The 143,198-nt window shown below is 42.7% G+C and overlaps 4 protein-coding genes, 1 long non-coding RNA gene and 9 other non-coding genes across 14 annotated transcripts in view; 9 read left to right on the top strand and 5 right to left on the bottom strand.

Moving 5' to 3' along the window:
* Positions 1–244, top strand: part of LOC132429954 (olfactory receptor 10V1) — a 701-nt gene extending 457 nt beyond the window's left edge. Inside the window, 2 exon segments of the mRNA XM_060018965.1 lie at positions 1–99; positions 102–244. The exon segment at positions 1–99 is cut by the window's left edge and continues 457 nt beyond it. Of these exon segments, the coding sequence (XP_059874948.1) occupies positions 1–99; positions 102–244 (242 nt within the window).
* The window catches only part of LOC132429955 (uncharacterized), a 24,828-nt gene extending 23,930 nt beyond the window's left edge, over positions 1–898 (bottom strand). Inside the window, exon 1 of the long non-coding RNA XR_009520412.1 lies at positions 827–898. This is a non-coding gene — a long non-coding RNA (uncharacterized lncRNA). The remainder of the gene's footprint in view (positions 1–826) is intronic.
* Positions 899–3,287: 2,389 nt separating this feature from the next.
* Positions 3,288–3,393, top strand: LOC132430421 (U6 spliceosomal RNA). Its single transcript, XR_009520512.1, has one exon. It is a non-coding gene; the product is annotated as a U6 spliceosomal RNA (small nuclear RNA).
* A 27,664-nt stretch (positions 3,394–31,057) lies between these two features.
* Positions 31,058–68,229, top strand: PATL1 (PAT1 homolog 1, processing body mRNA decay factor). Its single transcript, XM_060018964.1, has 19 exons — positions 31,058–31,387; positions 33,351–33,462; positions 41,621–41,838; positions 42,142–42,222; positions 42,819–43,013; positions 43,950–44,051; positions 44,480–44,569; positions 44,791–45,011; positions 46,395–46,484; positions 54,999–55,179; positions 55,689–55,812; positions 56,283–56,380; positions 56,823–56,882; positions 57,921–58,069; positions 59,724–59,883; positions 63,750–63,905; positions 65,897–65,988; positions 66,084–66,233; positions 66,551–68,229. Exons 1-19 carry the CDS (start codon positions 31,373–31,375, stop codon positions 66,570–66,572), a joined length of 2,316 nt encoding a protein of 771 aa, XP_059874947.1. The 5' UTR covers positions 31,058–31,372; the 3' UTR covers positions 66,573–68,229.
* Positions 68,230–84,366: 16,137 nt separating this feature from the next.
* Positions 84,367–118,144, top strand: OSBP (oxysterol binding protein). Its single transcript, XM_060018962.2, has 14 exons — positions 84,367–84,848; positions 91,109–91,317; positions 93,892–94,142; positions 98,586–98,784; positions 99,039–99,141; positions 99,466–99,520; positions 99,714–99,845; positions 104,471–104,716; positions 104,997–105,117; positions 112,179–112,282; positions 113,661–113,756; positions 114,505–114,686; positions 115,471–115,691; positions 115,794–118,144. The coding sequence occupies exons 1-14, from the start codon at positions 84,484–84,486 to the stop codon at positions 115,934–115,936; spliced, it is 2,427 nt and encodes an 808-aa protein (XP_059874945.1). The 5' UTR covers positions 84,367–84,483; the 3' UTR covers positions 115,937–118,144.
* Positions 91,881–92,022, top strand: LOC132430385 (small nucleolar RNA SNORA48). The gene has a single exon (XR_009520479.1). It is a non-coding gene; the product is annotated as a small nucleolar RNA SNORA48 (small nucleolar RNA).
* Positions 118,145–122,387: 4,243 nt separating the features above from the next.
* TRNAF-GAA (transfer RNA phenylalanine (anticodon GAA)) lies at positions 122,388–122,460 on the top strand. The gene has a single exon. It is a non-coding gene; the product is annotated as a tRNA-Phe (tRNA).
* A 3,323-nt stretch (positions 122,461–125,783) lies between these two features.
* On the top strand, positions 125,784–125,856 carry TRNAK-UUU (transfer RNA lysine (anticodon UUU)). The gene has a single exon. It is a non-coding gene; the product is annotated as a tRNA-Lys (tRNA).
* Positions 125,857–128,128: 2,272 nt separating this feature from the next.
* Positions 128,129–128,201, top strand: TRNAF-GAA (transfer RNA phenylalanine (anticodon GAA)). The gene has a single exon. It is a non-coding gene; the product is annotated as a tRNA-Phe (tRNA).
* An 832-nt stretch (positions 128,202–129,033) lies between these two features.
* Positions 129,034–129,106, bottom strand: TRNAK-UUU (transfer RNA lysine (anticodon UUU)). Its single transcript has one exon. It is a non-coding gene; the product is annotated as a tRNA-Lys (tRNA).
* A 4,711-nt stretch (positions 129,107–133,817) lies between these two features.
* On the bottom strand, positions 133,818–133,900 carry TRNAL-UAA (transfer RNA leucine (anticodon UAA)). Its single transcript has one exon. It is a non-coding gene; the product is annotated as a tRNA-Leu (tRNA).
* Positions 133,901–134,245: 345 nt separating this feature from the next.
* On the bottom strand, positions 134,246–134,332 carry TRNAR-UCU (transfer RNA arginine (anticodon UCU)). The gene is given in 2 exon segments: positions 134,246–134,281; positions 134,296–134,332. It is a non-coding gene; the product is annotated as a tRNA-Arg (tRNA).
* A 292-nt stretch (positions 134,333–134,624) lies between these two features.
* TRNAV-UAC (transfer RNA valine (anticodon UAC)) lies at positions 134,625–134,697 on the top strand. The gene has a single exon. It is a non-coding gene; the product is annotated as a tRNA-Val (tRNA).
* A 5,193-nt stretch (positions 134,698–139,890) lies between these two features.
* Positions 139,891–140,823, bottom strand: LOC132429221 (olfactory receptor 4D11). The gene is given in 1 exon segment (XM_060017434.1): positions 139,891–140,823. A coding segment is annotated over 1 exon segment (933 nt).
* Between the last annotated feature and the right edge of the window lie 2,375 nt (positions 140,824–143,198).

Genomic DNA, 143,198 nt, shown 5'->3' with positions numbered 1-143,198 from the left:
TGCGCCTGGCTTGTGCAGACACGCACGTTCACCAAACTATCGTCAGCTTCATCGTCCTAAGCATCCCCCTCTCAGTAACCTCCATCTCCTACGTCTTCATCGTGAAGCTATTTTACAGATCCAGTCAGCAGAAGGGCACCACCGAGCCTTCCCCAACCTGCTCTTCTCACATCTTAGTGGTCCTCCTGCAGTATGGCTGCACCAGCTTTACATACTTGTCCCCCAGTTCCAGCTACTCTCCTGAGATGGACCCGGTGGTGTCTGTGGTCTACACTTCTCTCACTCCCATTTTAAACCCCTTGATCTATAGTATGAGGAACAAGGAATTGAAAGATGCCTAAGGAGGGCACTAAGCGCGTTTTAGGTAGGATGGTTCTACGACTTATTTAAATCAGGACACTTCTGAGAATGAAATGGGATGCAGTTAATAATTATGCTGGGATGATATACATGAGCCAGGACTGTCCTCAACAAACTGAGACATAGTATTCTAGAAGAATAATGAATGCACCGGAGGAAATGAATACTACTAACTGAAATAAAGCTTTATCGCACAGGGTAACATGATGTCCTGGGCATGGATGCAGGAGCTTCAGCATTTATTTATTGGACCTCTACTGCGTCCTAGGTACTTTATGTGGGTTATCTCACTCAGCCTATAATAAGTATAATTGTCTTCATTTTTAGAAAAGAAAACTAAAGTAGCTAACAAAAGACATACCCAGGATGAGAACACGAGTATTCGGAAATCTAAACACTACGCTGTCTTCACACAATGACACTCCCCTTGTTCTAAGCTCGCTCTGCCAGTAAGAATATACGTTACCTCGTGCACGTTTCTCCATCTCTCTAGGCTTCAGTTTCCTTATTTCTGAAGTGGCAGAGATGTGTTCCTTCCAAGGTCATAACATTATGTTCTAAATATTGGCCCAGCAGACCCTGAATGGGAAAAAAAAAAAAAAAAGAGGCTTTGCCGTTAGCCAAAGGAAGGAGGAATTTTTTTTACATTTCCTGTTTTGTTAACCAAAATGAAAACTCATGATTCTGTTCATAACGTTTAAAGAGCACCCCAGTAATAAAAAGCATAGTAATAATGGAGGAAATGTTCTTTAATTTAATAAGTGAAAATATAGGAGAGGAAGAAAGTGGGCATCATTGAATTGGATTCCTTGAGGATCTCTTCTATCTCAGAGAGTGTTCCAGACTCTGCTTGAGCGTCCAAGGAGAGAGATCATTAACTTGTAAGACACTCCATTCCTCGCTGGACAACTCCAGTTATTAAAGTACTGTACCTTACCTTGAGCTAAAGTCTATCTACAAACAACTTCCTCCCACTGATCCTGCTTTTTCTCCCTAAGAGCTCTCTTCTACATGACAGCTCTTCACATGTGTTAGGATCGATTGTGCATCTTCTATAAGTCTTCAGTCCTCTTTTCTCTAGAGCAAGTACTACATCAACTTTTCCTCCAGGATATTACATTTTTTTTAATTTTTGAATTTTATTTTATTTATTTTTTTATACAGCAGTTTCTTATTAGTTATCTATTTTATACATATTAGTGTATACATGTCAGTCCCAATCTCCCAATTCATCCCACCACCATCCCCCTTGGTGTCCATACGTTTGTTCTCTGCATCTGTGTCTCTATTTCTGCCCTGCAAACCGGTTCATTTGTACCATTTTCCAGGAGATTATATTTGAACCCTCTCATCATACAAGTCACCTTCTAGATTTTCCCTAGCTCCATATTCTTCTACGAATTTTCAGAAATAAACAAAATACACTGGGAATATTTTGTTCTGGGGAACTGCTACTTTTACCTGTGAACTATGTTTCTATTAATTCATCTTGATCCTTTTAGTCTCATAAATATGGTATCAAATATAGTTTTCATATGTCTTTCAATGCTGCCTTCTCATAATTTACTTTACTAACATACATGGAGGACTTTTCATTTAACACTGATATATTGTGTTTTTATTAGTTTTGGCCAAGTGACTAAACTGACAAGTCATCTTCAGGATTTATTTTATTCTTCATAATCTTGTGTCATGGTCAAAACTGCATTCATTTCCTTTGTCTAAGTCATTAACAAATATCTAAAATAGGACAGGATGAATGCAGCATCTATGGTAGTCCTCCTCTGTGACAACTGTTGTCCAACTAGATAGAAACCTGCTCAGTTAACACCATCTGTGGTACACTGTCACCATTCTGATCCCCACCCCCTGTTGACCCCATCATCCTGTATCCATGTTTTTAGGTGACCCCTGTCACCCATGGATATGTGACTTGCTTTGTTGCAGGCAGAGGTTTTACCCTTACCCTTTGGTGCCTGTCCTCTCTTGCTGCCCTGAGACTGACATGTGAAGAAACCAGGCCTAGAATGACACCTTGTAGAACACAAATTGGATGTCAAGTTGAGGCTCCCTAGACCAATTCCAGTCAATCCACCAGATGACTGCAGCCACATTAGTGACCCGAGTAAGACCAGCAGAAGAACTGCCCAGTTGAGCTAGGCCAAAATGCCGACCCACAGAAACCTGGGCAAATAAAATCATTGCTATTTTAAGCCCTTAAGTTTGGAGTGGTTTCTTTTGCAGCAAAAAAATAACCAATTCGCCATCCAATCTATAATAAACCATCTCTCCAAGAAGGATATCATAGGAAGCGTATCAAATCCTTCCATACAATCAAAATACACTGTAGCACTTATATAAACTGAAGCATTTAGAAGCCTTATTTTTAAAGTGAGGTGCATTTGTCTTCAGTAACTTCCTATGGGCTCTTAGTCATCACCAGGTTTTTCAAACGCTTACAAGTTATCTGCCCAATCATGCACTTCCAGAATTTTACTAGAGATTGGCATTGAGATAGCTATTTTATCGTTTGGAAACCCACTAGTAAAATAAGTCAGAAAGAGAAAGACAAATATTATATGTTATCACTTACACATGGAATATAAAAAATAAAACAAACTAGTGAATATATCAAAAAAGAAACAGACTCACAGATATAGAGCACAAACTAGTGGTTACCAGTGGGGGGAGGGAAGAAGCAGGGGCAAGATAGGAGTAGGGGATTAGGAGGTACAGACTACTATGTATAAATTAAATAAGCTACAAGGATATATTGTACAGCACAGGGAATATAGCCAATATCTTATAATAACTAGAGTATAATCTATAAAAATTGTGACTCACAATGTTGTACACCTGAAACTTAAATAATATTGTAAATCAACTATATCTCAATTTTTTTTAACTAAAGGAAAAAAGAGAAATGAGCGCTCCTTTTGCAGCACATATACTAACATTGGAATGATACTGAAAAGGTTAGCATGGTCCTTGTGCAAGGATCCCACGCAAATTTGTGAAGTGTTCTATATTTTTAAAAACAAAAAAGCAAACTCATAGGTACAGAGAACACATGGGTGGTTGTCAGAGGTGGGTGGGGCGGGGAGAGAGGAGGCAAAATGGGTGAAGGGAGGGGTCAAAAGCTACAAAATTCCAGTTCCAAAAATAAATAAGTCCTAGGGATGTAATGTACAGCATGGTGAGTATAGTTAATAATACTGAATTGTACATTTACAAGTTACTAAGAGAGTAGAACTTAAAAGTTCTCATCATGAGAAAAAGAAATTTGTAACTATGTGTGGTGACATATTAACTAGACTTGTTGTGATGATCATTTTACAATATATACAAATATTGAATCATTATGTCTTATACCTGAAACTAATATAATATGTCGATTATATCTCTATAATAAATAAAGAAAATTAAAAACAAAAGAAATGTGCATGAGAGCAATGTGGACAGCAGATAACCAGCTAGGCTGTGTGTAGGCATGTGCGTGTGTGTTAATTATAAATTACAAACTTGAATATCCTCCATGTGTTTGACTTGTACAGGACAATCTTCTGATCTGTATTTTGCCAGTCCAATTAGACAGCCCACCTACCCAGGGGTATGGTACTAGATGGTCTTTGACTTTTGCAGTCGATGTACAACTTGTGGAGGCAACTTGGCCTGTACATAATCTGTTCCAACCATCTGGTGAGTGTTCACAAACTTCAGAACCTAAAAGGATTTAGACTTCCTAACAACTTAGGATGTTATTTAATTTCCACCACTCAGATGCAATCCCTCAAGACATGAATTAAAACTGAGTAACCTGGAGGAAGAAGCGCCCTGAGCATGAGGCTTCCACTTTTGCTGCTGGGAGTCTAGCAGATGAGATGTGGTTCTGGAGCCAAAAATTCCATCAATGGGGACTCCTTGATTACCCAGACTCTTTCAGATAAATGTCATGTTTCCTCTGGGTGTCCAGTTCTGTGCTATAAAGTCTTTCCTAGAGTCCCAGCCTAGAGCCACCTTCTCCATCTCTTTCAATGATTTGGTAAGCACACATCTCACTACATCCAATCTCTTCTGTTTAAAATACAGAGGATTGTTAAAACCTAAACAATATACCTCCACGCTTTCTTATTAGATATCTTGTAAAGATATGTATTTTTTATTGAGCTATTTAGCCCAGCAACATGTCATCTAAAAAGGCTTTCCTGACCACGCTTCCCATGCCAGAACAAGTGACAACACTCTCCCCCATGCTCCCTCTGTACCTTGAGTATAACTCCATCACAGCATCTGTAACATTGTAGTGCTCATGTACACTCTGACCTCTTTGGAGAACGTAACTATTTCTGTTAGCCTGGTGTCTAGAGATTTCAAAAACACCAAATTAAGCCATTAATCGTTAATTCACAGTCATTCTTTCAGGGCAAGCTCACCTCCACCATAAAGCCTTACCTGACTCTTATTATCCCTCTGTTCTCAACTATGATAACATCACTTTCAAGGGACAGTCTCACATTGGACTTCATTATTAGGGAAACATTCCTGGCCTGTGTGTTTTATCTCCCAAATCAGATGCTGACCTCATTGATTCCAGAGACCCTGCCTAATATATCTTCAAATATCTCATAAATTTGCCACAATGAATGGGTGACACTCAAAAAAAAATCATCTGGAGAAGTACAGGTTAAATAACCTAACGGAAGAAACTGAACACACCAATCAAAGCACAGAAATACTCCAAAGACTAACACAGACTATATAAAATACTGTCTTTCTTAGTTATCCACCACTACTCTTTATTAAACATGTAGGAAGATGCACTATGATCAGGGTCTAACATCCAACTCTTCTTTTGTGTCTGTTTTTCAAGATTCCCAGCCTTTTTGTCATCCTTGCTTTCAGTGATCCCAGGATGGGGAAAGCCCCCAGCTGTGCACAGAAAGAGACTTTCTTTATCCTTAGTAGCTAGGTGCTTGTGGTTCAGTGACAACCTTTCGATAGAGAAAGGCTGAGTCTCCTAGAAGTAACTTCCTAGCAATGTACCTTACCAACCTATTTACACATCTTCCAAGATGAAACTCCAGGCAATATCATGTTATTCACACTTCACGGGATGCTTGGGGATATTATTGTTTTTATTATTGAAAGAATGGAACTAGGGAAGGAAGGAAGGAAGTAATGAAGGAAGGGGGGGAGGGAAGAAGAAAAGAAAGAGAGAAAGAAAGGTGGGAGAGAGGGAGGGAGGGAAGATGAAATAGAGCCCAGGTCAAAGGCACTTTCTCTACTACCTCTCTTTAGAGAAAGCATAAAGTATATTCTATTTATAATGTAATGTAATGAGTTAGTTCTGCTCCAGTTGCAATGATCCTCTGAGTCTTGGTTACAACAATCAATAATTCCTTCCTTCATTCATTCAGTGGGTATTTACTGAGTATCTACTATGTGTGGCAACCTGGAACATACTGGGAATGCAGCAGTGAATGAACAGAGAAGATCTTTGCTCTATTGAGTTTACAGACTAACGGGAGAGACATAGAGTAAACAAAGTAAATAATTACATTTCAAGATGGAATCTCTGTAAAGGGTTGCTCAGTTGAATTAAGGTGAAGGATTGCATAAGATGCTATTAAAAGGAGTTGGGTTTTTGAGCACAAGCCACCTGTTCTCCTTGCTTGGCCCTGCAATAAACCTGTCTCTGCTCAAAAAAACAAAGAAAAAGAAAAGATGCTATTAAGAAACAGGCCTGGGCTTCCCTGGTGGCGCAGTGGTTGAGAGTCCACCTGCCGATGCAGGGGACATGGGTTCGCGCCCCGGTCCAGGAAGATCCCACATGCCGCGGAGTGGCTGGGCCCGAGAGCCATGGCTGCTGAGCCTGCGCGACCGGAGCCTGTGCTCCGCAACGGGCGAGACCACAACAGTGAGAGGCCCACGTACTTCAAAAAAAAAAAAAAAGAAAGAAACAGGCCTATATGTGATGCTTCATTGTGAGTTCTGGGAGGAAGCAGTGGCTCTAAATTTTAACCAGGATCCCCTGGTATATAGAGAAGTAAGGAAACGAAAGATGCAATGACAACAGTCTTTGCCTACTGTACATTTTTGTGTCAATTTGCTAATAAATTAAATGCTGGTGTTAAAACAACAGAAAAGATAATTATAGACTGTGATAATTGCCATAAAGGCAATCAACATGGTAACACAATAGGAAATAAATGACTGAGGAATATCTATTTTAGATAAGAATGAGTATGTACACACTGTACTCAGTTTCCCCTATTGGTAACATGACTAAAGTACATTTGTCATAACTAATTAACCAATATTGACACATTCGTATGAATTAAAGTTCTTGTTTTATTCAGATTACTTTATTTTTAACATAATATCCTTTTTCCATTCAAGGATCCCATCCAGGATACCACATAGAATTCAGCTGTCATGTCTCTTTAGGTTCTTGGCTGTGAGTTTCTTGGACTTTCCTTGTTTTTAATAACCTTGACAGTTTTGAGAAGTTCTGGTCAGGTATTTTGTAGAGTGTCCTTCAAATTGAATTTGTCTGACAGTTAGACAAGGGGTTATGAGTTTGGGGTAGAAAGACACGGAGGTAAAGCATCATTCTCATCACATCATGTCAAGGGTACATACTGAAAACATGACTTCACTATTGACGTTGACTTTGATCACCTGACAGAGGTAGTGTTTTTCAGGTTCTCTAGTGTAAACTTACCCTTTTTTCTCCCTTTCCAAATTGTATTTTTTGGAAGGAAGTCGCCACTTAAGTTCACACTTAAGGAATAGGGAGTTATTCTCCCCCAAATTGAGAGGGAAGTATCTACTACTTGGAATTCTACTGTATGGGAGATTTGTCTATTCTCCCCCTTTAATTTTATTCAATTATGTATTTGTATCAGCAACTAATTATGAATATTTATTTTGTCCTTTAGGTCATAATCCATGTACTGCTTTATATTTTTACACTGTGAATATTTTTATTTATTACAGGTAAGAATAGGGGGAAGATAAAAGAAAGGAAGGAATGGAGAAATGGGGAATGGTAGGAAGCAAGAAAAGAGATGAATAATAATGAAGAGACTTCTTGGCTCTGTCTTTTGAGCATACATCCATTTCAGAGAAGAGATGCAGGTCAAAAATTAGACGAAGTGTTCAGGCACTGAGTTCCTCCCCCTCTCTTCTGATCTCATCCCATATCCAACATCAGATATAGTATGAGATCTTGAGACCTAACTGTGGGAAAAGGCATGCTCCTCTCTTTAAGGATCTTATAGTCCAGAGTGGGTAACAAACATGATAACAAACGACCATGATTTGATGCAACAAAGGCTAGAATGAAACATGCATGAAGTACTGTGAGAGGCATGGTGGGGAGTGAATTACAGTCTGGGGTAACCAAGCAAGCCTTCACAGAAGATGTGGCATTGGAGCAGCTGAGGAAGGATGAGCTGGAGTTTTCTAGGAAAATAATTGGAGAAGCACACTCCAGAGAGAGAGATTGACATTTGGACTGCCGTGAGGAACTAACAGAATTGCTTATTTTACCATTAGGGGAAAAAGTATATTTATTTTCCCAAGGCCTCAAGATTACAAGGAATGAAATAATCAGGATGCTAGGGCTTTGTAAGACATGAGAAAGAGGGAAAAGAATATAAACTGTACAGTCTTATAAATGAGTTGTGTCAGTGCATGAAACAAGAAAATATCTCTGAACTATTGGCCCCAATATTTGAGAACTGGCATACTTTATTTAGATGTGTGCTAAATCTTTGTTTCCAGTTGTTATCAGAGTTCTCTTTGTTAGAGTTAATTTAATACAAATTCAACTTTATTCCTGAGTCGGATAATTATGCCTTACGGTGACACAGTGCCATCAGAGAATTATTATAACATGCCCACATATATATCCCTAAAGGTTCTAACTCCATTTAATAAGCCTCAGGGTAATGAATCCAGGGAGTGGATAATCACTGAACTGAAGCCCTGGTCTCCTGACAAATCTCTTGCTCCAATGTCAACCTTCAAAACTCCAGCTTCCATTTCTGGTTCTTGTCCAGGTTTTGAAACTAATTATTTCTTTTATTTACTGTTTTTTTTTTAACACCCATGGCCTTTGGTTATTCCCTTTACCAGCTTCATTCATTAAAATGAGTGAAAACAGGCAATGCTATACTTTCAGATGACTCACCCCTGATCATCAAAGTAGAGACTTTGCATGTGTACAGTACTTTTCCATAAGCAAGGTTCTTCCAAGAATATTATCATTTTTATCCTCTTAACAGAATCCCTATGAAACGGACATTATAATACACATTTGTCAAATTGAGAAATGGAGCATCAAGACACTTAAGGGATTAGTCCAAGGTCACCCAGCTAGTAAGAGACAGGAGTAGAATACCAACTTAAATGTTCTGATTAAGTCCAGCTCACAATGAAGGCAGCATACAAGTTCCCAAAATGATGTTTCAGTATATTGTGTGGTTCTAAATATGAAACTCGATGATCTACTCAGTCATCTACATTATGAAAACTTGGATTCCACATTTTAATTCGTCCATTTCCTCTCAACAGAATTGCACAGATTTGCATGAATATCAACCCAGCAGACAGTAAAAAGATCAACCTAATTACTGTAAGCAAATGCTGACATTTTGCCATCAGTTGTCTGTCATGGATAGAGGACCCTTTAAGATCATCTAACCCAACCTCCTAATTTTTACAAAAAAAAAAAACGTGGAAAGGACTCTCAGAATGTTACAAGACTAGTTAATGACAACACCAGACCTAGAACCCAAGCCAACCCGGTCATCAGCCCAGTACTCTTTCCAACTGATCACATGAAACAAAAGAACAAGACAATTTCCCACAGCCTGCTGTCTAAAACATGCTATCATGGTTATCAACCTTCAGATTCTAGCTCAGAAATTGGTCTCAGAAATAATAATAATAACTTACAATTGTATGGCAAGTTTCCATTTACAAAATGTTTTCACGTGCACTTGATCCTCAAGACCAAAATGTTCCTCGTTTGCTATTATATTATCCTCATTTGGCAAATGGGGAGTACACCTAGGTTCTGTGAGTCTGAGTGATTTGCCCAAGGTCTTCTGATGGCAAGTATATGCTCTTTCTAGTTTTTTATGCTTTCTTTTCAGTAAACTAGTAATAGGAATATTAGGGAAGATTGCATATCCAAATAGGTAAGTTGCCTTGCCCAGGAATTTAAGTTTATGTCTAAATTTGAATTTGGCATCATTATTTTCATTATAAATATAATCCATAATTATTAAAGAAAGTGTTTAAGGGGATAAAAATTAAAAGTTCTTAAAAATCCTATTTATTCCCACTACTAAAGAAAAACTGTTATTAACATTTTGTTAAATTTCCATTTGATCTCTTGTTTAGCATGTTTTTAATGTACCTGTAGTCATACATTATCCTCTTTCACTCAAAGCTATATTCATTTCCTATGTCATTACAGACCTATTGTAGACATAGTTTTTGATAACTAAGATTCTATCATGTTCTTAAGAAATTATTTGTTCAAGGGATTATGGCTAATGCTTTTTTAAAAAAAAATTACCTCTTAGAGATAGATCCTAAAGTATGTGGTACCTAGGAGTTAAAATAGCCCAACTAGGGGAGTGAATGGAAATATAGATGAAAGAAGGGAAGCCAGGAGTTGATGACTGCTGAAGCTGAGTGATGGGCACCCAGGGATTCATTGAACTCTTCTTGCCACTTGGGTATTTTGACATTACCCACAATAAAAAGGTTTTTTTTAAAGAAAACATCTTACCATGTTGCAGGGAAAAGTGGGGGCATCAGAGGATGGTAATGTCCCGGGTCTCAGGCGAGTCCTGGGACGGCCACCAGGTGTGGATTCTTGGCTTTGCACAGGAAAGAATTCAAGAGTGAGCCATAGTAAAGTGAAAGCAGGTTTATTTAGAGAGCTGTAGATTCCACAGAATGTGGTCCATCTCAGAATGTGAGAGCGGCCCTGGAAGAAACACACTCCCCATACAGGGTGTGGGCCATTTCAGAAGGCGAGAGGCCCCGAAATATGGTGTAGTTAGTTTTTATGGGCTAAGTAAGTTTGTAGGCTAATGAGTAGAAGGAGATTATTCCAACTATTTGGGGGAAGGGGTGGAGATTTCCAGGAACTGAGTCACCACCTACTTTTTGGCCTTTTATGGTCGGCCTCGGAACTGTCACGACGCCTGTGGGTGTGTCATTTAGCATATGCTGATGTATTACAATGAGCGTATAATGAGGCTCAAGGTCTAGTGGAAGTCGACTTGTCTGCCATCTTGGACCTAGTTGGTTCTAACCAGTTTAAGTTTTGTCCTCAATGGCCATGTCATCCTTTTAAGGATGGTGCCCTGCCCCCTTTCTGTCTCAAGCATGTGATTGTAAAAGTGTGTTGTAGATTTAGACTGTCATTCTCAATTCATCACTCTCTCCCTCTGCCACATGGCCTGGCTGTACCCTAGAGGAGGCAAAGTAAATTGGCGGGCTCCATCGACGTCGGTCTTGGTCACGTGACTCTCTCTGACCAATGGAATGTTAGCATACATGATGGAGCACAGATTTCAGACATGCTTGCTTGACTTGACTAACCCCTTACCTTCCTGTATCACAATGAGGAAACCATGCCCCAGGAAGCATGACCCTTCAGTTTGGTCCCAAAACAAGACATGTGCAGAAGACCTAAACACAATCTGAAGCCTGAAGCCAAGTCTATCCAACCTTCACCCTGAAGCAGAGCTGCCCAAGCTGGCACACAATCACCTGCACAATTTTTTTAAGTAGATAAATAAATTCATGCTTATAAGTCACTAGGTTTGGGATTGGTTTGCTATACAACATCTTTGCAGCAATCGCTGATTAACACAGAGTCAAACCATTCTCCCCAAACTAAACATTTTAGGTATTTCCAGTTTTTTAATAATACAAATAGTGTACATGTTTTCGTACATAAAATTACTCCACTTTTTCTGATCATTAAGTTCAGATATGCTGTTATGATGCTGTTTATGTGGGTAGGTTGAGAAAGTTTTATTTGTGAATATTCTTCTAAAAAGGAAAAATATGAAAAGAATTAGAACAAACTCATGCTTTGTTTCTTAATGTCAGAAAGATTGTAAATATAATTTTGTTTTCTTTCTTGACATTCAAAAAGATTCTTTCCTCTTTCTCATGGAACTTGATAAAACTAGCTCATCTGTAATGTTTCTCAAGTTCTGTCTCTTTCTTCCCACATTCCAAGAACAAAAAAAGTACAGAGGCCTGATTGTGTAGCAGTAGCATCCCATGTTGATGTGGGTGGGCTTCCCTGCAAATAAAAGGGCCCTTTTGTTTGATTTTCTAGAGACTGATCGATCTTAATGGATATATGTCATATGTTCCGTTTACAAACACTGGAACTGAATCAGTGAATCCCACCTAGATCCATTTTCCACCTGGAAAATTCAGGAATACGTGGCTAACTGCTAAATGGGCCAAAAGGTATTATAGTATCTATGGGCAACGGGACCCAGTGTCCAGTGTTGCAACAACTTGTGAATAATTCTTTGGAGAGAAACTCTGTGACCTCCTCTGAGTCATCACTCTGCTGAGAACTCTAATTGTTCTCATGAAAATTCCAACTATGTTTTGTTACTGTATCTAAAATAAGGAGGGAGTAGAGTAGGGAGAGGGGAAGGAGAAGAGAGAAGGGAAAGAGGAAGAGGAAGGGGAAGGAGATAAGGAGGAGTTGTTCCTGGAGGTCAGGGAAATTATATATATTCTTTCAATACTTAATGCAATAGTTGCTAGAGAAGAAGGAGAAGGAAGAAAATGAGGAGTGAAGACGGGGGGGGAGGGGGAGGAGATGAAGGAAAAAAAGGCAAAGTTGAAGAAGGAGCTGTTCCTGGACGTTAGAGTTAGGGTTAGGGACCAAACTGTGCGTGTGCGTGTGCATAATATCGAACACATAATTGCTAGACAAAAATGTTAAATCACAGAGGAGTCTGTCTGGCTTCTCACTCTTCCAATTAATAATATGCACCTGGAACCAAGTTGGTTCCTCTGCAATGCTACTTTACAAGGGCAATGCTCAAAGCGCAGTTCCCAAGGCCAGGAGCGTCCACATCACCTGGAAACCTGTTACAAAGGCAAATTCTCAGGCCCTACCTCAGACCTACTTAATCAGAAACTGGAGAAGGTGCGGTCCAGCAACCTGAGTTTTAACAAGCCTTCCATGTGATTCTGATACCTAATAAAGTTTAAGATCCACTGCTCTAGAAAGTAGCCCAGCTGGGACGTGATCAACATTCACAGCTATCCCCCAATTTTTACCATCCATTCTCCGTCCTCATTCTCTTCCGGGAGACTAGGGTTGGCATGGTTACTATCACCACAAGCGTCAGTAATTTCTCTGGTTATTAGAGTCAAAGTGTGGGAAATTCTCTTACCACCACTACCCCTTTACATTGTGGTTTCAATGTCAGTTCCATTTTCAACAATAAGTGATATTTCAAAACAAAAATGCGATATTCAGATACGCTCCACATGTGTTCCACACAGTGGCCAATCTGGCACCTGAAAAGCGATTTATCTGTTAGTTCAGTTCTCAAAGTCTTTAGTATGCTGTTTGGAATCATTTCCACTAGTATGTGGCTCAGGGGTGAGCCCAGGAGTTCATAAACAACCTTATCAGGTCATTTTCCTAAGTTCCTCCCTCTCCAAAATCTCCTTGGTATTTTCCAGTTCCCGAAGGTTCTCCTATTTGGGTCAGAAAGCTGAGGCTTTATTTACCCTACGCTGAAGGGAGTTTCCCTCGACAGCACCCAAGTCTGAGTCCAAGCAGCAGGAAGACGGGAGAGAAGAAATCGACAGGGGTTCACCTACCTTCTAGGACAACAGGTCCTTTGATTGGAGAAGAAAGTACCCTCCCTCGGAGTTCTAGGCGCCTTTGGTTCCCGCTGCTGCCATTGTCACCACCAGCAGGTCCCTTCTCACTCTTCAAGTCTGCACCAGATGGTTTCTCTTGGAGCCCTGTCTATCCTTGTCAAAACCCACTTCTGGGTTTCAGGCTGCCTTGAGTCCAGGCCAAGGAATACCGGAGAGGGAACAAAATGCGATAAACCAGCCACCAGTTGAGTAGTACTTTTTTTTTTTTTTTTTTGCGGTACGTGGGCCTCTCACAGTTGTGGCCTCTCCCGTTGCGGAGCACAGGCTCCGGACGCGCAAGCTCAGCGGCTATGGCTCACGGGCCTAGCCGCATCCCGGCCCGGGGCACGAACACGCGTCCCCTGCAGCGGCAGGTGGACTCTCAACCACTGCGCCACCAGGGAAGCCCAAGTTAGGTAGTACTTAATTCTGGTCTTCTTCCCCAAACTGTCTGCGACTGTTTGCTTTTCAGAGTCCCCAAATGGCTGCTCCTTGCATTTTGTCCAAGTTTTATATCCACATTCGGTGGGAGGGATGGGGTAGATGATGCTTACTTTATTTTGCCCAGAACCAGAACCAATCTAGATATTCCTTTTTTATTGAACTAAAAGCTATCTCTCCATAATTTCTTATTTTTAGTTTTTGTTTTACATCCTGGCGTCTCACAAAATAAAGCTTACTTTCCCCCCGCTCAAATCCCTATATCTTCAAGTTTCCTCTTCTCAAAGCTAAAATTAAAAGTGTAATGGTTTTATAAAACTTAGATTTCTTATTTTAGGGTAAATAAAGTCGAACCACAGATGGACTTGGTAGGTACAACTTGTGGGGTATCCAACTTCATTTGCTTTTTTGATCTCCATTTGAAATTGAAAAGTAGACATTGCACAAAGTTTCTTTTCTATCATAAGATATATCAGGATTGGCAGAACTCCTGCATCTGGAGATAACCTTTGTCCCCCACGACCCGGCCACTGCAAATCTGCTCCTTATCTTGGTTTCAAGATGAACCCCAAGACCATCCACTGTGGTCTCAGTCTTACTCCACATAAGTTCTGCAGCAGCTCTGGCCTCTGGTTCCTGGTCTTCTGGAGAAAAAGATAGTTTGCATTCTTTACGGATTTTGGCAACTCTCTATTGACCTTATATTGACTTTTCTCTCTATTGAAAGCTTCAGTGGCTCTGAGCTCGAGAAAATCCAGTTCAGAACCCTGACTTGTTCAATTTGCCTGAAACATATGTACTAACCGGTTTCTTTTTTTTAAGTTGTTCTGATTTTTACAGTAATTTGACATGTTCATCTTTGGCTCTTCTGCAGCATCTACACCTAACCTGCCTAGGTTTTCTCTTGTTTATTATGCTCTCATTAAGTGATGCCATTTTCCCATGAAGTTTACTTCTGTTAAAATCTCTCCTCTCACTAAGAGCAGTCCCCAATTTTTTCTGTTTCAAAGTTCTGCTCCCTTGGGGGACAGTTCCTCTAGGTTCCTGTTTATTATCTCCACTTCTCAGGTCAGTTGCCTGCTTGAATGCTCATATATCATCTAGCACAAAGAAGAGACTCAAAAATATTTGTTGAACAAAAACCTACTGTGAGTCTCAAGAATGATCAAGGCTTTCCAGTCTAAAGTAGTTCTTCCCATATCATTAGACCTTCTTTGATGTCTCATTATTTATATGCCCATGAAGATTGATTTAAATTAAGTCAACAAATATCCATTAACTACATGTGTAGAATTTTTTTAAAAAGCTCACCATTGTGTTTGATTTTAGTCAGACATGTAGTCTAACAATTTTTAAGTACATAATATTATCTATAATATGAGACAGAATGCCATAAGGAAGGTTTATATAAGTTTAAAGAAAAGCCTGTTCCTGATTATGCTATTAGGAAAGACTTTATGGAGAAAATGGAACAGGATAGAAAGCCCAGAGATAAACCCACACACACAGGGTCACCTTATCTTTGATAAAGGAGGCAGGAATGTACAGTGGAGAAAGGACAGCCTCTTCAATAAGTGGTGCTGGGAAAACTGGACAGCTACATGTAAAAGTATGGGATTAGAACACTCCCTAACACCATACACAAAAATAAGCTCAAAATGCGGCTTCCCTGGTGGCGCAGTGGTTGAGAGTCCGCCTGCCGATGCAGGGGACACGGGTTCGTGCCCTGGTCCGGGAGGATCCCACATGCCGCGGAGCGGCTGGGCCCGTGAGCCATGGCCGCTGAGCCTGTGCGTCTGGAGCCTGTGCTCCCCAATGGGAGAGGCCACAAGAGTGAGAGGCCCGCGTACCACAAAAAAAAAATAATAATAATAATAAGCTCAAAATGGATTAAAGACCTAAATGTGAGACCAGACAGTATAAAACTCCTAGAGGAAAACATAGGGAGAACTCTCTCTGACATAAATCGCAGTAATATCTTTTCTGATCCATCTCTCAGAATAATGGAAATAAAAACAAAAATGAATAAACGGGACCTAATTAAACTCAAAAGCTTTTGCACAGCAAAGCAAAGCATAAAAAACAAAACGAAAAGACAGCTCACAGATTGGGAGAAAATATTTGCAAATGATGTGACTGACAAGGGATTAGTCTCCAAAATTTACAAACAGCTCATGAGGCTTAATATCATCAAAACAAACAACCGAATCAAAAAATGGGCAGAAGACCTAAACAGACATTTAACCAAAGAAGACATGCAGATGGACAAGAGGTACATGAAAAGATGTTCAACATCGCTAATTATTAGAGAAATGCAAATCAAAACTATAATGAGATATCACCTCACACCAGTCAAAATGGCTATCATCAAAAAATCCACAAACAATAAATGCTGGAGAGGGTGTGGAGAGAAGGGAACCCTCCTACATTGTTGGTGGGAATGTAAACTGGTACAGCCACTATGGAGAACAGTCTGGAGGTTCCTTAAAAAACTAAAAATAGAGCTACCCTCTGACCCTGCAATCCCACTTCTGAGCATATATCTGGAGAAAAACATGGTCTGAAAGGATACATGCAAACCAATGTTCATTGCAGCACTGTTTACAATGGCCAAAACGTGGAAGCAACCTTAATGTCCATCAGTAGAGGAACGGATAAAGAAGATGTGGTATATATGTACAATTGACTATTACTCAGCCATTAAAAGGAATGAAATAATGTCATTTGCAGCAACATGGATGGACCTAGAGATTGTCATACTGTGGAAAGTAAGTCAGACAGAGAAAGAGAAATATTGTATGATATCCCTTATATGCAGAAGCTAAAAAGAAATGATACAAATGAACTTATTTACAAAACAGAAACAGGCTCACAGACTTAGAGAATGAACTTACGGTTACCAGGGGGTAAGGGTGGGGGGAAGGGATAGTTAGGGAGTTTAGGATTGACATGTACACACTGCTGTATTTAAAATGGATAACCAACAAGGACCTACTCTATAGCACAAGGAACTCTGCTCAATGTTATGTGGCAGCCTGGATGGGAGTGGAGTTTGGGGGAGAATGGTTACATGTATATGTATGGCTGAGTTGCTTTGCTGTGCACCTGAAACTTTCACAACATTGTTAATTGGCTATATTCCAATATAAAATAAAAAGTTAAAAAAAAAATAAAGTTCCCCAAATGAGTTCATTGTGTGGCAAAAAAAAAAAAAAAAAAAAGAAAGAAAGAAATAGCTTCTGGGGAAGAAGAACTACAATCCTGCAGCCTGTGGAACAAAAACCAAATTCACAGAAAGATACACAAGATGAAAAGGCAGACAGCTATGTACCAGATGAAGGAACAAGATAAAACCCCAGAAAAACAACTAAATGAAGTGGAGATAGGCAACCTTCCAGAAACAGAATTCAGAATACTGATAGTGAAGATGATCCAGGACCTCAGAAAAAGAATGGAGGCAAAGATCGAGACGATGCAAGAAATGTTGAACAAAGACCTAGAAGAATTAAAGAACAAACAGAGATGAACAATACAATAACTGAAATGAAAACTACACTAGAAGGAATCAATAGCAGAATAACTGACACAGAAGAATGGATAAGTGACCTGGAAGACAGAATGGTGGAATTCACTGCTGTGGAACAGAATAAAGAAAAAAGAATGAAAAGAAATGAAGACAGCCTAAGAGACCTCTGGGACAACATTAAATGCAACAACATTCGCATTATAGGGGTCCCAGAAGAAGAAGAGAGAGAGAAAGGACCAGAGAAAATATTTGAAGAGATTATAGCCGGAAACTTCCCTAACATGGGAAAGGAAATAGCCACCCAAGTCCAGGAAGTGCAGTGAGTCCCATACAGGTTAAACCCAAGGAGTAACATGCTGAGACACATAGTAATCAAATTGACAAAAATTAAAGACAAAGAAAAATTATTGAAAGCAGCAAGGGAAAAATGACAAATAACATACAAGGGAACTCCCATAAGGTTAACAGCTGACTTCTCAGCAGAAACTCAACAAGTCAGAAGGGTGTGGCATGATATACTTAAAGTGATGAAAGGGAAGAGCCTACAACCAAGACTACTCTACTTGGCAAGGATCTCATTCAGATACGAAGGAGAAATCAAAAGCTTTACAGACAAGCAAAAGCTAAGAGAATTCAGCACCACCAAACCAGCTCTACAACAAATGCTAAAGGAACTTCTCTAAGTGGGAAAAACAAGAGAAGGAAAGGACCTACAAAAACAAACCCAAAACAATTAGGAAAATGGTCATAGGAACACACATATCGATAATTACCTTAAACGTGAATGGATTAAGTGCTCCAACCAAGAGACACAGGCTCGCTGAATGGATACCAAAAAAAAAGACCCATATATATGCTGTCTACAGGAGACCCACTTCAGACCTAGGGACACATACAGACTGAAAGTGCGGGGATGGAAAAAGATATTCCATGCAAAGGGAAATCAAAACAAAGCTGGAGTAGCAAAACTCATATCAGATAAAATAGACTTTAAAATAAAGAATGTTACAAGAGGGAGCTTCCCTGGTGGCGCAGTGGTTGAGAGTCTGCCTGCCGATGCAGGGGACATGGGTTCGTGCCCCGGTCCGGGAAGATCCCACATGCTGTGGAGCGGCTGGGCCCGTGAGCTATGGCCGCTGAGCCTGTGTGTTCGGAGCCTGTGCTCCACAATGGGAGAGGCCGCAACAGTGAGAGGCCCACATACCTCACAAAAAAAAAAAAAAAAAAAAAAAGTATGTTACAAGAGACAAGGAATGACACTACATAATGATCAAGGGATCAATCAAAGAAGAAGATATAACAATTATAAATATATATGCCCCCAACATAGGAGTACCTCAATACATAAGGCAACTGCTAACAGCTATAAAAGAGGAAATCGACAGTAACACAATAATAGTGGGGGACTTTAACACCTCAATTACACCAATGGACAGATCATCCAAAATGAAAATAAATAGGGAAACACAAGCTTTAAATGACACAATAGACCAGATAGATTTCATTGACATTTATAGGACATTCCATCCAAAAATAGCAGATTACACTTTCTTCTCAAGTGCGCACGTAACATTCTCCAGGATAGATCACATCTTGGGTCACAAATCAAGCCTCAGTAAATTTAAGAAAATTGAAATCATATAAAAAATATTTTCTGACCACAGCGCTATGAGATTAGAAATGAATTACAGGGAAAAAAACGTAAAAAACACAAACACATGGAGGCTAAACAATACGTTACTAAATAACTAAGAGATCACTGAAGAAATCAAAGCGGAAATCAAAAAATACCTAGAGACAAATGACAATGAAAACATGATGATCCAAAACCTATGGGATGCAGCAAAAGCAGTTCTAAGAGGGAAGCTTATAGCTATACAAGCCTACTTCAAGAAACAAGGAAAATCTCAAATAAACAATGTAACCTTACGCCTGAAGGAACTAGAGAAAGAAGAACAAACGAAACCCAAAGTTAGCAGAAGGAAAGAAATCATAAAGATCAGAGCAGAAATAAATGAAATAGAAACAAAGAAAACAATAGCAAAGATCAATAAAACCAAAAGCTGGTTCTTTGAGAAGATAACCAAAATTGATAAACCATTAGCCAGACTCATCAAGCAAAAGAGGGAGAGGACTCAAATCAATAAAATTACAAATGAAAAAGGAGACGTTACAACAGACACCACAGACATACAAAGCATCCTAAGAGACTACTACAAGCAACACTATGCCAATAAAATGGACAACCTGGAAGAAATGGACAAATTCTTAGAAAGGTATAACCTACCAAGACTGAACCAAGAAGAAATAGAAAATATGAACAGACCAATCACAAGTACTGAAATTGAAACTGTGACTTAAAATATTCCAACAAACAAACGTCCAGGACCAGATGGCTTCACAGGTGAATTCTATCAAACATTTAGAGAAGAGCTAGCACCCATCCTTCTCAAACTCTTACAAAAAATTGCAGAAACTCTTATAAAAACTCTTACAAAAAATTGCAAACTCATTCTATGAGGTCACCATCACCCTGATACCAAAACCAGACAAAGATACTACAAAAAAAGAAAATTACAGACCAATATCACTCATGAATATAGACGCAAAAATCCTCAACAAAATACTAGCAAGCAGAATCCAACAACACATTAAAAGGACCATACACCATGATCAAGTGGGATTTATCCCAGGGATACAAGGATTCTTCAATATACACAAATCAATCATTGTGACACACCATATTAACAAATTGAAGAAGAAAAACCATATGATCATCTCAATAGATGCAGAAAAAGCTTTTGACAAAATTCAACACCCATTTATGATAAAAACTCTCCAGAAAGTGGGCATAGAGGGAACCTACCCCAACAAAATAAAGGCCATATACAACAGACTCACAGCAAACATCATCCTCAATGGTGAGAAACTGAAACCATTTCCTCTAAGATCAGGAACAAGACAAGGATGTCCACTCTCACCGCTATTATTCAACATAGTTTTGGAACTCCTAGCCACGACAATCAGAGAAGAAAAAGAAATAAAAGGAATACAAATTAGAAAAGAAGTAATAAAACTGTCACTGCTTAGAGATGACATGATACTATACATAGAGAATCCTAAAAATGCCACCAGAAAACTACTAGAGCTAATCAGTGAATTTGGTAAATTTGCAGGATACAAAATTAATGCACAGAAATCTCTTGCATTCCTATACACTAATGATGAAAATTCTGAAAGAGAAATTAAGGAAACACTCCCATTTACCATTGCAACACAAAGAATAAAATATCGAGGAATAAACCTACCTAGGGAGACAAAAGACCTGTATGCAGAAAACGATAAGACACTGATGAAAGAAATTAAAGATGATACCAACAGATGGAGAGATATACCATATCCTTGGATTGGAAGAATCAATATTGTGAAAATGACTATACTACCCAAAGCAATATACAGATTCAATGCAATCCCTATCAAATTACCAATGGCATTTTTTATGGAACTAGAACAAAAAAATCTTAAAATTTGTATGGAGACACAAAAGACCCCGAATAGCCAAAGCAGTCTTGAGGGGAAAAAAAAGGAGCTGGAGGAATCAGATTCCCTGACTTCAGACTATACTACAGAGCTACAGTAATCAAGACAATATGGTACTGGCACAAAAACAGAAACATAGATCAATGGAAAAAGATAGAAAGCCCAGAGATAAACCCATGCACCTATGGTCAACTAATCTATGACAAAGGAGGCAAGGATATACAATGGAGAAAAGACAGTCTCTTCAATAAGTGGTGCTGGGAAAACTGGACAGCTACATGTAAAAGAATGAAATTAGAACACTCCCTAACACCATACACAAAAATTAACTCAAAATGGATTAGACACCTAAATGTAAGACCAGACACTATAAAACTCTTAGAGAAAAACATAGGCAGAAAACTCTTTGACATAAATCACACCAACATCTTTATTGATCCACCTCTTAGAGTAATGGAAATAAAAACAAAAGTAAACAAATGGGACCTAATGAAACTTACTTTTGCACAGCAAAGGAAACCATAAACAAGACCAAAAGACAACCCTCAGAATGGGAGAAAATATTTGCAAACGAATCAATGGACAAAGGATTAATCTCCAAAATATATAAACAGCTCATGCAGCTCAATATTAAAGAAACAAACAACGCAATCCAAAAATGGGCAGAAGACCTAAATAGACATTTCTCCAAAGAAGAAATACAGATGGCCAAGAAGCACATGAAAAGTTGCTCAACATCACTAATCATTAGAGAAATACAAATCAAAACTACAATGAGGTACCACCTCACACCAGTTAGAATGGGCATCATCAGAAAATCTACAAACAACAAATGCTGGAGAGGGTGTGGAGAAAAGGGAACCCTCTTGCACCGTTGGTGGGAATGTAAATTGATACAGCCACTGTGGAGAACAGTATGGAGGTTCCCTAAAAAACTAAAAATAGAATTACCATATGATCCAGCAATCCCACTCCTGGGCATATACCCAGAGAAAACCATAATTCAAAAAGACACATGCACCCCAATGTTCATTGCAGCACTATTTACAATAGTCAGGTCATGGAAGCAACTTAAATGCCCATCGACAGACGAATGGATAAAGAAGATGTGGTACATATATACAATGGAATATTACTCAGACATAAAGAGGAACGAAACTGGCTCATTTGTAGACATGTGGATGGATCTAGAGACTGTCATACCGAGTGAAGTAAGTCAGAAAGAGAAAAACAAATATCGTATATTAACGCATATATGTGGAACCTAGAAAAATGTTACAGATGAACCAGTTTGCAAGGCAGAAGTTGAGACAGAGATGTAGAGAACAAATGTATGGTCACGAAGGGGGGAAAGCCGCGGTGGGGTAGGGATGGTGGTGTGATGAATTGGGAGATTGGGATTGACATGTATACACTGATGTGTATAAAATTGATGACTAATAAGAAATGTATAAAAAAGTAAATAAAATAAAAATTAAAAAAAAAAGTGTGGGACACATAGCCAGGGCTCAGATACACGTGCTGGTGTAGAGTCAGATGATTCCAGGGAGAAGTAACATGGGTACTGGGGTTTGTAGGCACAAGCAGAACCTGAAATAAGTTTAGAAGGGAATATTCAAGGTTTTTTACATCTTGCTTTTAAAAATATATTCATTTCTTGAGAAATTGAAGAAGTTTTCCTGTCTTTTTCCATTAATAATCAAAATAAGATTATATTTATATATATTTTTATATATAGGCCATGAATTTAAACTGCAGTGAGTTAGCTGTCTTTTTTGATAAACTGAATAATCTGTTGTAACTTGTCTGGTGTTCTGTTAATTTGGTGTGAAGACAGTCTTCTGTTCTTTCGTTTACAGGGTCCCTTTAATTTTGTGGCTTCCCTGGAAGTAATTCTTTTTTTTTTGCTAAAAGGTAACAGAATTACAAGTGCAAAACATTTATTTAATTTGTTTAGATTTATTAAACCATGCCCATTCTCTAGGCCTTTGGGGGCATGATCTCGATAAGGACATATGGCATAATTTATTATTTTCTCAACTCTAGTTATGTGGTAAAGCATTGTTTAACTGTCAATGAGAAAATCTCATATTGCTCTCCTTGGAAAAGTGATATTTTGGATAATGTTCAATTAAATTTAATAAAGGAACATTTTATTTTCTTTAAAAAAAAATCTAGAAACAATAAATGCTAGAAAGGGTGTGGTGAAAAGCAAACCCTCCTGCACTGTTGGTGGGAATGTAAATTGATAGAACCACTATGGAGAACAGTATGGAGGTTCCTTAAAAAACTAAAAATAGAACTACCATACGACCCAGCAATCCCACTACTGGGCATATACCCTGAGAAAACCATAATTCAAGAAGATATATGTAAAACAATGTTCATTGCAGCACTATTTACAATAGTCAGGACATGGAAGCAACCTAAATGTCCATCAACAGATGGCACATATATACAATGGAATATTACTCAGCCATAAAAAGAAACAAAACTTAGTTATTTGTAGTGAGGTGGATGGTCCGTCATACAGAGTGAAGTAAGTCAGAATGAGAAAAACAAATACTGTATGCTAACACATATATATGGAATCTAAAAAAAAAAAAAAAGGTACTGATAAACCTAGTGGCAGCGCAGGAATAAAGACAAAGACATAGAGAATGGACTTGAGGACACGAGGTGGTGGGGCAGGGGGAAGGTGGGGGGAAGTGAGAGTAGCATCAACACATATACACTACTGAATGTAAAATAGATAGCGAGTGGGAAGCAGCTGCATAGCACAGGGAGATCAGCTCGGTGCTCTGGGATGACCTGGAGGGGTGGGATAGGGAGGGTGGGAGGGAGGCTCAAGAGGGAGGGGATATGGGGACATACGTACGCATATGACTGATTCACTTTGTTGTACAACAGAAACTAACACAGTATTGTGAAGCAATTATACTCCAATAAAGATCTAAAAAAAAAAAAAAAAGTAAACCCAAAAAAGAAAAGGAAAGTAGTATTTGGAGAATTAATGGAAAGAAACAAAGTATCACTGGTTCAAAACATTTTCATTGATATCCTATCTTCCTTGATGCCACCATTAAATTTTTATTTGTAATTAAAAATAGCAATTTTTAATTACTTAATATTTATTCCTAGTTTTTTTCCATCTCCATGTGAATAAAAGTATTCCATATTACGTGCAAAAAAAAAAAAAAAAGGAAATATTTCTGGGAATTCCCTGGCAGTCCAGTGGTTAGGACCTGGTGCTTTCACTGCTGAGGACCTGGGTTCAATCCCTGGTCAGGGAACTAAGATACCACAAGCTGCACGGCCAAAAATAATCACTATCATCATCATCATCATCCCTTTCCCGGATTGTGTAAATGATGAGGGGAATAGTTCCCAATGCCCCAACCCTCGCTCTGCAATGCTCAGAGAGTCAAAAAGAAATAAGGGGAGCAATGACACTGTCAGCTCCCCCTTCTCTTACCAGTTCAGTAATAGACAAATGTGCAACAAAACTGGCTTTCTGCTTTTATCTTCCAATGCCATGATCTACCCCAACAAACCATCATATTTCCTCACCTCTAACTGACAGCCAAACACATACTCATACAGGAGAGATGTCCCTGCAACCTGTTCTTACTGTCAAGGCCTGGTCAGCACAGAGCTGCCCCTTCTGGGATCCATGGCAGGAGTGGGGGGCCTGCATGTTCTCTTACTCATTCTTTTTTTTTTTAATTTCATTAATAGCTTTTTAATATGATTTATTTATTTATTTATTTATTTTATTTATTTATTTTTGGCTGTGTTGGGTCTCTGTTGCTGCGCGGACTTCTTCTAGTTGAGGCAAGAGGGGTCTACTCTTCGTTGCAGTGCGCGGGCTTCCCATTGCGGTGGCTTTTCTTGTTGCAGAGCATGGGCTCTAGGGTGCGCAGGCTTTAGTAGTTGTGGCATGCGGGCTCCGTAGTTGTGGCTCACGGGCTCTAGAGTGCAGGCTCAGTAGCTGTGGCGCACGGGCTTAGTTGCTCCATGGCATGTGGGATCTTCCCAGACCAGGACTCAAACCCGTGTCCCCTGCATTGGCAGGCGGATTCTTAACCACTGCACCACCAGGGAAGCCCTCTTACTCCTTCTTGATTCTCCTTTTAATAGCCCTTCATAGTTTCACCTAGTAAATCTTTTTTCACCTTTAAATAAATAGTATAGGGATGTCCCTGGCAGTCCAATGGTTAAGACTCCGCACTTCCACTGTAGGGGCATGGGTTCCCTCCCTGGTTTGGGAACTAAGATCCCACATGCCCCACAGTGCAGCCAAAAAAAAAAAAGTATGCAAAACAAACACTTAAACTTTAAAATGTTTTCTCATTATACTATCAAAAATCATTTTGGACACCCCCAGTGGTTACCACATACCACATGTGGTAGGCTGAAAAATGGTCCCCCAAGTCCTAATCCCCAGAAACTGTATGTTACTTTATACGGTAAAAGGGACTTTGCAGATGAGATTAAGGGTCCTGAGATGAGGAGATTATCCTGGATTATGCAGTTGCCCCCACTGTTATCACAGATTATTTATAAGAAGGAGGGTGGGAAAGAAAAATGTGACAACAGAAGGAGGGTAAGAGAGGGAGAGTTTGGGAGATGCTATGCCGCTGGCTTTGAAGATGGAGGATGAGGCCATAAGCCAAGGAATGCAAGCAACCTCTAGAAACTAAAAAAAGGAAGAAAACAGATTCTCGCCTAGTGCTTCCAGAAGGAACACAGTACTACAACCCATTTTATTTATTTATTTATTTTTATTTTTTATTTTTTATTTTTTTTTGCGGTACGCGGGCCTCTCCCGTTGCGGAGCACAGGCTCCGGACGCACAGGCTCAGCAGCCATGGCTCATGGGCCCAGCCACTCCACGGCATGTGGGATCTTCCCGGACCGAGGCACGAACCCGTGTCCCCTGCATCGGCAGGCGGACTCTCAACCACTGCGCCACCAGGGAAGCCCTACAACCCATTTTAGACTCTGACCTCCACAACTATAAGAGAATAAATTTGTGTTGTTTTAACCCACTAAGTTTGTGGTAATTTGTTACAGTAGCAATAGTAAACTAATATACTACGATTCAGCACTTAACTCATACCTAATAAACTACCCCCGTCCTGCTCAAGACACTTTACATAACAGATTCTTAACTTTTTACATAATAGACTCTAAAATATATTATTAGCTGTTGGAGGCTGTCATTGAAAGGACATGATCAGGACTTCCCTGGTGGTCCAGTGGTAAAGAATCCACCTTCCAATGCAGGGGATGAGGGTTCAATCCCTGGTCGGGGAACTAAGATCCCACATGCCGAGGGGAAACTAACTCCATATGCTACAACTACTGAGCTCGCGCACCTCAACAAGAGAGCCCGCCGCAAACTACAAAGCCCATGTGCCCTGGAGCCCACACCATAACTAGAGAGAGAAAACCCACACGCCACAATGAAAGATCCCGCATGCCTCAGTGAAGATCCCAAGGGCCACAACTAAGACCCGAGACAGTCAAAAGAAAAAAAAAGAAAGAAAAGATAAATAAATAAATAATTTAAAAAGACATGATCACCCATGGAGCCATGAGCTGGACCCTGGCAATTGGATACTACACACCCCCTCCTCTGTCCTTGTAATGTACACTTTGCCCACCATTCCCACAGTGGGAGCTATTTTCAAGGACAAGAGAGTAGGATGTTGTTGAGACCACCTAGACAGTATACCTGACTGGCCCTGTTCTGGGCTCCATATAAACTTTTACGATTCTGGCAGGCGGGTAAGGAGATCTACTTGCTTGCGGCTGCCCAAGACAAGCCCGTATGTAAGTTCTCTTGCTCTGTAGGTACTTCCTACCACTACCAATCTGGAGTGGCTGCCTCTTTCTTCAGGCTCTCCTTGCCCTCTATGTATGGGGGGCCAGTGTGTGAACCAGCATGAGCACGGGCCATTTATTTATCTTGTTAATGAGAGAACCGGCAGGATGTTAAGGCTGGTTCAAAAGAGATATAAGAAACTATGAACTATAACTAGTGTGGAAGAGAATGCTGGAGGGGGCTTCCCTGGTGGTGCAGTGGTTAAGAATCCGCCTGCCAATGCAGTGGACACAGGTTCGAGCCCTGGTCCGGGAAGATCCCCCATGCCGCGGAGCAATGAACCACAACTACTGAGCCCGCGAGCCACAACTACTGAAGCCCACACGCCTAGAGCCCATGCTCCGCATTGAGAAGCCACCACAATGAGCAGACTGAGCACCACAACAAAGAGTACCCCCCGCTCACCGCAACTAGAGAAAACCCTCGTGCAGCAACAAAGACCCAACTCAGCCAAAAATAAATAAATAAATAAATTTATTTTTAAAAAAAAGAATGCTGGAGTAAGACTCAAATGTTAAATATCATACCAGTTAATATCCGGCAAGGCAATAAAACTGTCCCCTTTGGGATTATCTTTTCTATCAAAATGAAATCATCGGGCTTCCCTGGTGGCGCAGTGGTTGAGAGTCTGCCTGCTAATGCAGGGGACAGACGTTCGAGCCCTGGTCTGGGAAGATCCCACATGCCACGGAGCGGCTGGGCCCGTGAGCCACAATTACTGAGCCTGCGCGTCTGGAGCCTGTGCTCCACAACAAGAGAGGCCGCGATAGTGAGAGGCCTGCACACCGCGGTGAAGAGTGGCCCCCGCTTGCCGTACCTGGAGAAAGCCCTCGCAGAGAAACGAAGACCCAACACAGGCAAAAATAAATAAATTAATTAATTAATTAATTAAAAAGCCAAGCATTAAAAAAAAAAAATGAAATCATCTCAACTGGACAAAATTAATTTGCAATTTAGCAATCTTCTACAAATTAACATCTAACTTTACTGAGTCTGGTACCTCACTAATAGTAAATACTAAGTCAAATAAAGTTGCCTCCCCTAGAACTTCAAATTATCCTGAATCAGGCTCGTTAGACAATGTTCTTGTTATAACACAGAAGGGGCGCACAATAACCTTTTTTCCTTATTTCCCAGTTTTGTACAATTTTTCTAAACACACTTGTCCCAGTTACCTATTAGTGAGTAATAAACTACTCCAAAATTTTGTGGTTTAAAACCACAACCATTTGATTATAATACCACAATTTTATGGGTCAGGTATCTGGGAAAGGCTCAGCTGAGTGATTCTTCTGCTTCACATCGTGTTGAGTGGGGTCACTCGATGACATTCAGTTGCTAGCTGAGCTGGTCTGGACAGCTTCATTCACATGTCTGGTGTGGCTGGTAAGCTGGGTATAGCTGGACCCCTCTTCCTCTTCACGTAGTCTCAGGGTCTTTCCACATGACCTCTTCAGCAAGGTAACTGGACATCTTACATGGACTTACACTGTCAATCTTCTTAAAGACTAGACACAGAACTGGCATAGCATCACCACCCCCCGCCCCCTGCTCCATTGGTCAAAGCCATCATAATCCAGTCCAGATTCAAGGAATAATGGAAGTAGAACCCACCTCTTGAAGAGAGAACAAAGAATTTGTAGCCTTGTTTAATCTACCACAAGTTTCATCTTATACATTTTTATTTTCATTATATTGCTAACCCTTTTGTCTAAAGTCTGCTGCACCAAGAGTTCCCATAGCTTTCTGGGATGTCCGTCACAACTTTGTTGGCTACATGAGAAATGACCCTCTGCGCAGCCCACCACTCTTTTTCTCCCTCTCTATAACCCTTTGCAAGCACTCATGGACAATATCTTAAAGCTGCGGTATGCAAAGTGTAGTCCTAGAACCAATAGCATCAGCATCACCTGGGAACTTGGCATAAATGCAATTCTTAGGTCCCACTTCAGACCTACTGAACCAGAAACACCAGGGATGGGGCCCAGCAGTCTGTCGGAACAAGCCCTCTTGGCGAGGCTGGGAACCACTGTTGTAGAGCTGTACGTTACTTAATGAAAATTAATACAACATCTGAAACTAGTCTCACAAGAAAGTACATTTTATGTTCTTTTACCATGATCTAAAAAAAGAGAAGCATGTAGAGAATCTGTAAATACCACAGTGGACTATTTACAGCCTCTGGAGAAAGGACAGACAATACCAAAGCACGGTGGCTTTCACTAACTGATGTTCTCTCTCAGCTGTGAAAAGCCTTTTCCATATACCCAGGCTCGTAGGAAAGACTTTTCTTCCACTCACTCAAGGGACACTCTCCAGGGGCCTCATATCTTATTTCTACAGAATTACTTGTGAAAAGAATTTGTATCCTCTCCATCTTAATAAGGGGCCTATTACACAGCTCAAAAAAATACATTATTCACCTAAAGGGACTCTCATTAATCTCCCTCAAAGACAGTTGGTGCATGGGAAAAACAGGTAATTTTATTGATTGTCTATATGACACCTTGTTTTCTGTTTCCTTCTCTGCTCTGTATTATTTCTTTCCTTATCTTTTCTTTAAAATTATCCTATAGTGCATTTATATTCAAGCTTTCCTATTTTCTTATATAAACTGCTTTAGCTGTATCCTAAAAGTCTTTATATGTTAATAAGTTTATCATTGAGTTCTAAATATTTTCTGCTTCCCATTATGTTTTCTCAAGTAGTCCATTAATTAGAGGCACGGAGGTTTTTTTGTTTTGTTTTGTTTTAATTTCTGATCTCTAACATAATGATCAGAAAACAGGATCTGCAACATCAGGAATCAGCAAACTCTTTGTGTAAAGGGCCAGACAGTAAATATTTCAGGCTTCGCTAGCCAAATGGCCTCCATTGTAAGTATACAACTCTGCCTTGGTTGCCCTAAAGCAACCAAAGACAATACGCAAAAAAATGAGGGTGGTTGTATTCCAACAAAACTTTACTTACAAAAACAGGCAGCTGGCCAGATTCGGCTGTGGGTCACAACTTGCCAACCCTTGGCCTACGTGGCACCAGTTCTTTGGTCATTGTGCTGTTACCCGTACTATGTGAGGTTTTGTAATGTTCCATGCATGCTTGAAAGCTAATTATCATCTTATCCTTGGCCTGTTCCACTTTAAGCTTTAGGCCTGGCCGATGCAAACATTTGCTTTTGTAAAACCGTCACAGTGATTAAGAGATTGGATTTTTGGAATCAGAGAGAACTGGTTGCCACTTTCCACTGGGTGGTTTAGGATAGATGAATTAACATCTCTAATCCTCAGGTTCCACATCTATAGGGAAAGTAACAGTACCTACCTCACAGGGTTGGCATAAGGCAGACTTCAGTCATTAGTAGAAGTAGTATTAGAATCATCACTGAACCACTACTCTGTGAGGCAGTTTTCATTAAACCCATTTTACAAAGAAATTAAGCCTCAGACGTGTTTAGATAACCTGCTCCACATCTGACAGCCAGCGACAAAGTACTGATTCCCACCCATAACTTCTAGTTCCAAATCCAAAGTTTCCACTACTCAGACTCTGATTAATCAATCTGGTCATACTAACATGTAAGGAATTTATGCCACTCCTAGGCGAGCCTGCATTTTAAGACACCGCGAGAAAGGAGTTGCGAAATCCACTCCTCAATTCTTCGAATTAATTCTTTGTGGTCCAAGTTTAGTCCTTATGGGGAAAGAAAGAGTTCTCCAGGGCCGAAAGGGCATGCAAGGTGCTAGCGGAGGTAAACCCCCCAAACCGACTTCTGGAGGCAGGCTGCCGAGGCTTACACCCAGGACAAACGTTTTTCTGGGCTTGATCCTCTAAGCAGGTGGTGTCACCCAGCGGCGCACTCAGCCTCGATGACCTTGCTGCCCACGGCTGTGCTGCCCTTCTTGGCTCTCCCACTTCACCTGCCTGGAGCGCCTGGGACCTAAAAATACCTCCCTTGTGGAACCTCCCGGAACATGCATTCGGCTTTTTTTTTTTTAATCGCCCTCATCACTTTGAGACACACAAATCACAGCCCTGACCCGCTGTCGACTCAGCGGGTGACGTGCCGCTGAAAGTGGCGACGAATTCTGCCCATTTCAATGACCTGAACTTTTATTTTTTCCCCTCCACTCGGCGCATTATCGTATGTCGTGAGGAGTGCCAAGCAAACCCCGCGAAGACCGTGTTGGACGCTGGCAAAACAGTCTAGGAATCTCCATTTCTCCCAGTCCAGGCTAATCCTGGGACTCTTCAAAGCCTTACCCTGTGACAATCACAAGGCTTTTCTCCGCCCCGTCGGTGACGGAAAACTCGTGACTCGAAACTGAGCGCCGGGCGGGCACACAGAAGCCAGAGGCGGAGCTACAAGTCCAGATCGCGAGGAAGCCCCCGACGGGCGGCGCGTGCGCTGTGTCTCGCCATGGGACCTCCTTCCCGCCGCTGAAACTAGGAAGCGGGACGCCAAATCTGTCCCCGCGCAGCCGCCGCCGCCGGGCGCCGAACGGGGCGGCCGCCCTCCCCGAGGCGCGCCTGCGCACGTTCCCACGCACGCTCCGGCGTACGGCGGCGGCCAGGGGTCGCGAGCCGGTGGAGGACCCGCGCGCGGAGGAGCCCGCAGAGTCAGCGCTTCTTCCCTCCCTCCCCTATTCCCCTCCCCGCTCCCTCCCCCCCCAAGAATGTTCCGCTACGAGGTGAGTTGTTTCGACCGGAAGTGACCCCTCCCTCCCTCCCTCCCGCACGCGCCCCTCTTTCTCCGTCACCCTCCGCGCGTCTGTCCAGCGCTCCTGGGGGGAGGGGGGGGCGGCGGGACCCGCGGGACCGAACGGAGTGCGTTGGGTCTGGGGTCGCGGGTTTAATCCGAGGGCTGTGAGCTGGCTTCGGGGGGCGGGACTGTCCTATCAGTTGCCACTGAGGAGAGCTGACCTATGTTTTGGGGTGGGGAGGGCCCCTTACGTGCCTTAACCAGACCACCCCCCACCCCCGGAGGAGTGAGGAGTAGAGAGCGTTGCACCCACCCTCAGTGGCTCTTGAGGAAGCTTCACCCGAGAAAGCCCAGAGACGCGTTTCCCGCCCTGGACCCGGAACCATCTCCCCTCCAATTACTTATACACACCCCCTTACAAACCGGCGACCGTCAGGTCCCGGGGGCCTGGACTCGCCCTTTGACTAGGGCCAAAGACCGTTTACTAAAGAGGACTCCGAGTTGGGAAGGGGCGTGTCCAGCAGAAGTTCCTTCTGGGCGAGTGGAGGGGGACGTGGGTTTGGTGACGGTCCGGGTATGTAGCAACAGTCGAGAGTCCTGACAGTGTCACTGGTTCGCTGTATGACCTTTAGCGACTCTTAATCATTGGACAGGGTTTCTGGATTTGTAGAACCAAAGGGTTGGTTTAGATGACCCCTAAGAGTCTTTCCAGTGTAAAAAGCAGTGATTTGGTTAAGTAGATCTTTGTGATTTGGGAGTGCTTCTGGAAGTTGCCTGTGATGGGGAGGCAGTTGCATGCTTGCTTTGTGTAAGTTTGGGAGACTTAAGATGGGTAGGATGGCCGTTTGACCTAACCTTTCATTTGGGAACATCCTGGCTAAGAGGTAGCCAGTCAGGGTGTATCCGAAATGTGACTGCAGAGAGCGTGTGGAATTCCGATCCTGAGTCTTTGAAAACTGGGGACACATATACTTGGTATTTGATAGGAATGGTTCAAGATCAAACTGCCTTTATGTAAACATGGAGAGAGATGATGAGATGCAGTAGGCAAAGTTCCCAAAAGAAAAGAAAACTTGGAAAATAAATCAGTTGAAAACTGAAATGGGGGTGGGAGGGTACGTTTAAGATAGAACACACCTAAGTGGTTAAACTGGTGATATCTAGCGTTGTTTAACAATACCCAATGTTTGCCTAAATCTTTGCCTCATTTGATCCTCACAACAACTTTCTGAGGTAGGTGGTATTGTCCCTGCATTACCACTTAAGAGATTGTGGCTTAGAGGCTAAGACAGCCTGAGACAAAATAGATGCTCAGGGGGTATTGAATGAATTTATCAGAAAGGATGTGACTTGCCCAAGTTGGTATCACTTGTAAGAGTAGAGACACAACTTAAACCTGTCGCATCACAGCTTTTCAAGAGTTCACTTAATTGTGATTGAACACTTAGCTTTCTCCTTTATCACCAGAGTTTGGATCTGTAGGAAAACAGAAGGGGAAAAGGAAAATGAAGAGAAAGCTTTAAAAGGGAATAATAAAATAGTTGAAAAGGTGACATGAATATGGGGAAGATGAGAATTTCGTTGAAAAATATAGGTAGAACTCGAGCAAAATAATAAAGTGTTCATTTTCACTTGTCATTATTGTAACCAGTGATGGAAAGGAAGTTGGCAGGCCTCATTTCTTGGTTGCATGAGGAAATGCTGTTGTTATATTCTTGATAAATAGAGAAATGGAAGTTTAGGGGAAGAGGTTAAATAAGGAATAGGAACGAGAAGCTGAAGGAAAAGGTACTGAAGTCTTCCAGTGTCAGGGAAATTGGGGGATAGAAAAAATGCCATGTGCACCAAAAGTCATAATGAAGCTATTGTGTTGATCGGGAAGATCAAAACATTTTTTTAGAGCGAGGTTGTGAACTTCATGAATAGCTGATCTCTTTTTTCTCTTTTTTTAGTCTTTGGAGGATTGTCCTCTGGATGAAGATGAAGATGCATTTCAGGGCCTGGGTGAGGAAGATGAAGAGATTGATCAATTCAATGATGATACATTTGGGTCAGGTGCAGTTGGTAAGTGATGTCTTTCTTTTATAATGTCATCTTGGTCTCTTGCTGTTTTCAAATGCTCTCTTTTATAAGTACTTTTGTCTAAGTAGGCGTAACCTCATTCACAAAGTTGGCAAACTGTTCTGTTCTTCAATCCAAGCATCTACCCTCCTCCTCTGGGCTTCTTTTTGCCTCACTTATAAAACCAAGTGTTTTCTAAGCCCTGTCCCTTCCAGCTTTATGATCTATGGCTCTAAGTTGACACTATAAGGAATTCAAATGATTAGAGAAGTGGACATTTTACAAAGGTTTAAATAATCCTAGAAGAAGGAAATTTTTATTTGTGGAACATGGAACTTAAGGAAAACTAGTGGACTAGGAGAAGATTCAGATGTATATGTTTTAAAATTCAGTTGATCAATAATATATTGCATGACCCTGCTATTGCCCTATAGTATATTCAATAAATAAAGTTTTTTATTCCAAGAATTTTGGTGATAGAAAGTCTTCATAAGTTAGAAAAATGTTGTGCACAGGTGAAATTTTCTCATCCTTGGGTATAGATAAATATTCCTGGTGTTGGAAGTGGTTAAAAAATTAAAGAGCCAAACTAAACTAGAGGCCACAGTTATAATTACTGAGATGAAAGGTTTAGGGAGCAAGCTTACATAATAAAGTTTGAGAGTTAGAGATCCTGGAACAAGTATACTAATAAGTTAAAATTAAACTGTACTTCGGAAAGATGAATAGGTAAGGGAAGTCCCTGGTGGTCCAGTGGTTAGGACTCTTTGCTCTCACTGCCAAGGGCCCAGGTTCGTCCCTGGTCGGGGAACTAAGATCCCGCATACCCCGTGCAGCCAAAAAAAAAAAAAAGAATAGGTAAGGCCAGAAACTATAAAACCCTTAGAGGAAACATAGGCAGAACACTCTATGACATACATCACAGCAAGATCCTTTTTGACCCATCTACTAGAGAAATGAAAGTAAAAATAAACAAATGGGACCTAATGAAACTTAAAAGTTTTCCACAGCAAAGGAAACCATAAACAAGACGAAAAGACAACCCTCAGAATGGGAGAAAATATTTGCAAGTGAAGCAACTGACAAAGGATTAATCTCCAAAATATATAAGCAGGTCACGCAGCTCAATAGCAAAAAAACAAACAACCCAATCCAAACATGGGCAGAAGACCAAATAGACATTTCTCCAAGGAAGACATACAGATTGCCAAGAAACACATGAAAGGATGCTCAACATCACGAATCATTAGAGAAATACAAATCAAAACCACAATAAGGTATCACCTCACACTGGTCAGAATGGCCATCATCAAAAAATCTACAAATAAATGCTGGAGAGGGTGTGGAGAAAAGAGAACCCTCTTGTACTGCTGGTGGGAATGTAAATTGATATAGCCACTATGGAGAGCAGTATGGGGGTTCCTTAAAAATCTAAAAATAGAACTACCATATGACCCAGCAATCCCACTACTGGGCATATACTCTGAGAAAACCATAATTCAAAAAGAAGCAGTACCACAATGTTCATTGCAGCACTATTTACAATAGCCAGGACATGGAGGCAACCTAAGTGTCCATCGACAGATGAATGGATAAAGAAGATGTGGTGCAGATATACAATGGAATATTACTCAGCCATAAAAAGAAATGAAATTGAGTTATTTGTAGTGAGGTGGATGGACCTAGAGACTCATACAGAGTGAAGTAAGTCAGAAAGAGAAAAACAAAAAACAAATACCATATGCTAACACATATATATGGAATCTAAAAAAATAATGGTTCTAAAGCACCTAGGGGCAGGACAGGAATGAAAACGCAGACATAGAGAATGGACTTGACACGGGGAAGGGGAAGTTGGGATGAAGTGAGAGAGTGGCATGGACATATATACACTACCAAATGTAAAACCGATGGCTAGTGGGAAGCAGCCACATAGCACAGGGAGATCAGCTTGGTGCTTTGTATCCACCTAGAGGGCTGGGATAGGGAGGGTGGGAGAGACACGCAAGAGGGAGGAGATATGGGGATATATGTTTATGTATAGCTGATTCACTTTGTTATACAGCAGAAACTAACATATCATTGTAAAGCAATTATACTCCAATAAAGATGTTAAAAAAAAACCCCAAAACATTGTATAGAGGTAACATTTTAACCACAATTCTGCCAGTATTGTGGGGTTTTGTTTTAGTATTGTTTTAAAATAATTTCTGTAATTGTTTTAAAATATTATCTTGTAGCTTTAATTTTGTCCATTCCGTTTCAATAAGATTTGATGAACACATTTGGGAAAAAAAAAAAGATGAATAGGTAAGAGTCCATGGAACTCTCTTTGCTTTGACTGTTGGTGTTGAAAAGCAGCAATGACCACATTTATGTTGGGATCTGTGAATATGTGGGATTTCAAATATTCAAGTTAAGTAATAAGAAGAGGAAATTTATCAGTAGTGGGTAACCCTAAAATGTTCAATATCAAAAACAAATGAGAGGTCTTAAAAATGTTGTATTAGGACTTCCCTGGTGGCGCAGGGGTTAAGAATCCACCTGCCAATGCAGGGGACATGGGATCAATCCCTGGTCGGGGAAGATCCCACATGCTGTTGAGCAGCTAAGGCCGTGCGCCACAACTACTGAGCCTGCACGCCACAACTACTGAAGCTCGCCCGCCTAGAGCCCGTGCTCCACAGCAAGAGAAGCCACCACAGTGAGAAGCCCGCACACTGCAACAAAGAGTAACCCCTGCTCGCCGCAACTAGAGGAAGCCCACGTGCAGCAACAAAGACCCAATGCAGCCAAAAATAAAATAAAATAGTTGTACTGGTTACTGGTTTTGCACTGATCTAAACAGCTTAAGTTTATTTAAGCTTAGACTGAGTTGAATGAACCGGCAAAAATGAAAGAGTATACTGTTTTCAATCAGGGTTTACAGAATTCCTTGAAGAGCTAAAACTGCTGCTTTTGGAAGCAGCAAGAGAAGCATTTAAGGTAGAAGCTAGGCTTATTACAGAAGGGAACTGAAGACCTTTGGATTACAGCCATAGTTTAGGGGATGAGATTGTCCAAGAGGATGACATGATCTCAGATGCTGTTCTCTATCCATGGAGATCACAGGGAAAGGGACATAGAATAGAATGACGAAAGCAGGGAACTGATGTGAAGTGCAAATTATATTTGAAACTTTAGTAAAAACCTATAGAATACAATAGAAGCTATAAACAGTGTGTGCTTGTTTCTGGAGCTCTTTTTCTCTTAAAATATTGTACTGAATGTTACCATTTTTTCGCAAATTCATCTGTGTTAAAATGAAAGTTATTAAAATGAAGTATGTTGAGGTTAGCCAGCATAGTAAATGTCCTCAGTTTTTAACCTGGACGGAAGAGGAATAGTTTGGCCTTCTCATTGACTTCCAGAGTGCTAGACAGTCTTTTTTTCTGAGTTCCTATGTTTCTCACAAGATGAGGAAAGTATTGCCTTAAAAGAATTTTAGAGTGTGCAGAACTGCATTTTATGTGATGGAAAATGAAACAGCCCCTAGGGTTACACAGTAAAAGAATAGGTGATAAAAAGTAAAGGCAGTTGGGCTTCCCTGGTGGCGCAGTGGTTGAGAGTCCGCCTGCCGATGCAGGGGACACGGGTTCGTGCCCCGGTCCGGGAAGATCCCACATGCCATGGAGCGGCTGGGCCCATGAGCCATGGCCGCTGAGCCTGCGCATCCGGAGCCTGTGCTCCACAGCGGGAGAGGCCACAACAGTGAGAGGCCCTCGTAGGGCGCGCAAAAAAAAAAAAAAAGTAAAGGCAGTGAAGTAGCATATGGTTAGCCCATTTTGTACCCTGAGGCACAAGGATGATTAAGGACTTCTTGGTCAACAAAGTTTATAATGGAGAAAAGATTTCCCAGTGTGAGCCCTTTCCATTGAGAGTATAATATACTTGAATTGTGAAGTTAAAACCTTAGTTCCTCATCTTGATATAAATACTATACGGGTTTATAAAAAGAAAATTGCTTTCTAAGTCAACCTGTGACTTGTTTAATATACTTCTAAAGGCGGATATACAGCTGGTGTAGAGAATTTAAACCAGGAGATAAAATGTCAGACCTATGACATACATTTTGGTTTGTTGGTTTTTAACTCAAGGAGTATCTTGAGTAATACCTGTTAGTACAGTAGTTATTTTAAGTCACTGGCTACAGATGCTCTGATGTCACCTTTCCTTAAGAAACTAGTCACTGTCTTCTGCATGGAAAAATGTTTGCATCATCTTTGAGCAGTAAATGGGCCACAGTAATCTCAACTTGTTCTCTAAAAATAAAAGCTTACACTTACAAGGTGCTTATTATGTGCTAGGGACCATTCTGAGTGTTTCATGTATATTGGTAATCCTCGTAGCAGCCTTGCAAGGTAGGTACTATTATTATCCTCATGTTAACAAATGAAGAAGGAAAATGCCAGAGATGTTAAGTAACTCTAAATACAGTCAATGTAAGCTACCAGTTATGTTTTAACAGTCTCTGGGGGATCTTTGGGAATCTCCTGCCTCCACATGGAAGGGCTCCCCATTCTTTCTACTTCCTTTTTATTGATAGCTGGTAAAATCTTTAGGGACTGAGATTGCTCTAAAATTAAATCACCTCTACTTCCTGTTCATTTTGTTTTTATTCAGAAACAAATATCTCTGAGACAGACTTGAGGGGAATTACCACAGCAAGCATACATTTATAAAAGCAGCCAGGGGGCTTCCCTGGTGGCGTAGTGGTTGAGAATCTGCCTGCCAATGCAGGGCACACGGGTTCGAGCCCTGGTATGGGAAGATCCCACATGCCGCGGAGCAACTGAGCCCGTGAGCCACAGCTACTGAGCCTGCGCGTCTGGAGCCTGTGCTCCGTGGCAAGAGAGGCCGCAATAGTAAGGCCCATGCACCGCGATGAAGAGTGGCTCCCGCTCGCCGCAACCAGAGAAAGCCCTCGCACAGAAACAAAGACCCAACACAGCATAAATAAATAAATAAATAAAAAAAAAAAAAAGCAGCCAGGAATTCAGTAACCCACCTCAGGGTATAGGTTAATTAGTTCAAGGAACAGTTGTCTCTTTCCCTTCATTTCTCTGTTATTTTTTTCCCCTACCCTTTATCATTTTGACCAGTGTGGGTTGAGGTCAAGCATTGGCATATCTAAGTATGTTTTTAGGTCATTTGAAAAAGATACAGAGTGAGGTATCCTTTTATACTAAGGACGTGTGATCTCTGACATTACTGTTTCAGATGATTTTTCGCAAGAGCAAGAAATATCTAAAATGAACATGATGGTGTTCTGTGGCATAGGTTTCTTTGCTTACATGTTTGAAAAAGTAACAATTCGCAACAGAGCCTTTCTCACAGAATATGGCTACTTAACCAGCATTTTTTAAATTAATTATTAAGGACAAATAGATTATCATCTTTGGTGGGACCTAGTAAAGTTAGTAAATAGGATTATGAGAAGTGAATGAAATCAATGCAAATTAGAACTCTTTTGCATTAGAATCAATCTTAACAAATCAGTTTCTTAAATTTGGGAAATAAATGTTTAAAAAAATCCCTTAATTCAGGATTATAGACTCCCTTTTTTTTTTCCCCCCCCCGGCATTGTTGAGTCAGTAAAATTGCAAAAAGCAGTTAGTCCTTCAAAACATGCTTAGCTTACTCTTCCTTAGCAAAGATGATACAAATATTAATATCACAATTGATTTTTAATTACACTGTTCTTTAAGCATATTTTTTAAATAGCTGATAATTTAAATTAGTGCTGTAATTTTCATCTAAAGTAGATTTTTCCCTTTACCACAAGTAGTACATTCACATCTACCACAGTGCTCAAAGACTAGACGGTGGTTCTGATCATACAAATTATAAATTTGGGAGTCCCACTTACCTCGTTTTTTTTGCTTTTTGGCCGCGGCATGCGGGATCTTAGTTCCTTGACCAGGGACTGAACCCGTGCCCCCTGCATTGGGAGCATGGAGTCTTAACCACTGGACCGCTAGGGAAATCCCTTACCTTGTTTTTGTTTTGGATCACTAGTGTTATATGATACATTGTTATATAATAAAAGTAGCAATTTTAAATGTTTATAATCTGACCCTGAAAGGGACTTAGGCTACTTAAATTTGTTATACATCTGAAACTAATGTAATGTTGTACATCAACTATACTTCAATAAATAAATTAAAAATTGCAAATAATCCAAATTCCCATCAGTAAGGGATAAGTTAAATTACTTTATTAGTAGAGTAGAATCTTATATAGGTATGAAAAAGAATGAGATGATATTATCAGTAGTTATGTGTTCCCACTTTAAAAAATTTAACATACCTGAAGAATTATGGGGAACTTTCACTTTCTAAGTTACATATTTGTGTAATGTTTAAATTTTTTTAACAAACATGTATTTTAACAAGTTGCATATGAGCCCTTCAGAAAGTCTAAATCTTTTTTTAAGTGGCTACCATTAATTACACCCTTAGTATATACCAGGCACTTTTTTTTTTCTTTTTTTCTTGTCGTGGTGCTCCCACTTCTTCCTTCTCCTTTCTTTAAATGAGGTATATAGAAAAATATGGGGAGGATTGTCATTAAGGACACTTTTTCAGAATTCTGTGTTTTTATGTTAGTAATTACCTGTTATCTCTCTGTTTTGAATTTTGCAGGACATACAAAACAAAACTAAAATAAGAATAAAAATATATAACATTTACAAAAGAATACATGGGGTTTTGGTGGGTTAGAAAGTAGTGCATGTTCAGATGAGGTGAAGGTAGAATTAAAATGAAAAGATTATTTAGGGAAAGCTTCAGTGAGGAGGGAAAGGTATCTGAATTTGAATGCTGAAAGGAGCAAAGTAGTAGAGCTTTTATGATGGAGTCAGAAGGGCATGATGAGCGATGAGGTCGAGGAGAACTGGAATGAGAGAAGTGACGGAAGTAAGGTCTGGTTCTAGAGAAGCCGATAGAAGGTTCTGAAGATTTTCATCTGTGCTATAGCTGGACCCAAAAACAATGCTGTGTCAGCATAAAAAACAAAAAACAACAAAATAACCTAGTGCCAGTGCTACAGATTATATAGTAGTATGTAGAAATAGACAGTTAAAGCAGAAGAGGACTGACGCTGGTCCAAGTCACCCTCACCTTTCCTGTGGCATACTTGTAGTAGCCTCCTAACAGGCCTCCGTGCTTCCAATAGTGTTGCCCCCTTCTCTGCAAATCTGTTTTCAACACAGCAGCCAGAGTGATTCTTTCAAAAAGTCAAGCCACATCCAAACCTCCAGCGGCCCCCACTTCAGAGTGGCTCTAAAGGCCCTGTAGGAGCTCTCCCACTTTGACCTCATTTTTCTTCTCCTCTTCACCCCTGTTCATTCCAATCCAAGCACAGTCCTTGCTGCTTCTCAAAATCGTCAGTCTCTCATCTTAAGGCCTTTTTACTGACTGTCCCTCTGCCTGAGACACTCTTCTCCTAGATATCCACATGGCTAACTTATTCTTGATATTTTGCTCAAATGTCACCTTCTCAATGAGACATACCTCTGACCATCCTATTTAAAGTTTTCAATTTGCTTCTCTTCCACCGTATTCCTGTAGCATATCATCTTCTCATATAGTATCTAATTTACTTATTCGTTACATTCATTATCTATTATCTGTCTCTTCCCTGCTTAAAAAGCCACAGGAGGGCAGGGATCCTTGTCTGTTTTGTACACCAATGTACCCCATGCACCTAAAACAATGTCTGTCACATAATAGATGCTCAAAAAATACTAATTGAATGACACGAATGGATTTAAAAGCTTGTAAAGAAGATGACACTTACCTAAGAGAAAGTTGTACGCTAGCGCGAGTTTTTGCCTGAAATATCACAGAATCTCAAACCAACAGGTTGTACTATATCACCAACTTAGAAATTGGTTTCAGAATATAGTTTGCACATCGTTGCTAATGTATTAAGCTATTACTCCAAAAGTCTGAGTTTATTCTTGGTAGGATGTTAGTTGTTCTCAATAGTGCAAAGCCCACTTTAAATGTGCCCCTTAGTTTAAACCTTATTTCATGACTCTAGATGGATAACAGAAGAATTTTATAAAACTTTTTTATTCCAATATGAACTCTCTTTCTTTTTTATGATTTCCTTATAGATGATGATTGGCAGGAAGCACATGAGCGCCTGGCTGAATTGGAAGAAAAGCTACCCGTGGCGGTTAATGAACAAACAGGCAATGGAGAAAGGGATGAGATGGACTTGTTGGGTGATCATGAGGAGAATCTGGCAGAAAGGCTCAGTAAGATGGTGATTGAAAATGAACTAGAAGATCCAGCTATCATGAGGGCAGTACAGACCAGGCCAGTGTTGCAAGTAAGTTACTGTGATTTGTGAGCTATAGCAGACTGATAATTAAAGCAAAGTATTGGGCTTGGCTATTTTATTCCACCTACTATACTGAGAGAATTACATGTGCTATAGAAATTTGGTAGTATAATTCCTGATGATAGCAATTCTAGAGATGAAGTCGGGAAATAAGGTAGATTCTAGAACACTGTAGTTTCTGTTCTCAAGCAGTTGAGGCGCTTTGGGAGCTTTGCTCACCAAAAGCTGGTAAGTTGCCCAGCGAGCCCGCCCTCTTCTAGACTTTGTGTGTGTGTTTTCCCTTTTTGTTAGCCCCGACCAGGAAGTCTCAATTCCAGCATCTGGGATGGATCTGAAGTTCTGAGGCGAATCCGAGGACCACTGCTTGCTCAGGTATTAAACGTTTTCTCGTTGTATAAAAATCCTAATACCCCAAAGCTGGGTCCTGTTGTTGTCCTTTCCTTACTGGAACAATGTATGGATGTATATCCTCTGCCGGTCTTAACGTAGATTATGTCGCCAGCACCCATAGCTGGACCTGTTGACTGTGCCCTCTCCCAGACTCTGTGGTAATGCTCACTTGACTGTGCTTTCTTTGAAGTGGTTGAAAGGAGCCATTGGGACTCAAAATTTGACAGATTATGATTTGAATTACTTAAAGTCATTTTTAGGCAAAACTATAGGGACAGAGAACAGATCAGTGTTTGCCAGTGGTTGGGGGCGGTAGGAGAGGTTGACTACAAAGGAACAATACAAAGGAAGTTTGGGGAGTAATAAAACTTATGTGTCTTGATTTTGGTGTTAGATCCAGGACTCTCTGCATTTATCAAAATTTAATGCTATACGCTAAAGAGGGTAACATTTTTACTGGATGTGAAATAAAACTAAATGAAAAATTTTTAAATAATTTCTCAAGATATCTGGCATCTGTAAAGGTTATTGAAACATTTCAAGGTAGCTAATTTTTTTAACACTACTTCCTCAATTAGGAAATGCCTACAGTGTCTGTGTTAGAATATGCCTTGCCTCAGAGGCCCCCACAGGGCCCAGAAGATGATCGGGACGTTTCTGAGCGTGCATTACCGAGGCGGTCAACTTCGCCTATCATTGGGAGTCCTCCTGTTAGAGCTGTCCCCATAGGCACCCCACCTAAGCAGATGGCTGTACCCAGCTTCAACCAACAGGTACCTCTCATTAACAGGCACTCAGCCCAGGATATTGGGAATCTGGGCAAAATTATTTGGGAAATTGGTGATGCTGGGAGGAGGGTGGAAGTTTGGGGTAGGCATTAGATTAGAAAGAAAAGTAGCCAATTAGAGGAAAAGTTAGTACAAATAAGAGACACATTCCCCAATGCCCATTGCTGGTGCTACTACTGTTGCTGCTGCCTTTTAATTGGGGGAGAAAAAGGGTAGTGAACCACATTTAGTGTAAATGTCCTTTTTAAAGTGTTTTTCTGGCTGCCCAAAACATTGGCAGAGAGGTAACTGAAAGCTGGGGGGAGTGGGAACACACAGCATTGTCCACATCCCTTTTTACCTTTAAGATATCCCTGCTTTCCCTAGAGCCTGTGCAGTCCTGTTCCATAGACTTTCCTCCACCTGAAACCAGCAGCTGAAAAGGAAGGCCAATTTGGAAGGTATGGGGGGAGGGTGGTATTGGTATGGCCTAGTTAGGCTCAATATCCTATGAAATGGTGGAGTCACAACGTACACGAAAGAGCTGAGCATGGCGGCCATATCATAGGGACTTCAGAATAGGACTTAGTTAATCCTCCAGCTTTCTTATCATTCCATCTCCCTCACTGCTACCAAAATATATCCTCTTGGAGAGAATTTGCAAGTCAGAATATCTGCTGGTACCTCCCTCAGATAGCATGGAAGGGTGGGGATAACTGGAGAATTAGCTAAATCTTCCTCAGTTAAAAGTGGCACATTGCTTGATATTTGTGAGAGGAAGTGACCAAAGGTTCTGTATGTGGACCAAAGCCATAGCAATTTGCTTAGAAGTAGGGCTTTGCATTGAGTTCTGTGTCTCTGCCGGTACTCGAGGGGAGGAAGAATAGGTAGAGGAAAAACTGACTTCACTGAGTGTAGTTGTATATATGTTTGTCCTGATAGGTTCTGTGTCCGAAGCCTGTCCATGTTCGACCCCCAATGCCACCACGCTATCCTGCTCCCTACGGTGAGAGGATGTCTCCAAACCAGCTCTGCAGTGTCCCGGTATGTCACTTTACAATCTAATGAAAATATTTTCTGATCACTGCCTGGTATATAGACATCTCCTAAATCTTACATGTTTTTTATAATATCCATACTTGAATTTCTGGATCTTATAGTCCCCGGGTCAGAAGACATAGTTCATCATGTTCAGCTATTTCTTACCTCAACTCTTTTCTTATCTTAAAAATCTAAACTTGACATGATCCGGTTTCTTGCTATTATAGTCCCTCATTCTACTTCTTTCTCTTTCACGTTACATGATCATTGTGCTTTCTAACTTCTAACATTACTCTTTCATATTCCTTCAGTGGACAGCTCAGCTCTACAATTTGAGAGTTTTTCTATCTAAGTTAATTCTGTATTTCTATTGAGTTCCCATGTTATTTACCTGTTTTCATGGTATAAATATAATTTTTTTTTTTTTTTAGAACTCTTCCCTACTGGGTCACCCTTTCCCTCCTAGTGTTCCTCCTGTTCTCAGCCCCCTCCAGAGAGCACAGCTTCTTGGAGGAGCACAGGTAAGCCTAGGGTTAGCTCAGCCCTTAAAGAGCTTTCTCACTTTCCAAAGGTTCACTAGCTGATAACCCCCTTTTTTGCTGTTAATCAGTCACTGCCACCTCTTATTTTTTCCTTTACTTTCTCAAACAAAGTTACTGATGGAAGCAGTATTCACTTTTCTGTGGATAAAAGTAAGGGGACTTGCTGATCAACTGAATCTAAGATCTTGTGCCTCTTGTAGCTACAGCCTGGACGGATGTCTCCCAGCCAGTTTGCACGGGTCCCTGGATTTGTTGGTAGTCCACTTGCTGCCATGAATCCCAAGTTGCTGCAAGGGCGAGTTGGGCAGATGCTTCCCCCAGCACCAGGCTTCCGTGCCTTCTTTAGTGCTCCAGCCCCTGCTACACCGCCTCCTCCTCAGCAGCACCCTCCTGGCCCAGGGCCTCACCTGCAAAACCTAAGGTACACAAAACAGATGCCTCCGTTTATCCATTGTCATCTAAGCCTCCTGATCATTGACGTTTAGTGCTGTAACATAGAAGTCTGTTGATATTTGCAAGTGATATATTTTGAGATGTTATTTGATCCTCAAGTTGCCAAGCACAGAAATGTTTGACCGTCTCCAGGCTTTCTTATGAATCACATTTCCCTCCAGTCACATGCTTCCTGTGTACATTTGCACATTACTAATCACCTTTTTTATTTCTCCTGAAGTTTCTTGTGTCTCACTTATTTTACAAACACACACATACTTACGTATGCACGAACTGTTTGTCATTTAACAAGAATTACCATATACTGAGGAACAGAGAGGAGGTTCCCTGGTGGTCCAGTGGTTAGGATTCGGTGCTTTCAGTGCCATGACCTGGGTTCAATGCCTGGTTGGGGAACTGAGATCCTGCAAGCTGCACGGCTCAGCCAAAAAGAAAAAAAAGGGAACAGAGATACAGATGTTGAGTTGTCAGCTAATCTCAGTGCTAGCTAGTTGCTTGCTTCCACTGTGATTTTATAACAAGAGGGGTTTAAGTTCCTGCTTCAGTGAAATGTGTTTTATTATATATCGTATTGTATCAGTTAGGATTCTCCAGAGCAGCAGAAGCAGTAGGATATAGATAAATAAGTAAAGAAGAAATTTACTGAAAGGAATTGGCTTGCATGATTGTGGGGCTGGCAAGTCCAGAATGCATAGGGCAGGCCAGCAGGCTGGACATTTTGGTAGGAGCTGAGGTTGCAACCTTGAGTCTGAATTTGTAGGGCAGGTGGGCAGGCTGGAAATTCAGTCAGGACTTCCGTGTTCTAGTCTTGAGGCAAAATTCCTTCCCTGGGAAACATGTTTTCCTTTCAACTGATTGGGCAAGCCCCAACCACATTATCGAGGGTCATCTCTTTTTTTCTTAAGGTCAACTAATTGCAAATGTTAGTCGCATCTACAAAATGCCTTCACAGCAACATCTAGTTGAGTGATTGTCCAAACAACTGGCCAGCTTAGCCAAGCTGACATATGAAATTAACTACATACATCTATGTTTCAATGTCATTCCCAAATACTTGAAACTAAGTACATTAAATCTATTAGAGACTTCTCTTTAACAGGAGCAAAAAGAAAAAGTTAAACTGCTTTACTGCTGATTCATTCTAATTTTATGATTGTCCTCTTAGGAGTTGAGAATTGGCTTTTGTGGAAGACATAAAAATACAGTGGCGTCTTCCTTCTGAAAGATCTTAGAATAGACTTTAGCATTCCCTTGGATGAACCTGTATGAAGTTATCCTGTACTGAACACATTGTTAAAAACTTCAAGTCATCAGGATGACAGAATTGCACATCTTTTCCCTTTTTGTTTAGATCACAGGCCCCAATGTTTAGACCAGACACAACCCACCTTCATCCACAGCACCGTCGACTCTTGCATCAGAGACAGCAACAGAATAGGAAGTAAGTACTTATCCTACTCCTTTGTGGTTTCTTAATTTAGCTGTCATTTTTGACTGATGTAGTTTACTTTTTAAGTAAATGTAATCAGTATTGCACTTATTTTAACTGGTTAAGTCAGATCATATATGCTGTTATTTTATGTTTCCACTGCACAAATTCTTTTTTTTTGAATTTTTGAATTTTACTTATGTTTTATACAGCAGGTTCTTATTAGGTATCTATTTTATACATATTAGTGTATACATGTCAATCCCAATCTCCCAATTCATCCCGCCACCACCACCCTTCCCCGCCACTTTCCCCCCTTGGTGTCCTTGTCCATATGTTTGTTCTCTACATCTGTGTGTCTGTTTCTGCCCTGCAAACCGGTTCACCTGTACCATTTTTCTAGGTTCCACATATACGCATTAACATACGATACTTGTTTTTCTCTTTCTGACTTACTTCACTCTGTATGACAGTCTCTAGATCCATCCACATCTCTACAAATGACCCAATTTCGTTCCTTTTTACGGCTGAGTAATATTCCATTGTATATATGTACCACATCTTCTTTAGCCACTCGTCTGTCGATGGGCATTTAGGTTGCTTCCATGACCTGGCTATTGTAAATAGTGCTGCAGTGGACACTGGGGTGCATGTGTCTTTTTGAATTATGGTTTTCTCTGGGTATATGCCCAGTAGTGGGATTGCTGGGTCATATGGTAATTCTATTTTTAGTTTTTTAAGGAACCTCCACACTGTTCTCCATAGTGGCTGTATCAATTTACATTCCCACCAACAGTGCAAGAGGGTTCCCTTTTCTCCACACCCTCTCCAGCATTTGTTGTTTGTAGATTTTCTGATGATGCTCTTTCTAACTGGTGTGAGGTGATACCTCATTGTAGATTTGATTTGCATTTCCCTAATAATTAGTGATGTTGAGCAGCTTTTCACGTGCTTCTTGGCCATCTGTATGTCTTCTTTGGAGAAATGTCTATTTAGGTCTTCTGCCCATTTTTAGATTGGGTTGTTTTTTTAATATTGAGCTGCATGAGCTGTTTATATATTTTGGAGATTAATCCTTTGTCCATTGATTTGTTTGCAAATATTTTCTCCCATTCTGAGGGTTGTCTTTTCGTCTTGTTTTTAGTTTCCTTTGCTTTGCAAAAGCTTGTAAGTTTCATTAGGTCCCATTTGTGTATTTTTGTTTTTATTTCCATTAGGAGGTGGATCAGAAAAGATCTTGCTGTGATTCATGTCAAAGAGTGTTCTTCCTACATTTTCCTCTATGAGTTTTATAGTGTCCAGTCTTACATTTAGGTGTCTAATCCATTTTGAGTTTATTTTTGTGTTTGGTGTTAGGGAGTGTTCTAATTTCATTCTTTTACATGTAGCTGTCCAGTTTTCCAAGCACCACTTATTGAAGGGACTGTCTTTTGTCCATTGTCATAGATTAGTGTGTGGGTTTATCTCTGGGATTTCTATCCTGTTCCATTGATCTATGTGTCTGTTTTTGTGCCAGTACCATATTGTCTTGATTACTGTAGCTTTGTAGTATGAAGTCAGGGAGGCTGATTCCTCCAGCTCCGTTTTTCTTTCTCAAGATTGATTTGGCTATTCGGGGTCTTTTGTGTTTACGTACAAATTGTGAAATTTTTTGTTCTAGTTCTGTAAAGAATGCCATTGGTAATTTGATAGGGATTGCATTGAATCTGTAGATTGCTTTGGGTAGTATAGTCATTTTCACGATATTGCTTCTTCCAATCCAAGAACATGGTATATCTCTCCATCTGTTTGTGTCATCTTTGATTTCTTTCATCAGTGTCTTACAGTTTTCTGAGTACAGGTCTTTTACCTCCTTAGGTAGGTTTATTCCTAGGCATTTTATTCTTTTTGTGGGATGGTAAATGGGATTGTTTCCTTAATTTCTCTTTCTGATCTTTCATTGTTAGTGTGTAGGAATGCAGGAGGTTTCTGTGCATTAATTTTGTATCCTGCAACCGTACCAAATTCATTGATTAGTTCTAGTAGTTTTCTGGTAGCGTCTTTAGGATTTTCTACATATAGTATCATGTAGTTGGCACCAGGGACGGGACGGTTTTACTTTTTCTTTTCCAATTTCCTTTTATTTCTTTTTCTTCCCTGATTGCTGTGGCTAGGACTTCCAATACTGTGATGAATAATAGTGGCGAGAGTGGACATCCTTGTCTTGTTCCTGATCTTAGAGGAAATGCTTTCATATTTTCACCATTGAGAATGATGTTTGCTGTGGGTTTGTCGTATATGGCTTTTATTATGTTGGGGTAGGTTCCTTTTGTGCCCACTTTCTGGAGACTTTTTATCATAAATGAGTGTTGAATTTTGTCAAACGCTTTTTCTGCATCTATTGAGTTGAGCATATGGCTTTTCTTCTTCAATTTGTTAATATGGTGTATCACATTGATTGTTTTGCGTACATTGAAGAATCCTGCATCCTTGGGATAAATCCCACTTGGTCATGGTGTATGATCCTTTTAATGTGTTGTTGGATTCTGTTTGCTAGTATTTTGTTGAGGATTTTTGCATCTATATTCATGAGTGATATTGGTCTGTACTTTTCTTTTTTTTTAGTATCTTTGGTTTCGGTATCAGGGTGATGGTGGCCTCATAGAATGAGTTTGGGAGTGTTCCTTCCTCTGCAGTTTTTTTGAAGAGTTTGAGAAGGATGCGTATTAGCTATTCTCTAAATGTTTGATAGAATTCACCTGTGAAGCCATCCGGTCCTGGATTTTTGTTTGTTGGAATTTTTTTTTTTTTTTTTTTTGTGGTACGCGCACCTCTCACTGTTGTGGCCTCTCCCGTTGTGGAGCACAGGCTGCAGACACACAGGCTCAGTGGCCATGGCTCACGGGCCCAGCCACTCCGCGGCATGTGGGATCTTCCCGGACCGGGGCACAAACCCGTGTCCCCTGCATCGGCAGGCGGACTCTCAACCACTGTGCCACTAGGGAAGCCCTGTTGCAAGATTTTTAAACACCGTTTCAATTTCATTACTTGTGATTGGTCTGTTCATGTTTTCTATTTCTTCCTCGTTCAGTCTTGGAAGGTTATACCTTTCTAAGGATTTGTCCATTTCTTCCAGATTGTCCATAGAGTTGCTTGTAGTAGTCTCTTATGATGCTTTATATTTCTGCAGTGTCTGCTGTAATTTCTCCTTTTTCATTTCTGATTTTATTGATTTGAGCCCTCTCCCTCTTTTGCTTGATGAGTCTGGCTAAAAGTTTGTCAATTTTGTTTATCTTCTCAAAGAACCAGCTTTTAGTTTTTATTGATCTTTGCTACTGTATTCTTTGTTTCTATTTCATTTATTTCTGCTGTGATCTTTATGATTTCTTTCCTTCTGCTAACTTTGGGTTTTGTTTGTTCTTCTTTCTCTAGTTCCTTTAGGTGTAAGGTTAGATTGTTTATTTGAGATTTTTCTTGTTTCTTGAGGTAGGCTTATTGTACTGCTATAAACTTCCCTATTAGAACTGCTTTTGCTGCATCCCATAGGTTTTGGATTGTCGTGTTTTCGCTGTAATTTGTCTCTAGGTATTTTTTTATTTCCTCTTTGATTTCTTTAGTGATCTCTTGGTTATTTAGTAATGTATTGTTTAGCCTCCATAAGTTTGCGTTTTTTACGTTTTTTTCCTTGTAATTGATTTCTAATATCATAGGGTTGTGGTTGGAAAAGATGTTTGATATGATTTCAATTTTCTTAAATTAACTGAGGCTTGAGTTGTGACCCAAGATGTGATCTATCCTGGATATTGTTCCATGTGCATTGAGAAGAAAGTGTAATCTGCCGTTTTTGGTTGGATTGTCCTATAAATATCAATTAAACCTATCTGGTCTGTTGTGTTATTTAACGCTTGTGTTTCCTTATTAATTTTCTGTTGGATGGTCTGTCCATTGGTGTAATTGAGGTGTTAAAGTCCCCCACTATTGTGTTACTGTCAATTTCCTCTTTTATAGCTGTTAGCATTTGCCTTATGTATTGAGGTGCTCCTATGTTGGGTGCATATATATTTATAATTGATACATCTTCTTCTTGGATTGATCCCTTGATCAGTATGTAGTGTCCTTCTCTTTTGTAACATTCTTTATTTTAAAGTCTGTTTTATCTGACATGAGTATTGCTACTCCAGCTTTCTTTTGATTTCCATTTGCATGGAATATCTTTTTTCCATCCCCTCACTTTCAGTCTGTATGTGTCCCTAGGTCTGAAGTGGGTCTCTTGTAGACAGCATATATATGGGTCTTGTTTTTGTATCCGTTCAACGAGCCTGTGTCTTTTGGTTGGAGCATGTAATCCATTCACGTTTAAGGTAATTATTGATATGTATGTTCCTGTTACCATTTTCTTAATTGTTTTGGGTTTGTTTTTGTAGGTCCTTTTCTTCTCTTGTGTTTCCCACTTAGAGAAATTCCTTTAGCATTTGTTGTAGAGCTGGTTTGGTGGTGTTGAATTCTTTTAGCTTTTCCTTGTCTGTAAAGCTTTTGATTTCTCCATTGAATCTGAATGAGATCCTTGCTGGGTAGAGTAATCTTGGTTGTAGGTTCTTCTCTTTCATCACTTGAAATATATCGGCCACTCTCTTCTGGCTTGTAGAGTATCTGCTGAGAAATCAGCTGTTAACCTTATGGGAGTTCCCTTGTATGTTATTTGTCATTTTTCCCTTGTTGCTTTCAATAATTTTTCTTTAATTTTTGTCAGTTTGATTACTGTGTGTCTTGGCATGTTCCTCCTTGAGTTTATCCTGCCTGGGACTCTGTGCTTCCTGGACTTGGGTGGCTGTTTCCTTTCCCATGTTAGGGACGTGTTTTTTGTTTGTTTGTTTGTTGTGCGGGCCTCTCACTGTTGTGGCCTCTCCCGTTGTGGAGCAACAGGCTCCAGACGTGCAGGCTCAGCGGCCATGGCTCACGGGCCCAGCTGCTCCGTGGCATGTGGGATCTTCCCGGACCGGGGCACGAACCCGTGTCCCCTGCATCGGCAGGCGGACTCTCAACCACTGCGCCACCGGGGAAGCCCTAGGGTCGTTTTTTACTATAATCTCTTCAAATAATCTCTTCATCTCGGATCCTTTCTCTCTCTCTTCTTCTGGGACCCCTAATGCAATTGTTGGTGCATTTAATGTTGTCCTAGAGGTCTCTTAGGCTGTCTTCATTTCTTTTCATTCTTTTTTCTTTATTCTGTTCTGCGGCAGTGAATTCCACCATTCTGGGTTCCAGGTCACTTATCCTTTCTTCTGCCTCAGTTATTCTGCTATTGATTCCTTCCGTTGTATTTTTCATTTCAGTTATTGTATTGTTCATGTCTGTTTGTTTGTTCTTTAGTTCTTCCAGGTATTTGTTCTTTAATGCTTCTAGGTCTGTGTTAAACATTTCTTGCATCTTCTCAATCTTTGCCTCCATCCTTTTTCCGAGGTCCTGGATCATCTTCACTATCATTATTCTGAATTCTTTTTCTGGAAGGTTGCCTATCTCCACTTCATTTAGATGTTTTTCTGGGGTTTTATCTTGTTCCTTCATCTGGTACCACGTCCTCTGCCTTTTCATTTTGTCTATCTTTCTGTGAACATGGTTTTCCTTCCACAGGCTGTGGAATTGTAGTTCTTCTTGCTTCTGCTGTCTGCCCTCTGGTGGATGAGGCTATCTAAGAGGCTTGTGCAAGCTTCCTGATGGGAGGGACTGGTGGTGGGTTGAGCTGGCTGTTGCTCTGGTGGGCAGAGCTCAGTAAAACTTTAATCCACTTGTCTGCTGATGGGTGGGGCTGGGTTTCCTCCCTGTTGGTTGTTTGGCTTGAGGCGACCCAGCACTGGAGCCTACCCACTCTTTGGTGGGACTAATGGTGGACTCTGGGAGGGCTCACGCCAAGGAGTACTTCCCAGAACTTCTGTTGCCAGTGTCCTTGTCCCCACGGTGAGCCACAGGCACCCCCAGCCTCTCTGCAGGAGACCCTCCAACACTAGCAGGTAGGTCTGGTTCAGTCTCCTGTGGCATCACTGCTCCTTCCCCTGGGTTCTGATGCGCACACTACTTTGTGTGTGCCCTCCAAGAGTGGAGTCTCTATTTCCCCCAGTCCTGTTGAAGTCCTGCAATCAAATCCCGCTACCCTTCCAAGTCTGATTGTCTGGGAATTCCCCTTGCCGTTGCCAGACCCCCAGTTTGGGAAGCCTGACGTGGGGCTCAGAACCTTCACTCCAGTGGGTGGACTTCTGTGGTATAAGTGTTCTCCAGTTTGTGAGTCAGCCACCCAGCAGTTGTGGGATTTGATTTTATTGCGATTGCACCCCTCCTACCGTCTCACTGCAGCTTCTCCTTTGTCTTTGGACACGGGGTATCTTTTTTGGTGAGTTCCAGTGTCTTCCTGTTGATGATTGTTCAGCAGTTAGTTGTGATTCCGGTGCTCTCACAAGAGGGAGTGTCCTCCATCCGTTTCCACCTTCCAAAAACCAGAGCCCTGAACTTTAAATTATGTTATTAGATTTAATACCTGCCTGCATACCAATGCACAAGCTTTAAATGACAAGAGCTTATCAACTTATTTCCAAGTTACTATAATTCTGAAGTACAATTTAGATCTGGGGGGTGCGGAATCAACATTTTATATTCACTGCTTACCAAGTTCTTACCATACTTTTAACTACCTTTTGTTGACCATCTCAGCTCAGACATAATCTTGAATATAGTCTCTAGCATTACATTTGGGTCTTACATAAAGCCAACAGTCACTCTTTATCTTTGCCTCTGTTTAATCCTCATTCAAATATATATTTATATATGTGACCTCAGCTGTGTACCAGGCACTGTAGTCAGTTTTGGGGATTGAAAGAAGAACAAGACATATCAAACCCTCGCCTTCATGGAGCTTACATTCTATCACCATTCTTATATATAAAATAAGAGAATTAAACATAATTTTGAGGGGTTTTTTCAACCTTTCATTTTATGGTTCTTTGTGTGTAATTTATTTTTTCTTTCAAAAAAATTCCAGAATATTTTTTTCAGGGGGAAAAAAACCAATATGGACTCTTAAGACACAAAAAGTACAAACCATAAAGGAAAAGATTAATACATTAGACTGTTAAAATATGAAACTTCTTGTGCCTGCAGTTAACATTATGGTATTATGTACTTCAGAATTTAAGAGTGTAGATCTCATGTTAAGTGTTCTTACCACCACCAAAAAAAGAGAAAGAAAGGGACACAAGGAGTAGGTGTTGGATATGTCCATTGCTTTGTTTATGGTGATGATAACACAAATGTTTGCATATGTCCAAACTTACCAGTTTGTACACATTAAATATGTGCAGTTCTTTGTATATCAGTTATCACTTAATAAAGCAGTTTAAAAGTATTTTAATAAAATTTCAAAAATATATTAAACTTCTGTGTAACAAAAGGCATCAAACACAAACATGTAATTTTCAATAGAGGAAACCTATATGGCTCATAAAAGTGAAAAGATTTTTCAGATTCACTTGTAATCAGAAGAATGCAAATTAGATAACCATTTTATATCCTCAGGCAAAACGTGAAGTGTCTCAACTGTCATTGTTGGCAGGAGTGGCATGCACAGCCTTTTGAGGGAGAATTTGGCAATAAATAAGAAGATTGATAATGTGGATACGCTGCATCCTAGCAGTTCTGCTTTTCAGTATATGCCTGTGTATGTTATCATCAACATGGATAAATATGAAAGGCATAATGTTGAATAAGAAACAAGGAGCAGAACTGTATGCCTAGTACCAGTTATGTAAAATGGAATAACACTGTATAATATTTAAAGGTAGATGTACAAGTAATAAAAGTATGAAAACATTTCATGGAGGTTGCATAACAAAGTCAGGATAGTGGTTCCTATAGGAAGGAAGGGAAGGTGGAAACCGTGATCTGCGGGGTATAGGTGGGCCTTCAACTGTAAATGTCACACTGTATTACTTTAATATTACTTTTTAAAAGTCTGAAGCAAATTTGACCAAACAATTTTTTTTTCATTAAGTCTAGATGGTGAGTAAATGGATTTTTTTTTAATAGTATTTGCTGGGCTTTTCTATATGTTTGAAGTATGTCATGATTTTCATCAAGTTTTTTTAAAAGTATATAGACTTGGGGTCAAATTGGCATGTGTTCACAATCTCTCACTCTGCTGCCTGGCATCCTGCTTTAGGCTAGCTACTTGATCTCGTTTGGCCTCGGCTTGTTGTCTTAAGTGGAGAAAATAAATCCACCTTGTTACCTCATAGGGTTATTGTGGGGCTTATACAAAAGTCCATAGGTGAAAGTGCTTAGCTTATGGTAAGGCACTTGGATCTTAGTTTTATCTCCTTAATTATGTGTTGCACAGCTCTTTCCTTTCAAATTCTGTTAAGATTCGATTCTTTTTCACTCCTCTTTTAACAGAAGCAAAGAGGAACCTTTTTTTCAATTGGCCTGGTTTACTGCAGTGCTGTTACAAGGCATAATTCATGTATCCGCTTGGAGTGAATGTGGCATGTATTTCTTTTTCAGTCAGCATCGGAATCTCAATGGTGCAGGAGATAGAGGAAGTCACCGGAGCAGTCATCAGGATCATCTCCGAAAGGATCCATATGCCAATCTCATGTTGCAGCGAGAAAAGGATTGGGTCTCTAAAATCCAGATGGTGCAGCTGCAAAGCACTGATCCCTACCTGGATGATTTTTATTACCAGGTAAGTACTGTGTGCTAGTTTTGAGGATAATAGTTTAGTCCCTTACCCTGGTGAAGGTACTCATTTAAATATTGGTAGAATTAAATATTGATAGAATTTTCTTTTGAGGTAGTCTTCAAGTGGATAAGAATTGACTAAGCAAATTCTGTCCTCTTTTCAAGCTGAAGAACCTGTCCCACTATTCACTCAAAGGTTTGCATATATGCCTTTTATTTCTTACCTACGGAGGCTCTCAGACCAATATTTTCAAATCTTTTCGGCATCAATAATCTGGTTCTTTCAATGAAGAATATTGGCAGTCTAACTTTAAAGATATTTCCATTGATGATTATTTTGAAGGCTGGGATTTTTTATAAAGTAAATTCATAGCAATCTAACAAAAATTAAAGATCAATATATTTACAGAGTACAAGTAGTGTTGTTACCACTAGTATAAGTTAATTATTTCATGATAAAGAGAGACCATATTCTGTGCTTGTTGCAACTGAAATCATCTTCTCATGTGGTAGAATTATTTTGAAAAACTGGAGAAACTGTCAGCTGCTGAAGAAGTGCAAGGTGATGGCCCAAAAAAGGAGCGCACCAAGCTCATTACCCCTCAGGTGGCCAAACTGGAGCACGCCTATAAGCCAGGTGAGGTCCTTATCCCCACAGCCATAATGGAGAGATGTGGTGCTGCTGATAGGATAGAATAAAAATAACTGTAAAGATGATTGGATAGAGATGTTTGAAACTGATGTGTAAAGTATCATTGTCCTTGACAAATGCACAGGTCAGCCTTATTCAAGCATGGAGTGAATGGTTTGACAGATGGCCTTTTAGATCCTTTTCTACTTGAGATTCCATGACTTTTTAAAACCTGTTATAATTTCTAGTATCCATAAAATAGATAAGGGGGAAATACTTCAGAGTTTTATTTATTATTACAACCCAAAAAATGGGAAAGGATAGATGTTGATAAGAGATTGCTTTAGATAATACATAGATTTTTGTAGTAAATTGTTAGGCTCTGTGTAAAGAATAGAGAATATAAAGATCTTCTTTGAAAGCTGTCTGCCTGCATTTCTGAGTTTTTATTTGTTGGAAATTTTTTGTCCCTGCAGTGCAGTTTGAGGGCTCTTTGGGAAAGCTTACTGTCTCTAGTGTGAATAATCCCCGAAAAATGATTGATGCTGTTGTGACATCTCGGAGTGAGGATGATGTAAGTGTCTGTAGAATTGTGTGTTTAAAAAAGTCTGGGTCATCACCACTTCTTTGGGGGTCAGTGGATTGGAATCCTAAGGCAGCCAGGCGGGACCAGGGTGGCAGGAGCCTTTGAACTAGGTCAGTCTGGCTGCAGGCAGCATCAGCTATTGACTCCAGTTTTTAAAACTATGATTTTCTCTGTTTTAAGATTTTCCTATGATATCCTCATCTTCCACTGCATTGTGCAACTACCTCTTGCCTATCTGTGTGTTCAGTTTATGTGTGGGTTGATTCAGTCAACTCTATGACCTTTGTCCACATTAGTTTTGTTTTAGAGTATTAACTTTCAAAGAGTCAGTATTCTCAAAGTATTGTTACAAATGGAATTACCTATGTGCCAGTAAGTTATTTTTAACATGGGTAAAGAGTTCACATTGAGGAGTCTTGTCTCTTTCTAGGAGACAAAAGAAAAACAGGTTCGGGACAAAAGACGAAAAACCCTTGTCATAATTGAGAAGGTAAGTTTTAGAATTTGTTACTGTAGTTAGTTTCAAATGAGGAACTATTAAATGTATGTGTACTCAACAGTGGGAAAGTAAACAATCAGTTAGTGTGCCATGATTTTAATTAATGGATATATTTGTGTAAAGTGCCTATTGTGTGCAGGGCACGCTAGAAAGGAATGTGGCATACCTCACCTATGGTCTCATGAAAAGAACACTGCAATTGGAAGTCCTGGGTTTTTTGTCCAGGCTTGTTCAGTTAACAACTGTGAATGTTTTGGGGCAGGTCATCTTCCTAAGAAAATGAGAATAAAAATTACACTGTTCTGCCTATGAATTAATTCAGGTCTATTCAGTCAGCTCACATATATTTATTGGACATTCTCTGGGTGCTGGGCACTGTCCTGGGTTCTAAGGACGATCAGGTAATATATAAGCAGTTTGTGTTAAAGCATAAATCCATATTGCAAGGCATAGAGCATAGGGGTTAGGAGCACAGACCCTGGGAACAGTCTACAAGTCATGTCTTTTCCATTTCTCAGAGCTGTGACTTGAGGCAAGTTATTTAACCTTTCTATGCTGTCCTCAGTTTCTTTATCTTTAAAAATGAAAGCTATAAGAGTCTGTTTCTCACTGGGCTGTGGTGAGTTAGTATTCAGTAAATGAGTACTTGCAAAGTGTTTAGAGCAATATGCCTGGCACCCAGTAGTAAAATTAGCTGTGACCGTTTTTATTAACATAAGGCATTACTTGGAGCAGTGGTACACGTTGTTTATCTTACAGTGCTGTTGCCGCTGCTGGAGAATTTGGAAAGTGTGTAATCATTTCACTGTCTGCCTTCTGGATTAGAGGTCAAGGAGGTACAGGGAATGATGTTCAAAGAATTTTTTAAGTTATTGCACTATGTTTTTCTGGGTTTAAAAGAGCACTTTTTCCCTCTCAATCTTATTACAATGCGCTCTCACTCTTTTGTCTTTATCTGGTATTCCTAAACTGTGAAGTTGTTTATCTAATACTCTGAGCTTGCTGAGGCCTGCTTTGTCTCTCACTTAGACCTATAGTTTACTCCTTGATGTGGAGGATTATGAAAGGCGTTACCTCCTAAGTCTGGAAGAAGAGCGACCTGCCCTGATGGATGAAAGAAAGCACAAAATTTGTAGCATGTATGACAACTTAAGGGGGAAATTGCCTGGACAGGAGAGGTAAGAGTAGTGTACTTTGGTAAAAACATAGACTAGCTAGACTCCTTCCTCTGCTACATTGAACTTTATACGTTCTACCCTTTGGATATCCTTCCTTACCATCTCAGTAAGCTCAAAGTCTTTCCTTTTGGCCTCAAATGCCACTTCATGTAAAATATTTCATAATTCTTTCCAGCCAGGAAAAAAATCTGTTTATCCTGAATTCATTTTTTCAGCAAGTACCTATTCAGGTATCTGCTAGGAACTGTGCTGGGCACTGGAGATACAGTGGGGAGCATTATTTAGCTTGTGTTGTTGAGCTTACAGATTGTATCTGGTTTATGCTTACTAATGTTCAACGTTGTGATCTTTATGTATTTTCTTTCCTACTAGGAGGGAAAGTATTATAACACTTACACTTCCTTGGGATTTCCATACAATACTTATTTGCTATGGAAACCAGTTGGTTTTCCAGTGGAGACTAAGCTCCTTAATATAACTTCTCTATATCTCTCTCATCTCTCTCCAACCCAGTATCTGGAACAGAATCTTGCTAATGGTAAATGTTCTATAAATCACAATATTTATTTGATGAATGCAAGAGGACTGTGTCTCCTAATCACTCCCTTTCTCTTTGCCCATTCAAGAGAATTGATGATTCTTCTAAGCCAGGACACACGCAAAACAGAACTTCAAAAAAGGACCTTCTTTTCGGCACACCTTTTCTGGAGTCGGGCTGACAGGGAACTGGTTGAATAAGTTTGGGTTTATCCATAGATTTGACTGTTATGCAGCCATTAAAATGTATGTAGTTAAAGTATTATTTATTGCCGTAGAAGAGTGTTCACAAGAAGTTGTTGAGTGAAAAAAGTCAAGTAACAAAGCCATATAAATTACATGGACCCTTTCTTTTAAATGAAAGATAAAAATATACAATAGACAGCAAAAATGTCTTCAAAATGATAACACTAATAAATTATCTCTGAGATTATGAATATTTTATTCCTTTTTTCTTATATATATTTTCAGATTTTGCTGTTTTACCCATGTCGTTTGTATAGTTACTTAAAAGTTAATAAAGGAAATTAATGCAAATAGTTTGATCAATTCTTTAACATAACAGTTTTTGAAATGATGATTTTCAGTATTTATGAAACGAAGAATTACTTTTTTTTTTTATTATTCTTTGAGACTATACCAAAACTCCACAGTAGCTTCTTTATTTATTTAGTTTTGGCTGCATTTGGGTCTTCGTTGCTGCATGTGGGCTTTCTCTAGTTGCAGCGAGCAGGGCTACTCTTTGTTGCAGTGCGCAGGCTTCTCATTGCGGTGGCTTCTCTTGTTGCAGAGCATGGGCTCTAGGCGTGCGGGCTTCAGTAGTTGTGACGCGCGGGCTCAGTTACTCCGTGGCATGTAGGATCTTCCCGGAGCAGGGCTCGAGCCCATGTCCCCTGCATTGTCAGGCGGCTTCTTAACCACTGCGCCATCAGGGAAGCCCCGAAGAATTACTTTTTATTATTTGGTTGAGAGTTGGAGAAGTAATTCTATTTTGTAGTACAGATAATTGTAGAGTGAAAATAAATGCAGTGTGTTCACTCAGTAACATGTAAGAGGAAAAAAGGGATTTTTTACATTATTCTTGCTGGCCTAAGTTAGCATTCTTCTTTCCCTGCAGGCCCAGTGATGACCACTTTGTACAGATCATGTGCATCAGAAAAGGGAAGAGAATGGTTGCCCGTATTCTTCCTTTCCTCTCCACAGAGCAAGCAGCTGACATTCTCATGACAACAGCCAGGAACCTCCCTTTCCTTATCAAGAAGGATGCACAAGATGAGGTGATCCGCCATGTGTGGGACATCTTTCCTTTGGGTCTTCATAGTTGAAAAGATTTCTAGAATCCAGATTTCTTTTTGTCTCCTTTTCCCTTTTGTATTCTTTTATCTTTGGCAGAGTGATATGATTATTTAAGGCAAAAACTTTACTCCAGGCCTGTATTTTTAATGTCACTTTTTATCCAACAGCCCATGTTCCTAAACAGGAGGAAAGCAGTAATTCTGTCTTATTTGAAGTAGTTGTAAAAGCTGTGGTCTGTATCAGAATTGCTTGGGAAGCAGATAATTCAGCCCTACGCCAATCTTGCTGAATCAGAATTTACAGAGAGACGATCAGGGCTTCTGGGTTTATAACAACATCCCCAGCTGAATCTGATGCTCACTAAATTTGCAACTTATGATCTTGGTTACTTTGTTGGATATAAAGTATCATTCATTGGGCTGTTATTAGTAGCTAACATTGACCTGTAGACTTAGTTGAATGGTGTCCCACAGGAATTGGGCCAGTGCTTTTAAATAATTGTATCTAACCTAAACTGGGCTGGAATTTGAAACATGATTATCAAGTTGATAAGTTAACTCTTGGTAAGAATTGCTCTCTGCTTATGCGTGTCATAATACTTGAAAGATTAGCACAATTTAAAATAGTCTTAGAATTTCAAAACAAGGAATTGGTAAGGTTAGTACAAAGGGCTAGTATTACTCAATGTGAGATTCAGAATAATAGAATTTATGAGCGTGAACCTGAAAGATATGAAAATTATTCCTTCTGAAATGATAATAGGATTGAAAGAATTTCTTCATTCAGCAAATACTTATTGAATACTTCTATGTACCAGGCACATTTAGGTCCTAGAAATATAGCACCTAGTTCGAGGTGCTGAGAGTTAGGAATCCAAAGATGCCTGCTTTGGTAGAGCTTATCTGCCAGTGAGGAAAACTTGGTTAAGTGTGGAGGCTAAGATTTTACCTGTATGCGTTAAAGAGTAATAGACCACATTTCTAAACACCGTTTTTTTGACGTAATAGCGTGTTCCAGGTCCTGAGGCATAAAATGTACGAGACAATTCTGGAATATATTGTATCAGAAAGCATGGAGGCTAAAAGATGACTAGGGTCCTGTGTGAAAGATGCACAGACCAATTTAAAGGGGCCTCCTTGTGGCCAAAATGGGATCATTTGCATCAGAAAGAAAAACTACAGGAGTGGATTGAAGTAAATCAAATATATTTAATTTAATGAGTTCATAATGGTATGAAAAAAATACACTAGTCACCTTCAGAGATTGCTAGGCTATCAACTCATTATTCTGAAAAGTGGTAAATAAAGGAAAAGAAGCATTTATCCTGCCGCATTACAACCAAATGTCATGGTGACCAGAGAGTGATAATAGAAAAGTTCTTCTTTATAGAAGGTATATCAGCTAATAAATTCAAAAGAAATGATAAAATTAGAAAATTGCAGTTTTACAGCTCCTAATGGAAAAGCAATCAATCCAGGCAGCAACCATTACTGGTGCTACAAAAGCATTAGGTAAAAGGTGGATGGAGACCTTTACGGTGGTTGGAGCAGGCAGGCGACACCTGAACCCACTAATATTTTGGTTTTATTTATGTATGTATGTATTTATTTATGGCTGCGTTGGGTCTTCATTGCTGCGTGCGGGCTTTCTCTAGTTGCAGCGAGTGGGGGCTACTCTTCATTGCGGTGCACGGGCTTCCCATCGCAGTGGCTTCTCTTGTCGCGAAGCACGGGCTCTAGGCACGTGGGCTTCAGTAGTTGTGGCACGTGGGCTCAGTAGTTGTGGCTCGCGGGCGCTAGAGCGCAGGCTCAGTAGTTGTGGCGCACGGGCTTAGCTGCTCCGCCTCACGTGGGATCTTCCTGGACCAGGACTCGAACCCGTGTCCCCTGCATTGGCAGGTGGATTCTCAACCACTGTGCCACCAGGGAAGTCCCCCAGTGTTGACTGTTAACACCACTAACGGGGACAACCGGACACTATGTGCATCTTGATGTGATGCAGTAGAAAACACACAGCTCTCTCCATGAAGTTTTCTTGCCATGCACCACCCTGACCCCTCCATTGAACTTGAACTGAATCGAACCTCTAATTATCAGTTTTTATGGGAAAAAACAGAGGATGGTGAAACCTGTTAAGTGACACCACAGGGGTGCAATTAGCCAGATCCAAACTATGGGACAAATGACCCAGTTTCTTCAACAAATAAATGGCATGAGAAAAGGAGATGGACGGTGACAAAGGAGCTATTAACAGATTTTAAAAGCCTTACCAGCCGAATGCAATGTGTGGATTTATTTGAATCATGATTAAAATAAATCAGCTACTGGGACTTCCCTGATGGTCCAGTGGTTAAGACTCCACTCTCCCAATGCAGGGAGCCTGGGTTCGATCTCTGGTCAGGGAACTAGGTCCCACATGCTGCAACTAAGAGTTCGCATGCCGCAGCTAACCATCCCGCATGCTGTAACTAAGACCCAGCGCAACCAAATAGATAAATATTTTAAAAATAAAAATAATAATTCACATTGCTGGTCCTAGACTGAATGTCCATCAAGCTAGGATGGGCATGTACCATACTGGCCAAAGCATTGAGGAAAGCCTTTGCTGTGTTGGACTATATTAACTGATGGCATTTAAAAAAAAAAAAAAAGAATAAATCAGCTGTTAAAAGACATTTTCGAGACAGTTGGACAGACTGAATTTGGAATAAATATTGGATGATAATTAAGGAATTAAACTTTGTTAGGTGTGATAATATTGTGAGAGATTTTGTTAGCGATGCCAATTGAAGTATTTATGGATGGAATGATCTTATATGGGAATCTATATCTTAAATATAGATTTAATAAGGTTGGCAACCTGTTGTTGATTGAATTGTTGTTGAAGTTAGGTTATGGGTATGTGCACTTCACTATACTGGTCTTTGTACTTTTGTGTATGTTTAAGAATGGTTTCATTTTTAAAGCTCTGTTTATTTAGAGTAGTAGATCATGAAAAGGAGTTTTCTGCATCCTTGGATGCTGTTTAAAGTAGAACCAGCCATCACTTTTTATGCCATGGGCATTGAGTGCTGGAAGCACCCTCAATTTCCTTTCAAGTGTCATAACCTAGTTATACCAGTAGCTCTGTATTTTAACTTCCCAGTCCGGGCCTTAAGGCAAAACGGAATGAGTGGACCAGCAGGCTGGAATCCTGCAGCCTTGGAGTCTGGTTCCAGCTCCTAGCTTTGTAAGCGAACACTGAGTTTCTGATCACTTAGCTTCTCTAATAATCTATAAAAATTGATTAATCATTTCCTCATTCAGCTTTTATAAAAAGATAAAACAAGGTACAGTTAACTCTGAAAATACTTCTCGATAACTCTGTAGCACTGAGAATTTTACCTGTGTTAGAGTCCCTCTCACAATGCATTAAAGTTGCCAGTTTACTCATGGCTTCTCCTCTATGCCTTAGACCCCTGAGGGTCTGTCCTGTTTACTATTTGTTTTTACCTCACATGCCTGGAACACATCTAAATGTGTTAAAGCATCTAAATATTTGTGGAGGGAATACTGATGTTTTATCGTGAATCTTGCTATGGATTTGAGAAGGGATGTTTACACCCTTGGTTCACACAAGTAATGCTGTTTCCTTTACAAGTTGAGTTGAAAAAGTTCTCAGTAGCTACCATAGAATCCGCTGTTAAGATGCTGGTAGTATCTGCTAGGCTTGTCAGCCCTTTCTGGTTAAATCTTGCCTCGGGAAGTTGAATATACAATTGAGCATCCTTCCATCCGTGCCCACTGATGGGGTGTGACTGAAGTAACAGTTGCCGAGATGTGATGCCTTTTTTTTTTTTTTTTGGTAGGTGCTACCATGCTTATTGAGTCCCTTCTCTCTTCTCCTCTATCATCTTCCATCAGCGACTGTCACCAGCCTTCTGCAACAGCTAATGAACCTACCTCAGAGTGCAGCTGCACCGGCACCCTGCAATCCTCACCTCACTGCTGTGCTCCAGAACAAGGTGGCCTTGCCCTTTTATGTCCCTGAACTTTGAGAGGCGTTTAAATTTGAGTTATGAGTAAAAATAATGACTGCTGTGGCAATTGTAAAAAAAAAAAAAAGGCTTCCTTCAGCCTTTTACATTAAGCTTATAGTGATAAAAACTAGAAATAACAGTGGTTTCAACAAAATAGAACATTCTGTATCTCATGTGGAATAAATCTGGTATGGTGACTGCATGGTGTCAGGGGTACAGGCTTCTTCAGTTTCCCTTCTTTGCCATCCTTAGCAGTGGCTGCCATGCTTGTGACCTCTAATGGTCCACGATGGTTGTGGAATTTAAGGTTCCACTTTGCACCAGGAAGAGAGGTGTGTTTAGAAAGCCAAGAGGTGTGGAGTAGCTGTCTGTCCTCCTTATTTGGACCTTTTCCAGGAGCTCTAACCACCAACTTCTACTTAATCTCAATGGCCAGATCTTAGTCACATGCCATGCCTAAACTGCAGGGAAGGCTGGAGAACGTCTTTTAGTTCACGCCATTGTCACCACAAATAGATCTAATAGGAGAAGGAAAGCATACAGTATTAGGTAGATAATTAACGGTCTCTGTCATAAGAGACTATTTCATATTTCATCTATATCAGGTTAAAGACCCAGAGACTCCTAGGGGAAGCTGGATACAGAAGAAGAACATGAGCTTTGAGACAGAGCAGGTTTCCACTCCTTCTCTGCCACATCCTAGCTCTGGGACCCTGAACACATTATTTCACTTTGCTGAGCCACACTTTCCTGATCTGTAATGTGGAGGTGATGAGGTCAGTGTCAGAGTTGTCCTGTTTCTTAGAAGAGAAAGCAGCCGTGAACGGTTCAGTATAATGCCTGGTACACAGTGAGCACTCACTAAGGGCCGTCTGTTACAGTAGAGGGAAAAGCAGACCCAAGGCCTCTTTCTTCTTATACCTGAAAACCTGCCAAGCATGGCTCGGAAGGGCCGCGAGTACCTCAGAGGCTGAGAGGGTGATGGTGCCTCAGGGGGCATAAGACAGGGGTTCTGGGGTAATCAGTTGTGTGCCTTCCATGTTATTTGGTCTCTTAGCTTTAATTTTGATAAAGACAGTAGAAAAGCATGAAGTCAGACAAGGTTATGTAACCCGTTGTTTTTCCGACAATGACATGAAGGGAGCTTTTTTGGAAAGGCAAGGTTATCCTGTATGAGGTGAACTCAGAAAGGAGGGGATGGAATCCCAAAATATCCCCAGCTTCTCTTTATGGTCCATTATAGCTGTGATTCATACATTTAACCTAGGACTTGAACATCCTCTCTAAGCCTTTATATTTCCAGATATGTGTGTCCTTTTTTAAGGAAATTTTCTCTTCATTCCCTGATCATCGCAGTTACCTTTCTTTGTATGTTTTCTCACAGGTCTTAACACCATTTTTCTTAATTCAAATTCTATTTAATGTCTTTTATTCTATGAACTTTAATTTTCTGTATCAAAATTTGTCTTCATTTAACTCTCCTTTTTAATCCATTTCTGTTCTGGTGAACAGGAGAAAAGCTAAATCCCACATTGCCCATGGCAAGGAGAAGTTGTCTTGCCCTGTCGGGGTGGGGTGGGGTGTGGAGGACTGCTGGACACTGGGCAAGGAGAAGTTGTCTTGTCCTGTCGGGGTGGGGTGGGGTGTGGAGGACTAAATCCCGCATTGCCCGTGGCAAGGAGAAGTTGTCTTGTCCCGTCGGGGTGGGGTGGGGTGTGGAGGGCTGTCCCGTCGGGGTGGGGTGGGGTGTGGAGGACCGCTGGACACTGGGGCGTCCTCCTTCCTTTGGGGGGGCTTGTTGCTGCTGTGCCAGGAGAAGGACACGGCCTCTCGGCTCGGCCCGATTCCACAGAGCAGCACAGCAGTGGGGTTCTTTTGATCCAGCGCCGTTGCCCATCTAGCGCTGCGGTCCGCGCAGCAGCGGTCCAGGAGGACTGGGTGCAGCGCCGTGTGACACCCTCTGTCTCCTCTCGCAGTTCGGCCTGTCACTGCTCCTCCTCGTGCTGAGCCGGGGGGAAGACCTGCAGGGCTCAGACCCCACTTCAGAATCAACGCAGAGCAACCAGTGGTCAGTCTAGACTGTGTTTCTTCTCTTATTTTAAGTTCTTTTAGGTAATCTTTTCATTCTTTTCTTATATTGTTATTTTTGATTTTCCCTTTCAGGACGGAGGTGATGTTCCTGGCAACCCGAGAACTTCTGCGGATTCCCCAGGCAGCCCTGGCCAAGCCAGTCTCTATACCCACAAATCTAGTATCCCTGTTTTCTCGTTACGTTGACCGACAGAAACTGAACTTGCTGGAGACAAAACTGCAGTAAGTTGGAAACAGGAGAGTTCCACATCTCACTGAAGTTGGCACTTTAGAAGTTATGTTGAGGAGGCTGGGGGGGCATAAAACTGCATTTGGTGGAAGAGATTAAAGATTTCTGTCAAATGCATGAATATCTGCGAGATATAAACGACTGTATTGGATGCAGCAGAACCCTCATTGTTAAATAAATGTGAAGGGTACTAATACCTTAGGTGTTTTGTTACGAGAGTGCATACAAGGATGTAACTCTGATACAAATGACTGACTTCTGTTTTAACTCATTTATACAGGTTTCCTTTCTCTCTTTCTTTGTACCGTAGGCTAGTTCAGGGGATACGATAAAAGATCTCCACATGTGTCCTGTACCTCCTTTTGGCTGCCACCTGCACTGCTGCCACCACCAATGGAGTGTTGTTTTTAATGAGGGAGGGAAGGTAGCTTATTCCCCAGAGCGTCTTGTGGGACCGATTCCTGTTCACAGGGGTTGGCTCTGAATGCCAGGTATTTCCCCACTGGTCTGTGAAATGTGGCTGGGTGATACTTCTGCTGGTTTCTTCTTACCGACTGTGTTACAATTCTGCATGTCCTACTTTTACCCAATTCTTCTCAATTTTGCATTTTCTTTGCCCTAGAAACACAAATATAATCTCTCCCTTTATCCCACCACCACTACTCCAGTTCAGAGTAGATTGTAGCTTGCCAAAGGATTCCTTCCCTCATCCTACTGAAATCTTTTTTCATTGCCCCATATTAATATGACTGTAGGAGAGCCAATTAAGTAGAAGTCTATATATATGAGCGCACACACCCCCCTATACACACACTTATGTGGTCTCCAAAGGATGCTTAAAGAATGAATTTTAGATTGAGAAATATTTAGGTGACACAACCCTTCTTTAACCACAAACCAGTTGATGTATTTTTAATCTGATTCTCGTCCCTCTTGTAATGAATTTGGTGGGTTCTACTTGTTTTCATATAAATATAGGGTATGGAGCACGTTTAATAAAACCAGAACTCTTAATTGGCTGCTGCCCAGCTCTAGGCTGAGAAGTTCTTTATCTCCTCCCCACTTGTATTTCCTTTGGTTCTGTCCACCTCAGTGAAAACAGCACACGGTTAAGCCTTTTTCCTGCTACAACTGCAGTGTACTTGAGCCTGTCCCCTCGAGTGCATGGAAGGTTGCCCAAGATGACCCTAACCTAGAGCCCGCTTCCACAGTGTAGCTTTTGCACACTCAGTCTGTCTTCCTGAGACTACTTCAGTAAGCCATGCTTTCACTTCTCTCTTTTCTGTTTTTATTTGGTGCCATGGGGAGAAACCTCCACACCTAACCATGGAAGCTAAGTCCGGCCTGTGCTGCTCTTCAGTTTCCTCCACACTGTGGGCAGAGCTGCCGTCCTCGCTGCTTCATCTCACCCAGGTCCCATTCCCAGGCAGCCAGGGGCCTGGGTCTGAATGCGAGCAGGGACAAGCCTGCTGTGACCCTAGTCACTTATCCCTCCGCCATTCAGCAGTCAACCAGGATAAAGGGTTTTGATCCCTGGTGATTATAGCCCTCAAGAAAATTAAATCTGAATTAATTTCACATGACTGTCCTGATGCACATTTTGCTGTTCTAGCCTTTTCGAATGTAGTGGGGGGACAGGTTATGATATTTAATGAGATTTAACATTTTGCACATAAATGTACAACAGTAAGGTCCTCAGTTGTATCCAGCTCTCCTTGTTCTCCACCTCCATTTCTTCCCATTCAGTGGCCCTAGGTTCCACCAGCTGTTCCCCATGACATTCCCTAGCTTGCCCTCTGCCATCATTTTCCACTAGGCGCCTTTCCTACCTTCCCTTCACAACCGATCAAGTGAAGGCTTGATTATTATTTCTTCTTTTCTGTGCTTTATCTTTTTTGTTTGGTTTTAATTAATAAAAATTAAAGTTTCTAAATTTACATTTTTATAGGGTATTGTAAATAAAAATAAATTGTATACTTGAAAAAAAAATGTGCCTCCATGTCTATTTATTACTTCTGAGCTTTTTAATGTGTTTCTAGCATATTTAGATAGACCTCTTGGTGTTGTGGATTGGTAAGGATATTATTACCTGATTTTTTATCTTTTTTATTTTGTCATAAGGGAGACAACACATAAAGATCTTATGTTTACGTGATAACTTTCCTTTAAAAACCTAGCGTGCTTTCAGGACTTCCCTGGTGGCTCAGTGGTTGAGAGTCCGCCTGCCAGTGCAGGGGACGTGGGTTCGAGCCCTGGTCTGGGAAGATCCCACATGCCGCGGAGCAACTAAGCCCATGCACCACAACTACTGAGCCTGTGCTCTACAGCCCAGGGGCCACAACTGCTGAGCCGACGTGCTGCAACTACTGAAGTCCGTGCACCCTAGAGCCCGTGTTCCACAACAAGGGAAGCCACTGCAGCAAGAATCCCGTGCACAGCAACAAAGACCCAATGCAGCCAAAAATAAATAAATAAATTTATCAAAAAAACAAAAAGCCTTTTAAAAAAAACCTAGGCTGCTTTCGACCATTGTCATTTGCCCGCAACTTTTTCTTTTATATAAATTTGTTTGTTTGTTTCTTTTTGGCTGCGTTGGGTCTTCATTGCTGTGTGCGGGCTTTTCTCTAATTGTGGTGAGCGGAGGCTACTCTTCATTGCAGTGCGCGGGCTTCTCATTGTGGTGGCTTCTCTTTGTTGCGGAGCATGGGCTCTAGGCATGCGGGGTTCAGTAGTTGTGGCTCGCTGGCTCTAGAGCACAGGCTCAGCAATTGCAGCACACAGGCTTAGTTGCTCCATGGCACGTGGGATCTTCCTGGACCAGGGCTCGAACCCACGTCCCCTGCATTGGCAGGTAGAACCTAACCACTGTGCCACCAGGGAAGTCCCTCCTCTCCAACTTTTAACTACAAAGCAGAATTATAAATTTCAATAGATGGACTGCAGTTCATCTTCATCTCTAGACATATGAGACATTTTAAAAAAAATTTTGGCTGCGTTGGGTCTTCGTTGGCGTGTGCAGGCTTTCTCTAGTTGCAGCGAGTGGGGGCTACTCTTCGTTGCGGTGGCTTCTCTTGTTGCTGAGTACGGGCTCTAGGCTCACAGGCTTCAGGAATTATGGCTCACGGGCTCTAGAGCACAGGCTCAGTAGTTGTGGTGCGTGGGCTTAGTTGCTCCGCGGCATGTGGGATCTTCCTGGACCAGGGATCAAACCCATGTCCCCTGCATTGGCAGGTGGATTCTTAACCGCTGTGCCACCAGGGAAGTCCTGGCATATGAGACTTTTTAAAGAAACTTCACGTAGCCCAGTTTGGCCTTAAGCTGCCCTCATGGTTAGTATTTCCTTAGCTCTCACTCATATCTCCTCAAAAGAGGTGGAAAAAAGTTGGTCATTCTTTATAGTAAATTCATGTTAATTATTTCAAACTTATCACAGCATTATTCATAACAGAAAAATTGAAATAGCCTAAATGCCCAAGATCACAATAATGGCTAAGTAAGTGATAATCTGTGTCATGGACAATTAGAATATTTAACCATGGAAAGTGTTCATGATCTAGTATGGGGGAAAAGCAGAAAGTATATATGCTTTGAATCCAATTCTTTTTTTAAGAAAATGTATATATGATGAGAAAAAAATTGGGAGGATATGCCCCTGCAGTTACCGCTGAAGGTGTCCATCTGTAGATGGCGGGATTACGTGGAACTTTCTTTTGCTTTCAGTATTTTCCAAGTCTTCTATAGAGAAAATGCATTGCTTATATCCTTAGAGGAAATATTGTCTTTGAAGAGCTTAGTTACATGGGAAAATACTTAATATAATGTTAAGTATAAATAGTTTTTATATGTGTATATGACTTAATCTGTGTGGGGAAAAAAATGGGAAAGGAATGCAATCAAGGGTGATCAGAGAGCAGTGGATGCCTTTAAGGGGAAGGGTTGTGGAGGATTTTGTGTGTAGTTGATTGTTCCTGCTTTTCCATTGTCCAGATTGTCTTCAATGAGCATGTATTGCGGTTACAACCGAAAGGGGGTTATTCTCTAAAAACAGCTAAAATTAGTAAACCCTCTACTTTCTGGTGAGAAAATAAGTTCTAGTGGGACAAAAATGTCTGACCTAGTTGTGCTTGGTTTCAGAGCCAGTGCATTTGACTTTGTAGCAGATGAATGTGCTGAAAAATATGTGGAAACAAGGCAATTATCCTGTGAGATGTGGTCAGGTATTCCACTATTGAACATTTAAAATGATATACTAGGGACTTACCTGGCTGTCCAGTGGTTAAGACTCTGTGCTTCCACTGCAGGGGACACGGGTTCGATCCCTGATTGGGGAACTAAGATCCCACATGCCATTCAGCATGGTGAAAAAATAAAATGATGTACCAGTTGAGGGGGTCGAAGAACCACTTTGATGAGTCCAAGCCATATCTCCCAGTAAGCTTCCATATGTACACGAAATTGCATTTTTTCCTGACTGCTAAATCAAGATACATGGATCCCAGCTCCATCTCCAGAAAGATCTGCTCAAATCCATTTTGGTCTAAGTTCCAGTCAGCTAGCTTTCACCAAACCTGCCCTGTCAGTCGTCAGGAAGGCCAAGACGATCTTCTGAATTTGATAGAGGTCACTGGATGCCCTCCACCATCTACTTTTGGAGAGCAATAATGTCCATTGTGTGAAAAGTCCAAGTGGGAGATTGGAAGGCGTCTTATACTTTCCTTCACCCAGCTATATTTAAATATATTGATACTGTGATCCTTAAGAAATTTATTTATGGGTTTTTAGGCAACAAGTCTTTAATCTGAGGAATCCGTATCTTACAATCACCATTTACCTTCTTGAAGAGAGGCACAGTTGTGAATAGATTGCAGGTCTCATAACAGCCTCTACTTTGCCTTTTATTTTGTGAATGTTGCACGTAAGGCTGTTCCAAGGAGCTTGTCATTTATTATTCAGCGTGACTCTCTAAGCTCCCCAGTTTAGGCGAGTTCATTCTCCAAGGCAGTATTAACCTAAATCAGACCTGAGAGCTGGGAAACATCTAGAAGGGGGCTAGGTAATCAGTGATGTGTGCACTTTGCCAGTTGCGAATAGAATCTCTCCTAAGTTGCTTAGATTTTACCAATCTAAAAAGAATTCCACCACCACCACCACCCCGGAAAAACCATGGCTAACAGTTTGGCATATCGTCCTCTAAGTGATTTTTCTATGCAATTGCATACATAGATAGAATGGTAGATATTTTTACTTTTTTCTCAGTACATTGTGGATATCTTTCTGTGTTAGTATATAGAGAGGTATCATGTTTGTTTTAATGGTTGTATGGTGTTCCACTGCGTGCCATAATTTATTCAACTGCTCCCCTATTAATAGATTCAATCTCCAAATATTTTTTGCCAGTCATTATTGTTCATCCAACAGTGAACAAAGGTAAACCCACAATATCGCCTTACATTTCTGTAGGGTTTTTTTATAGTGTAAAAAGAACACTAACATGCATTTACTAGTTCAGATCTTCTCTATAACTTTTTGAAATAGAATGGGCAACTGCAACTGTACAGTACCAAAACGAGATCAGCAAGACCATCCAGCTGGTAAGGGCTAACACTAGGATTTAACCCGTAAAGTTTCAAGGTCCACATCAAGCGTCCTGGCTACAAGAAGGCTCCTGTTCCTGGACTCAAGTTTCATGTAAGAGCCACCTGAGAAGCTACAAGCATTTAAGGACACATCTGCAAACCCTTTTGATTGGGTTTTAATGCCTTCATTTTCAGTAGACAGATTAAATAATTCCCTCTCAGTAATGTCCAAAAAGGGTAATTCAGGTTTTAACTATTGGAGCCAATTGCAATATATAAGGACCTGAATTACAGAAAGGCAGCTGTCAGGCATCTGTATGATCCTTTTGGTTTAAGCATCTTGAACAGGAGATTTAAGAAGAGATTTCCTTCCACACCACTTCATCCCAATATTTTGAAATGCATTTTTTATATTAGATATATTCGGTCACAGGTGGTTGGCTCACTAATTAGTTCACTGCGTTAATCTGTGAACTCCACAAATGCAGCAACTGTCTTGTTCACAGCTGTGCCCCAATTCCCAGCACAAGGGCAACACCTAGCAGGCATCCAACAAATGTTCATGAAATAGTTGGGCTGTGAAGAAACAGCTTAAAGGGGTTATTCAGAGGACAGACCTTAATGTAATAAGTTAATCTGTGTGTGCAAGGCCCATTCCACGCTACACTGTCACTCATTTTATCACAACAACCCCTAGGTCAGGAACAATTCGATAAGGTAAATCAGACAAACGTTTGTGAATGTCCAGCGTTACTCCAGGTACAGTGGTGACAAAAACAAAGGCTCTGCCCTGGGAGGATAGTTGGTGATAAGTGCTAAGAAGAGAACAAGCGAGGGTAAATGAATGAAGAGTGATGGGATTTGTACTTTAGACAGAGAGGCCAGGAAAGGCCTTGATGGGCATATGATATTTAAGCAGGTACATGAATAATGAGAAGAGGACAGCCATGAGAAGGTCTCAGAAGAGCATCCCAAGTAAAATGCAGGAGATGGCCTCTCCCTGAGATGAGAATGGGTGAGGAGTTCATGGGACCACGGCGGGTTAATGTCGCTAGAGTGAAGGGAGCTGGTAGAGTGACCACGCTACCTTGAAGGGATTTATTCACATTGCAACGGGAAGCCTTTGCAGAGTTCTTAAGGAAAAAGTACAAAACATCTGATTTATGCTTTTAAAAGTCACTTTGCTAGCTGGGGGGTATAAATTAGGAATTTGGAATTAACAGATACACACTACTGTATAAAATAGATAAACAAGGACCTACAGTATAGCACAGGGAACTATATTCAGTATCTTGTAATTATAAGGGAAATAACCTGAGAACGATTAGATAGATAGATAGATAGATAGATAGATAGATAGATAGATAGATAGATGTATAACTGAATCGCTTTGCTCTTCACCTGAAACTAACACAACATTGTAAATCAACTATACTTCAATTTTTTAAAAATCACTTTGCTGGAAATTCCCTGGCTGTCCAGTGATTAGGACTCGGGGTTCAATCCCTGGTCGAGGAACTAAGATCCCGCAAGTCGCGCTGCACTGCGAAAAATAAAATAAATTTAAAATAAATAAAAAATAAACATCACTTTGTTGTATGGAAAAGGAAATCGGCAAAAGAAGGGGCCACTTATGAGAAGGCCTCGCAACACTGTTCCTGCTCTACAGAATGAGGAGAGCGAGCCTTTAAAAGGCAAAGTGACCGAGGGACTAATTTTTTTTAAGTAGATTTAGGACGGATGTTACCTTGGGGTGTGTGTGGGGCTGTCGTTAAGAGAATGGGATTGGTATAAAGATGTGGGAAATAGGTCATTTATATTTCTTACGTTGAGTTGTGGGATGACAGGGATTCATTTTATTTTTGTGCTTCGTCACTTTTATATATCATGTGTTCTGTGAATGTTATGGGCTGAATTTTGTCCCTCATAACTCAAGTTGAAATGCCATTTGCAGCAACATGGATGGACCTAGAGATCATCATACTAAGTGAAGTAAGTCAGAGGAAGACAAATATCATATGATATCCCTTATATGTGGAATCTAAAAAAATGATACAGATGAACTTATTTAGAAGACACAAATAGAGTCACAGATGTAGAAAACAAACTTATGGTTACCAGGGGGGAAGGGGGGAGGGATAAATTGGGAGATTGGGATAGACATAATCATACTACTATATATAAAATAGATAACTAATAAGGACCTACTGTATAGCACAGGGAACTCTACTCAATACTCTGTAATGGCCTATATGGGAAAAGAATCTAAAAAAGAGCAGATATAGGTATATGTAAAACTGATTCACTTTGCTGTACAGCAGAAACTAACACAATGTTGTAAATTGACTATACTCCAATAAAAATTAAAAAAAAAAAAAAACCTCAAGTTGAAGTCCTAACCCTCAGTACCTCAGCATGTGACCATGTTTAGAGACAGCACATCTGAAGATGTATTAAGTTAAAATGAGGTCATTAGGGGAATTCCCTGGCAGTCCAGTGGTTAGGACTCTGAGCTTTCACTGCCAAGGGTGCGGGTTCAATCCCTGGTCGGGGAAGTAAGATCCTGCATGGCATGGCCAAAAAACTGAAGTCATTAGGGTGAGTTCTAATCCAATATGACTGGTGTCCTTACAAGAAGTGGTGGTGAGGACACAGGCACAGACAGGAGACCATATGAAGATACAGGGAGAAGACAGCCATCTAAAAGTCAACACCTCAAGACTTCCCTGGTGGCCCAGTGGTTAAGACTCTGCACTTCCACTGCAAGGGGCACAGCTTTGACCCCCTGTAGGTGAACTAGGATTCTGAATGCCACACAGCCAAAAAAAAATTAAAAATAAATAAGTCAGCACCTCAGAAGAAACCAACCCTGCCAACACTTTGATCTCAGACTTCTAGCCTCCAGAATTGTGAGAAAATGAATTTCCATTGTTTAAGCTACCCCATCTTTGGTACTCTGTTATGACAGTCCTGGAAAACTAATAAGTTTAGGTGTCAAATATTTCAACATTAATTTTTTTTTTAATTTTTAAAAATCCATAGGATAGTATGTATCAAATATGTATCAAACTGTTAACAATGGTCATTTCTGGAAGTTGTGATTATGGGGAATTCTGATTTTCTATATTTATATTTCTGAACCCTTTATATCTTTTATAATGAGTATATTTTGGTTTGTATTTAAAGGAAGGAAGAAAAGGGAGAGAGAGCATGGACATGATTTGTCCAATATTGTGGTGAGTGAGTGGCAGAAAAAGAAAAACTGGATTACATTGACAATCATTTTCCAACATTTCTCCATCTAACAGAGAAGCAGACATGTTGTATGGGACTTCCAAAACTGTTCCTTAAAAGAAAGGAGATTCCCTTTTGTCCTCGTTCCTTCCCTCTTCTTCCTGCCTAGAATGGAGCTGTAATGACTGGAGCTCCAGCAGCCATCTTGGGGCAAAAGATAATCTCAACAATAGTAACAATGCACAGTGGAGGAGAAAGACGGAGGCTGTGTCTCTGAAGACTTCAGTGAGCTACCATACCAACCCTGAGCTGCCTACCTCTGCGTTTCTTTTCGATGTGAGAATAAACTCTTATGTGTTTAAACCAACATAAATTGGACCTCTGTTACTTGCGAATAAACCTAATCCTAATTATTACAAAGGATTTTTTGTTTGTTTGTTTTTGTTTTTTTTGCGGTACGCGGGCCTCTCACTGTTGTGGCCTCTCCCGTTGCGGAGCACAGGCTCCGGACGCGCAGGCTCAGCGGCCATGGCTCACGGGCCCAGCCGCTCCGCAGCATGTGGGATCTTCCCGGACCGGGGCACGAACCCGTGTCCCCTGCATCGGCAGGCGGACTCTCAACCACTGCGCCACCAGGGAAACCCAAAGGATTTTTTTTTAGTCATTCGATATTAGAGCTCATTAAGTGCTATTGGGGAAAAGTTATTTGAATAATCTTTTTAAAAAAATATTACTAATTTGAGGGAATTCTCCACCCACAGCCTCCATTTTCTCTGAAGTGCATGATTATCTGATGTGAAACAGGAGGGTTTGTGTAGCCTAAAGAGGGTGATTAAAATGTTGGTACAAGTTCCCGGGAGGAACAAGAACAGGGGCAGGGCTAGTGATAACTTTTTAAAAATAAAAGAAACGAATTCTATTTTCTGTTATCAATTTTAACTAAACATCAGTTCATTGTGTGGATGACACATGACTTAACTATTTGAATAGTTTCTGTTATTAAGAAAAAAAAAGATTCCAAGCCACCAGCAGTATGAAGGCTGCCAAGGCCTCTTCATATCTGTGTTTGAATGCTGGCTTTGCTTTTATAAATTATTTTACGTGTTTGAGTCTCAATTTCCCCATCTGTAAAAGGGATGGCAAAAACAACTGGGATTGTGACAAAGAATAGATGAAATTACATTTGTAAAAGTGCTTAACACTCAGTAGAAGCTATTCCCTCACTTTATTAATCCATTTGTACCTCATATAAAGTTCCAGTATTTCTAGGCTTGTCATACCCCCAAGGAAGACCTGTGGGTCCCACCTGGATGAGTTATGTTGTGCTGCAAATATAATCTTAAATAATTAATAATTTCAGTTAGCGTTTATTGATCATTTACTATAGACCAGGCACATTTCATGCGTTTTTATTTAATCCTTCCTCAAAACCTTGAGAAATAGATGCTATTAATATGGTCATAAGGAAACGAGGAGAGGTCAAGTAAACAGTCCAAGATTTTTTTTTTTTTTTTTTTTTGGCCATACGGCACGACTTGGGGGATTTTAGTTCCCCAACCAGGGATCGAACCCAGGCCTTCGGCAGTGAGAGCTCGGAGCCCTAACCACTGGACAGCCAGGGAATTCCCAACAGTCCAAGATTGCATTCACTTAGCACAAGCAGGATTTGAACCATGGAGACAGTAAAAAGATAACTGGTCGCCAGGGGTTCAGGGAGAAGGAGGGAGAGATGCATAGGAGGAGCACAGAGGATTTTTAGGGCAGGGAAACAATTCTGCATGATACTGTAATAGTGGATGCATGTCATTATACATTTGTAAAACTCACAGAATGTACAACACCAAGAGTGAACCCCAACGTAAACTATAGACTTTGGGTGATAATCAATTATAACAAATGTACTACTCTGGGTATTGATGGTAGGGGAGGCCGTGCGTGTGCGGGGATGGGGGATATTAGAATTCTCTGTACTTTTGGCTCAATTTTTCTGTGTACCTAAAACTGCTCTTTAAAAGCCTGTGTTTAAAAAGCATGAAAATGTCCAAAGCATTGGTGATTGTCAGGTAAAACAGTCTGGACTAAACAGAGGAGTAAAACAGTGGGATAGGAAAGGAAAGTTTGAACCCAGTAGTGAAGGGCCTTAGATGGTCAGGTGGGTAATTGGGACTTTAGCCTGTAAGTCAGCGGGGGTTGTTGAGGATTGCTGAGCAGGGAACTCAGGTAAAGAACAGACTTGTAGGAATAAACGTCTGGCTGCTATTGTGTGAGGAGAATTCGGGAAGATAGAGTGGAGGCAAATAGAGTAGTGAAAAAGCAGGTAAAAAGCACAAGTGGGGGGATTTCCCTGGTGGTGCAGTGGATAAGACTCTGTCCTCCCAATGCAGGGGGCTTGGGTTTGATCCCTGGTCAGGGAACTGGATCCCACATGCATGCCGCAACTAAGAGTTTGCATGCCACAACTAAGGAGCCTGTGAGCCACAACTAAGGAGCCTGCGAGCTGCAACGAAGACCTTGCGCAACCAAGTAAATGAATAAATAAATATTAAAATAAATAAGTAAAATAAAATAAAACACCAGACCATAGGGTAGAATTCCAAATGATATTAAAAAAAAAAAGCACAAGTGGACCTGTAAAGAAAGGGGTGCATAGCTGTTGGTGGGAATGTAAATTTGTGCAGCCACTATAGAAAACAGTATAGAGGTTCCTAAAAAATTAAAAATTGAACTATCATGTGATCCAGCAATCCCACTTCTGGATATGTACCCCAAGGAAAGGAAATCAGTACATCGAAGGGATCTGCACCCCTCACTGCAACGTTATTCACAATGGCCAAGACATGGAAACAACCTAATTGTGTGTCAATGGATGAATGGATGAAGAAAATGTTATATATACATATGAATATTATTCAGCCATGAGGAAGAAGGAAATCCTGCCATTTGTAACAAAATGGATGGACTAAGTGAAATAAGCCAGATAGAGAAAGACAAATACTGTATGGTCTTACTTATATGTAGAATCTTGGTTTTTTTTTTTGGCTGCGTTGTGTCTTTGTTGCTGTGCGGGGGCTTCCTCTAGTTGCGGCAAGGTTGCGGTGCGCGGGCTTACTGCGGTGGTTTCTCTTGTTGCAGAGCACGGGCTCTAGGCACGTGGGCTTCAGTAGTTGTGGCACACAGGCTCAGTAGTTGTGGTGCACGGGGTTAGTTGCTCCGCGGCATGTGGGATCTTCCCGGACCAGGGCTCAAACCCGTGCCCCCTGCATTGGCAGGCGGATTCTCAACCACTGAGCCACCAGGGAAGCCCCTTACTTATATGTAGAATCTTAAAAACCCCAATTCACGGACTTCCCTGGCTGTCCAGTTGTTAAGACTCCACGCTTCCACTGCAGGGGGTGCAGGTTGGATCCCTGCTCGGGGAACTAAGGTCCCACATGCCACGTGGTGGGTCCAAAAAAAAAATGGGCTCACTCTCCTAATCCCTTCAGTTGCTTCCTGTTGTACCTGTAACAAAACCCACACTCCTCAGGAGGACTTGTAGGCCTTTCACATCTACACTCTCCACCTCTAATCCCTCTACCTCAGGTACTGCCTCTCTTTTCCCCCTCAGGTCTTCACACAAGAAAGACTATCTCCATCCTTTCCTTTCTTTTCTAACTCCTCCCCGGTTGCTTAAAGTGAGTTTAATCCCTGTTTGAAACAGGTTACACCGTCATTCTCTTTCATAGCACCTTGGTTGTTCTCCATGTTACCTCAGGTATATCATTACTGTACATATTTTCTCTATGCAAATACTGTATATATTCGTTTGTATGCTTCTAGTTTAATACCTGCCTGTCCCCAAGATCCTTTACGTTCCATGAGAAAATAGAGCCTATCGGTACGTTCACCACTCTGCCCCCAACACTTGGCAAAAGCCTGGAGATGCTCAATTCATATTTGTGAAATGAATGAATATGCTAGGCTGTGTGCTGTCATGCGGGAACCAAAGATGAAGCACTGGAGGAACTCACCCTCGAGTAGGGGTGATACGGCAGGAACATAAATAACTGTAGAGCGAGACAATGAACATCACAGGAAATTCAATGAGTCCCGAGGAAGGGGCATTATTCTAGGCAGGGAATTCAGAGCAGACTCTGCGGAGGGAGAGTACTATGTTGGGCCTGAAAGGAGGGAAAGCGGAGGGCAAATGTGGATAAGACATAGGGATCAACTTAATTGGAGTGTGGAGTATATCAAGACAAAAGAGTCAGAGAAGCTGGGAAAGAAGTGACACCAGATTGTCAAAGGGCTCACTTGCCAGGCTAAGAAGTCTGGACTGTATTCTGGAGGCAGCGGTGGGGCAACAACAGTAACTCAACTCACCCTTTGAAAACCTTTTTTTTTTGTTTGTTTGTTTGTTTGTTTGTTTTTTGCGGTACGTGGGCCTCTCACTGCTGTGGCCTCTCCCTTTGCGGAGCACAGGCTCCGGACGCGCAGGCTCAGCGGCCATGGCTCACGGGCCCAGCCGCTCCGCGGCATGTGGAATCTTCCCGGACCGGGGCACGAACCCGTGTCCCCTGCATCGGCAGGCGGACTCTCAACCACTGCGCCACCAGGGAAGCCCTGAAAACCTTTTAAAAATGTTTTCAGGTATACAGTAAAAGTAGAGATACTAGTACAATAAATACCTGCATGCTTCTCACCAACATTCAACAACTAACATTTTGCCTATTTGCTTTATATATAGATATACAGTTACGCAGATGTAGATATATAGATATGTGTGTGTGAGCATTTCAAAGTTTGTGTTACTTTTCTCTTTCTTCCCGTCTTTCATCCTTCCTCCCTCCCTCCCTCCCTCCCTTCCTTCCTTCCTTCTTTCATTTTCTGAACATTTCAAAAGAAATCAACAGACTCCTAACATTTGTTCAAAATTTTTTTTGTCTTTATTTATTGATTTTCTTCCAGTTTTATTGAGATATAATTGACACACAGCACTGTGTAAGTTTGTGTACAGCATAATGATTCGACTTACATACATCATGAAATGATGACCACCGTAAGTTTAAAACCCATCTGTCATCTCATATAGATACAAAAGGAAAGAAATAGAACAAAAATGTTTTCTTTCCTGTGATGAGAACTCTTAGGAATTACTCTCTTAACTTTCATGTATAATACAGTATTAATTATATCGATTATGTTGTGCATTACAGTTTCTAGTACTTATCTATCTTATAGCTGAACGTTTGTAACCGTTGGCTGCCTTCACCCAAGTGCTCCTCCCCTACCCCTGCCTCTGGTGACCTCAAATCTGATCTCTTTTTCTACAGATTTGTTTATTCACTTGTTTTTTTGTGTGTTTTTTGCGGTACGCGGGCCTCTCACTGCCGCGGCCTCTCCCGTTGCAGAGCACAGGCTCCGGACGCGCAGGCTCAGCGGCCATGGCTCACGGGACCAGCCGCTCCGAGGCATGTGGGATCCTCCTGGACCGGGGCACGAACCAGTGTTCCCTGCATCAGCAGGCGGACTCTCAACCACTGCGCCACCAGGGAAGCCCCATTTGTTTTTGAAGTATAACTGACCGACAACACTATGTTAGTTCCTGTTACACAAGATAGTGATTCGATATTTCTATATATTTCAAAATGTTCACCACAGTAAGTCTACTTACCATTTGTCACCATACAAAGATATTACATAATTATTTATTACCCACACTGTACATTTCATACCCATGACTAATTGACTTTGCAACTGGAAGCTTGTACCTCTTAACGTCCCTCATCTATTTCTCTCCTTCCCCCAGCCCCCTCCCCTCTGGCAACTGCCTGTTTGTTTTCTATATCTATGACTCTGCTTCTGTTTAGTTATGTTTGTTCTTTTTTGTTTTTTAGATTCCACGTATAAGTGATAACATACTTTCTTTCCTGCCTTTCTCTGTCTGACTTATTTCATTAAACACAATACCCTCCAGGTCCATCCATTTTGTTGCAAATTCAAATTTTCATCCTTTTTTTTAAGGCTGAGTAGTATTCCATTGTGTGTGTATACCATATTTTCTTTAGCCATTCATCCATCAGTAGACAGGCTGTTTCCATGTCTTAGCTATTGTAAACAATACTGCAGTGAACACGGGGGTGCAGACATCTTTTTGAATTAGTGTTTTCATTTTCTTCAGATAAATACCCAGAAGTGGGATTGCTGGATCATATGGCAGTTCTATTTTTAATTCTCTGAGAAACCTCCGTACTCTTTTCCATAGTGGCTACACCAATGTACATTCCCACTAACACTGCACAAAGGTTCCCTTTTCTCCACATCCTCGTCAACACTCGCTATTTGTTGTTTTTTTTTTGATAACAGCCATTCTGACAGGTGTGAGGTGACATAACATTGTGGTTTTGATTTGCATTTCTCTGATGATTAGTGATTCTGAGCATCTTTCCACGTGGCTGTTAGCCATCTGTATGTCTTTTTTGGAAAACTGTCTATTCAGATCCTCTGCCCATTTTTTAATTGGGTTGTTTGGCTTTTTGATGTTGAGTTGTATGAGTTCTTTGTATGTTTTAGATATTAACCTCTTATCAAATATATTGTTTGCAAATACCTTCTCCCATTCAGTAGGCTGCCTTTTCATTTTGTTGATAATTTCCTTCGTTGTGCAAAAGCTTTTAAGTTTGATTAGGTCCCATTTGTTTATTTTTTCTTTGTTTCTCTTACCTGAGGAGACATATCCCAAAAAATATTTCTAAGACTTATGTCAAAGAGCATACTGCCGATGTTTCCTTCTAGAAGTTTTATGGCTTTGGGCCTTACATTTAAGTCTTTAATCCGTTTTGAATTTATTTTTCAATATGGTGTGAGAGGGTAGTCCAGTTTGATTGTTTTGCAGGTAGCTGTCCAGTTTCCCCAATACCACTTATTGAAGAGGCTATTTCTCCAGATTCTAAAGATGCTTTCACTCATATCCATCATACCTACATTGAACAAATACATTGAACAAATGTAATAACTGCTTTTTACTGGTATTAGATCATCTAATACCAGTCCATTTTCAAATTTCCCCAGTTATCCCCCAAATGTCTGAAAAGCAGTTTTTGGGGTTTTTTTGTTTGTTTGTTTTTTCAGAACCAGAATCCAGTCAAGCATTTGATTGTGTGGGTTTCTTTTTTAAATTAAAAAAAAGTTACAACAATCACCACGTGACTCTTTGTTATGATATCACTTTTCCTTAATCTTTATATCTTATCTTCTGTAAAACCAGTTGTCTTATAGAATGTCTCACATTTTTTATTTACTTGATTGTCTCCTTGGGGGTGTTGTTTATCTGGTTCCTCCAGCCCCTGTAACACCTTACGTTTTTGTAGCTGGTTAGTTTATCAAACACGTTCGTATGCATTTAATCACAACAGAATCGCTATAAGGCTTTATCCCTATTTAACAGAAACGAATACTGAGGCTTGGAGTGCTTAAATGACTTTTCCAAAGCCAGAGAGCCAGTAAGTAGCAAAGGCAGGACTCAAGCATAAAGGGATTCACTTTAGTTGAGTTAAAACAACAACAATTAATCCCAAATAGCCTACATCTAACTGCAGATTTTCAAAGTGCATTCTCTCTCCAGAATTCAATAGATATTTCTTTTCTTTTAAAAACGTTTTCAGAAAAAGGACCTTTTGTTGTTGTTTGTTTTGTTTTGTTTTTGCGGTACGCGGGCTTCTCACTGTTGTGGCCTCTCCCATTGCGGAGCACAGGCTCCGGACGCGCAGGCTCAGCGGCCATGGCTTACGGGCCCAGGCGCTCCGCGGCATGTGGGATCTTCCCAGACCGGGGCATGAACCCGTGTCCCCTGCATCGGCAGGCGGACTCTCAACCACTGCACCACCAGGGAAGCCCAGAAAAAGGATCTTTTAAGAAATATTTTATTTTCCTGATACCGTGAAGCACATTGCCAAGAAAAAGCAATTTGTTTTACAACGTCTAACAGCTATTTCTCTTGTCCAGCAAAACTAGCAAAATGTAACAGACACCAGGTTCCCCCCAAAGCTCCGTTTGTAACAACAGTTCACAACGTCTAAACGTTAAATGAGTTACTGAATTTATGACTTTCATAAATGTGTAAACAAAGTCAATTTATCTAAAAATAACTATTCTCTGTGCAAAGTTAAGCATATACATGTGCGCTTATGATGCTAAAACCAACAAGGGCCTTTAGGACTGTTAGAGACGCCGTTCGGAAGTACACGTAAAGTCAGGTCTTCTCCAGTCTATTTTCTCCTCACAGCTGGGTCAGAAACTCGTGGAACAGAATTAGGAGAAGCTTATAACAGTCTACAATCAAGAGATAAGGGGTGTGGTGCGACGATGAGCAAACCAGGCAAAGGAATTAGGATGATGGATTCAGGAGGAAACTGGGGAAGACATTTCTGGGACTCCCAGGAATTCAGGCCTCCAGCTTGGAGCCAGCTGCTAGAAGGGGGCCCTAGAAGGGAGAGACATAGGCAGGGGCTGAGTACTGAGAAACACTGTTCTCAACAAGAAATTATGGAAATCTTAACTCAGAGAGAGGGATTCCCAACACTGCCCATACATCAAAAAACGTTTTTAAGAAGCTGACTCGCTTTCGCCTCTCGCAAACTTCCACAAAGGTGGAAGCAGGCGAGCGCGCCCCGCAAGTTCCCTTCCCTGGTTTTATTGGCTGCCCTGGCCTGCCCCTTTCTCAATCTGTTTCTTTCATTGGTTAGCATTGATATGCTCCTGCTTTCACAGACAATTCCCGGAACCAATCATCTCCAACCACCGCTCCGTCTCTCCGCCGACTTGTGAGTGGCATCCATTCCAACCAATAAAAAATGAAAGTGAGGCTGTGGAGCCTACACTCCTCCCCTTTCTCCTCAACTCTTTCTGCAAATGGTAGAAAAGGTTGAGCAGCTGATACGAACCACCAATCCGTAAGGGCGGAAGAGGGGCGAGGAGAAAAGTGATGGGAGGGGGTGACGTGGCGGTGACGGAGGCATAAACTAAAATGAGTGGCAGAAATAGTAGCCAATCGACAATCACACTGGCTGGGTAGACTGCATTCTCGAGTCCTCCCTGAGCGCTGGAGACTTCGGGAAAGCACCAATGAGCTTTTCATGAGTCTGATTGGCCTTCACATGCACCAATCAACGGCGTGCCTGGCGGAAGCGTCCCACCACGGGCTCTCACTGGGCGCTGGTGGAATGACAGGCCCAAGAGAAATGCCAATGTCCGAGGGGTCTTCCGCAAGTGACACTCAGCGTCACCAATCGACTTCCTCCTTCCCGGCGGCAGAGCCCTCCTCCCCGCGGCCGGCCTGGCTGGGCGGGGACGCTGCGCGGCGGCGGCTGATGCGCTAGCCGAGTGGGGCCCTCCGGGCGGCGACGGCGGCTCTCGTAGGCGGTTCCGGTCCTGTATCTCCGGGCGGCGGCGGCTCATGGCGGCGACGGAGCTGAGAGGAGTAGTGGGCCCGGGCCCGGCAGCCATTGCGGCCCCGGGCGGCGGCGGCGGCGGCGCCGGTCCCCCCATGGTGGGAGGAGGCGGCGCCGGTGGCCGCGGAGACTCGGGGCCGAGCTCTGGGATCGCCCCGGGCACGGTGGCCGCGGTGGCTGCGGGCGGCCCGGGCCCCGGGGCCGGGGGAGTGGCGGCGGCGGGCTCGGCTCCTGCGCCGCCGGCGGGGGGCTCGGGCGCTGGGGGTTCGGGCTCGGCTCGCGAGGGCTGGCTCTTCAAATGGACCAATTATATCAAAGGCTACCAGCGGCGGTGGTTCGTGCTGAGCAACGGGCTCCTGAGCTACTACAGGTAACTGCTTCCGGGGCGCCGTCCCCCACTGCAGCCCACAGCCCCTGTGCCAGTTACCCTCTCCAGTCCGCGCAGCAGCCAAGGTCGCCCCAGGCCCCTTTTCCTCACTTGCGCTCTTTGACAGCCCGCGACACGAGTCCACCATCACGAAAGTGAACGCCCCAGGACTTACCGCTCCACCTGGGTGATCCACCCTTAGTGCCATACCTTCCCCTCGGTCCCTGGCCCTTCCATTTGTTCGGAGAGCATCTACTCTTCCATTGTGTTTCCAACAGCGCATCGGTGCAGTGATTAATTCTGCAAGGAAGGCGCTGCTGTAGGTGTTTAAGGGACACGTATGGGAGGGCAAAGTCCAGGCACCGCTCGCAAGGAACTTACTGTAAAAAGTCCCAAGGCTTAGCTCTCTGTGCCTAGTCTCCAGAATTCAAGGTTATTAGCAGCCCTTGATGTACCCGCCTTTGCTCTCTCCACATTCAAGCACAAGGACACCACGCGTAGGGTGGCCTCGGTATCTGTCCCCTCTCTTTATCTCTCCCAAGATTTGCCTAGGCTTTCGCCTTCTGGACAGACCAGAATGGAGAAGTGCACTCCAGTGTTTCTTTCTGCCTGCCCCACGTCCTCCTGTGGGAATCATTAAGTGTTCCATCCAGTATTTCTGGGATCTCTCTGGTCAGTGAGGTTTAAGTTTCATTAAGAGAAGAGTCCGTGTCTTTTGTATGACTACTTCTGTTCAAAAATGCTTGTTTTGGGATGTTCAATATATTTTTACGGTGACCCACAATCTTCTCACAACATAACATGCTTTTGGCTACTCATGTTACTATAGATAGAGAGGTTAGGGCACTGGATTTGGAGACAGGACATAAACATTTCCTGAGTGCTGGACAGTTTGGATGGGTGTTTAACATACGGTATTCTTTGACTCCCCAAAACAATCTGGAAGTTAGGAGATATTCCCATCTTTCCAATGAGGAAACGGAGACTTAGCTTGGGCAACTTTCCCAAGGTCTTGAGTCAGGATTTGAAACTAATTCTTTTCACACCAACACAACCTAAAACCCAGGTTAGTGTTATATGGATCAGTCAGATATAGAGATAACTACTTATCCATAGCTAGTACATTTATAGATCATGATACTATGTATATTTTATACAAAATGTATGGAAGTTCCCTGTAAGGGAGATTTTGCTTAATATAATGGCATTTCTAAGTGAAATCTTTTTATAAAGACCATTCTATTTGGGCCCCAAAACAGTGTTGTTAAGAACGGCTCACTCTATATTTCTTTTCCTCTGCCAGTAGTCACTTTGCCACCAGGAGGGTTTGGGTGAACGAATCTCTTTTCCACCAACTCCATTGTATTGGCTCTTAAAGAATTTTGAGAGGAAATTGAAGATGGGAGTTGGATTGATGGAGAATGAACAGTTTCTAAAAAAAAAAAAAAAAATGATGGGGGTTGGAGGTTGTTGAAGTAGGAACACAGGCTTATCTGGTCTCTAACAGTGGAAAATACCTTAGCACATCCTCACTGCTTAAGCCACATTAATTGTGAACACTTGTGTATTACATTTCTTTTTTTTTTTTTACCATCTTTATTGGAGTATAATTGCTTTACAATGTTGTGTTAGTTTCTGCTGTATAACAAAGTGAATCAGCTATACGTATACATATATCCCCATATCCCCTCCCTCTTGCATCTCCCTCCCACCCCTCTAGGTGGTCACAAAGCACCGAGCTGATCTCCCTGTGCTGTGCAGCTGCTTCCCACTAGCTATCTGTTTTACATTTGGTGGTCTATATATGTCAGTGCTACTTTCTCACTTCGTCCCAGCTTACCCTTCCCCCTCCCTGTGTCAAGTCCATTCTCTATGTCTGCGTCTTTATTCCTGTCCTCCCCCTAAGTTCATCAGAACAATTTTTTTTTAGATTCCATGTATATGTGTTGGCACAGGGTATTTGTTTTTCTCTTTCTTACTTCACTCTGTATGACAGTCTCTAGGTCCATCCATCTCACTACAAATAACTCAATTTCATTTATTTTTATAGCTAATGATTCCATTGTATATATGTGCCACATCTTCTTTATCCATTTATCTGTCAATGGACACTTAGGTTGCTTCCACGTCCTGGCTGTTGTAAATAGTGCTGCAGTGAACATTGTGGTACATGACTCTTTTTGAGTTATGGTTTTCTCAGGGTATATGCCCAGTAGTGGGATTGCTGGGTCGTATGGTAGTTCTATTTTTAGTTTTTTAAGGAACCACCATACTGTTCTCCATGGTGGCTATATCAATTTACATTCCCACCAACAGTGCAAGAGGGTTCCCTTTTCTCCACACCCTCTCCAGCATTTATTGTTTGTAGATTTTTTGACGATGGTCATTCTGACTGCTCTGAGGTGATACCTCATTGTGGTTTTTTTGTTTTTGTTTTTGTTTTTGCGGTATGCGGGCTTCTCACTGTTGTGGCCTCTCCTGTTGCGGAGCACAGGCTCTGGACGCGCAGGCTCAGCGGCCATGGCTCACGGGCCCAGCCGCTCCGCGGCGTGTGGGATCTTCCTGGAACAGGGCACGAGCCCATGTCCCCTGCATCGGCAGGCGGACTCTCAACCACTGCACCACCAGGGAAGCCCCCTCATTGTGGTTTTGATATGCATTTCTCTAATGATTAGTGATGTTGAGCATCCTTTCATGTGTTTGTTGGCCATCTGTATGTCTTCTTTGGAGAAATGTCTGTTTAGGTCTTCCGCCCATTTTTGGATTGCGTTGTTTGTTTTTTTGATATTGAGCTACATGAGCTGCTTGTATATTTTGGAGATTAATCCTTTGTCAGTTGCTTCGTTTGCAAATATTTTCTCCCATTCTGAGGGTTGTTTTTTCGCCTTGTTTATGGTTTCCTTTGCTGTGCAAAAGCTTTTAAGTTGCATTAGGTCCCATTTGTTTATTTTTGTTTTTATTTCCATTTCTCTAGGAGGTGGGTCAAAAAGGATCTTGTTGTGATGTATGTCCTACAGTGTTCTGCCAATGTTTTCCTGTGAGAGTTTTATAGTGTCTGGCCTTACATTTAGGTCTTTAATCCATTTTGAGTTTATTTTTGTGTATGGTGTTAGGGAGTGTTCTAATTTCATTCTTTTACATGTAGCTGTCCAGTTTTCCCAGCACCACTTATTGAAGAGGCTGTCCTTTCTCCATTGTATATTCTTGCCTCCTTTATCAAAGATAAGGTGACCATATGTGTGTGGATTTACCTCTGGGCTTTCTATGCTGTTCCATTGATCTGTATTTCTGTTTTTGTGCCAGTACCATACTGTCTTTATCACTGTAGCTCCATAGTATAGTCTGAAGTCAGGGTGCCTGATTCCTCCAGCTCTGTTTTTCTTTCTCAGGATTGCTTTGGCTTATGTATATCATTTGCATTATTATATTCAGAGTTGATTTTCATTTTAACCCTTTCTAATTACTGATCCAGGACTATCAGTTTAAGGTTAAATCACAAATCTAAAATTTTAGTCTGCTCCAGAGTTTTTCCCCTACTCAGGTTCATGTTTTCCTGTTACACTGGCCATCATTCTAATGTTCACTTGATTCATGTCCTAACTTGGCTTGTAAGTCACTGTTAACACTGATTCCCCATTTTCAAAAGTTGTGTATCAGCTGAGGGCCTTAATGTGTGGTCATCTTTCCTCATCCAAGTTCCTAATCAAATCTGCTTTCTAGCCCAGTTGAGTCTTTGATCAGTACCAGTCTTGATCAGTATTGATCTTGGTTGGACAGTAATAACCTATATGTTGCTATCTTTTAAGTACTTGTAACCCCTTTTCACTTCTCTCTTACAGTAGCTAGTGGTACCTGTCTGACTACAGCTAAAACTACTTGCAAAACATATCAAACCACATATTGGGAAATATACCACGGGCCTGTCCTTGCCAGCTAAGATGGTTCCACCCACACACCAACCAAGCAACAGGATCCAAAGTTATCAAATCTACGCACTACCCTCAGAATCACATTGAAGTACTTCCTATCAACGAATTGGTAGTTTATTCTTTCGAACATGTTCTTTGGGTCCCCATCTCTGTATTTAGCCAACTCGTCTTTCCTCCTGCTTTTCTTGCCTCCAAAACCAATCGTATCTTGTATATGCCTTTTACAAAATACTGTTTTCTTTTTAGCTGAGTACTTCCTAGACCCATGCTCTGATGAACTGTCCTAATAGGCTTTGGCAAGCCTTCTTTTTACCTATCCCGTTCTTCCTCACAAAGTTACACAGATATCCGGTTACTTAAAACCATATGTAGAACCCCAGCTCTCCTAGACACATCATGACAAGCTCATAGTATTAGTTTTCCTGGCTAGCCTCTAGAGACTGAGTTACTATTTTGGCTGGCCTTTTCAGGGAAGACCTTACTAACCAGAAAATACCACCTAATACTGAGGTGCCTAAGGAACTTATCTTGCACTCTGAAAAGCATGTCTTTCTCGCCTCTGCACTCACCATTTATAAGCATAGGTGTACCTGCTTGAACCCAAGAGCTCCGAAGTTAAGCCCGCCCTACTTCCAGAGTTCTTTGGTATTTTAAAAACTGCTACAGACATTATGTGATTTGAGAAACTTTAGTTCATGAAGATGACCCAAGCAGAAGAGATTCCTAGGAAGTGGCTTGTGGAATATACCAACACGTTGTGAGGAGTGTGGTAGACGGTCCAAGCAACACCTTTGGAGTAGAAAGCAAGGGTGAGCTGGCCTGTCAGCTGCGGGTCTGTAATTCAGCCTGCATTATTCATAACGTAACTGAAGCTTGGGGGCAGGGGAGGGGAGGTAAGAATAGAAAAACCAGGGATTCACGTTACAGTGTGGCAGGTGCGGGCGCGATGGAAGATGGCCTGGTTTATTGAGGACCCGTACCCCCCTCCCCCCGCCCCGGCCATCCCATACTGCTCATTTGTGCATCTGAGGAAGAAAAACCAGTTTCATGGGACAAACCGAACGATAGCAAATCTGTCTTCCTAAACACAGCACACAGACTTTCTCAAAGCCACCAAATCTTAGTTTCCAGAGATGGAGTGTGTGTCGTCTCTGGCATGCAGGAATTCTGGACGTGCCAGGTATGTTTGGCCGCTTGGCACTCGTGAAAGAGAAACGGCTCTGCTTTGCACTGTGGCAGTTGGCAAAGGACTTTGACCTCTTTATGTTCCAAGTTGGTCAGGGAAAAACTGCAGTCTCAACATGCAGGTCCCTGGGCATAATCAGCGGGTGGGGGAAATGAGCACAGTTTGCCCTGTACTCTCAGTTGTGCTAGCAGCTTGATCTTTTACGCCAGGTCTCTTGTAGCTTGTTGTCACCAACCAGTGCTGTAAAGTTCAAAAGTTAGTCTATTAATAGAACTGTCAGTCAGTAGAAATGGGGAAAATTTTTATACCCAGTCCTCTGAGAACAGATTTGCTGAATCTCTCCTAGCTATTAATAGGATGGCTTAGGAGTTCCCACCAATAGAGGTCAGTGGACCTTAGGAAAGAATATATTCCAGAAAGATTATACCACCTGGTGATTCTTTAATGATTATTCTTTCTTTATTCCCACAGAAAGCTAGTTATTCCTATTTCATATCATTTGAGCTGTAGTCAGTATTTAATACTCTAAACGTCTAAGGGTGCCTTACACTTCTGCAAGATAGTTGTTAAGAGTAGTATGAGAATTTCATTTGGGCTGAGTTATAGTTGGGGCAATGGGTTGTTCAATACATGTAAAATGGAGCTATTCTTTCTCTTAGAGAATAAGATTATTTTACAGAATTTTGTTGCATGAGTTTATAAAGCACTATTTCATAATTATATCTTGCTAAGTAAAAGGTAATTCCTGACTGCAAAAGGGCATGAGGGAACTTTCTGGGGTGATGGAAATGTTCTACATCTTGATTGTGGAGGTGGTAGCACAATTGTATATATTTGTCAAAACTCACTAAATTGTTCTCTTAAAATCGTTGGGTTAATACCGTATGTAGTTATCCGTCAGTGAAGCCTGTTCTTTAAAAGCTAAGGGTGAGAGGGACAGCAGAGCAATAAAATCTTATAGGCTCTGAAAGGAAATCCCTACTGATTGTTTTTTGAATTTTAGGGAGCCATTTGAGGGAAATATTGGAACTTGCTAGTTCCTAAGACTGCTGTATTTTCGAAAGGCTTAGAGTTATGAAATGGAATGTGATGAAGGATAAACCACGCATCAACTTTCTACTTAGCTTGTCTTTGGCTCGTTATTGCAGGTCAAAGGCAGAAATGAGACATACCTGCCGTGGTACCATCAACCTCGCCACAGCCAACATCACAGTGGAGGACTCCTGCAACTTCATCATTTCCAATGGGGGTGCTCAGACCTACCATCTGAAGGCGAGCTCAGAAGTAGAGCGGCAGCGCTGGGTCACCGCCCTAGAACTGGCCAAGGCCAAGGCTGTGAAGATGCTGGCAGAATCAGGTGGGGAGCAAAGAATATTGTGTCTGGGGAACATTCTGTTTGCCCCTCTTATGCACGAATCTTATTTTGTCCCTCATTGTCATTGTCATTTAATTAGCAGCTATCTCCTGGACATCTCAGGCTTCTGCTCACCAGGCAGAATTTCTCCTGGAGTGCTGGTTTTCAGCTGGGGGCAATTCTGCCCCAAAGGGGACATTTGGCGAAGGCTGAGCATTGGTGGTGCTAATGGCCTCTAGGGAGTAGAGGCCAGAGGTGCTGCTGAACCTCCTGCCGATGCACAGGGCAGCCCCACAGCAGAGGTAGCTGGCCCAAAATGTCAGAGTTGTTCAGATTGGGAAGCTGTCTTAGGAGCATGTTATCCTTTTGGCTCTTAATGCCAACTGACTACCTTAAAATTTTGAGAAATAATTATTTTATTGATAGATCAGTCAGGATTATTACAACTCACACTTTGGATCTGTCCTTACTTTTTTCTTTTCTCCTGACATCTTCTTACTTAACTCTTTTCTGGTTGAGTTGAAACCAGCAGTCTTCGTAGATGGCCAGAAACATTGTACGTGAAACCCCCTGGCAGTGGGCAAAGAGACACCTGATGGGTGGTGCTGCTCTTATATCAGTCTGGGCAGAGGAGTGCCCAGCCCTTTGTTCAACCCAGCTTGGTGCCTGGGCTGGTGGCCAGAGCTGTTTCATGCTTGAGGCGCATTAAAAAAATAATAGTTATATGTGATATTTTCTGTGAAAAATCTTTATTTTGCTACCATAGTCTCACTAAAAAGAACAATCTAATTATGTTTTGATTTTTCTTAAAGGAAAATGGTAGGATTTCCCTGCAGATGTTGATAGTTTAGTCGTTCTGAGCTTATTCACTTAGAGCTGACCAAGACGCTCACCTGCTAACTTCTGTTCATCTCTTGTGTTTCTTATCCCTTGTTCTTTCCCATGCTGTGTTTAATATCTCTTAAGCAATGAAAGGAAAGTTTGCTGCTTTGTAAATTTCCGGGTAACAGGTTATATTTTGACTCTGGCCCTGCCTGTTTGCCTAACAGATAGGGCAGGTCCTTCCTTGTTTCTTTTGTTTTGATTTTAGTGCTGATTTTAGCTCCCCCAAAGGAAGTGACATTGCTGGAAAAGAACTTTGCAGTTACAAAGTGTTAAGGACAAAACTGATAGCAAGAGGCACAACACAGCTCTCTGCTTGACTTATTATTTGAAAGTCATTTAACAGAAGACCTTGCACAGCTTTCAGTGCAGGGGTGGCTTTAGTGTCAGATGAGCTCATCCTGAAGTTCCTGAGTTCTCCTTTAGAAAAGATACGTTAATGAGTCTTTTGATGATGTGGACATGGTTTACAGAGAGCATCTAGACTGCAGTTCTCAACCCATGTCATACAGGCCCACTGATCACCCAACAGATGATAGTGGATTTGCACTAATAATCAGTGTGACTGGATTGGGACCCTCAAGCTAGGGTTAAAAGGCTCAATAATTCATTCCCAGCCCCAAGAGCCATATAGCTTCTCCATCCTGTCCTCTGGGTCACTGGTTCGCAAACCTCAGTGTGCATCAGAGTTACCTGGACAGCTTATTCGAAATACAGATTTCTGGACCTTGCAAATCAAGGTTTTTCTGGGGGTGGGGCCAGAGACTGCACCTGTAAGAAGAACCCCAGGGTTGGGACATGAGGGGATGGAGGAGGGTGGTCAAAAAGTACAGGCTTCCAGGGACTTCTCTGGTGGCGCAGTGGTTAAGAATCCGCCTGCCAATGAAGGGGACACGGGTTCAATCCCTGTTCCGGGAAGATCCCACGTGCTGCGGAGCAACTAAGCCTGTACTCCACAACTACCGAGCCCACGTGCTGCAACTACTGAAGCCTGTGCGCCTAGCGCCTGTGCTCTGCAACAAGGGAAGCCACCGCAACGAGAAGCCCACGCACCGCAACGAAGAGTAGCCCCCGCTCGCTGCAACTAGAGAAAGCCCACTCAGAGCAACGAAGACCCAACACCGCCAAAAAAAAAAAAAACATTAAAAAAAACAGATTAAAAAAGAAAGGTACAAGCTTCCAGTTATAAGATAAATAAGTCCTGGGGATGAAAATACAACATGACGACTGTAGTTAACACTGCCGTTCGGTGTATTTGAAAGTTGTTAAGAGAGTAGATCCTAAAAGTCTCATCACAAGGGGAAAAAAACCTTTTTGTATCTATATGAGATAATGGAGGTTAACTTATTTTAACCATTTCACAATATATGTAAGGTGTATATGCTGTACACCTTAAACTTGTAGCAGTGCTATATGTCAATTACATGTCAATAAAACTAGAAGGAAAAAAAGTGTGAGCAGAAAAATTGCTTATTGTTGTCTGTCCCAGGAAAAAAAAAGTAGTAGTACCCCAGCTGTTTGTGACACAGGTGGGCTGTGGACCACCTGTAGGCAAATCGTCTGGCGATGGTGAGCTCTCAGTCGGTCAGAACGCACAGCCTGAGGAGTGTCAGTTTGGTTGTGGGCAGAGTGGGTAGGGTTCCGACTCTCAGCCCTGGGCTTGGAGTCCTATCACTCACCTTTCCGCCCGTACAGATGAGTCAGGAGATGAAGAGTCCGTCTCACAAACCGACAAGACCGAGCTGCAGAACACCCTGCGGACCCTGTCCAGCAAAGTGGAGGACCTGAGCACATGCAACGACCTGATCGCCAAGCACGGCACGGCACTGCAGCGCTCGCTCAGCGAGCTGGAGTCCCTGCGGCTGCCGGCCGAGAGCAACGAGAAGATCAAACAGGTCAACGAGCGGGCCACGCTCTTCAGGATAACGTCCAACGCCATGATCAACGTAAGCGCGCACATGTCTGCCTTGCTTTTTGCTTCTTTCCCTCTTTGAAATGTAATTCTTCCCAAATGCTGGAAAATTGTAGTTGGTAAAGCATAGGACGTTAGGTCCTGCTTAATCGTTCAAGGGATTTGAGTTACATTTTTTTTGTTGCATGAAATGGAACAGGGTGCACAGATGGAATGACATTCCCGCTCTGCTTGAATGGTCAGGAGGACACTGCTCCAGCCCTGCGTCTGCCCCCAGCAGGGCATCTGATGATGATGTTAGTTGAGGCCCTTCACCTCTCTGGGTTGTGGTTCTATCTATCTACCTATCTACCTATCTATCTATCTATCTATCTATCTATCTATCTATCTATCTATTTTTCTCTAACTTTATCTATTGGAACTAAAAGGTCTTCATGGACCCTTTCCACTTCCATGTTCTTTGAGATTTTGGTTGGAGTCTGACCCCTACTTTGCTAACGCACCCTGGCCTACAGTGTGGTAAGTCCCCGGGGGCTGGATTAAGTACTAGTGAGAACCTGTAATCCTGGTTAGTCCCATCTTGAGTCTTGGATTTGAGGGGTAATTCTGGGTGATAAGACAAAATATTCAACGTTGGGTACTTTTCTTTTCAAAAGAAGGGGCCAGTGCTTCTGCCTCCTTATGACTAGCTCCGGTGCTGTCGTTGCTTTAGGGAATACTTTGGCTGCTTGGGTGCAGGGCTCCAGGTAAACCCAACGTGCCACTGACGTTGGTGACGTGTGTCCGATACTGGGTGATAGGTATGGAATGAGTGCACAGTTTAAACAGCGCCCTTTTTCCTCTGCTGGCGACTGATCCTCACCCGGCAGGTTCGTCAGCTTCCGCATAGGAACACGAGAGGATGCTTCATACGGCACGTGAGAACACTGCTCTTTGAGAAGGGGCTTGTGCAGGTGGTGGTTTTGTTTTTGTTGTTTTCCTATCTAATTAAATGGGATGAACTTACTTCACTAGGGTCAGATTTTTCCTTGTTTGAGGAGTGATAATAAGGCATCTGCTTAGAATTAGTTGTGTTCACGTGGCTCTTAGAGATCGAAGGTCTTTTCCTATGACCAAGGGAAAATTTGTTTTTTTGCATTTAAAACCCCTTTGTTTCTTAATAGAAAGTTGTAGTAACTTTTACTTTCGTGTCATTTTCTGAAGCGTTGAGCACTCTCTTCAGTGCTCTGACTCCCACGAAGTAGAGGAGAGAAATTATTTTGTCCCCTTAAGGACTGCAGGCAGATCAGTGTCTCCCAGCACCATTCTGCAGACCAGCACTGGCGCTTGTGTTTCTGATGTTGGGTCGTGTGCTCTCTTTCCAAACTCTCGTACTTCTTGGTGCCTGTGTGCCTGTTTTTCTGGTCCTCCTGTGATCAGGAAAACCTCATAAATCATACAGGTCATTTAATCAGTAGTAAATAAATATACTTTTGAAATAGAACAGCTCAGGACACAACCATCTGTTAACCTTTTATCCGTGTCAGGTGAACACCCTGCTCCATGACAATTTTTTTCCTACTCTGATAGGAAAAATTTGCTAAATAAAACACCTCTTGATTTAAAAATGTCTCATAAAACTAGAACTTTATTTTGGACTTTTCTCTTGAAAATATGCTTATCTTCGTTCCTGGCGACAGTTCTTTTTCCCTGAGTTCTAGGTATCCAGAGTTTGTGTCAGTTCTCATTCTGTTCTCCCTGGGTGCACTGTCTCTGCCCCTTTTATAGCCAGTTACTGCAGGAAATGCATTTTTTAGCCCTGTGTTATTTCCTTTGTACCTTTTAGGGGATGATGGCAAGGCCTTAAAACTGACACGCTAGCACATCACATCTCTAAACAGGCAGTGTTATAGCAAAGGAAGAATGCACTCATTTCACGCAGTTGCTTGCTTGCTTAGGATATAGCTTTTCTTATTATCAGAGTGAGGCTAAGCAGGGGAGCGCATTTGACACTGTTAGCGTATGCATTTGCTAATGCAGTGAACACCTATTGAGCACCTTCTGTGTTCTAGGCACTGTGCTGGGGATATAAAACTAATGTGGCTGTGGTCCCTGCCCTCAGGGAGATTACTGTCCAGTGAGGGGCCAGAGAAGTGAACAGATCATTATGGAGTGTGCTGCATGCCAGGAGACATGTGAGCACAGGCTGCTGTGCTGTAGTACCGTGGGATTGTCTAGCTCAGACCAGGAGGACCTGAGAAGGTAGCCCCCCAGATAAATTCTGAAAGACCCGAGAGAGTCTTCTTATGAAAAAAAGGCAACAAAGAGTTTGGGGTCCTGAAGTCTAACTGCCCCAGTTCCCCTCTCTGTGACCTGGGGCACCCTAGTCCCTCGGTGACCCCAGTTCCTTTTCTGTAAATGGTGATGATCCTGGTAGCTGCTCTCAGGGTGTGGAGCGGCTTTTATTAGATAGTGGCTGTCGAGTGTTCAGTAAAGTGCCTGGCATATAATCTTCTCTCGCTAACTTTGAATTGTGACCCCTGTTCTTCAAAGGAAGTGAGGGAAGAGAGTTGATCCAGGTGTGGTGTGTGTGGATCCCTCCCTCTCTCCCAAAGTCTAGGAACCACTTGCCGTTGACTGTTACCCAAGCAAGGAAGTAGCTAGAGATAAGGCTGAAGAGGAGCTAAGTATGGGGGGTGGGGGGCTGTGTGCAGATCCTACTAATGGGCTTGGCAGTAGTGGATTAGAAGAGGATAAGACCGATTTTGATGCAGGCTTAACTCTTAATAGATAACACCTTATTGAATGATTACTGTGAGCCTGGTCTAAGTGCTTACATGTTAAGCAACAACTTTTGAGATAGCTACTGTTGTCATTCTTTGTTTACAGATGAGGAAGATGAGTAACTTGCTAAAAATTCCGTAGTTAGATAGTAGGATGGAGCTGTGACGATTCCAGAGTATGTCCTCTATACTGCTTCTGAGTGTGGAGGAACAAAAGAAATGTACAGAGTCCAGAAATATTGAAGAAAAATCAGTAGGATTTGATCATTGGATGTGGGGAGGGAAGAAAACTAAGAATCAAGGATCCCTCTTAGTTTTCTGGCTGGGGCAGGTGGAAGGGCCCTGGAACTGTTCTTGGGATGGAGATGCAGAGTCAGAAAGGGAACATGGTGAGTTCATATGGGACCCACTGATTCTGAGATTACTCTGAGCCATTGAGTAGGCAATTGGATAGTCTGGTCTGCAGCTCCCTGAGCGCAGAGCTGGAATTACTGATTTAGTAGGCATCAGCCCATAGGCAAAGGTTGAAACCATGGGAGTAGATGTTCTATTTACCTATTAGTTTCTCTTTAACAGGGTATAGACTTTTAAGCTTACATTGCTCCCTTCCTTTATTTATTAAGCAAACTGTATCAGGCTCCCACTATGTACAGAGCAGCTCAGTTAGGAGCTGGAGATAAGTATGTGAATAAGCTGTAAACGGTGTCTTCAGGTGGCTCACAGTCCATCTGGAGAGAAAGTCACGATCCTGCTGTGGATGGTGTGAAATAGAAATATGTGCAAAGTGCTGTGGAAAGTAGAGGAGAGATGGGCTTGGGGGGGGGGGCGGTCACAGAAGAGGTAACATTTGCCATAGATCTTAAAGAATGGAGAGGACTTGGCCAAGCAGAGAAAGGGGATAGGAAGGCATTCTAGGCCAAGCAAATAGCACGTGCTCCGATGGGCAGGCCTGAAAGAAATCTGCATGTCTGAGAAAGGGTGAGCAGTTCAGGGTGCCTCCATGGCAGGGTGCAGGGGTGGGCCCAGCTGCCTGGACAGGAGGACGCAAGGGCCATTTATGTCCATGACCAGTAGTTAGGATTTGGTCCTAATGTCGATGGGGAGCCAGTGAAGGGACTAATATGGTCAGATTTGTGTTTTGTCTCTAGATCTCTTCTTCGCTTCATCAGGTAGGCTTCTAATTTTTAAGATCAGTTGTTATCTTAGTGACCAAAATAAAAACCAATTAAATTTCCCCATATTTGGTTTAATTCACTGCAGACTCTCTGTTCTCAGTGTCTGAATTCCTCAGTTTTAGGTGACTTGAGTTTAGTTGAGAATGTATTGAAAGCAATACATGCTTATCCCATGCTTTTCCTCACCTTTTAGTCCATAGGTTTCTTCTTTGGAGCAGTTCACATAGCTGCCCTTTGTGATGTTGCACAAATACTTTGTCTAGGTTTGTTGCTCACTTGGTATTTGTTGTTTGGTCCTCATGACCAGGAAAATATGAAAGAACTATGACAACCACATTCAATATTTTTTTCTGGAGTTGACCTTGATTGTGTCATGGAGCTGGCTGTCCCTGATACTGTGGAATAACAGGGAAGGCCTTTCATTTTAATTTGCTAGTTCAGGTTCCCAGAATAAGGTTACTTACTGGGCTTACAGAGGCCTGAGGGGAATCTCTGACTAGCTGAGCTGAGGTGACCTATATCGACTCTTTCTCCATACAGGCCTGCAGAGATTTCCTTGTGTTAGCCCAGACCCACAGTAAAAAGTGGCAGAAGTCGCTGCAGTACGAAAGGGACCAGCGTATCCGCCTGGAAGAGACCCTGGAGCAGCTGGCGAAGCAGCACAATCACCTGGAGAGAGCCTTCCGAGGAGCCACGGTGCTGCCGGCAAACGCTCCCGGCGGCGCTGCTTCTGGCAAAGGTGAGCTGCTGGCTTGGCTCTTGGACGGCCTGTCTGATCCCAGCCACATGCTTTTCTGCAGCTGATAGAGAGAGCTGCAGATTCTCCAGAATCAGCGACTCATGTGAGATGGAATTCGAGCCCTTTATTCTTCTGACTTCCCCATTGCTTTCTACCATTTGTTACTAGGTTTGTGGTTAATATTTGAAAGCTCCAGCTGTGCCAGGTTTTGATAAATGCAGCCCAAGGAAACAAATGCGGCTTCCTCCTTGCAGGTCAGTGCTGCTCCGGCAAAGGAGACGTGAGTGATGAGGATGACGAGAATGAGTTCTTTGATGCTCCTGAGATCATCACCATGCCTGAAAATTTGGGCCACAAGTAAGTCATTCTTGATTCCCACCCCCCGCAAAATGAGCATATCTGGCCATGGAAAGGTTAGAAATGTTTCGGTGGAAGTGTCATAGTTGTTTACTAAGATATGGACTCTTTTCCTTACGTAAGTGGAAGACTGTCAGCTTTTTTACATGAACAAGTTCTCCAGAGATGTCTGTTCATACGTACTGCTTTCTAAGTGTCGTCGTTTGATCACTCATCAATAAGTTTGTGCCGTGTCCTTAGCATTCTGCTTTGTAAAGACATGGTGAGGACCAAACTCTAGTTCTGATCTTTATGCTAATTCTCATACGCTTCCCATCTGTGTAGACGTACTGGCAGCAACATCAGTGGAGCCAGCAGTGACATCAGCCTTGATGAACAGGTAACTCCTATTTGGGAATTACCAAGACTGGGGGACTTAGGTGTCATTCCCAAGGATTTGCTTATAAAGTACTAAGAGAAACAGAAAGTACTGGTTTTTTTTTTTTTTTTTTTAGCATGGGGGAAGGGAAGCTTATAAATAGTGGGTTTTCTGTTCTTTGTGAGTGATTGAATGGCTTTGTTTTTGCGCTTAGTACAAGCATCAGCTGGAAGAGACCAAGAAGGAAAAGAGAACGAGGATACCATACAAGCCAAACTATAGCCTCAATTTGTGGAGCATCATGAAGAACTGCATCGGAAAAGAACTCTCCAAGATCCCCATGCCGGTGAGGGTCTCGCACAACCAGGCTCTGCCCGGAAGGCCTCTCAGGCCCCGGCCAGAGGAGTGCGGCCGGGACAGCCTCCACCCACTCCTGTGGCAGTTTGTGGCACGGTCCTTGTTACCCTTACAGTCATAAACGATCCCTTAAAACTAGCTGCTTTAATTTTCGCTAGGGATCTGGTATGTTTCCAGATCACCTAGAGTCAGATGCATTTGTTCAGTAACAGTTATTTATGAGCAAATTCCTATGCCAGATGTGCTGAGGACCTGCAAAGATAAAATTCAGCATCGTTTCTGTTTTCAAGAAGCATGTAGTTCGAGAGACAGACATGAAAACATGTAGAAAACATTCATTTCTATGATGGGAAGTACTGTGCATACAAAGGTTTGGGGAGACCAAAGCAAAACCAATTCATTCCAACCAGGAAGCTGTGGACCATCTCCCTGGTGAAGGAGGTGTTTGGACTGACCTCCCTGCCTCCTGTCATGCCCTCCTCCAGTCTGTCCACACTGTTTTCAAAAGGGATCTTTTCAATATTGCAAATGTAGTCATGTCATTCCTTAGCTTAAAGTCCTTTACTAGCTCCTACTGCTTTGAGAGTAGTCCCGGTCCCTTAGTGGGCTTGATACTTCCTCCCCAAGGACAAGGCTCCGCCCATACACGTGCCCAGTGTTCTGGTCTTTGGGAGTTACCTTCAGGGACTCACCGGCATCTTTTTTCTTTTCCCCTCAGGGCATTTGCACACACTGCTCTTTCTGCCCAAACTTTCATCAGCTTCCCACCCACCTATGCCACTTTTCTTTTGTCCTGGCTGATACCCTTTTTTTCAGGATTCGACTGTGGTGTCGTCTCTTTCAGCAGACCTTCACCCGTGCATCTGGTCAGGGTGAGCCGTCTCTTCCCTGTGTTCCAACAAGTGCCACTGTTTATTTCTGGACAGTGGGTTTAACTTGCTGGTTCACTCCCCAAGAGTTTAATGACTGCCTAGCTGCCTGGGGTTGTATCAGTGTATCAGGTATAGGTTCAGTTTAAAGAATCCAAAATATGTTGGTTTAGACCAGGGGGCAGCAAACTGTGGCCCTGGGGCCACATCTGGCTGCCATCTGTACAGCCTACAAGCTAAGCATAGTTTTTATGTTTTTAAATGGTTGAAAAATATCAAAAGGAGGATAATATTTTGTGATGTGAAAATTATATACAATTTACGTGTCAGTGTCCGTGAGGTTTATTGGAACACAGTAAATGCTCATTCATTCACAGATTGCCTGTGGCTGCTTTCATCCTAGAACAGCAGTGCTGAGTAGGTGTGACAGAGGCCGTATGGCACTTGAAGCCTAAATGTTTACTATATAACCTTTCACAGAAAAAGCTGGCCAACAAATATTAGCTTAACTCATTATCACGTTAAAGTCCAGAAGTAGGTGGTCCAGGGCTGGTACGATACTCCACACTGTCGTGACCAGGCTCCTTTCTGTCCTGTTGTTCTGCTGCCTGTGGCCTCAATTCCCAGGTGTTAAGTGGCTGCCCCAACTCGGGCCGTCAGGATCGCATTCCAGTCAGCGGGAAGAGGGAAAGAGGAGAAGGGCATGTCCTGCCTTTTAAGGGTGCTTCTTGGAAATATCATGAACCATTTTGCCTTCAATCTCTTTGGCCAGAACTTAGTTATATGGCCTCAGCTAGCTGGAGAGGAGACTAGAAATGAAGACTTCTGTTCTTGGTGGCATGACCTAGTTAAAAATTGGGGATTCAACTACTTGCAGAAGAAGGGAAGAATGGAGAGTGGGGCATGGCTGCAGGCTCTGCCCATAGCCGGTTGCACGGCATACAGACAGCATTCTCCCAGCCTCTTGGGGCTGATGGACCAGTGAGTGGTTTCTTTCTCTCCATAGACTGTTCTTCACGGGCAGAGACTGGTCTTTATATCCTTGATGCTTAGCCAGTGCCTGGCACATACATATCATTCAGCAAATGTTAAAGTAATTAGTTAACTGAGTCTTGGGAAAAAAATAGATTTGTATGTAAGTGCATAGGATTTCTGTTAGAAAAATGTTGACCTCCAGACAGGAAATGGCCATGAGTAAGCACACTGGAGAAGCATAAAATAAGTGGTTGACTAGGGGCCTGAAAAGAAGCCCCGCTTCTTTGCCTAGTGCCTTGAAGGAAGTGGTGGAGAGGTAGGCTGGAAATTGCAGCCTCAGAAATGCAGTTCCTGCTTAGAGATAGGTTCTGAGTCCAGGTGACCTCTCTGTCCTACTTTACCATTATTTCCTTGTTGACATCGTTACAAGGAATGTGCAGTCCGGTACCTGCTGGCCTGTGGATCTGGTCCTCACCCTTGCCCTGCTCTGTGCTGTGTTACAGGAAAGCTGATCCCTCTGGGCTGTGTTTCTCAGGCTTCCATGCCTGCTGACTCTGGCTGGGCTCCACCAGTGCAAGGCACCAGAAGGAGTTTGGAGCGGGAGGATGGGAGAAGTCCCAGGGCACTCCCCGCCCCGGCTACATTCTCTTGGGCAATGCTCTGGCAGCAGCTGTGTGGCTCTAGTTTCCACTGCAGGCCCCCCTGAGGCTTTAGCTTCTGTGCACGCCTCTGGCCTCTGCGCTGCGGTAATAACCACCGCTGCTCTTTGTTCCTCCTGCCTGTCAGCAGTTACGGCTTCCTGCCGCTGCTAATCTCCAGGCTGTCATGTTATGCTGCCCAGCTCTCCATCAGCCATATAACTAACGCCCTGCTTCTTTCCACTGTAAATTCTCAGATTTGTTTGTTTCCCTGTTAGCCCTCTGAGGGATAAAATGACCAGTATAAAAAGCTTGGCCCTTTCAGAGAAACTGTGGTTCCTGGAACGGCTGTTGGGGGGCAGGGCTGTGTGTGTGTGATAAGCGGTGATGGGCTAAGTAAGGATATACTGATTCTAGGCCCGGGTGGTTCTCATCTGTCCTGTAGCCACCAGCGGAGCACATCGCCTGTCTCATTTTCCTCGAAATGTATGGAAATGTTACCGCATGTTGCCTGCAGTTCTGCCACGGAGAGATTTTGTTGGCATAGTTAATAAGTACCGTCTTTTAAAAAGACACTTGAGGATTTGAGTTCTGTCCAGCCGTTTACCCTCGGTGTGCATTTTTCTTACCATAGTGCTTTTCTCTGTGCGGACAGCATGGCTTTAGAGTGTGGTACCGTGTTTTTAGCTGAGGCAGGGTAGATCCTCCTTCCCCCTTGGGAAATTTTCACAGAGAAATGCTTAGTATATTTCTCAGAAAAAGCAGGCTCTAGTAATTTTTTTATGTATAAATGCATAGAAACAAATATGAAACTATTAATAGTGGTTATCTTTGGGTGATGGTATTTCAAGTAGATGTTTTCCTTTATACTTTGTTTCCAAAGTTTGTTATAGTGGAAATTACAAGATGTTTCATAATTGGGAGGGCAGTAAGCATTAAGGTAGTATGTGACTCCGAGATTGGGGGGTAGAAGGTTGGATTAAAATGCAGAAAAATAAAAAGAGGTAGGACTGTAGGAAAGAAAAGTGTTGTTTTTGTTTGTTTTATTAACTGAAATTTTGCTTTAGGTCAGCTCCATTCAATACAAAGGACATTTTTTTCTTCCTTCCTCTCTTTTTCGGACTCAACTCAGGCTAGTGATATTCAGGCTTCTTTAGCTGTATTGCTGGTTAAATAAGCTTTGTGGACTAGCCTGGGAACCTAACCTCTTTTTATAGTAAGTTTTTAAAGTAGTAAAGTCATCATAAGTTCCAGACAGTCAACTTAGAAGCTCATTCTTTGGGGGATGAGGGGACAATGTCTCTTTTGTTCACTTCTCTATACCTGCTGAGTTGTATAGGGTCTGGCACACGTGAGGGCTCAATAAATATCTGTGGCACGAATGGACATCTTCTGCCCGACAGAGGTGCGCAGACACACACTTGCTTCATCCTGTGGCTGAGTGCCCTAAGCTGGCTCTAAAACTTGAAAGGTAGAAGCACTCAGAGCCCTCTCTTAGCCCCCATCATGAATACTCCAGCTGCAGAAGCACAACTGTCCAGCCTCAGAGAAGAAAGCAGAATCCTTGCCTGATGTAGCACTGAACTGAGACTCAGCAATGGTCTAGTCTGGGAGTGGAAGCTAACTACTGTAATGTTTTTTCCACTAGTCAGGACACGACTGCACTTAGAATTTACTACCCTTTCTTTCCTCCCTCAAAAATGTTAAATACCTAACTTCTTCTCTGCGTATACTTGTGCTGAAGTCCATTTCTCCTTTTATTCATTCATTCAGTACCTATTTGATGACAGTTTCTCATGGGCCAGGCATCAGTGGCTCTTGGATATGCAGTGGTAAGCAGAAGAGGCATGGTTCCCATCTCAGAGTGCTTCCAGTTAGTGAAATAAATGAAAATGGAATTTCCACCACTCATTGACATGAACAGTTGGCCAAGGAGAATGGGCTGCTTTCAGGCTAGATCTTGGAGTTGCTCTACTGAGCAAAGGCCTCTTCTTTTCCCAGTGATTTGTTTTATCATCTTGACATCTTGATATGTGTCTCCCTCCGACTGCAAAAAGAAAAAAAAAGAAAGGAAGAAATTGTCTCATTTGGATGTGCGGACAGAGTTTTTATATCTGCTCTTTTCCTGACAGGTAAACTTTAATGAGCCCTTATCCATGCTTCAGCGCCTTACTGAAGATCTGGAATACCACGAGCTGTTAGACCGAGCTGCAAAGTGTGAGAACTCTCTAGAACAGCTCTGTTATGTTGCAGCTTTCACCGTGTCCTCCTACTCCACTACTGTCTTCCGTACCAGCAAGCCGTTCAACCCACTCCTTGGGGAGACCTTTGAGCTAGACCGATTAGAGGAGAATGGGTACCGATCCCTCTGTGAGCAGGTAAAGGAGCCTCAGGACTGTGACACGTCTCCTTTTTGAAGAAAGGGATGATTTCTTTGGTTGATACCCCTGGGTGTTAACGTTTGCAGAAATTCCAGACCCCGTCATCCCAAACTGCCTTCTTTTCCTTCAGGACTTCAACACTGGAGGCCCTGGTATTCATCTACTGCTATGGGTGTAAAAATGTCAAGTGTGAATTTGGGGTGTTTATCACCAGTTAATAGGCAGTATCTTTTTTTCTCCTTTCTTCCTTTTAATTTGAACCACTGATTTCTTCAAGGTGAGTCATCATCCCCCTGCGGCTGCACACCACGCTGAGTCCAAAAATGGCTGGACGTTGCGTCAGGAAATCAAAATCACCAGCAAGTTCCGAGGCAAATACCTCTCCATTATGCCGCTTGGTAAGGCCACCATCTTTGTAAGCATTTGTGCTCCAGGAAGGAAAGCTTTTCTGGCAGGATGGAGGCGGTTACTGGTTCAGTAGTCAGGAACCTGGAGGTCTGATTCAGGCACTGAACCGTACGAGCTAGCTTTGTGCAGGTCATTTAACTTCTCAGCTGCTGGGTGGGTTGGGGTGTGTGTGAGACTCTTTAAGGACCCATCCGGTCATAAGTTCTTTGTCTTCTTAGCTATATTTAATGCATCTTTAAGTACTATTTTAGAATACACATTTTAGCATGCATTTAAAAAATTCTTTTAGTTGGTGTTGTTTACCCCATTATCCTAGCAATCAGCTTCTCTCTATAGATCAGAACTCCTGTGACTGCAAAAGGTTAGGGTTCCTGGGTAGCCCCTCCTCCTCTCCTTTCTCCCCTCACTCTTCCTCCACCGGAGGGGTTAGGTGTCATTTATGTGACAGCTGAACTCCAGGTAAAATGAAACTTGATTTTAAAAGATCTTATTGGATTACAAGTTAATTTTGCACCAAGATCAGAAAGGTCAGGCCTGGGAATAGGAATCCTAGTATGCAGTGTTTGTGTGTCTGTACTTTAGGGGAAATGAGATTATTCAGAAAGGGTAGTAGATTCTTGATGCTCTTTTGAACTAGAGCCAGCCACATTTGGCCACGTGTGTACTGAAGAGTGAACGTTGGTCTGCAGAAAAAGAAACACAAAGCAGGTAGAGAGAAAGCAAGTGGCTCCCTAGAGACAGCGCTGGTAGCAACTGCCTGAGCTCTCGATGGCTTTCCATTTCCTGGTTCTAGTCTTTCATGTGGCAGAGCTGCAGTGCTGGGTTATTGCCGTACAGTCTTCTGCTTTAATAAATCCCCCTTTCTCTCAGAAACAAGGTAGCAGGTACAGTGCAAACTAGAAATTAGCCAGAAAAAAATCCAGGGATGTTCGCAACATATTAAAAGACAAGAAACTGAAATGTTAACTCTGTTGCCTCATGGTTAATATGCAAGAGGCCCTTAGATGAAAAGGAGACTAAGTGATTTTGGTCTTGATCTTTACTGAGAACCTTTGAACAGGTTCTAATTGCTTAACTGTCTTTGAAGCTGATAGCTTCCGAAGTGTGTTAGGTTAAGAGTAGTAAACACCTGAGATGTTCACACCCAATCTGCAGAACTAGGGTGTCAGTAGTCGTATTGCAGTATAACTTTCATCCATGCAGAAGGGTTTCAGAGGCCCCCTGAGGATTGCTAAAGGGATGGGTTATATGTATTTAATTCTAAGGAAGTTTATATACATTTTAAAAACGGCAGTAAACCTAAATTACCAGCGATGTGCTGTGCATTTTCTCTGTAATTTGACTAATCTAGAATTCTTTGAGGGGTAAATAACTATAGGAACATGATATAAGTGGTAGATCTAATTTTTTAGAGTTAAAAAAACCTTTGATAGGATTTCATTCTTTGGTTGTTTAAGGATTCATCAGGATATATTATCTTAAGTCACCCCATCTATTAGATACTGAGTATACCTACCACGTACTAGGTATGGTTCTAAGGTGCTCGGGAAATGCAAGTGAACAAAACAAAGATCCCAGCCTTTGTAGGGAGATTGAACAAGAATTGACATCGTGGGACTTCCCAGGTGGTGCGGTGGTTAAGAAATCCACCTGCTAATGCAGGGGACATGGGTTCGATCCATTTTCAGTGGTGTTCAGCTCTCAGAGGGTAAATTATTAAGCCAAGAGAGGCCATTGAAGAAAGACAGATGGACGGGGTGTGAGTGAGTAGGCAGGTGGATGGGTTTTTGAGGTGGTGGAAGGTAGTCTGAGTCTTCCAGTAAAATTGACTGAAAAGGTTAGAATTCTTGCCGTCTGGAAAAAAGAATGCTTCTAGGAAATATGATTGAAGTTTGCAAAATTATGAAGACTGCGGTAGAGGGTAAATATGAGTTTGCTCATCCACTCATTTTGGAATTGGGTGGTAGCTTCAAGTTTAAAGAGATACATTTACATAGAGGATTATTTTATAGTTTGGAGTTCTCTAACCCAAGAAGAATCACAATTTGATATTATGAATGAAACAACCACTCAGCCTGTTGATCTCTGTGTCAATGACACTGCTGGGCTCCATGCACCTTGAATCTGCCCCAGCAGCACTTTAGTCAGAAAGTCCTCCTTATATATTTTATCCATTTTTCCAATTTCTGCTTTTTGATTAGAGTGATTAATCCATTTATATTTATTATAATTACTGATTAGTTAGGATTCACATCTGCCATTTTGGTATTTTGTTTCTGTACATCTTATGTCCTTTTTGTTCCTCCTCTACTCTGCCATTCGTTCCTTCTTTTGTGTTAAATAGATATTTTTCTAGTTTACCATTTTAATTTCCTTGTTATTTCTTTTACTATATTTTTTAAAGGTATTTTTATGGTTATCCTGGGTATTAAAATTAACACCTTCTAATAATCTAGTTCAGATTAATACCAGGTGAATTTCAACAGGATATAAAGACTTTGCACTTACATGGATCTATTACCTTTTCCCTCCTTTGTGCTTTTATTTTCATGCAAACTATTTTTCTACGTTATAATTCCATCAACATTGTTTTATAACTGTTGCTTTATGTAGTTGTCTTTTACATCATATAGGAGAAAAAAGTTATAAGCAAAAAATAGATGTATGCTTGTGTCTTTTATGTAGTTTAATTGCTGTTACCTTTACTGGTCTCTTAATTTCTTAAGGTAGATTTAAGTTACTGCCTAGTATCCTTTCATTTCAGCCTGAAGGACTTCCTTTAGCATTTCTTGAAGAGCAGATCGGCTAGCCAGGAATTCTTTCAGTTTTTGTTTTGCTGGGAATGTCTTAGTTCTCCTTGTTTATGAAGGATAATTTTGCTGGACATAGAACTCTGGGTTTGATGGTCTTTTTCTTTCGGCATTTTGAACGCGTCATCCGACTGCCTTCTGGCCTTCGTGGTTTCTGAGGATCACTTGTGTGTGACGCATCACTTCTCTCTTCCTGCTTTCTGGATCCTCTGTTTGTCTGTGTCTTTCTAGTCTGATTACGGTCGGTTTCAGTGTGGTGCTCTTTGAGTTGATCCACTTGGCATTCACTGGACTTCTCGGAAGTGGAGCTTAGTGCTTTTCGTCAAATCTGGGGAATTTGGGGCCATTATTTCTTCAAGTGCTCCAACTGTTATCACCACCTGTGGCAGCTGTTGTGTTAAATAATTGCCCCGGATTGTTGATAATTGCCCCAGGAAGAAGGCTGAGGTGAGCGGTGCAGAATCAGATCAAATAAAGATAAGCCCAGTGAGTGGGAGTTTACTGGGAGCCACCAGATAGGTCAGAGAATGACAGTACTTTGGAGCTGGGCTTTGGGAGCTTCATGTTCTACTCCCTCCAGTGTTTGCTAGACTGCTTGCTGGTTTTCACGGCTACCATGACTGTGAGGCTACCAGTTTTCAAGGCTACTGCTGAGCTGGGGAGAGAAGGATAGGAATGGGGCAAGTTAAAACGCCACAAAGCTCATTTTGCTTACTGAGAGTCAGCCATTTTTCTTGAGTAAATGTTTCTTGGAGTATTGTAAGCCTTTGGTTAATTTCCAGAGTTATGAAAAAGTTGATTCTGATCACTTTTGTTAGTGTGTTCTTGTTGATTTTACTGGGGAGCTGATACATGGAAGTTCTTACTCTACCATTCTGCAAGTGGCTGTCTTCCCCTTTATACACTTTAAATGGCTCAGGTTTGGGATCTTTAACTTATTGTCAAGTTTTCAACGAAGGTCGTCACAGGGTGTTCTTTATTTTTCCACCATCCCAGTGAACTGGAAGGGACACTGCAGAACAACAGGTACATCATCAGGGTGGGATATAGGGTTATGGTATTGGACTGTACACATGTTCTGCTCTTATTTTGAACTTCAGCTCTAGCTGTCACTAGCTCTGTGACCTTGGGAAAATTATTTGACCTCTCTAAGCTCAGAGTCTTCATTTGGTAAAATGAGGATGTGGTAGGTTGAATAATGCCCCCCTGCCCCCAAATATATCCACATCCTAAGCTCTGGAACCTATGAATTTATCACTTTACACAGTGAAAGGAACTTTGGACATGTGGTTAAGGATCTGGAGATGGGGAGATAATCCTGGATTATTCTGTGGGCCTAATGTAATCAACTAGGGTATTTATAAGAGGGAGACCGGAGGTTCAGAGTCAGTGACAACAGAAGCAAGAGGTTTGAGTGATGCTAGGAAGGGTCCACAAACCAAAGAATGCAGGTGGCTTGTAGTAACTGGAAAAAGCAAGAAAATGGATTTTCCCCTTGAGCCTTCAGAAGGAACACACACCTGCTGACACCTTGATTTTAGACTTCTGACTTCTAGAACTGTAAGAGAATAAGTTGTGTTATTTTTAAAAATGTATTTATTCTTTGTTTGTTTTGGGCTGCATTGGGACCACATTGCTGCGTGCAGGCTTTCTGTAGTTGCGGCGAGCGGGGGCTACTCGTCATTGCAGTGCGAGGGCTTCTCATTGCGGTGGCTTCTCTTGCTGGGGAGCACGGGCTCTAGGCACACAGGGTTCAGTACTTGTGGCATGCGGGCTCAGTAGTTGTGGCTCACGGGCTCTAGAGCGCAGGCTCAGTAGTTGTGGCGCACGGCCTTAGTTGCGCCACGGCGTGTGGGATCTTCCTGGACCAGGGCTCGAACCTGTGTCCCCTGCATTGGCAGGCGGATTCTTAACCACTGCGCCACCAGGGAAGTCCCAAGTTGTGTTATTTTAAGCCACAAAGTTTGTCATAGCTGGTTTCAGCAGCAGTAGGATACAAATGTAGCCTGCAGCTAAGGTATCAACAAATATTTGAGTGCCCACTATATGCTGGTAACTATTTCTAGTTGGGTACATAATGGTGAACAAAAGCTCCTTTGCCCTCATTTAGCTTGCATTCTTAAGTAGACACAAAAGTAAATAAAACAAGTACTTTGATTTTATATAGTGGTGGTTCAGTGAAGAAAATAGAGTAAGCAGAGATGGGGTGAATGATGGAGGAAGGAGAGTGTTGTGTGTTCCCTTGTAGCAGAGTCAGGAACTTCTCTGAAAAGGTTACATTTGAGCAGAGACCTGAGAACAAAAAGAAACAAAACCAAAAGATGACTGGCAGAGAGAACCCCAAAGATAAGGGCCCTGGGGATGGAGCAAGCATAGCACGCATGAGAAACAGCAAGGCCACAGCAGCTGGTTCAGAGTGAGGAGGGGGACGCGGTGGATGAGACCAGAGGGGGTAGGCGGGAGCCTGCTCTTGTAGCGTCTTGTACACCGTGAAAGGAGTTGAGTTTTATTCTAACTACAGTGGGGAGTAATGGGGAGATTTTATGGTGTGGAAAGTTGATATGACATGTTTTAAACAGATCATTTTGACTAGAGACTTGAAGGGGGGCCAGAGTGGAAGCCGGGAGGCCGAAAAGAGGTTCGGGCAAGAGCTGCTGGTGGCTTAGACTGCAGTGGTGAAGAACAAGCGATTTAGGCCATAGTTAGGCAGAGCAAATGTTTTTGAAGATGGCTGTGAAGAGTAAATGAGGGAGGAGAGCCTAGCCTAGCCTGTCTGGTACACAGCAGGTGTTCTCAGCAGAGTTGCCATTGCTACTGTCAGTGTCGTTGTCACCAGTGTTATCCTCATCAGCATGACTGCTGCTGCAGCCACCAGGGCTACTTTAACCTTTTTGTACAAGAAGGACACGCCTCAGCCACGTTTAGTGTTCGTTTCATTAGTGGTTACAGAGGGAGCTTAGAGTTATACCGTTACTGGAATTAACTGTATTATTTAATGTGTATATCTTCTGAAATTTTTGGATTATTTTGAATCTCCACTCACCTCTGTTGAAGCCACTGATTTTGGCTTGGTATTCATTTGAGATTATAGGAACAGGAGAAGACCTTACGTACTGAGTGCTATAAAGGGTACAAATCAGGACCAGCCCCATGGAGAGACACATAGCAGAGGGTGTGGGAGGATCCTGGACATGAGTTTCCATGCCCTCTCCCCATGAAATCAGGGCCCAGCACCTTCCTGGCACATTGATGTGTTTAACATCCTAGAAACTCCACCAGGCTTCCTTGTCCAGAGATTTTATTGGGGTTTCATCGTGTGGGCACAGTTGATCAAATCCTTGGCCACGTGACTGAACTCAATATCCCGGCCTCCTTCCCTTCCTGGAAGGAAGGAAATATCATTCCCAGGAGGTCAGGAGGCCAGATCTAGCCCGTATCAGGTGACCCGCAGCCGCTGCTCTCTAATGACATGGTTGGTCTTTCTGGCCCACCCTCGTCCTAAGTCATCTTGTTGGCATAAGCTATCTAGGGGCCCACCTGAGGCACCTCATTGGCATATATCACCAGGGCCCTCATGAGTAACAAAGACACTACTGTCACGTGGGAAATTGCAAGCGTTTAGAGGTTGGACAAAGACCAGACAAATTCTTTATTATGCAACACGTGCTCACACATCGAATGAGTGTTGGAGCCGGTGCCCCTGCTCTATCCACTACTCCCCCCCCCCTTTTTTTTTTTTCCCCACTATTAAGGCCCATAGGTAGACAAGTGGTTTGCTTAAAGTCACACAGCTAGTTACTCACAACAGGGTTTGTCCCCAGTACTGACCACCAGTGTGTGCTCTTTTCCATATGCTGCTTTATTTTTTCATGTTGGGGCAGATGTGACCTGTTCCTGTAAATTTTGCAGCTAGTATAGCAGGTACAGTTAGTAAAAAGATTGGGGTTTTTGCTTTCATTTTTATTTCTACATTTGCAGAATATTACTTCCCAGCTAAGCTGTATCAGCTGTCAATGTTTGTCCTCATTAGTTATATTTTATTCATAAATTTTAAAATCACATGAAAAATTCAGTCAGTGCTTCCAACATTTATAAAGGTTATAAGTCCTTTTTGACTTATTGTTTTCTTTTTAAAAGTAAGAAATATTGATAAAATCAAATCAGTCCATCATTATTTCTAGCCAGCATGGTGCTGTTTTTCTAGTATTTGGCTTAATTTGTGTGCCACTCTCTGCTTCTAGGTAGCATCCACTGTATCTTCCACGCAACTGGGCACCACTACACTTGGAAGAAAGTTACCACGACAGTGCACAACATTATCGTGGGCAAACTGTGGATCGATCAGGTGAGTAAAGGGACTCAGCGTGCTTCTGAAGTTCAGAAGAATACGTCCATCTTTGTAGTATTTAGGACGTGTGAACTGGCCCCAGACTGCTGTTACTGGTTTATCAGTTTTGCCTGAGGAATTTCTCTCAGGCAGTAATCCCACCCCCAAACTCCCCGAGTTTCTATACCACAAACTATTACCTATAAATGACCAAGTTACAACATTCATTCAGTGACTGCTGTACTAGGGCTGTGTTAGGTACTATGAAGAATACAAGAAAATAATAAACATGGCTCCCATCCTTCATCCTTTCATTATTCATCAAACATTTGTTGCCAAGCTGAGTGCTAGGTCTTGGGAATACAAAGTCATATGAGGCACTGTCCTGCCAAGAGTTATTTTATCATTGGAGATATATGACAGATATGTGTAGGATGAAAAGTATTTGCCAAAATAGACTAGTGTAAGAGCTGTACTAAAATACTATCTAGGGGCTTCCCTGGTGGCACAGTGCTTAAGAATCCACCTGCTGATGCAGGGGACACGGGTTCGAGCCCTGGTCCAGGAAGATCCCACATGCTGCGGATTAGCTAAGCCCGTGCGCCATAACTACTGAGCCTAGAGCCCTCGAGCCACAACTACTGAGCCTGTGTGCCACAATTACCGAAGCCCGCGTGCCTAGAGCCCGTGCTCTGCAGCAAGAGATGCCACTGCGATGAGAAGCCCACTCACCACAACGAAGAGTAGCCCCCGCTCGCCAGAACTTGAGAAAGCCCGCACTTAGCAATGAAGACCCAACGTAGCCATAAATAAACAAACAAACAAACTGTCAAACTATCTAATTCATTGTCAGTTTGCTCTTAAGACAGTGGTTGCAGTAAATTCAGAAAAGAGAGGGAATTCTGTCTAAGCAGTCAGGAAAGGCTTCACGGTAGATGTGGGAATGAAGCTGAGTCTTAAAGAGCTTTTTGGGATTTGCAAGATAGAAAGGAGGAGAAAATGCAATGAATGAAGTGTAGAAAGGCCCACCATATGTAGGGTTGAAACCGTGAGTAGAATACTTTAAGCACAGAGTTCATGAAGGGTACGAGTGGAGGATTGGTTTGGGAAGGTAAATTATTATGTGAATATCATCAATGTGTGTGCTGAAGTTCGAATTATGCCACTGAACATGTGACACAGTTATTTTAAAAAAGGTCATTTGGCCTTGATTCCAACCTGGCATACCGAGATTACAAAGGGATTCCACAGCATCTCAAGGTTGGCTAAGACCTGAATCTTAAGTACAGGAAAGCTAGAATGTAAGATTGAGAAGAATTATGATGAATGAGGCTTAGCATATATTCCAGTCATCCATTCTTAATAAAACCAATCCATGATTCTTTTCTTTTTATAGTCTGGTGAAATTGATATTGTGAATCACAAGACAGGAGACAAGTGCAATCTTAAATTTGTTCCTTATAGCTACTTCTCTCGGGATGTAGCAAGAAAGGTAAGAGAAGTTGAAATTAAAATGTTTTTCACTTAGTGTGTATCCCATAGAAAGTCTGTTCCTTTGGAGCTGGTGTAGGTGGATAGATTGTGTGTGTTCAAAAAAAAGGAGAGATAAAGGAGAAAGTCAGCAAAAGACAACAAGTTAGAGAATAAAAGTCAAGAGCAATGAGGGATCGGCATTTCCTGGCGGTCCAGTGGTTAGGGTGCTTTCACTGCCGTGGGCCCCGGTTCGATCCCTGGTCGGGGAACTAAGATTCTGCAAGCTGTGCAGGCGTGGCCAGAAAACAAAAGAGCAATGAGATTTGAAAATGGGCAACACCGAGGAAGGACGAAGGAAAGGGTTACCGGAAGGAGGCATGGGTACCTTGAAGTCTGAGTGAGAGTTCTGGTACCACCGCAGTGGAATTGTGCCGGGAGTTTTGATGGGAGAGTGAAGAAATCTGTTTGTGGCTCTCTCTGCTTTCTGGAGAGAAGAATATAACATAATTCTGAGGACAGTCAGATCCTTCTCCTACATATATCATTACAACAAAAATCTGTACAACAAAATGGTAATGAATCCTCCAACTCGTGACTCAGTTATTTTAAGCAGCTCAAGAAAACATAACAAAATAATTTGAATGATTCCACGGAGTTTGTCATAACAGGATTTAACCAGTATTTACCCTAGGACTTCGGTGTCCAGAGTAGTCAGGGAAGCTGACACAGCGAATGCCGTACTCCAGAGCCCTGCTCTCCCTCTGTAGGTGACAGGGGAAGTGACAGACCCATCAGGAAAAGTTCACTTTGCCCTTCTGGGGACGTGGGATGAGAAAATGGAGTGTTTCAAAGTACAGCCAGTCATCGGGGAAAACGGGGGTGACGCTCGGCAGCGAGGCCACGAAGCAGAGGAAAGCAGGGTCATGCTGTGGAAGCGGAATCCTTTACCGTGAGTATCAGTGTGGGTCCCGCCCGGGTCCTGCTGTGACCTCAGCCTTGGAGCGGTGTTGCGGCATTTCTGCCTTCCTTCCCACTTAATTCTGTGAGGGACTGAGCGCGGGACATCGGAACCTGGAGATATGACCAGAAGGTGGTCCCCGTGTGGTTGGGTTGTAGCGTGCCTTGTCCCAGGAAAGTTCAAACCACTCAAACCACGTCTGCCAGAAACATTTGGTGTTTCCTAAAGGTCCTTTGGATTGTGATTCCGAAGGATGTTTTTCTATAATTTAGAGTAGAACTATTCAGAAGTGGCTAGAGGAGAAAGATGCCCACCACCTGTGGCCCAAAGGCCTAGCAGCAGTATAAAGGTCCCTGAGATAATGTGCAGGACTTTGGAAAGAAATTAAGGTGGAGGCCATTTGTCTCCTGTCATTATTTAATATGTTCAGTCCTCAGTAATAGCCAAGGTTATCCCAGAAAGAGGTTAAAAAGAAAGCGAAGGAAACAGGAAGAAAGAAGTTTTATTTAGTAGAATGTTTCATCCTTCCTAATTTCACCTGAGCATAGCACAGGCCCAGAAAACTATCCAGTTGAGTGATCCTGGGGAGGGGACGGGGAATGGTCCAGTCGGGTCTCTTAATTAGGTGAACCTGATGTGGTTGGTCCTGGAGTCTTTCCATCTGTAGCACAGCCAGGGTGATGTAGCCCTTGTAGTGAACTTAGTTGGTGCTCTTTAACTAACAAGGGTCTCAGCTCTGGCATTACCCTTCCTCTTTCTCACCCTTTACTTTTAGGAAGAATGCAGAAAACATGTACTACTTCTCAGAGCTGGCTCTAACTCTCAATGCCTGGGAAGCTGGCACTGCCCCCACAGACAGCCGATTACGGCCCGACCAGAGACTGATGGAGAATGGGCGCTGGGATGAAGCAAATGCAGAGAAGCAGCGCCTGGAGGAAAAACAGAGACTTTCCAGAAAGAAGAGAGAAGCCGAAGCTATGAAAGCCACGGAGGATGGTAGTGGACGCCTTCTACTCTGTTTCCCAGTCCCGACGCGTGGCAAACGCCCATGTGTTTTCGGCTCTGATTCTGTTTTTCTTCACCCTCTTTCCCTTTTAGGCACGCCCTACGATCCCTACAAGGCACTGTGGTTCGAGCGGAAGAAGGACCCTGTTACCAAGGAGTTAACCCATATTTATAGGGGAGGATACTGGGAGTGTAAAGAGAAACAGGACTGGAGCTCGTGCCCGGACATTTTCTGAACCGGCCGTGACAAAAGGAGGAGGATCCAAAGGAGAAGAGGACAGAGGATGCGCGGGAAAGCTGGCAGTTGTGACTCTCTTACGGAGAGCTTTCCTCAAGTTTGTCTGTCTTAACCAATCATTTTTTCCAAATCAATCACCAGAAGCAGACACCATTGGCGGTGATTGGCTGGTTGCCTTAGCTGATTGAAACTGAAGTCGACATTCTGGATACCGTGTGTGTGAGGGAGAGGCGTCCTGGCTGAGTGCTAGTGTCGTCCCGCTTCTGCAGAGTCACGTGCTCTTGACCCTTTCCTCTCCCTCTGCCCCTGTTTGAGATGCTGTCCCTCACCCTCCCCTCACAGAGCCTGCCCAGCCAGGACCTGCGGAAGAGGATGACGCGGGGGGCGTCCGGTGCAGTTCAGAGCGAGAGCTGATTTTAGAGGTTCCCTTTAAAAAGAAACACCACGTAAGACTTACCAACAGAGGCATCGTGAATGCTCGTGGTGGAGCTTGGGCGTGACGTTATGAAGTGTTCACAGATGGGGTCAATTGAACGGGGTGTCGGTGCGGAGAAAACCGTGGCACTGGAACACTGGCGAGAGGACTGTTTTGCAAGGCCGGGACGTTCAGAGTTAAATTCTTGGAAGTTTCGATCTTCACTCGCGTAAAACACCCTGCTGCTGTTCTCCATCTTCTTTGACAGCACCCGGGGCCACTTGGGTGGTCGGTAGGAGGCTTGCGTTATCCTCACAAAGGGGTTTTACGGACTTGCTCAGGCGGAGAACTTCTGAGAACACGAGGCAGGATGGAAGAACACTGCTGGCCACTCTTGCTTTCCCCGCTCCTCCTCTCCCCCATCCTTCATTGCCTTTCCTCTCTTCTCCCTCCACGCAGTACTGCTTCGGGTTTGTGCCCTGTGGAGCAAAGCGTTACCTGTCCCATTCTGATATACTTCAGAATCTGAGAGAAGGAGTTTATCTGGAATAAGTTTTCACCATCTCTCAAGCCCCATGGACTGGAGCCACCTCTGGAATAATGCGTTAAGTATCTGTATAGTATATATATGTAGAGAAAAATCTAATTCTTTTTTGGTTTGATTTTCCTTCTTCCCATTAAGAATCTTGATTTTTGATATCACTTGTCTCCCTGGGACTCTCTCTTGGACACACTGATGTGGATTGGAGCCCCCTCTGCTTTCCCTCTTTCAGGGGCAGACAGATTCCAAACCTGATCAGGATCCCGCCCAGCGGTTCCTGAGCAGGGACCTTGTCCATGGTTTGTATCATGAGGTGCCCACTGCTGTCTAAACTCTGCTCTTCTAATTACCTGACTCTTGAAAATGAAATCCTAACCTCTTTCCTACCTTTTTTCCTTCTCTTACTAGGAAGAGTGTGGGTAGAAAGTCAGGAGGGTAATTTCCGGTTTGAGCCTGCCTCTGTCCAGATCTCAGCACACAGAGCTGATCCCCAAAAGAGCCTTCTTCCTAGGAGTCGGGGCGCCGTCGCGTGGGGTGGGGAAGAGAACTGCTCCTGCTGGGCCCTGGTTTCTTTCATTTTTTCCTTCTGTACTTGTTTAAGTTGTCTTGTTCAGAAATCTGACCCCGCCGTGCCACCCGCCCCTGGCTGAGGATCACAAATGAGGTGCCTTCCGTGTACGCTTCCCGTTAGTGCTTTTCGTTTCTGTTCCGTAACTGCCGAGCCTCAGCCAGCGTGGGTCCTGGGGGGAGAATCATTCCAGAGGGAGCCGTCCCGGCAGGGAGATTGGACCTGTACTGGGTAAATAGCATCTTACTCCTTCCCCGCCATCCCTTCCTTCCTAGCTGTGATGAACTTGAGACAGGGACACCTCCTGGGGAAGTTCCTCCTGCGAACTCAGCTCGATCCCAGTGATCCCAGCTCCCAGCGTAAGCAAGGGATTATTCCAGGGCTGCTTCTTTGAAGGAGGCCCATAAAAGCGTTGATGTAACTGGAGTGGGGACGGAGCTTTAGACAGCGGGAACTCCCCAAACAGACGGAACTTCCCTGCTCTGTCTCCCGCTCCCGCTCCCCATTGTCTGCACTACGTTTCCAGCCTGATCCCCAGTGAGGTTCCTGCTAATGGAAGAGGCTTCGAGTCCTTCAGGTGAAATAAAGTCACATGAAAACAAAACAAAACTATATATATTTTCGGTTTTTTTGCCTTATTGTTTTTTTTCCAAGAAAACTACTAAATTAAATAATTTTTAAAAAGTCATATTGTTTGTCTGATTCACTTCTACTTAAGGAGGAGGCAGTGGGAAGAGGCGGAGAAGTGGCCCCTGGGTGATTTTTTCTTGGCAGTCTGGGAACTTGATCTTCATGGGAGATGGAAAGAAAAACTGGGCGCGGATTTCCAGATGCTTCGACTATTCAACAACATTCCAGAGGACCTAATGACCACATGAGTAGTTTTAAGAGCCCCCGACGCTTTAGTGCCATGTCACTGTCAGGGTCCCACCTTGCCATAGGGGAACGGTTTCTAGTGTTTTTGGTACTGGGCCTGTTTCACCTCAAAAAATAAAAGTTCTTGAATTTCATCTCTCTTGCCCATTTAGATTTTCAGGATCTTAGTTAGCTGTTCCGTGTAAGGATTCAAATTCTGTATTTTGAAACATAAGCAATTGAGTACTGATTTGAAGACCTTGGAGAGAAGTAAAGGACAGTGAAGATGCTTGTTCAGTTTTTCTCTGCACAGTTTAGGGAGGGGAGAAGGTGGCCAAAGTGATCGAAGGGGAATGGAGAGGCCTCCGATGAGGGTGAGCGCCAATTCCTGCCCGGAGAGGGGCCCGCACATCACTGAGCATCTGCTTCTGCATCCAGAGTGCTGAGACTGGAGCTCTCAGCATTGCCAGGCTTCCACTTAAACAATTTCAAGAAGTATATTTTACAATTGTCACGTTGAATATGAGGAAAGGCGCTCAAAAAATAAATAAATTTACTCAAGGTCACATAGCTGATTGGTTAGTCACAGTACTGGAATTCAGAGCTGGGTTGGTTTAACCCCAGAGTTTGTGACCTTTACAAACTTGTGCTCTGAGAAACTGGGTTGGAAGGCGGCTGGTAGTTAAGTCATTTCCTCCTGGATCATACATCGTGCAGAAATGCGTTTCTCTGTTTCCAGAAGCTTCTTAATGTCGATAATATTATTTTGGGAGTCCCACGTGAAGGAAGGCGCATTGGAGCATTCTTTTTTTTTGGCCATGCCGTGTGGTATGCGGGATCTTAGTTCCCCGACAAGGGATTGAACCCACGCCCCCTGCGTTGGAAGTATGAAGTCTTAACCACTGGACCGCCAGGGATGTCCCGGAAGGAGCATTCTTGAAGTTCAGCCTCCTGGCTCCTTGGTTTCTCAAGGCTCTCATGCCCACAAAATCAGCTATGTTGTCAGGGGTCATCTTTTCTAGCCTGGTTCCTGGGAAGGCCACTTAGCCTTGATGTTAAGTATCGGCAACGTTTTTTTTTTCTGGCAAGCTAAAAACCACGGTAGTCGACCCTTGACGCTTGTGAGAGCTGCATCCTGCAATTTTGAATACCGTATGGTATGTAATTTCCTCCAGTAGGGTCCAATGTACCTGAAACTTTAGTCCTTTAATGGGCTCCTGTGACATAATGGGTTGAGATGTGGATCGCGAGGAGTGTAGCTTTCTCATGATTCAAAATTACACCTGTCAGGGACCTCTGAAGTCCCACAAATATGTTAAACCTATACATTTCAAAGGTCTGCAAGATAAGTGAAAATCAACCTATAGTAGAGTCCTAAAAGGAAGTGTAGAAAAGTCTAGAATTTATTCACTATAAGGTATATACCTTGTGAAACCCTAAGACTATCAAAATTTAGAGCTTCTAAAAGTTCATAAAGCTTTTGCCCAGTACTGTGCCCTGCCCTGTGGGAGGCATCCCTCAATCCTTCCCTGGCTTTCCCTTCTGAAGCTCATAAAATAATCTGTGGTTATGTTCTCCTCAGTCTTTCCTCCCTACTGTCTTTTCAAGTAGAGTGCTCCTTTTGGGGTTCACAGTGATCCCCCGGGGTCACTGAAGCAAGATGGTCAGATGAGGCATCTTTAAAGGCAAGAACTAAGGAGCTCAGAATCTTCTGTCAGTAGCCTTGCAGAGGTCACACTTCAGTTTGACCAGGTGATTTAAGAAGTTAGTAAAGAACCAGTTGGCCCTGAGAGAGGTATGGCTAGGAATGTCTCCATTCGTTCATTCATTAAACATTGACTTCCAGCTTGTTACATAACATAACATTAGAGATACAAATGGCAAGAAAGAGCTCAGATAAACGGGCAATTACGATCTAGTTTGATAAATGGCATGAAAGCACTGTAGAGGGGCAACAAGCCTATAGAGAGTGGGGAGGGAGGGGATAAAGACATGGCAGGGAAGCCTTCTATTCAATACAACTAGGAGAAAGTATCTGAGTTGAGAGGTGCAGGTTTGATAGGGGTTAGGGAAAGGGCACCCTGTAAGATGCTGCATGGATAAAGATGGAGAGCAAAGTCGAGGAAAGCATCCTGCTTTTGGATGGCTGTATGAATGGCTGGAGTTTAAGGTCAAGGAGAGGGCACTGATACAGTGATGGAGAGAGGTAAGGCCCAAGTCATGGAAGTCTTCATATACCACATAAAGAAACCTTGGTTTTCGTTTTCAGCAAGGGAGCCAGTGAAAGATTTGTAAGCAGGGTGATAGGTTCCAGTGTGGAAAATGATTGACAGGTAGTCAGATCAATTAAGAGATTGGAGCAGTTGTGAGAATGAAGAGAAGTGCAGGGATTCCAGTATTGACTGGAATGAACAGCACTTGAGTATGATTATTGGTGGAGAGCAGAGGGAGGGAGGAAGGGAGAAACTTGTATTTTTCTTGCTCAGGAAACTTAGAAGGAAGGTGGTAGCAAGCTAAACAAGTCTAGAGGGAAAGATGGGTTCATTTTGGGGCATTCTGAGTTGGAGGAGCCTGTGGAGAGGTTGAGTAAGCGACTTAAAACATGGGTCCAAATGTAATGGCTACATTTTTGTGAGAACTGAGGAATGAGATGCTGAGAGAGGCTGCACATTAAAATCACCTGCAAGTTAAAAGATATATAATCCTGAGCCCCATCTGCAGAGATTCTGATTCAATTAGGGTTAGGGCTAGTGCAATTATATATATATATATATATATATATATATATATATATATATATATATATATATATATATATAAACGCAAGGGTCACAAAATTATGAAATGAGAGGAGGAGGTGGAATAAACCAGCATATTAGGGGATATTATTAAACCACAGCTCGCTTCTCAGAGTTTGAGAGGTCTGAGCCAATTCCACATTTTGACAATGTCTATATGTTTCAATTTTTTTTTTTTTTTTTTTTTTTTTGCGGTACGCGGGCCTCTCACCGCTGTGGCCTCTCCCACTGCAGAGCGCAGGCTGCGGACACGCAGGCTCAGCAGCCATGGCTCACGGGCCCAGCCGCTCCGCGACATGTGGGATCCTCCCAGACCGGGGCATGAACCCGTGCCCCCTGCATCGGCAGGCGGACTCTCAACCACTGCGCCACCAGGGAAGTTCCTGTTTCAAATTTTTTAAACGTCAAGATGAGATTACAAAAATTGAGGTATACTTTAAATAGGTTTAGCAAATCAATGCTTTTAACATACAGATACAATGACTCTATGTATACTTCATCAGGAGGTAACATTGAAAATTGACACTTGAAATTTTATAAATGGCCTTCCTGTCTGTCCTCTTGCATACACTTCTTGAGACCACTTTGACAATATCTGAAAAATTCAGAATGTTCATGTATTTTGGCCTTGCGAAATCTGCCTTGTCACAAGGAAAACAAATACAAAAGGATAGTCACTGCAGTATTGTTTTTAATAATGAAACCTAGGGGAAAAAAGTCAAAATGTCCATCATTAGGTATTTGATTACATGGATTGTGTTATAGGCATACAATCCGATACTGTGCGTGGGTTAAAAAGAATGAAATAGGTCTACGTACATAGCTGACATGAAAAAAAAAAGTCCATGTTTTATTTTTAACCTTTTTTCTTTTTTGCGGTACGCAGGTCTCTCACTGCTGTGGCTTCTCCCATTGCAGAGCACAGGCTCCGCAGCTATGGCTCACGGGCCCAGCCGCTCCGTGGCATGTGGGATTCTCCCGGACTGGGGCACGAACCCTCATCCCCTGCATCGGCAGGCAGACTCTCAACCACTGCACCACTAGGGAAACCCTCCACGATTTAGTTTTAAATGAGAAAAGCAAATTGCAGGGTAGTTAAAACAGAGAAAAGTAAAATTATTTATCACATCTAGCTTATAAACAGAGGCCTTGCCTCATCACCTCTAATATTTAAGTGCCTACCTCCAGCTGAACCTATATCCGAATCCTTTTTACTGCAATGGAACAGATATTATTTCATTACAGATATGAGGGAAACCTCTTCCAAGGAAAGCCGAAATAGCTCAGTTGGGAGACCATTAGACTGAAGATTTAAAGGTCCCTGGTTCGATCCCGGGTTTCTGTGACTATCCTCTTTCCAATAACGTGCGCACTCGTCTACCCCTCTGTGAGGCGGGGATCTCAGGCTGCTGCCCAGGTCTCACTTGAGCATGGATGATAATGTGCTTGGGTGGATGCGGAAGAACAGGCCAGTTTTCTTTCTTTTCTCTGGGAAGGAGGAAACCGTAAAGGGATTTATGTCTTTGCTTTTAAGCTGCTCTGTGTGGCTGCTCTGTGTGGCCGGCGGGCTCTCCCCACACACGGTGCGCCGTTCGCTTTCTAATTCATCCCAGCCCGCCGGCTTCTTGCCCACCACTTTCCAGGAGCTGCCGGTGTTGGACTCTCTCTCCGCTGGGACAGGCGCGCCGACGCTCCGCAGGGGGAACTGGCGGTCATGGAGCCACCACGTGCGGGGCGCGGGGCTGCACCGAAAGAAATCGTCGATTTCAGCTTGGGGTTTAACAATAACAAGGACAGCTTTTGCTGATGGTGGCGGCGGCGGGGTGGGGTAGGGTTGGAATTCCTTTCTGGTGTATGTCTACACTAGCGTTATCAAATCAAATACAGGACGCCCAATTAAATTTGAATTTCGGAGAAACAAGGACTATTTCTAGTATAAGCCTCCCAAACATTGGCATGGGACATAATACACATTCGTTATTTTTCTGAAATTCAAATTTAACTGTATTTTTATTCGCTAAATCGCAAACCACTATTGTACATCATATCCCCACACATCTCTGGATGCGCCCCTCCACCCCACACCGCGGCCCCGGAAAGATACTCAGAAACTATAGTCAGGACGACGTGGATTTCAGAAGAGACTGGTAATTTCTTATTCTCATCTCTCAGGTTTCAAAATGCATTTGTGTCCATCAGCTAATTTGTTCTCACCACCACCGGACAAGACCTTGGTGGGGATCACCAGGAAACACCCCAGGAATCAGCCATCTCACCTGGTCCCAGGCTTCCAGAGCTGTCCGCTCTGGCCTGGGATGGGGGTGGAGGAAAGGGAGATTTGGAAGCTGGAATGAATCTTAAAAATAAATAAATAAATAAAATATCGGGCTTCCCTGGTGGCGCAGTGGTTGAGAGTCCGCCTGCCGATACAGGGCACACGAGTTCGTGCCCCGGTCCGGGAGGATCCCACAAGCCGCGGAGCGGCTGGGCCCGTGAGCCATGGCCACTGAGCCTGCGCGTCCGAAGTCTGTGCTCTGCAACGGGAGAGGCCACAACAGTGAGAAGCCCACCAAAAAAAAAAAAAAAAAGTCGTGTTAAGACGATAAGCCACTCCATTCAAGGCAGTGCAATGGAACACACGCTCAGGGAATGCTTTCTTTTCTGCCAGCTCCCAGGCTGGGACATGGGGAGAGAGGAATGAGACCTAGTCCTCACATAAAAGGCAACATGGAGAACTATTGCTTTTGGACTTATTATTTGTCCTCCCCTTTCTGTTAATCTGTGCCAAGATGCCTGCTGATGAGGGGCTTCAGCCCCCAAAACTTTGCGCTCTTGGGTGGAAGGATACATTTTGCTTAAGGGACTCTGAAAAATTCAATGATCATCAAAAGGAAGGAAAACAAAATGGTGGATGAATAGATCGGGCAGTTCAAACTTTGCATGATGTATGTCGGCACGTGTGATGGTGAATTTTATGTGTCAGTTTGGCTAGCTATGGTGCCCAAATGCCAGCCTAGGTGGTGCTGTGAAGGTATTCTTTAGATGTGATTAACATTTAAATCAGTAGACTCTGAGTAAAGCACATTACCCTCCATAATGTGGGTGTGCCTCGTCCAATCAGGTGAAGGTTTAAGAACAAAGACGGGGGGTTCCTGATGAAGAAGGAATTCTCCTCAAGACTGTAACACAGAAAGCCTGCATGAGCCTCCAGCTGGCTGCCCTGCTGAAGCTGGACTCAAGATGCAACATCAACTCTTACCTGAATTTCCAGCTTGTTGGCCAACCCAACAGATTCTAGACTTGACGGCCCCCACAATGCCCTGAGCCAATAAAAATAAACAAATAAATCTCTATCCACCCAGACAGCATGCTTTAAAGTGTCACACACAGGTAAGAGGGAAGGGTGAGAGTTTTATTATTGCTCCCGAGGAAAAAGTGCTCTGAACGAAGGTCAACCACCTCGGGACCATGAAGGTGGGCACCATACTCCTAGGAAATGTTGGGCCTTTGCCCTAAAAGGGCAAACCCTTCCCAGTTTCCAGCCTGAGGAATCCCTTTGGGAAGTATTTGGATACATGCAGGAAGCTCCGAGAATACAGGTGTGTCTGCCTGCATCACCAAGCTCGCAAGCCTGGCACACCCCTACTCACCTTTCAAGGCACGGTTCTAATGTCTTTTTTTCCTGCCAGGTTCGGCTCTACCCACCTTCTAGTCATTCCTCAGTGTTACCAAAGTATATATTCCTCTATTAAAGCATTGATTACAGGGTCCCAAAGGTCTGCTACCAGCTCTATAGTAGCTCCACAGTGCAGGGGTGGAGACCAGGGATGGTGCGGGTCACCAAGAGCTTCCCCGGTGGAATGGAGGTTAAGCTGAGTCCTCAAAAGTGCTTTGGGCGGACGAGGGGGAAGAAGTGAAAGGGAGGTTGCATTCCAGTTAGAGGGAACACCGTGAGCCAAGGCCCAGAGGATTGAAAAGGTATAGCGGGATCTGTAGTACGAAAATAGTGGCGTGTACGCTTGAGAAGTGGAGGGAGGTGGGTTCAGCCGACCCAGAGTGGGGTGAGCGCGCGTGCGCAAAGGCCAGGCCCGTCGGGGCGGGGCTGGCGAGGGTGGCGAGCGGGGCGCGGGCGCGCTCTTAGAGCCCAGGGCGGTGGTGGCTGCCACCACTTCTGGCTGGATCCCAGATCGTCTCTTTCAGCTCATCCGTTTCGTGGGCGCCTAGGATGGGAACAAGGAACTGCGAAGTGGCGCTTCTCGGGAGAAGTAGCAGCTTGGTACCTTTAACACTGAACTGTGGTCTCCGACCCTGTGCGCTTTGGGTTTAGGGCAAGGAATCGCGGAGGGGCGGGGACAGTGAGTAAGCGGCTTCTCCTCCCTCCGCAGGGTTTTGCAGAAATCAGGATTCACGTTTGCCAAGGGGTCTCTATATAAAAGAGGACGTGTTCTGTTTTATTTGAGAAATCTGTATTCATCTGCCAGAGAACGACTTAATCACCTTTCCACACTCCCCACTTCGCCTGCCCGGCGCCGTGGGATCTCTGGACTGGAATTGGATTGAATCACACACAAAGGAGGAGTCCGGAAACTCATTCGGTATCCCGCCCATTAGCTGCAGCGCAAACGATTACATGGCTTTCACTCACCGGAGTGAGAGACTTCGTTGTGAGCCCGGATAGCTCAGTCGGTAGAGCATCAGACTTTTAATCTGAGGGTCCAGGGTTCAAGTCCCTGTTCGGGCGGAGTTTCTTTTTCTTAACAGGTATTTTAAAAGTGAGAACTAGCTTTAGGGGCCTCTGATTTTTAGCCGGTTGCCTTTGGAAAAGGGAGTAAAATGTGGAGCGTGTACCCTGCGTTTCCAACCACTTCCCGGGGGTAAAAGGCAGGCAGACACCACGGGCCTTTGTGCAGAGACCTCCAGGAGATTCGCAGTGCATCGCTGTAGGGTCTAAATAAGCTGGCTTACTCGGCAGCCGCCGACTGGGCTGCTTGGTCTCAACTACTGCTGCAATTAAAGAAAGGGGGACGAAGCCTTCAGGAAGTCGCTGGGGCTCCCGCAGTCGCCGCCTCCCTTCGCTCTCCGTGAGCGAGCCCTGCAGACCCTCTCTCTCGGGTTCCCTCCCTCAGGGTGCCTGAGGATTGTGGGACGGATCCCGCACCCTTCCACTCCACCTTGCTACCCTTCTAGAGAATATTTTTTGCGCTCTGAAAAGGAAGAGATGCCATCTAGAAACTGAAGCACCAGGCAGGGCAGCTCCCCCTCCCTACCGAGGTCCAGTCTCTCCGCTAAGCCCCAAAGTGTGACCCTGAATCCAGGGAGAAGTTGAGGTTGAGATGGTAGCTTCTGCTGGTGGGAGAAGGAGGGTGCCTGCTGGGAAAGAGTGCGTTTGAGGGGCTGGAATGCGAAGTGTCCTGGAGTTTGAAAAACAAAAATGTTAGCTCCCACTGACTGCAAATTAATAAGGACAGCATTTGGCTCCTGAGAAGTTTTGAGGAAGTCGGGTTGTGGACACAAGAGCTCAGGCATGGATTCACCAAGACTAAACTAATCTTCCCTGTGAGGTGAAGGGACCAGGTACATCCTTGCCTACCTGGAGACTGAGCCTTCCTTGCTTCTGCCAGGCAACAGAAGAAAGTCGATCTTGAACTCATTAACAGGATGGGGATGTGGGCTGATTGAGTCAGCTGCCCTCTTAGGTGATGGACTATGGTACCTAACGTACCCAAAGGACGCTGATCGGTGGGGCAGGGCGAAGGTGGACATAGAACTCAAGTGGGAGGCAGGGCCTTCACCCCTTCACCCTCCAAGCTGAATGCCTTACCCTGTGCCTACACAGACCCACAATTTTCTTCTCTCCAAAGCACAGCTTCCTCATCAGGAGCAAGGGAATGATAGTAACAGCATCCCTCTCATAAACCTGTGCTGATTAAATGAGGTAACAATGCATGCAACAGTGCTTAGTAGAGTCTTTGCCCCAAAGCGAGCATGCAGTACGTTGCAGCTATTATTATTACAGAGCTTTCAGTCTAGGGAGGGAACAAAAGACACACTGAAACAGGTAAGAAACCATTTCAAAGAAATATGTTCCCAATATGTGAAGATCGTGAACCCGTATTCACGTGACTTGTGTTGGTTGGTATGTGCTGAGGCGACAGCAATGGTCACCGACCCAAGGAAGAATGGGATTCTTTCTGGAAGGAAGTGAATCATGGCACTCAGGTGGCGTTCCAGGGGAACAAAGTAAGGGAGCTGAGGCAAACACTCGGATTTTGCCTCTTCTTCCTCAGGAAGTCCCCTGGAAAGTGAGCAAGTCCATTTCTGGCAACCTTGAAAAGTGGAGTCTCTTTGCTCCGATCATTTCCTGACTGAACAAGAACACACCAGGCGGGGGAAAGGAGAGGACAAGGGGAGGAGAGCACTGAGACCTCCTGGCTCTTTCCTCCTTCCTGTCCTCAAGTTCACTCCCTCTCCCTTTCACCAAGGGGTGAAAATGAGAAAAAAGCAAAACAAAACAAAACATCAAAAACTAAAAGGAAAAGACAGATCAAAGTCTCTCTCTACCAAGACCTTTCGAGCTTTGGAGCTGAATAGCTCTGCTTCGGTTCTGGATGATTTGAGGGCAAATTAGTTATTTCATTTAAAAATTATCATATTATATCAACCTTAAGGCAGGGGTGGGGGGTGGGGACTGAACTGACACCACGTAGAGGACGTGCTGGGCACACAGTAGGCACACAGTAGGCACTTAGTAGGCGGCTGTCTTTCCTCTTATTAGGGTCCTGGGGAGACGTAAAAAAAGCCTCAGGAAGACAAGAATATGTAGCCTGGGACAATTTCCCCACATTGACAGAAATTCTTTTTCTCACTCACTGCCCTCGGAATCTCAGAGCTAAAATAAGATGCAATTTGGAAGGTGAAATTGGGAATTGGAAAGGTAGAGATGAAAGAAAGTCTTAGTTTTTTAAATTTTTTTCTTAAGTTTCCTTAACACGGTCGAGAAAACCATCGTCCTCGCCGAAATAGCTCAGTTGGGAGAGCGTTAGACTGAAGATCTAAAGGTCCCTGGTTCAATCCCGGGTTTCGGCAGGGTTTTTGCTGACTCATCATTGGACAGGACTGGAGTCTGGAGTACCTTCCTTTTCTTACAGTGTCTCCCATGCAGGCTCACCTCCCTCCCCGATCCCACACACTGCGAGGATCCTAAGAGCTTAAACCTCGTAAAGATATCACAAATCATGGAATGACCTGGACCCAGTCCACTTAGACTATGTGTCGGGTGTTTCATAGTGTGATGGCCACCACTTCCGGTCTGCACGTAGAAGGTCTTGAGTTTGATGCCAAGTATAGTTACGCTGGGCTTGCAAGCGTTTCTCATTGACGACAGACATGAAGACTTCAAAAACGTTTGTCTATACACGCAAGTCAGGGTCCTATCAGCGTGTTAGAAATTTGGTGAAGAATGGTTCTCGGCGGAAGATGTGATTTATAAGCACGTGTGTTGACCTGAAATACTTCTTGGAACCCCAGTCTTCTCACCGCGCTTTTAATAAACAGTGTGTGAACTATTATCACTTAGTGCCAAAATTTGCACATTTACTGCCAGGAGCATTACCATCCGTGACTCTGACGATGTTTATTGATGTTTCTATATAAAATAATACATGTTAGTTTTAAGGAAAAAATATCTGAAGACAAAGTATCTATCATACAAGGTTGGAAGAGAAAAGACTGAGGTTGGAAGAGAAAGTTATCAGTTGCTTTCCTCACCTTTCACTTTTTCTGCAAAATCCACCTTTGGTCTGGCCTGGGTTGTAAACTCCAGGAGGGCTGAATCAAGTGTGTTCTGCATAACCTCACACCTGCTCAGCGAGAGTGGTGTGGACACACGCTCAAATTTGTTTTAGGAGTTTAAAATAACCGCCCGCACAGGGACTTGAACCCTGGACCCTCAGATTAAAAGTCTGATGCTCTACCGACTGAGCTACCCGGGCTCGGAAAGGCAGCCTGGCTCCTAGTCTATCCACAGAAAATAGACCACGTGGCCCTATTCTTTTCCTATTCGATTAAAATCCTGAGTCTTTTTGTTGATTACGTGAGCGGTGAAACTGCAAAATCAAGGTCGGGAAGGCGTTTGGCGAAGGAATCTTTTCTGATCCCATTACAGAAAGGCTATCAAGAAAATAGACCGTGCTTCCACGCCAGCAGCGCCCCCGCCCCTCGCATCCTAAAGGGAACATCCCAGGAGGAATTCTCCAGATTTAGAACGTCTGGATTTCTAAATCCAATCTTGGTCTGTGAAGAGTCCCGGAGGGTCTTGTGGGTGGAATCTTATGAGTAATTGATTAGGTCTCCAATCTTTATTAGTCAGAACACATCCAGGACCAAGACCCGGTCCTGGTCCACAGTGGGGCGGGAAGGCACGCAAAACAGAAGTCAAGCGCTTTGATGGTGGGAAGCAGGTCAACGCCAGAAGTAAGCGTCCTGCCAAGTATTCAAGCGGGAGGTGATGCCCGGATGAGCTACCAATGGTGACTGGGGCCCTGAAGGCTTGGGAAGAGAATTTTGAGCAGAGGGAACAACAAAAGGAAAAGGACCTTCGCCAGGGAATCTGAACATTTTCCTTGAAGCTCCCATTGAAAGGTTTGGATCCGGCTGGAGTTTATATTTTTAGGAAGTCCCATTACCCTGGCAGCTGTGTCCTGAATATAACTAATGTGGACACACAAAAAACAAAAAGTTTCCTGCCATTTCAGTAAACAACCCATGTTGCCTACCATTCCACTAAACAACGAATGTTGCAGCCATCCAGCCACCAGCCCCTGCACCTTCCCTGTTGGTGCGCCCAGAGGGGAATTCAGGATGGAGAAAAACAGGATACTGGCCCTAGAGAGTTAAGATGCATGTCAAAGGAATATTTTCAATGAACCCAGACCCTTGCGTCTTCCCAAACTTAGAAAAGCACTAAAATAATTAACTTGAGATGTCTGTTTTGTGTGTGTGTGTGTGTGTTTGGCAGTAATCATTTGATGTTCAACTACATGGTTTTTTTTTCCCAGCAAAAAATCCTATATATCCTGGCCCCTCCCTTACCTTCCTGGAACAGTTCCTCAGAGCTGAGAGGCCGATTCCCTGGCTATAGTCTTCAGTAAGGTCCCTGAATAAAACGAAACTCTCAAGTTTTAGGTTGTGTGTTTTTTCAGTTGTCACTAATAGGCGCATTTTTTCATTACTCCTGTTTCTTCATTGCCATGTTATTCATTGAGGCACTGGATAAGATCCCTTGAAAGGGAAGGGAAAGGAATCCTATGGGGTAGAGCCTCATAACCATTTTAGCTGCCTTCGGATTTCAGAGACACTCTGAACTCTGTTGGGGAAGGATGACGTCTGCAGTCTTTTATGGAGAAATATATCCGTGTAACCGAGCAGGACCCTAGGGGGCCTTCCTGAGACAGAGACCCCGAACTCCACCTAGTGTGCTCCACCTGCCTCTTGTTTGTAGAAAAGTTTTAGTCTCCCAGGCCTCCCAAGAGTCAGAAAAAGCTAGCTCAAGAGGTAAGGATTGGAAGAATGTGAACATATAGTAACAAAAGCTAGCAGTTGGGCGAGGAGAACTGGTAACAATGTAAACAGGTCAGCCCTATAGGAGTCACAGAATCTTTAGTTCTTTCCTGAAGGACATAGACAACAGTGTCTGATGCACATTCCTGAGTTGTTTTGCAGATACTAAAACCACCACCAGAGGGAAAATCTAACTGCATGATGACCAGACCGTAGCCTCGACACAAACTGCTCCATCTTGGGCAGTACTGAATCTATGACTTGCATACTTCCAGAAATTCGCCTCAAGGAAGTGGAACCAAACCAACCCTGGAGTTGAAGATTAACTGTGCTTAAAACGGGGTGATTCCGACCAGACCACCGCATGAATCATTTTGAGATGATTATCGGAGCTGTCTGTGCTGTTCTGCACATAGCCCGCACACCCCTGCAACTTCCTGGTTTTTCCCTATAAAACCCTTTTCCCTCTAACTGGCAACTTGGAGATGGTTTGGGGGACACTAGTTTGCTATCTTCCCAGGTTGCCGGCTTCCTGAATAAAGCACCAACCCTTGTGTCTCTCGAACACTGACTTTTGAGTGAGATCAGCTGAAACTGAGCTCGGTTCCGGCTCCGGTTGGTAACCTCAGGAACTATGAACAAAGTTTAAGAAGTAATCCACTAGGGAAAGATAGTCACGTTATGTTAAACAAAAATGACAGAAGGTGCTAAACCACACGTATGATATAATATTTGTGGAAAAGTCAAACGATGTGTATATGAATATATATCCTGTAATTGTATATATAATTAATTATATATATTTGTATATTTGTTGCTTGCATGTACATAAGAGATGTTTAAGGGTAGAAAACAATCTGATAAAAATGACCACCTTTTGAGGAACGGCAATGAAGCGTGTGAGAAGAGTCTCTCACTGTTTCCTTTACGTACATCTGTATTATTGCATTAAAAAAGCATGTATTGTTTTCAATAATAAAATAAATGAAGAAGAAAAAAATTGTCAGTTAGATTATTCCATCCTTCTGAGATCACGTAGGCAGCCCTTTAGATCAAAGCATCCCTGATCCTGTGTTTTCTACAGATCCCAGCAAAGGAAGGTGAAAAGCAAATTTCCTTCCCAGTAGAGGCATCCTCCATGCTTCAGGGTTTTGGAGGGGAGTATCTGGTGTTGGGGAGGAAGGACTTTTTCCCTCTATCCTTCTTAGTTCTGGCTGGTCTAAGAATTAAATTGACAAGACAGATTAACAGAAGAAAACTAAACAAAAGTTTAATAATATGTGTACATGGAAGGGACCTAGGAAAATTAAGTAACTTGCCGAAATGTCTGACAACCTCACCTTAAATATTACCTTCAGCTGAAGCCAAAAGAGGATGTTGGGGATAGTGATTTGGAACCTCAAAGGGGAAGAAGGAATTGGCATGAATATGGAAAAGCAAATGTTTGGTAAACACGGTTTGCTGGGCCATGCAGAGACCATGGGACACAGAGAGGAATGTTAACACTTTTAGACTTTGCTAGGTTTCTCCCTGTCTACCCACCTGGTTCGTACTATAGTAATCTATGGTGATAATTCCTTTCCTGGAACAGATCCTTCATCTACATTCTTTAGGCAGTTAGGGAGAAAGTCCAAAGTCAAACTTTCTTCCTGAGTCTTTTGGGCCTTGATTGTTTTCAGCTCTAAACAATCCGCATGCCAGAGAGACATTTTGGGGTGGTAAATTTTGCTCCCCTACACTGGTATTGAAAAATCACCAGTGAATTAGGTGCGCTTTTCACAAATGAAGATGTAGATCCCTAAGAATCATATGACATGGCTGGATTTAGCCAAGAAAAATAAGAAGATTCTCCCCCCCGGAAAAAAAAAAATTGCCTGTAAGATGAAGCCAATCCTCTGGGGGAGTTAGTGAGCCTTTGGTCGAACCTCAGCTTCCTACAACAGTTCTGTACTCAGCTTTGAATGTAACGCAGGAGAGGGTGAAGATTTGTTTCCTGTTCCCCTAAGGCAGACTAGATTGACAGGCATTGAACCCTGAGAACAAAAGTCTCAAACTGTGTATAATCAAGTGTTAATGGTGTGGAACTGGGCTGCTTAGCGTAGAGACAGTTAACTGGAGCTGTGTGTAATTTCATTTAAGAAATTATCCTGTTTTTTTTTCCTACGCACCACCCCTCCATCCCTCCGTCCGCCATCTTGAAATGTCCCCTCTTCCCACTTTCTAAGTTCTTTGGTTTGGGAAGTTCCCTCTGATCCTTAAAGACAGGGATCAGAACTTGCCGCAGAGATCTCTGCTTGATCCTCTCCAGAGGGGGTTGGGTCCCGAGGACTCTGAGACTGTCCGTATTGCTGCTCCCACCACAACCTCCCTTCAACACCTGTTTAATGGTCTGTCTTTCCTCCTAGAATGTTTCTGCTGTGAGGACAGGACTTCTCTGTGCATCTCCACTGTTCTCCAAGCAAGCTCTCAAAAACTGCTGAATGAATGAATGGACAGTTGACTGAGGGCCAGGGGTCAGGGAAGGCTTTTCGTGGAGGAGGAGGGGGCAGAACTGGTCCTTGGAAGTTTTTGTTTGGTAGAGAGAGGGGAGAACATTCCTGTCAAGGTGAATGATTTCCATAATCAAATGGAATAAGTTTGTCCTGAAAAAGTTCTATGCCACTCTATCGTGCCACTCCACTTAATTCTTTGTAAGAGCTCATCGCCATCTGAAATCCTCCTGTTCATGAACCACCTCTTCCCTCTGTCCCTCTGTCCTGTAAGTGCTTCTGGACAAAAACCTTGTCGGTTAAGGACCTTCTATTTTTTTTTCTTTTCTTAATGTTATTTTCTGTTTGGTTTACTTTCTTTTCTTTCAAATCTTTGCATTCCCACAACCTCAGCGTTTAGAACGGTATTTGGCACATAGCATGATCTTAGATAATCTCTATTTCAAAAAGGGAACGTTTTTACTGCGTAATGGACCCCTCGCCCCCTCCCCTACAAAGTAGTATAGTTTCACGCAGACGTTTACTTTTCACCTTCCAAACCGTCGGTTCTGAAGCTATTGCTACAGTTTCTACGTCTGCTATAATCTTTCAGATTAAGTCCTCAGGAATTCGGAAAAAATGACGCATGTCATGTTCAGAAAACCAAACGGACTTGTACCAGAAGTGGGGTTCGAACCCACGAGGATATAAATCCATTGGATCTTAAGTCCAACGCCTTAACCACTCGGCCATTCTGGTACCCGCCAAATTCATCCTTATTTTTACATAACCTGACTAATACTGAGCTACGAAAAGTTGCACAACAATTTAAAAATTTTATGCCTTATGTAAAAGAACAATACGGGGATGGGGGGGAATGGGAAACTCGCTAACTTTCATCACATCCTGTGATTTCCTCATGTCCAGTCACCAGAAACGAGCCACACGAAAGCGATGAAGACTCAAGTAGCAGGATTCCTAACACATTCACGTCTGAGGACACCACAGGGTACTGGAATGGGCTCCTTTTCAAAGTGGGCGAGTCTCCTCGGAAATAGTAGGTAATGTGTCTTCCTCCTAGCGCTTTCCTTATTAAAACAAAAGCGACTCTGGTGGGACTCGAACCCACAACCTTTGAATGCCTCCATCTAATCTAGAAGTCCAATGCGCTATCCATTGCGCCACAGAGCCCGACGAGTCAAAAATCTTCCGCGTTGCTTACATCAAGGCAGGAGCGGCGTCTGTCTGGGGGACGGTCGCCGGCACGTCGGGTCACGCTTTCTTTCTCGGACAAACTGGGAAGCCCGCGTCGCCAAGGAGAAGCGTGGATGGGCATTGCGCTTGAAAGTCTGAAATCTGTTTGAAAGTTTCTTCTCGCGAGCGATCGCCAGGCATCAACTCTCAACTTCATTACACATCGGGAGAAAAGTCTTTGTGTGAATAAAATGTCTTTATTGTATCCTGGCGCGAAAGTGCAGCGGGAGGTTCCATAGTGTAGCGGTTATCACGTCTGCTTTACACGCAGAAGGTCCTGGGTTCGAGCCCCAGTGGAACCACAGCACGGATTTAACCTTTTTCAGGGATATTTTAACGTTTCTTTTTGCCAGCCGGAACTTGAGTTTTACTCCAGGAAGTGGGAGACGCCGCCGTTTCCAACCGGGCTCCGCGCTGCGCCCCGAAGCGCAGGCTAGGCTCCAGAGGTGCCCGCGCACATCGGCCATCAAGGCTTCCCCCTCGTGGCGTCACTAGGGAGGTGCAAGCGGCCCCGCCCTGCTCAGGTCATCGCGCGTCTCTGCGCCTGCGCGCTCCCGACTACGCCCCAGCAGTTCCGCCTCCAGGTGCCTGGGTAGGTGTCCGGATCCCGCTCCTTCTAAACCCTGCTTTGCCATCTTTCAGTGTTGCTGCCACCACTCAGTTAGGGGTTATCCCGAAGGTCACCTCTCTCCTTTGTTGATTACTTCCAAGTCCACTGACCTCGTACTTCTATTTAAATTTAAAAAACTTTTTGAAAAATTATATGCTCATGGTGGAGAATTCAAACAGCCCCACGTGTTTTACGGTGCTGTTTCCCTCCGGCAAAGAATTTTCCTTTGACTAAACTCTAGCTGGGCTCCTCTGAGCCCTCCTCTCAACTAGGCGGCCTATAAGACTTGAAAAAACAGTTAGCACTAATATAGTTTTTAGCAGCTCAAGGCTGCATCCCTAAAGTGACTCTAGTTTCAGTGAAAGTGTCAGCCTGAGAAAACTGAATGCTGCCGCCGCCCCAGCCCCATTTACTGTTTGTTCCAGCCAACAGCTGAATCTGGGGGCCCGGATCAGCAGTATAACTGTACTTTTTCTTTATAAATCACTTATGATTAGTGTACAAAGGTAGCGTTGCCAGAGGTACTGCTCCACCCCAAAAATATTCTAGAAATCCTTCTATTTCCTTCTTAAGCCTTCACTCATCTTTTCACTTCCGGTGTTTGGATATATCCTAATTCTTTAGTCTGTGCTTTTTGATGAGCGATTAAATTGTATTCAGTCTTACAGACGATACCGTAGTGGAATTCCTTGGTCATTGGTTTTGGGGTGGATCACTATGTAGAACAATAATAGCGGAAATCTTGAATAGTCATTATTATCTAACCCATTTTACAAAGGACTAAGAGGAAGCACAGAGAAGTTACGTAATGGCCCAAGGTCACACACTGGCCCTAGACAATTAAGGTGCAGATCAAAGGAATGATTTCAGTAAGCCCAGACTCTTGCATTTTCTCATACATAGAAAGGGGCTAAATTCATTAATTGAGATGTCTATTTCTTTAATCACCAGTACTCTTTTGATGTTTGACTATGTTTTTTTGTTTTTGTTTTGTTTTTTTGCAAAAACTCCAATATACCATGGCTCTCTCTTACCTCTTCAGAACAGTCCCTCAGAGCTATCTGAGAGGCTGTATCTCAGGCTTAAGTCCTCGGTAAGTCCGCTGAATAAAATAATTCTCCACTTTTAGGTTGTGTTTTTTTCTTTTCTTTTTTTTCATTCGACATAGGTTTTGAGGCTTCGTCTTTGGAAATAAAAATCTCAGTTAAATTCTTAAACGTCTGCCAAAGGGAGAATCATGGAAAAGGAATAGGTCCCTCTAGTGGTGAGAAGACATTATGAAACATTTTGCTCTGTAGACACTGCTCCTAGATTTAAGAGGTTCTTTGAAATACAGCTTCCCAACATCTCCCAAGGTGGGAGATGTTGAACATTTAGCCAAAACGCAAATACCCTGTGTTAGAATCCATATGTTAAAAGATTGTTGTCAAGCAACACGTTCTCATTACATGGAAGGAGAAGGAACACATTTTCATGGGAAATAGATTTTAATGTATACTGCTTCTCTCCAAAGTACTGTGGTCTTTTAGGAACCCAGTAATCAATTAATTGTCTCTTAAAAGTAAGTGTGTGTGTGTTTGTGCGTGTGTTTGTGTATGTATGTGTGTGTATCCTGGGATAGTCTCAAAGTAAAACGTGTGTATACATGTGTGTGTGTATTTTTTTTTTCCTGGAACTAGTCTCTTGTGAATCCTCAATTCACTATTTGCCTCTAGAAAGTAAAGATTAAGTGCTAAAAGAGGTATGCGAGGGCTTACCTGGTGGCGCAGTGGTTGAGAGTCCGCCTGCCGCTGGAGGAGACATAGGTTCGTGCCCCGGTCAGGGAAGAATCCACATGCCATAGAACAGCTGAGCAGCAGAGCCTGTGCTCCGCAACGGGAGAGGCCACAACAGTGAGATACCCGCGTACCGCTAAAAAAAAAAAAAAAAAAAGAAGAAAAACCGTATGTGGAAGGGAAGTTTTTTGGTTTTGTTTTTTGGTAATAAAAAATGATTCACAAGGAAGAAAGTAGCTGCTACTGTTGATAAAGGAACATACTAGTTATGGCAGAATATGATTCTGTATTCTTTGGTTCCAAGGGAACCTTGAGTTGTTTTTGACGTTTTTGTTACATGGGTAATTAGGTACAAAATTCAAGGCTGAAGTCAAAAGTGTGGTGAATGATTTTAATTCTAGGTAGGAAGTAACACCCATCCCCAAAGAAGCAAATGTAGATTTTTAAAAGATCTTCCAACTTTAGTAAAGCATCCATGAGTCCAGGATCAGACGAGAAAATGTGAATTTCGTCAATAGCGTCTGCCTTGTGTTGCCCCTGCCACCTGGCTGAAGCGTTCCACCCTTCTGTACCTGGGTCTCTGGGCTACCTTTACACCCCGGACTTGGACTTACCTCCCTCACATGCACCCGCTGCAGCTTTCCTGTCCTACATCTCTTCCACTCTGGGATGACACCTGGTGCCTTTGGCTGCGCCAGTAGACCACCTGAAATTAATCCCTAGTGAGGTAATACTGAGAATGGATTTAGAGATTTGACTTCCAGTGGACCTTGAGCCCCATTATATGCTCATTGTAATATATTAGCATCTAACTGACATGCCCACAGGCACCGTGACAGTTCTGAGGCCAACCAGGAAAGGCCAAAAAGTGGGCGGTGGCCCAATTCCTGGAAGTCCCCGCCCCTTCCCCAAAACAGTTAGAAAACCCCTCCCACTCATTAGCCGTTGAAATTACCCAGCCTGGTGGTCCAGTGATTAGGATTCCATGCTTCCACTGCAGGGGGCATGGGTTTGATCCCTGGTCAGGGAACTAAGACCCTGCATGCCAAGGCCAAAAAAAAAAAAAACGTTACCCAGCCCATAAAAACTAGCGACCCCATATTTGGGTCCTCTCGCCTTCTGAGATGGCCCACACTCTGTCTATGGAGTGTATATTTCTCGAAGTAAATCCACTTCTTACCTATCACTTTGCCTCTCACTGAATTCTTTCTGCGCTGAGACATAAAGAACCTGAACTTCAGCAGGTCCTGAAGCCAGGTGTGTGATCTCAATTACAAGATAGTGGGTTCGCGTCTGGAGCCTGTGCTCCGCAACGGGAGAGGCCACAGCAGTGGGAAGCCCGCGTACCGCCAAAAAAAAAAAAAAAAAAAAAAAAAAAATAGTGGGTTCAAGACCCAATCTGAGTTTTGGCAGGGTTCAAGTCTGGCATGAGTTGTGTGCTTTCAGTGGCGTTGTATCTAGCTTGAACCCCATGAACTGTGTCTAATTTATGAAATATCCCGCGAACAGGAATTTCAGGGCAACACCAAGGGAGCAGCAGTAGGCAGGGATAGAGCTGGTTGGGAGGGGCTGGATTTTGGAGCAAGTTTCCCTTGTTTGTGTTTCCCTCCTGAATCCCTCTGTGCAAATGGCTCTTTACTTCCCTTACATCTGTCCGTCAGACATGGCTGGGAGATTAGACTGGGATATAACAGGCCAATCAGTACTTCCAGTCCAAATTTTAGTTGACTACAGTTTTCATCTATTTACTCGACAAAAATAATAGGTTGCCAGGAGACCCGCTGGAATTTATTTATTTATCGTTTCTATTCTCTTAATGCGGAGGCTTTAAAGAAAATGCTAGAAAGAGGAACGAGGAAGAATTTAGAATGGGCTGATTTGTAATCTTCTAGACAATCAGTCCCTGAATAATGGAAAGTCAGTTTATTCTTAAGCCTTTGCTTCTTGTGAACCTGTGACTCAGGCTCATTCTAGCGAAGCAGACAGGATAGGGTTCCTTTCTCCCTTGAGGGCTGGCCCAGAATAAATGGCAGGAAAATGATGCTGAAATTCTTAGAGGTACAGCAGCCTTATCATATATACTCCTCTGTCAGATAATGACAACAAAATGTCTTTCGTGACATTACAATAGAGGATAAATTTTTATAGACGAGCTTGATGCCCTCAAATCCTGCCTGAGGCAACAGGAGTAGTCAGACATGCATTTAGCTGATGGTCAGAGATCTCAGATCTAGCCTTGCCCGAGCCATTTATTAGCTATGAAAACTTTGAAAAAATATGAACGTTATCTCAGCTTCTGTAAGGGAAACCCAAAGGCTTCCTTAGAAAAACAGAACTCATATCTTCCACGGTGGGCAATGGAAAATTTCCACAAAGGGAGGGGTGGCTGGATTTTATAGCCTGGACTCCTGGTCCCTGGAGATCGTTTTACTAATTATTGCTTGGGCTGCACACGTGGTACAGCCACAACTCAAGAACTGAGAGGTAATCTTCTCTCAGACTTCATTTCTTCACCTGTAAAGTGAGGTGTTCGAGTGATATAAGCTTTAGAGTCCCTTTCAGAGCTGACAAGTTACAGACCTGAGACTCTAAGTTGCTGACAACCACGCCACGAGACGGTTATTTCAGACCATCCTTATTAGAGGGTTCTGCTGTAGGGCAAAGGGAAGACTCTGGCCTCACGATGGGCTGTTGATTGGGGTTTTCTATTGTGTTGTGAGAAAATACTTTTCAATTCTGACTCTTCCAATCTGGACTTCACGGCATCTATTTCTTTTTTTAAAAATAAATTTATTTATTGTTGGCTGCATTGGGCCCTCGTTGCTGTGCACGGGCTTTCTCTAGTTATGGAGAGTGGGGTCTCCTCTTCGTTGTGGTGCGTGGGCTTCTCATTGCGGTGGCTTCTCTTGTTGCGGAGCACGGGCTCTAGGCATACGGGCTTCAGTAGTTGTGGCCCGTGGTGGGCTTAGTTGCTCTGGGGCATGTGGGATCTTCCCAGATCAGGGCTTGAACCCGTGTCCTCTGCATTAGCAGGCAGATTCTCAACCACTGCGCCACCAGGGAAGCCCGGCAGGTGGATTCTTAACCACTAGGGAAGTTCCCTATGGCATCTATTTCTTTTTGTAAGGCCCAAATCTCCTCTTCAGTCTTTTCATGGCTGACTTCATCTCCTGGTTCCTCAGGGTGTAGATCATGGGGTTCAGGACAGGAATGATGACAGTGACGGTAATGGAGACAGCTCTGTCCATGGGGAGGGCAATGAAGGGCCGGGCGTAGACGTAGATGCAGGGCACAAAGTGCAAGGTCACCACCATGATGTGGGCTGTGCAAGTGGAGATGGCTTCTCTCCTGCCCTCCCCAGTGTGAGACGTCAGCATTGTCAAGATGACTGTGTAGGACACAAGCAGGATGAACCACAGTGTAAAGATCAAGCCATTATTGGAAATCATTAAGACCTCAAGGGCAAAGGTGTCGGTGCAGGTGAGTTTGAGGACCTGGGGAACATCGCAGTAGAAACCATCCACAACATTAGGTCCACAGAAGGGGAGTGGGAGTAAGAGGGAAATCTGCACGATGGAGTGGACGGAGCCCCCCACCCAGGAGGCCACAATGAGGGCAGTGCATCACCCCTTACTCATGATAGTCACATAGCGCAGGGGCTTGGAGATGGCCACGTAGCAGTCAAAGGCCATCACAGAGAGAGAGAAAACATCTGCCCCACCGAGGAGGTGGAAGAAAAACATCTGTATGGTGCGACCATTGAAGGAGATGGTCTTTCTTGTTGTAAGAAGGTTTACTAGGACCTTCGGAACAGTGATGGAGGAGAAGCAGATGTCCAAGACAGAGAGATTGCAGAGCAGGAAGTACATGGAGGTGTGAAGGCAAGACTCACGGGTCACGGTGACAATGGCGAGGAGGCTTCCCATCACGGTAGCTGTGTACACCAAGGATAACAGAAGAAATAAGACCAGGCTCAGCTCTTGGGGCTGGGTCAGTCCTTGAAAAATGAATTCTTTCACCCTGGTGTAATTTCCCTGCTCCATCGGGTCATGTATCTTCTTCTTCTTCAATTACCTGGAGAGAAAACAGAAAATAGAATATAGAAAAGGTATCATTAGAAACAAAAGGAGTGGGAGTTATATGACCAGGCTGCCTTGGGGGTTATTTTTATGATTATTTTTCTTTTGGGCAGGGATGCCTACAATTCTATCTCTAGTAGATGGCATTTTCTGAGTTCTCTCAGAGCAAACCAGAGCGTGGGTTTCCAACGGGTGTAATTAACTGAAGCTCCTAAATCAGTACGTTATTAAATTCTTATTAAAAATTTTACAGGCTTATCATTTTGTAGATTCTATATGCCTCTTAAAAAGTCATTGAATGCTCTGAGAAGTGAAGAGACTAGTTTTGCTTTTGTTTTCATGCACACTCATGTATCTCATTGTTAGGAAGTGGGAAACACGCGCAGGGGAAAAATATAAAACACGGTCTGTGGCTCTAATGGAGGCTTATAGTTTCTTCTCTCATCTTCTTCCACAGGAGACCATCTGCTTGGCATAGTCCGAGCAGATTTTCATGATACCGGTGACCAGTTCTAAATTAAGGCCAAAAAACCAGTTTACGGTTTACTGTCTCCCTAGGATAAATAGCTTTGCAGCAGCTAAGACAATTTAATTGAGTAAATCACTGTTTCTTTCTTCTTCTTTCTTTTTTTTTTTCCAGTCTCCCTTCTTTTGGTGTCTTGTTTTCCTCTGATTTCCCTGGCCCAAGATTGGGACTTGGTAACTGATAGCTATAGTCCCTGCTCTCCATAATGCTCTTGGCAAGAACTTCACCCTCCAGGACACTGGACAAATGGTTTTCCTTTCTCAGGCTCCCTTCCTTTCATCACTTACATTTGTACGTCCCTCCTTGCCGCCTCAGTATTTGTAAAGGTTTTAGTTTTGCACAAAGAGCAAAGATGTTAGTATCAGCAGAACTGAATTTGTGTGTGTGTGTGTGTTTTAAAAGTTTATTGAAGTATAGTTGATTTACACTGTTGTGTTAATTTCTGCTATACAGTAAAGTGACTCAGTTAAACATGTATATATATATATATATATATATGCTTTTTCATATTCTTATCCATTATGGTTTATCACAGGATATTGAATATAGTTCCCTGTGGTATACAGTGGGACCTTGCTGTTTACATTCTATATATAATAGTCTGCATCTGCTAATCCCACACTCCCACTCCATACCCCCTCCCCAAAGCCCTGGCAGCCACAAATCTCTTCTCTATGCAGCAGACCTGAATTTGATAGACTCTGTCACTTAATTGGTAGGTAGCTCTGAGCCTCAGTTTATCATCAGTAAAAATGCGTATAATCATGTTTGTTTTACAGGATTGTGAAGCTTAAAGAAACTTGTTTAATTCACTTCAACTGAGGTCGGCACAGACCACATTTCGGCTGCGTATAGCACAGTTAACATTTTGCAGAGCCAATCTTTTATACACATTATTTCAGAAATGCTGACGAAAATACACTTTTTTATTCTTTTCTTATAGAATATGATTCTTTGAAATAATTGCAACTATTATCAAATCTAGCATTTCAAAAGCAGGTACGTTTCTTACAATGGGATATTATTCAGTGATAGAAGGAACTGAGCTCTCAAGCCAAGAAAAGACATAGAGGAAACTTTAGTTACATTACTAAGTGAGAGAAGTTGATCTGAAAATGTCCATACTGTACGATCCCAACTATATGACGTTCTGGAAAGGATAAAATTATAATGAAAACATTAACGGTTGCCGGGGGCTGGGTGTGGAGGTGGGGAGGGATGAATAGGTGAGACACAGGGGATTTTTAGGGCATTGAAACTATTCTATATGATACTCTGACTGTGGATACATAACATTATGTATTTACTAAAACCCATAGAATGTACAGTGCTAAGAGTGAGACCTCATGCAAACTATGGACTGCAGTTAATAATAATGTATCAATATTGGTTCCTCAACTGTTACCTAACGTAGCACACTAATGCAAGATGAATTAATAATAAATGCATTCCTAATGAGGGAAACTGGGGTGGCAGTGGGGAGAGGGGGCACTCTGTACGTTCTAATTTTTATGTAAACCTAAAACTGCTCTAAGTAGTAAAATCTGTTACTCTAAAAACAAACAAACAAAAGTATGCCAAAGGATAAAACAATTTAGCACATTTCTAGTTTGCAAAGGAGCACAATTATTTTGTTTTGTTATTTTGCGGTACGTGGGCCTCTCACTGTTGTGGCCTCTCCCGATGCGGAGCACAGGCTCCGGACGCGCAGGCTCAGCGGCCATGGCTCACGGGCCCAGCCGCTCCGCGGCAGGTGGGATCCTCCCGGAGCGGGGCACGAACCCGTGTCCCCTGCATCGGCAGGCGGACTCTC

The sequence above is a fragment of the Delphinus delphis genome, chromosome 8 (genome assembly GCF_949987515.2).
Source record: "Delphinus delphis chromosome 8, mDelDel1.2, whole genome shotgun sequence".
Lineage (NCBI taxonomy): Eukaryota > Metazoa > Chordata > Mammalia > Artiodactyla > Delphinidae > Delphinus > Delphinus delphis.
This window is presented reverse-complemented; position numbering and strand designations above follow the sequence as displayed.

Excerpts from the sequence above, each read along its gene's own strand:
- PATL1 (XM_060018964.1), top strand. Across the intron at positions 45,012-46,394 it reads CCTCACCTGCAAAACCTAAG|ATCACAGGCCCCAATGTTTA; the intron begins GTACACAAAACA and ends CTTTTTGTTTAG. Across the intron at positions 58,070-59,723 it reads AAATTGCCTGGACAGGAGAG|GCCCAGTGATGACCACTTTG; the intron begins GTAAGAGTAGTG and ends CTTTCCCTGCAG.
- OSBP (XM_060018962.2), top strand. The coding sequence starts at position 84,484 with ATGGCGGCGACGGAGCTGAGAGGAGTAGTGGGCCCGGGCCCGGCAGCC. Across the intron at positions 94,143-98,585 it reads CGTCCAACGCCATGATCAAC|GCCTGCAGAGATTTCCTTGT; the intron begins GTAAGCGCGCAC and ends TTCTCCATACAG. Across the intron at positions 99,846-104,470 it reads TCTCCAAGATCCCCATGCCG|GTAAACTTTAATGAGCCCTT; the intron begins GTGAGGGTCTCG and ends TTTTCCTGACAG.